Source organism: Dendrobates tinctorius, unplaced genomic scaffold (assembly GCF_039654945.1).
Source record: "Dendrobates tinctorius isolate UK_male_01 unplaced genomic scaffold, ASM3965494v1 ptg000037l, whole genome shotgun sequence".
NCBI lineage: Eukaryota > Metazoa > Chordata > Amphibia > Anura > Dendrobatidae > Dendrobates > Dendrobates tinctorius.
Window position 1 is genome coordinate 23034343 of NW_027361705.1, and position 144179 is coordinate 23178521.

The window sequence follows — 144179 nt, forward strand, 5'->3', positions numbered from 1 at the left end:
GGAGATGTTGAGTCTAGCAGCGGAGCGTAGGCTGAAGCCCAGAGCCGGGCCAAGGGAGAACCTTGGGACTAGACAGAGTACAGAGCGGAGCCTGCACGTGTAGGAGACACGCCAGAGACAGAGTCTAGCAGCGGAGTGTAGGCCGAAGCCCAGAGCCGGGCCAAGGGAGAACCTTGGGACAAGACAGGGTAAAGAGACAGAGGCCTGCACGTGTAGAGAGACGTCAGGGACAGGGTACAGAGATGGGGGCCTGCACGTGTAAGGAGACACGTCAGGGACAGGGTACAGAGACGAGGCCTGCACGTGTAGGGAGACACGTCAGGGACAGGGTACAGAGACTGAGGCCTGCACGTGTAGGGAGACACATCAGGGACAGGGTACAGAGAGGGATACCTGAAGCCACAAAGCAAAGCGAGACAGGAAACATGGACAGAAACACGGAACAGAATCAGAGCAAACAAGGACTACAAGACAAAGCAGAGCAGAGACGAAACATGGCACAAAGGACAAACACTAGACTAGACAAGACACGACACGACACGAGACGAGACGGAATACGAGCACGGAGCGTGTGCAGAGACGCACGACAGAGCAGAGTACAAGGGCACAGAATAGAGGGAGCACCCCACAGACCAAGCAGCCATGCAGGGACACAATACTCAGGCCCTGAGCATAGGAAGGGGAGGTCTGATATAGGGCACAGCACCTCCTCTTCCGGGTCAGGACCAGGGGAGAACTTCCTAGTTCAGCTGCTCCAGGATCGCAGAGCGCAGTCACATGATCAGGGTTTCAGACATGATGAGATGATCAACGAACCAGACAGTGCAGGATCCTAGGAAGGACACATGATCAGGGATTCTAGACATGACGAGATGATTGCAGAACCAGACAGTGCAGGATCCTAGGAAAGGTCACATGATCAGAGTTTCAGACATGACGAGATGATTGCAGAACCAGACAGTGCAGGATCCCAGGAAAGGTCATATGATCAGAGTTTCAGACACGACGAGATGATTGCAGAACCAGACAGTGCAGGATCTTAGGAAACGTCACATGATCAAGGTTTCAGACATGACGAGAAGATCACAGAAGGCAAAGCAGAAACGCAGGCATCTTGCAGCTCAGCAGACATGAGGTGAGTGTGCACACTGCTCTAGGGAACAAGCAGGATAGCAGACAAGATATGCGCATGCACATCGCTCCAGGAGTTCTTGAGACAAAACAGACATGACAGACATGGCGGACATGACAGTGTGTCTCATAGGAGGCCTAATAGGAGGCCGACAGTCTGTATGTCTCATAGGAGGCCTAATAGGAGGCCGATAGTCTGTATGTCTCATAGGAGGCCAAGTCTGTATGTCTTATAGGATGCCGACAGCCTGTATGTTATATACGAGGCCACTATGCAGTACATACCGCAATATTGGCATCCTATATACTGTACATACCACTCTCAGCCTTTTCTAGAAAGTATCTGCTATAGAAGACCAAGAGTGCGGTCTGTATGTGCTATAGGATGCCAAGATGCCAGTCTGTACGATATATAGGAGGCTGAGAGTGCGGTCTGTACGATATATAGGAGGCTGAGAGTGCGGTCTGCACGATATATAGGATGCTGAGTGCGGTCTGTATGATATATAGGATGCCATGAGTACAGTCTGTACGATATATAGGAGGCTGAGAGTGTGGTCTGTACAATATATATCTGTACGATATATAGGAGGCTGAGAGTGCGGTCTGTACGATATATAGGAGGCTGAGAGTGCGGTCTGTATGATATATAGGTGGCTGAGAGTGCGGTCTGTATGATATATAGGTGGCTGAGAGTGCGGTCTGTATGATATATAGGAGGCTGAGAGTGCGGTCTGTATGATATATAGGTGGCTGAGAGTGCGGTCTGTACGATATATGGGATGCTGAGAGTGCGGTCTGTACGATATATAGGAGGCTGAGAGTGCGGTCTGTACGATATATGGGATGCTGAGAGTGCGGTCTGTACGATATATAGGAGGCTGAGTGCGGTCTGTATGATATATAGGTGGCTGAGTGCGGTCTGTACGATATATAGGAGGCTGAGAGTGCGGTCTGTATGATATATAGGTGGCTGAGAGTGTGGACTGTATGATATATAGGAGACTGAGAGTGCGGTCTGTACGATATATAGGAGGCTGAGAGTGTGGTCTGTATGATATATAGGTGGCTGAGAGTGCGGTCTGTATGATATATAGGTGGCTGAGAGTGCGGTCTGTACGATATATAGGAGGCTGAGAGTGCGGTCTGTACGATATATGGGATGCTGAGAGTGCAGTCTGTACGATATATAGGAGGCTGAGTGAGGTCTGTATGATATATAGGTGGCTGAGAGTGCGGTCTGTACGATATATAGGAGGCTGAGAGTACGATCTGTACGATATATAGGAGGCTGAGAGTGCGGTCTGTATGATATATAGGTGGCTGAGAGTGCGGTCTGTACAATATATAGGAGGCTGAGAGTACGGTCTGTATGATACATAGGAGGCTGAGATTGCGGTCTGTATGATATATAGGAGGCTGAGTGTGGTCTGTACGATATATAGGAGGCTGAGTGTGGTCTGTACAATATATAGGAGGCTGAGAGTACGGTCTGTACGATATATAGGAGGCTGAGAGTGCGGTCTGTATGATATATAGGAGGCTGAGAGTGCGGCGGTCTGTACAATATATAGGAGGCTGAGAGTGCGGTCTGTGCGATATATAGGAGGCTGAGAGTACGGTCTGTATGATATATAGGAGGCTGAGCGTGCGGTCCGTATGATATATAGGTGGCTGAGAGTGTGGTCTGTATGATATACAGGAGGCTGAGAGTACGGTCTGTATGATATATAGGAGGCTGAGAGTGTGGTCTGTATGATAAATAGGAGGCTGAGAGTGCGGTCTGTATGATATATAGGAGGCTGAGAGTGTGGTTTGTAAGATATACAGGAGGCTGAGAGTACGGTCTGTATGATATATAGGAGGCTGAGAGTGTGGACTGTATGATATATAGGAGGCTGAGAGTGTGGTCTGTACGATATATAGGAGGCTGAGAGTGTGGTCTGTACAATATATAGGAGGCTGAGAGTACGGTCTGTATGATATATAGGAGGCTGAGAGTGCGGTCTGTATGATATATAGGAGGCTGAGAGTGTGGTCTGTACGATATATAGGAGGCTGAGAGTGCGGTCTGTACAAAATATAGGAGGCTGAGAGTGCGGTCTGTACAATATATAGGAGGCTGAGAGTGCGGTCTGTACGATATATAGGAGGCTGAGAGTGCGGTTTGTACGATATAAAGGAGGCTGTGAAGGAAGACTGGTTCCTCCCACGTCACCAATGTGACGTAACTACACAGGCACAGCTCTCCGGTGCCCCCTTTGTCTCTCAGGTCAGTAAGGGAACTGCACCTAGAGCAAATGGCCGCCGGGGAGAATGTCCTGGGTATTCTAAGATCCGTAATCAGAGTAAAAGCATCAGCCCAAGATTAATTTTATGGTTTAATTCCCTTAAGGGCGCACTAGATAATTACAGAAATATACAGTAAGCTATACAACGGAATTACAGTGGATTTGCAGTCAGAGTAAAAATATAACAATAATGATACAAGACTTAGAGATATTAAGCTGGAGGTCAATTTACCAGGTTGTAGGTTGCATGTGGATGCCGGGAGCTCTGCAGTCCACAGGTACAAGAATCTTAGTTGCCGGACAGACCCCCAAAGCGCATGCCACGGCTCCCCTTGGCAGATCTGTCCCCAGTTCCTTCTTAGATCATCATCATCTGGTTCTTCTGTGAGAGAGTCTCTGCCATGTGCTCCCAGTTCTTAAAGGGAAGGTGCCGTGGTTTTTCATAATTTAATGTAAAAAAGAAAATAGTATAAAAAATATTGTCCCCTAACTTGACTCAGTGGTGTGTATGTTTTTTGTTTTTTTACTGTATTAATGCAGCCACTGGGGGCTGCCATCTTACCTTTCTGGCTGCTGAACGACACTTTCCATGCTCATTTACGGCAGTCCCTGGGCATAAGAGACAATAGTCGGCTCCCGACCCTATCTGTATCATTGCAGCAGCATCAGCTGTGAACTGGGCACGCCTCTGTGGGCAGCTCAATTCACAGCTGTAGAATGTGGCCAGGCGCCATCTTATTAGAGCCCAGTGCTTTCCTTTTAGCTCCATTTACACTCTATTGAAAGCCCTGGATGCTGTACTGTTCCACCATAACAGGGCTTGGATGTTCACTCTGCACATACCAGCTGCAGGAGAGGATACAGGACGAGCTCCTGGAGACCGAGCTGCTCTTTCCAAAACACCCGACCATCTGCAGCCCCTGCACTTGCAAAACATAGGAGGAGCTGCTCCCTGCTCTTTCAAAACACTTGGCCATCTGCTGGACATCTAATCCTATCCTGTGTGATACTGACTGCTGAGCCGTGTATCTAATCCTTTCCTCTGTGATACTGTCTGCTGAGCCGTGTATCTAATCATCTCCTGTGTGATACTGACTGCTGAGCCGTGTATCTAATCCTCACCAGTGTGATACTGACTGCTGAGCCGTGTATCCAATCCTGTCCTGTGTGATACTGACTGCGGAGCCGTGTATCTAATCCTCTCCAGTGTGATACACAGCTCCGCAGTCAGTATCTAATCCTCTCAGTGTGATACTGACTGCTGAGCCGTGTATCTAATCCTCTCCAGTGTGATACTGACTGCTGAGCTGTGTATCTAATCCTATCCTGTGTGATACTGACTGCTGAGCCGTGTATCTAATCCTCTCCAGTGTGATACTGACTGCTGAGCCGTGTATCTAATCCTATCCTGTGTGATACTGACTGCTGAGCTGTGTATCTAATCCTATCCCGTGTGATACTGCTCTCCTGAAATACTCTGTGCTGCTGTCACCCTGCTCCTCCCCCATATATCTCCATCTGTGCCCCCCATACACCAGTACACTGCTCTCCTGAAATACTCTGTGCTGCTGTCTCCCTGCTCCTCCACCATATATCTCCCTCTGTGCCCCCCCCATAGATCAGTACACTGCTCTCCTGAAATACTCTGTGCTGCTGTCACCCTGCTCCTCCCCCATATATCTCCCTCTGTGCCGCCATAGAACAGCACACTGCTGTCCTGAAATACTCTGTGCTGCTGTCACCCTGCTCCCAGAATCCTTGCTGCCTGCCATCCTCGGTGACCGAAGACCCCATCCCTCTCCTCAGATCCTGTCCTGGCGATGTGTGAAAGCGAGGCGACAGGGGCCTGATATATGGTGGAAGGAGCAGGGTGACAGCAGCACAGAGTATTTCAGGAGAGCAGTGTGCTGGTCTATGGGGGGGCACCCTGTTCGGTGCCAGGGATTGTACATAGAGCGCTGTGTTTTATACACATGGATGGACCGTCTGTTTGTCTGCTCCACAGAAGTCCAGGAAACATTTCTGCTGATTGATGACCTGTTCTGATCCAGACTTTGCATGCAAAGACAGTCAGTAACTTTGCAGGCCCCAGCAAAATGACTGCTCACTGTGTCCCTAAATGTCATCCTCTCTTTTCCCTGAGCAAACACCCAGAAGGGGAGGAGAGGAGTGACATCACACCCATGTCAGCAGATTCCACCCATAATTACTGCAGCGCAGCAATGTGAGCTAGTTGTACACTAGGTTTTTGTGCCAAATTTCAGTAGCTGCTCCCCCTAGTGTTAACAAGTGGAAATGCCAAACTTTTTAAAATTATTTTTCATATTTTACAAAATTAAAAACAAATGATATTTTTTAAGAAAATGTAAACATTAATTCTTCACATTTTTTCAATTGATGAAAAAAAAATATTTGGATGGCACCTTCCCTTTAAGCATGCTGGGTTCCTCCCCCGTGTCAGAGGGTGGGCTAATAATCTCCACCCTTTAGCTCCCTGCAGAACTTATTCCCAATATCTAAGAAAGGGGGTAATTTCCTCCAGGATGATCGGATCAGGACACGAGAGGTACCAGTGAATGCAGTTTGTTTTGCCTGTCGTGTGGAGAGCAAACATGGCCCCATTGGGTCACTGTGGAGGGCCAATCTCTATATCTCAGGTCCCAGAGCCCTCACCGACTCAGGAGTCGCACTGTGCGATTTCCTCAGTGCCACGCAGATTTTTTTTATGAGTCTATAACTTGAAAGGTGTGCTCATAATCCATGATCCTAGGATGGAGTCGGAGTGGCTGGGAAAGACAATGGATGTGTATTTCTGTGTCCAGCTGGCAGGTGTATTCTAATTGAAGCCCCCAGGCACCTTCATGCCCCATGCTGGCGTGGCTCCTACTCAAGCTTTGAAGTTCTGTTTTGGCCTTATCTCATTATCATACTAAAAGGCCTTGCTATCCTGTTTTCTTCAATATGCTTACAGGCCCTGGGGGGGGTAGGAGCAGTTAGCTGCCTGCAATTCTTGTGAACTCAGACCAAAATGGCGTCACTGGGACAGGCCAAGCTCAGACATGAGGCAAGCATTAGGCCCCATATCCAAGATGGCGGCTGCTCCTTCATCACAGAGGCTGAGCGTGCGGTCTGTATGATCTAAAGGAGGCTGAGAGCGTTCTCTTTTGCACACTGTACAGCTTGCTAAAAGGCACACATTTTAGTGGGAGAGGCCAAAAAATGAACACGTAATAAAACCTTTTATGGTAGCCATAGGGTGGGCCCCTAGAGTCAATTCCCCTGGTGGGCCCTAGGCACCCCAGTCCGACCCTGCTGATACAGCTTACCCTGCGATCGATACAGCTTACCCTGCGATGACGGGCGGGGGTCCACTGCTGGCACCGGGCCCTCTCACCTGCTCAGGATCCCATAGCGGCCGGGCGTCAGTGCAGGGAGATGTATTCTCCCTTATCTGCCACACAACGTAACTGTATAGGGCACTGTGCACGCTGATACAGTTGCAGTAGCGTAGCTCCGAGTGGGACCCCTCAGACCGCCTCCTCTGCCCCCGGTAGCTACGCTACTGACAGCAGGCATTGGTACGGTACATGCTCAGCTCCTGAGCCTACTCCATATATTTGCTACACATGACAAACATTTCCATTATGTATTCGCTAAGGGGTTAATAGATCTCGTATCATCTCAGAAGATGGAATAGATAAGATGTCCCACGACACGAATTCTCTACACAGAGGACTGGTCCATACAGACCAACCCATGCACCTTTACAGTCTCGAGTTCTGGAAAGATCTTGGAAAAGGAGGCTATGGAAAAGTAAGTGTCAGTTTATATTTGTCCGTGTTCCTCAATGTATCCTGCACAGATAAACAGGAGGGATGGACGTATTCATTACAGGATGTTCATATGTAATGATACTTGGGATAAACTAGTGACATATTACAGAGTAATAGATGGGAGTTTGGTCTGATCTGATTTTTCTCCAGGTCAGCTTGGCATCAGATCCAGTCAATGAAGGACTGCTGGCCATTAAGATCATGGACAAGAGATCTTGTGAGCACATAATCTCTACAGAGGTAGAAGTCCTGAGAATGGCTGCCGGGTGCCCCTACCTAATGTCTATGAGGGTGTTTATGGAGAAACCTATGGAGTATGCAATAGCCATGGACTATATGGCCGGAGGAGACCTGTTTCACCACGTGAAAAATTCAATGAGGTTTAACACAAACACAACAAGGTAAATGTCTTATACTGAATCTTAATAATCCACTACCCGTACATTGTAGTCCTAGAGCAATGGAGAATGACAACAAGAGCAAATAATGAGGTGAAAAGGACACGTGTGTGATCTCCTCATGTTCTCCGTATAATTGTGCATGTAACCAATGATCCATCTTTTACTTTCTACTCCATAGACTCTTTGCGGCAGAGATGGTGTGCGGACTCCAAATCCTGCATGAACACGGCGTCATACATACAGTAGGTAATCATTTCACCTCCATAAATCTGTCACCTGTGACTCTCTGTTGTCTCCTTACATATCTATTGTAGAAAGTTCTTTTCATGAACAATCCTCACAATCAGTGTCTGCTCCTTCTCCCTGCAGTGACCTGAAGCCAGAGAACATCCTCCTCCAAGACACCGGACACATCAAAATCTCCGACTTTGGCTTATTAGTCGTGAATGTGTCTGAGGGTGACATAGTGAGGTACACTGTTGGCACTCAGAGTTACGTAGCACCTGAAGTAAGGAACATCTCTGTGTGATTGGTGCCGATAGCAGGATTGAGGGAGAATCTGATCCTAATGCATCCTGCTCACATCTAATCACAGACCGATCCTCATAGTCTCTGTGTGTAATTCTCCTTCCCGGTATATTCAGCTTCTCTCCAATCTCATGTTCCCACAGAAAATGAATGATGAAGGATACAACCATCTGGCAGACTCCTTCTCCTTCAGAGTTATCCTATATATGATGAGTATAGGTGACTGGCCATCCTACAGCGAAGGCTCACTGGACGAATACCACCAGTCTCCGTATGATGACATCCCTTATTTTCCACCAGGAATATGCATTAATACCATTGACATCATAAAACGGGTAAGATCAGATGGATAAGGATGATGGAGGATTACAGGAATAGATAGAAGATAAGATGTGGACAGTCCATAGACGTTGTGTAATAACTTATCAGTAATAATACATAATCTAATGACTAATGGTCTCTTTCATTTTCTAGCTTCTCTGCAAAACTCCATCTGCTAGATTGGCCATAACGTCATCCATCAGGTCACACCCGTTCTTCCACTCCATAGACTGGAGCGATGTGGAGTGCGGCTTATCCGACCCACCATTCCTATATTACTATGTAAGTACAACCCATACGGACATCCATAATGTTGTCACTACCCAGTAACACACTTACCCACTATACCGCTTATTGATATATCCCCCAGTACACTGTATATACTGAATTTGAGGAGCTGATTCTCAGACGTGTATATTTCTCTTCTTACAGCAGGAGTATTAGGCTGATAACAATCAGCCCCATTCCAGTAACATCCAGGAATGAAGATTTACATTAATCAGATGAGACAACGAAACTGGACTTTCTCATTTACCGGACTGTGACAAACCTACCGAGCTTTCACCACATACCATCCACGTAGAATTGAGCACCAAACATCCAGAGATTTATTCCAATCGCCATATTTGGGGTCAGGAAGGATTTTTTTTCCCTTGAAATGAGGACAATCCATCGAGTCCTCAGGGTTATTTTTCGCCTTCCTCTGGATCAACATAGCAAGTCATTAAAGGCTGAAATTGAAGGACGTTCAGCTATACTTGCTATGTCACCATCTGGATGACTCATCTACAGTGTGGTGGTAAGAAGAAGACTACCGAATATGGACAGACAGAAGGCAGTGGCTGCTCCTTCACCTACCGGATATTTACAGAAAGAAGGCAGGGGCTGCTCCTTCACCTACTAGATATGGACTGAAAGAAGGAAGCGGATGCTCCTTCTCCTACTTGGCCATGTACAGGCAGAAGGCAGCGGCTGCTCCTCCACCTAATGGATATTTACAGAAAGAAGGCAGCGGCTGCTCCTTCACCTACCGGACATGGACAGAACGAAGGCAGCGGCTACTCCTTCACCTACCGGATATTACAGAAAGAAGGAAGCGGCTGCTCCTTCTCCTACAGGATATTTAAAGAAAGAAGGCAGCACCTGCTCCTTCCAGATATTTGCAGAAAGAAGGCAGCGGCTGCTCCTTCACCTACTGGATATTTACAGAAAGAAGGAAGTGGCTGCTCTTTCACCTACTTGGCCATGTACATACAGAAGGAAGCGGCTGCTTCTTCACCTACTTGGCCATGGACAGACAGAAGGAATCGGCTCTCCTTCACCTTCCTGCCCATGGTCAGACAGAAGGCCATATGGTTGATCGTGATGCTGTAGGAATCCAGGAAAACTCCAACTATACAGATCACATGTCACACATTCCTGCAATTCTCCTCTCTGTTATGTGTGATCCAGACCTGGAAGTCCAAAATCAGCACAAGTGCAAACCAAAGCCCGAGAAGCGGAATCATCATTATCTGCTCCTTTCTACAGAAAGGGACAGTATTTATACACTTTCTTTTATCATCATTGCAAATTAACAATTTCATTGCACAAATAAATTTGTAAAACATCTATGCTGCTTTTGGTTAGATTCTTCTCATATACAGACCTGCTTTTTGGTATCTTTAGTAATATTATCAGGGTCAGGACAAGGTATTTTGATGCCTTAGGCAGATGAAGCCAATGGTGCCCCCCAAGCAAACGAATGGATTACAAACTACGGTAACAGGACCCCTAACGCAGCACCTCCCCCTCTAATTGGTCTGGTAACAACCTCTGATGACCACTTCTACTACAATTGTTACCTTTATTCACAAAAAATACCAACAAAAGTAAAAAAAAAAATATTGTGTATTTGGGGTGAGGCTCATTCATTGTTTGTGGATTATTTACACACTATAATTGAAAATGTCATCCCTGACATCATATATTTTAAATGTCAGACCAAGAATGGTCATGGAAACTAATATAGCTTAACTATAATGGGGGCTGGTTGGTTTCAATTAAGGTCATATGACAGATGCAACTTGCAACAAAACTGATAATGGGGAGTGAATTATAACACAGGTCAACGAAAAAAAATTTTTTTTCTGGTGTCCAAAATATTTTAATGAATTTGGGGTATTTTTGGGGTGCTGATTCTGAATATGTCATCAGTTTTGCCAGATTGGCTCAAGTTTTTGAGATTTTTGGTATCTTATTTATAGCACTTGTTGGTAAATGCGACGCATCATCTCATTAATTTCTTTGGATTAGTACTTGAACTGAGCAGTTCTCAATATAGTTTTGTGTTAATTAGTGTTCTAAAAGTTTGTTCATAGCTTGATTTTTGCACTAACTTTATGTTGTTGTCTGTTTTCCAGTGAAAAGCATGAACTCATCAAGAAGAAGTTGTCTTAACGATCCAGACTCATTCTGTTACATTTGTGGTGAATATACACTGCCAAAACATAGAAGAAACATAACACACTTCGTAAAAAAAGTGTATTTTGCCTATTTTGGGGTTATGCTTGGGGACCAAGACAAGTTTTGGGCACCACACATAGTGTGCAAAGCATGTATCGAATTATTACGAAAATGGAGCAAAGGACAAAGAAAAAGCTTCAAATTTGGTGTTCCAATGGTGTGGAGAGAGCCAAAAAATCATCATGATGACTGTTATTTCTGTGCAGTGCAAGTGCAAGGATTCAATAAGCATAAGAAACGAAAATGGGAGTAACATGGAATCTGCAAGAAGGCCTGTCCCTCATTGTGAAGATGTGCCTGTACCTGTGTTTACCATAAATAACAGTCATCATGATGATTTTTTGGCTCTCTCCACACCATTGGAACACCAAATTTGAAGCTTTTTCTTTGTCCTTTGCTCCATTTTCGTAATAATTCGATACATGCTTTGCACACTATGTGTGGTGCCCAAAACTTGTCTTGGTCCCCAAGCATAACCCCAAAATAGGCAAAATACACTTTTTTTACGAAGTCTGTTATGTTTCTTCTATGTTTTGGCAGTGTGTATTCACCACAAATGTAACAGAATGAGTCTGGATCGTTAAGACAACTTCTTCTTGATGAGTTCATGCTTTTCACTGGAAAACAGACAACAACATAAAGTTAGTGCAAAAATCAAGCTATGAAAAAACTTTTAGAACACTAATTAACACAAAACTATATTGAGAACTGCTCAGTTCAAGTACTAATCCAAAGAAATTAATGAGATGATGCGTCGCATTTACCAACAAGTGCTATAAATAAGATACCAAAAATCTCAAAAACTTGAGCCAATCTGGCAAAACTGATGACATATTCAGAATCAGCACCCCAAAAATACCCTAAATTCGATGAAATATCTTTGGCACCAAAAATGCTGTTGACCAGTGTAATTCGTCCTAACGCATAACTGTTTTACTTTTGATCATCAGGTGTACCTCCAATTGCAGGGCACGGCAATGGGGACAGCTTGTGCTCCCTCTTACGCGAAAATGTTTTTGGGCTTTGGGGAGAGGGAGATATTTCAGAGCTCCCCCATTGCCAGTATAGCAAATGTACACGATTGGATAAGGTACATCGATGATGTGATGTTTTTTGGGACGGTTCCATTCATGAGCTTCATGAGTTAATGTCGGCATTGAATAAAAATGATTCAAATATCCACTTGACGTATACGTACGGGTGAAAAGTCAGTTTCTTGGATATAGATGTTACAGTTTACGATGATGGATCAATCCTCACTGACATCTATCGAAAATCCTCAGCGACAAATTTGATCCTCCATGCCGAATCATCCCATTTAAGATCTACTATTCGGTCTATTCCCGTGAGTCAGTACCTAAGGGCGAAAAGAATTTGCTCCACGGAACAAGCCTTTCAAAATCAGGCCAAAGATCTATATTCTAGGTTCCGGGAAAGGGCATATGGCCATAGGCAAATTAGGTATGCATATAAAAGAGCACAGAGCGTCTCGTGTAATCACCTTTTGTATAAAAAGAAAGAAGTTAGAGATGCAGATCCCAAAACAGTAAGGTTGATTACCCCTTTCAATGAGCAGTGGAAAAAACTTTCAAGCGTTTTTCACAATCATTGGGGAGTTTTATTAACTGACCCAATTTTGAATAGGACCCTATCTAGCAGGCCGTGCATAACTGCCAAGAGATCAAGGAATTTATCAGACCTGTTGGTCCGTAGCCATTTTTCCCTCAAAAAAAGAACAGAAGGGCTTCTTAAGTGATATTCAAGGCTTTTTTCCTTGCAGAAAATGCAAGGCTTGTGCTAATACTATGAGAGGGAAGGATTTTCAAAATACTGATCAGACTCGAACATACTCCATTAGAAAATGCTTGACCTGCTCCTCCAAGGGGGTTGTCTCTTTGGCCAAATGTCCGTGTAATAAAATATATATTGGAATGACCACGAGAGAATTGCGGATAAGAATACGAGAACATATCTGGGACATTGAGAGGTCAAAAGAAGCTGAGGAGGGTGAGCAATTAAAGACCCTTCTTCGACACTTCAAAAAGTTTCATAATTCTGATACAAGTGGCCTCCGGATTATGGCCATTGACCAGGAATCGTTGGGGACGAGGGGAGGAAATTTACTTAAAAGGTTGTCGCAAATAGAAAGTAGGTGGATTTACAGACTTAATTCCATGATCCCTGGCGGTCTGAATGAAAGCCACGGGTTTGGGTCCTTCTTATAAATGTATGGGTATTTTTAGCCTAGGTGTTTTAATGTGTTACTAATATCAGTATTTTTATTACAGTATTATTCATTGCTGATACGTTTAAGGTGCACGAGATCCTGGTGATGAGTCCTCATGGTCCTGATATTGAGAAGAATGAGGATCCGTGTTGATATCATACAATGAAAAAATTTTGTCAAGAAAAATGGACTTATTACATGAATATTGCTTAGTAATATGTTTTCATATTGAACAAAATTTGTTCATATATATTCACTGTCATCATAATAATTGTAATATTGTTTAGATTAGTTTTTGTGGTATACTTTTTATTTGAATTTTTTTATTTTATTTTTGTGCATTCTTTCTATGAAAATTGCTCACTGCGCAATAATAATTGTCTCTCATGATACTGAAAAGTTGTATAATATAATATACTAGCTGAAGAGCCCGGAGCTGCCTGGGTATAGTAACCAACTGTGGTTAGTTATAACAAATTATAATGATTATATTGCACATAAAAACTGTGCATCTAATCCTATCCTGTATGATACTGACTGCTGAGCCGTGTAGCTAATCCTATTCTGTGTGATACTGTCTGCTGAGCCGTGTATCTAACACTATTCTGTGTGATACTGTGTGCTGAGCTGTGTATCTAATCCTATCCTGTGTGATACTCTGTGGTGTATGTGTGGTGAAATGTGTGCTGAGGGTGGTATATATGTTGAAGCACGTGGTAGTGTGTGGCGCATTTTGTGTGTGTTCTGTGGTGTAGTAACCACTGTGTCCGCTAGGGGGCGCTGTGTGGAGGTCCCAGGGGAAAGGATGAATGGCAGAGTATTGAGTGGCCGTTGTGTATTTCAAAGTGGGTGGTGTTGTGAACTCATTTTCTGGTCTACCAGTTGTGAGTTCTCCTTCCGGGCTCCCTCTGGTGGTAACAGGAGGTAGTGAGGTTGATTTAATTAGTAGAGATCTGCCACCTGATGATGAGGATAACGATTGGATCTCTGGAATCTCATCCTGGATTTAAGACAGCAGACGCCCTATTCTGGTGCTGGTGATTCCTTCTGGCTTTTCAGGTCTTGGTTTTCAGCTCTGTTCCAGTCATCTCAAGCTAAGTGTTTCTGCTAATGTTCACACTTGATTTTGTTGGTTTATTCAGTTTTTTGTGTGGTCAGCCAGCCCCGGCTGGGGCTGTGCTGAATTTCCACTCTTATTTATCTGTATTTGCCAATTTGCTTTTTGTCCCTTATTAGATTGGCCTCTTTTTTTGCTCTGTCTCAGAATATTTCAGAGTGCTGATATAGAGGGAGAAGTCTAGTGACTTCAGGGTTAATTTTGTTATCAGAAGTGTTGGACATTATTTTTGTAGGTTTTTTTGGGAAGATTGCAGACAGTATCTTTCCTTTCCTGTACTTTCTAGTTAGTTTGGGCCCCATCGTTTGCTCAGCCTATTTTCCTGCCTGTGTTTGTGTTTTCATCTTGTTTCACCGTCAATACATGTGTGGGGGCTGTCTATTCCTTTGGGGTCTGCTCTGGGGCAGTTAGTTTTCCCCTTTTCTTGCTTTAGGCTTATTTAGTCCTCCGGCTGTGACGAGGCGTCTAGATTCATCGTAGGAATGCTCCACGGCTGATGCTAGTTGTGTGGTTAGGATCAGGGGTCTGCAATTTGCATAGTTACCAACCTCTCTGGTTTTCTGTGACTTAGCTTGTTTTTGTTTTTCCTCCTCGGTGAACCATTCATAACAGAATCACCAGCCATACCGCAGATTCTAGGGTACTCAAAAGCAGGAAAAAATTGTTTAAAAAAAAAAAGTGACAGAATTTATTTTTATGTATTTTTTCCTCTTTTTCTCTGGGGTCGTAGGATTTTTTTTTTCCTAATGGAGATTAAGCAATTGTCTGATCGTGTGGAGCAACTTGCTGCTGAAGTGCAGGGAATTTCCACCTACCTCATGCAGTCACATGCTGCTGAACCTAAGATCCCTACTCCTGATGTGTTTTCCGGGGATCGGTCTAAATTTTTGAATTTTAGGAATAATTGTAAATTATTTCTTGCCTTGAAGCCTAACTCATTGGGGAGCTCTGCGCAGCAGGTTAAAATTGTCATCTCCTTGCTGCGCGGCGATCCCCAGGATTGGGCTTTTTCTCTGACACCTGAAAATCCTATTCTGACTAATGTGGATGCATTTTTTCAAGCCTTGCGGTTGTTGTATGATGAACCTAATGCTGTTGATCAAGCTGAGAGAACCCTGTTGGCATTAAACCAGGGTCAGGATTCTGCAGTTATACTGTCAAAAATTCCGAAAGTGGGCGGTCCTTACTACATGGAATGATGGCGCTTTGGCAGCTCTCTTTCGGAAGGGTTTATCAGAGACCGTAAAAGATGTTATGGTGGGATTTCCTGTTCCCCCTCGTCTGGATGATTCTATGTCATTAGCCATTCAAGTTGATAGGCGTTTACGTGAACGTAAAACTACACGGGAGGCGCTGCCACCTTTTGAACAAACGTCTGAACCTATGCAATGCGATGGGGTTTTGTCTAGAGCGCAACGTCAGTTTAGAAGGTGTAATAAGCTGTTTTTTCTGTGGAGACGCCTCTCATACTATTTCTGTCTGCCCTAAACGAGAGAAACGTTTTGCACACACATTTGCTGTTGGCAGTGTACAACCTAAGATCCTTTTGGCAATTTCTCTAATCTGCTCCTTATCCACGTTTTCTACTAAGGCTTTTGTGGATTCAGGAGCAGCTTTGAATCTGATGGATTTGGACTTTGCTAAACGTTGTGGTTTTTCCATGATGCCTCTGCGGACGCCTATTCCTTTGAGGGGTATTGATGCTACTCCTTTGGCAGAGAATAAACCTCAGTTTTGGACCCAGGCGATAATGCGAGTTGCCCCAGACCACCAAGAAAATTGTAAATTTTTGGTGCTGCATAATTTGCATGATACTATTGTTCTGGGTTTTCCCTGGTTGCAAACTCATAATCCAGTTTTGGATTGGAAATCTGGGTCTGTGGTGAGTTGAGGTTGTCAGTGTGTTCTTAGGGACGCTCCTGTTTTCTCCACCTCTCCTCAGTCTCATGATATTCCTGATTATCTGGCTGATTTTTCTGACGTATTTAGTGAGAGTAAGTCTGCATCTTTGCCTCCTCATAGGAGTTATGACTGTGCAATTGAGTTGATGCCTGGGTGTAAATTTCCCAAGGGTCGGCTTTTCAACTTATCAGTACCCGAACATGATGCTATGCGATCCTATATTAAGGAGTCGTTGGAGAAGGGTCATATTAGACCATCCTCGTCACCTTTAGAGGCTGGGTTTTGTGGCCAAGAAAGATGGTTCATTAAGACCATGTATTGATTATCGTTCCCTTAACAAGATGACGGTTAAATATCAGTACCGGTTACCTCTGATGTCTGATTTATTCTCCAGAGTTAAGAGTGCCTGCTGGTTTACTAAGCTTGACCTCAGGGGGGGGCATATAATCTTATTCGCATCAAGCACGGGGATGAATGGAAGACGGTGTTTAATACTCTGGAGAGACATTTTGAGTACCTGGTGATGCCTTTTGGGCTCACTAATGCCCCTTCTGTCTTCCAGTCCTTTATGAATGATATTTTCCAAGACTTTGTGGATAAGTTTTTAATCATCTATCTGGATGATATTTTGATCTTTTCTAGTGATTGGGATTCTCATGTGGAACATGTCCGGACTGTGTTCTGGATTTTGAGGGAGAATTCCTTGTTTGTTAAGGGATCGAAATGCCTCTTTGGTGTACAGAGGATTTCATTTTTGGGATTTATCTTGTCTCCGTCGACTATTGAAATGGACCCGGCCAAGGTACAGGCCATTTATGATTGGGTTCAGCCTACTTCTTTGAAGGCTCTCCAGAAGTTTTTGGATTTTGCTAATTTCTATCGTAAATTGATAGGTAATTTTTCTGGTATTGTCAAACCACTGACTGATCTGACCAAGAAGGGCGCTGATGTGCTGAATTGGTCTCCTGAGGCTGTCTCAGCATTTCAGGAGCTTAAGCGGAGATTTACTTCAGCTCCAGTTTTACGGCAACCTGATGTCTCACTTCCATTTCAAGTGGATATGGACTGTTTTGTCCCAAAAAGACCCTGTGACTTCTAAGATGAATCCCTGTGCCTTCTTTTCTCGAAAGTTCTCCCCATCTGAACGCAACTATGACGTGGGGAATCGGGAATTGTTGGCCATGAAATGGGCATTTGAGGAGTGGAGACATTGGTTGGAGGGAGCTAGACATCAAGTTGTGGTCCTTACCGATCACAAGAATTTGATTTATCTGGAGTCGGCCAAACGCTTGAATCCTAGACAGGCTAGATGGGCCTTGTTTTTCACGTGTTTTAATTTTGTGGTCTCTTTTCTTCCGGGCACTAAGAATATTAAGGCAGACGCCCTTTCTAGGAGTTTCTTTGCTGATTCTCTTAATGTGACTGAGCCTACTACCATCCTAGGTGAGGGGGTAGTTCTTTCTGCCATTTCGCCCGATTTGAGACGCGCCCTGGAGGAATTTCAGGAGGATAAACCTGAGCGTTGCCCTATGGGAAAATTGTATGTTCCTGACCAGTGGAGAAAGAGAGTGATGTCTGAAGTTCATTGCTCCGCATTGGCTGGTCATCCAGGTAGTTTTGGTACCAGAGATTTGGTGAGTCGGTCTTTTTGGTGGCCTGCCTTATCTCGTAATGTCAGGAATTTTGTACAGTCCTGTGGGACTTGTTCTCGGTCTAAACCCTGTTCTCGTTCTAGTGGGTTGCTGATGCCCCTGCCGATGCCCAAGAGGCCATGGACCCATATCTCAATGGATATTATTTCTGATCTTCCTGTCTCTCATAGAATGACTTATCTGGGTGATTTGTGATAGATTTTCGAAGATGGTCCATCTTGTACCACTCCCAAAGTTGCCATCTTCCGCTGAGTTGGTGCCCTTGTTTTTACAACAGGTGGTTCGGTTACATGGGATTCCTGAGAACATTGTGTCGGACAGAGGAGTCCAGTTTGTTTCCAAATTCTGGAAAGCCTTTTGTTCCAATCTGGGAATTCAGTTATCCTTCTCCTCCGCGTTTCATCCCCAGATCAATGGGCAGACTGAGAGAACAAACCAGACCTTGGAGTCTTATTTAAGATGTTTTATATCTGCTGATCAGGATGATTGGGTCTCATTTTTGCCCTTGGCCGAATTCGCACTGAACAATAGAGCTAGTTCTGCCACTTTGATGTCACCCTTTTTCTGTAATTTTGGGTTTCATCCTCGATTCTCTTCAGGGCAAGTGGAATCTTCATCCTGCCCAGGTGTGGACACTGGGGTTGAGAGAATGCAGCAGATATGGAACCAAGTGGTGGATATGTTGTCACTCTCTCAGGAAAAGGCCCAGCGATTTTCCAACCGGCAAAGGACCATTGGTCCCCGGTTTAAAGTGGGTGATATGGTTTGGTTGTCGTCTAAGAAAATTCCTATGAAGGTTGCATCTCCTAAATTTAAGCCAAGATTTATTGGACCTTATAAGATTTTGGAGATTCTTAATCCTGTTTCTTTTCGATTGGCTCTTCCAGTTACGTTCAAGATCCATAACGTATTTCACAAATCACTGTTGAAGAGGTTTGTTGAGTTAGTAGTTCCTATGGCAGCACCTCCTGACCCTGTATTGGTTAACCCCTTCATGACCCAGCCTATTTTGACCTTAATGACCTGGCCATTTTTTGCAATTCTGACCAGTGTCCCTTTATGAGGTAATAATTCAGGAACGCTTCAACGGATCCTAGCGATTCTGAGATTGTTTTTTCGTGACATATTGGGCTTCATGTTAGTGGTAAATTTAGATCGATAATTTTTGCGTTTATTTGTGAAAAAATCAGAAATTTGGTGAAAATTTTGCAATTTTCAAATTTTGAATTTTTATTCTGTTAAACTAGGGAGTTATGTGACACAAAATAGTTACTAAATAACATTTCCCACATGTCTACTTTACATCAGCACAATTTTGGAAGCAAAATATTTTTTTGTTAGGAAGTTATAAGGGTTAAAAGTTGACCAGTGATTTCTCATTTTTACAACAAAATTTACAAAACCATTTTTTTTAGGGACCACCTCACATTTGAAGTCACTTTGAGGGGTCTATATGGCAGAAAATACCCAAAAGTGACACCATTCTAAAAACTGCACCCCTCAAGCTACTCAAAACTACATTCAAGAAGATTATTAACCCTTTAGGTGTTTCACAGGAACTAAAGCAACATGGAAGGAAAAAAAGGACATTTTAATTTTTCCAACAAAAATTTTCTTTCAGCATCAATTTTTTCATTTTCACATGGGCAACAGGATAAAATGGATCCTAAAATTTGTTGGGCAATTTCCCCTGAGTACACCGATACCTCATATGTGGTCATAAACCACTGTTTGGGTGCACGGCAGGGCTCAGAAGGGAAGGAACGCCATTTGACTTTTTGAATGGAAAATATGCTGGAATATTTAGCGCTTGCCATGTCGCGTTTGGAGAGTCGCTGTGTGCCTAAACACTGGAGCTTCCCCACAAGTGACCCCATTTTGGAAACTAGACCCCCCAAGGAACTTATCTAGATGCATAGTGATCACTTTGAACCCCCAGGTGCTTCTCAAATTGATCCGTAAAAAAAAAAAAGGACTTTTTTTTCACAAAAATTATCTTTTAGCCTCAGTTTTTTCATTTTCACATGGGCAACAGGATAAAATGGATCCTAAAATTTGTTGGGCAATTTCTCCTGAGTACACCGATACCTCATATGTGGTCATAAACCACTGTTTGGGTGCACGGCAGGGCCCGGAAGGGAAGGAGCGCCATTTGACTTTTTGAATGGAAAATTAGCTCCAATCGTTATCGGACACCATGTCGCGTTTGGAGAGCCCGTGTGCCTAAACATTGGAGCTCCCCCACAAGTGAAACCATTTTGGAAACTAGACCCCTTAAGGAACTTATCTAGATGTGTAGTGAGCACTTTGAACCCCCAAGTGCTTCACAAAAGTTTATAACATAGAGCAGTGAAAATAAAAAATCATTTTTTTCCTCAAAAATGATTTTTTAGCACGCTATTTTTTATTTTCACAAGGGTATCAGGAGAAATTGGACCCCAAAAGTTGTTGTCCAGTTTGTCCTGAGTACGCTGATACCCCATATGTGGGGAGGGAGCATTGTTTGGGCACACATCGGGGCTCGGAAGGGAAGTAGTGACGTTTTGAAATACCGACTTGATCGAATGGTCTGCGGGCATCATGTTACGTTTGCAGAGCCTCTGATGTGCCTAAACAGTGGAAACCCCCCACAAGTGACCCCATTTTGGAAACTAGACCACCAAGGAACTTATCTAGATGTGTGGTGAGCAGCACTTTGAACCCCCAAGTGCTTCACAGAAGTTTATAACGCATAACCGTGAAAATAAAAAATCTTTTTTTTCCTCAAAAAATGATTTTTTAGCCCGCAATTTTTTATTTTCACAAGGGTAACAGGAGAAATTGGACCCCAAAAGTTGTTGTCCAGTTTGTCCTGAGTACGCTGGTACCCCATATGTGGGGGGGAACCATTGTTTGGGCACACGTCAAGGCTCGGAATGGAAGTAGTGACGTTTTGAAATGCAGACTTTGATGGAATAGTCTGCGGTCGTCATTACGTTTGCAGAGCCCCTGATGTGCCTAAACAGTGGAAACCCCCCACAAGTGACCCCATTTTGGAAACTAGACCTTCCAAGGAACGTATGTAAGATGTGTTGTGAGCACTTTGAACCCCCAAGTGCTTCACAGAAGTTTATAATGCAGAGACGTGAAAATGAAAAAATCATTTTTTTCCACAAAAATAATTTTTTAGCCCCCAATTTTTTATTTTCCCAAGGGTAACACGAGAAATTAGTCCCCAAAAGTTGTTGTGCAATTTTTCCTGAGTACGCCGATACCTCATATGTTGGGGTAAACCACTGTTGGGGCACACGTCAGGGCTTGGAAGGGAGGGAGCACCGTTTGACTTTTTGAACGCAAAATTGGCTGGAATCAATGGTTGCACCATGTCGCGTTTGGCGACCCCCTGATATGCCTAAACAGTGGAAACCCCTCAATTCTAACTCCAACCCTAACCCCAACACACCCCTAACCACAGCCCTAACCCTAACACATCCCTAACCACAAGCCTAACCCTAATTCCAACGCCAACCCTAATTCCAACCCTAACCCTAATTCTAACCCTAATTCCAACCCTAACCCTAATTCCAACCCTAACCCTCTTTCCAACCCTAACCCTTTCCAATCCTAACCCTAACCCTCTTTCCAACCCTAACCCTCTTTCCAACCCTAACCCTAACCCTCTTTCCAACCCTAACCCTCATTCCAACCCTAACCCTCTTTCCAACCCTAACCCTAACCCTCTTTTCAACCCTAACCCTAACCCTCTTTTCAACCCTAACCCTAACCCTCTTTTCAACCCTAACCCTCTTTTCAACCCTAACCCTAATGGAAAAATAAAAATAAAAATATTTTCTTTATTTTGTTAGTTGTGCCTACCTATGGGGGTGATAATCGGGGGGTTTATTTACTTTTTCTTTCATTTTGATCACTGTGAGAGTGATCAAAATGAAAGAATGGAATCTGCAGCCGGCAGATTCGGGCGGGCGCACTGCGCATGCGCCCGCCATTTTCTAAGATGGCGGCGCCCATGAACCGGACCCGCCAGACACCGGGAGCGACAGGGGGACTTAGAAGGTCCTGGGGGAGGTGAGAGGGGGTGAGGGGGTTATCGGAATCTGGCGGGGAGCAGAGGGAATGGGAGGGGGGCAGATGATGACAGCGGCGGCAGATCGCCGCTGTCATTCAGTTGCGGGGGGGCGATCGCCGGTGGGGGGGTGAATCGGTGTCTCCAGCCATGTCCGATGCTACAGCAGCATCGGCCATGGCTGGATTGTAATATTTCATCATTTTTCATTGATGAAATATTACTATCGCTCTGATTGGCTGTTTCACTTTTAACAGCCAATCAGAGCGATCGTAGCCACGTGGGGGCGAAGCCACGCCCCCTGTGGCGCAGAACAAAGCCCCCTGTATCTGCGGGTCGGGTGACCTTTCAGTGACCTAGGTCACCCGACCCGCAGGGGGGCTTTAAAGTCATGACGCCACATAGGCGTCATGGGTCGTTCTGGCACGACTTTTCATGACGCCTACGTGGCGTCAAAGGTCGTGAAGGGGTTAAAGGCAATGTGGAATATGAGGTAGAGAAAATATTGGACTCTCGTTTGGTTAGACGGAGACTCCAGTATTTGGTCAAATGGAAGGATTATGGCCAGGAGGATGATTCTTGGGTCTCTGCCTCTGATATTCATGCCAACAGATTGGTTCGTGCTTTTCACCGGGCCCATCCTGATCGGTCTGGTGGCATGGATGAGGGTTCGGTGACCCCTCCTCAAGAGGGGGGTACTGTTGTGAACTCATTTTCTGGTCTACCAGTTGTGAGTTCTCCTTCCGGGCTCCCTCTGGTGGTAACAGGAGGTAGTGAGGTTGATTTAATTAGTAGAGATCTGCCACCTGATGATGAGGATAACGATTGGATCTCTGGACTCTCAGACTGGATTTAAGACAGCAGACGCCCTATTCTGGTGCTGGTGATTCCTTCTGGCTTTTCAGGTCTTGGTTTTCAGCTCTGTTCCAGTCATCTCAAGCTAAGTGTTTCTGCTAATGTTCACACTTGATTTTGTTGGTCTATTCAGTTTTTTGTGTGGTCATCCAGCGCCGGCTGGGGCTGTGCTGAATTTCCACTCTTATTTATCTGTATTTGCCAATTTGCTTTTTGTCCCTTATTAGATTGGCCTCTTTTTTTGCTCTGTCTCAGAATATTTCAGAGTGCTGATATAGTGGGAGAAGTCTAGTGACTTCAGGGTTAATTTTGTTATCAGAAGTGTTGGACATTATTTTTGTAGGGTTTTTTGGGCAGATTGCAGACAGTGTCTTTCCTTTCCTGTTCTTTCTAGCTAGTTTGGGCCCCATCGTTTGCTCAGCCTATTTTCCTGCCTGTGTTTGTGTTTTCTTCTTGTTTCACCATCAATACATGTGTGGGGGCTGTCTATTCCTTTGGGGTCTGCTCTGGGGCAGTTAGTTTTCCCCTTTTCTTGCTTTAGGCTTATTTAGTCCTCCGGCTGTGACGAGGCATCTAGATTCATCATAGGAACGCTCCACGGCTGCTGCTAGTTGTGTGGCTAGGATCAGGGGTCTGCAATCTGCATAGTTACCAACCTCTCTGGTTTTCTGTGACTTAGCTTGTTTTTGTTTTTCCTCCTCGGTGACCCATTCATAACAGGGTGGCTTTGAGATGGAGACTTGCGTATGTGTGATCAGCAAGGACACTGCTGATTTGCTGCGTTAATATGTAAGGGAGAAGTCTCCAGGGAAACTAGAGAGATGGGCGGGTCTGGTTACCTATAAACCCACCCAGGGGTGGGTCTGAAAAACGCCTGTATTAAAAGGCTATGTGAGTGTGTGAAGGACCTGTGATGAGGTCATAGTCATGTGACCCGGTGGGCGTGGCTATAGACCATATAATGTGGCCAGGCTAGGTCACATGTGGTGAATGCTGGGACCCAGTTGGTCCAGTGTGAAAGGTCCCGCTAGGAGAAGGATCTCCTGGCTAACAGCCTGTGGCGTGGCTGTGTGTAATGGCTGCCAGCACCTGTTAGTTCCCTGGAGGGAATGAATGTCGGCTGCATGATAAAGGAACCGTGAGGTTACCCGGACATGGGTGAGATAACTTGGGGCTAGGAAGCCTGAACATTGAATACTGCATAGCCCATATGATTATAGGACACTGATAACAGAGGGAAACTCTGTAATGGACGCTATACTGATTACGCTGTTAAGTGAACTGTCTGTTGCTGTCATGGTTTATGATGGTGAATAAAACGCAAGGACTGTATTGATTTGATGGAAAATCCGGCCCGGATCTGGTTTTGTGGCTGAAAGCGAGTGATCCCCTACTTAGATGACAGCGCTACCACAGTTCGTATCCCAGTGTGTGGCGAGTATCGCATGTCAGGGCCCCACCTTAGCAACTGTACGGTATATACTCTTTGGCGCCATCACTCTCATTCTTTAAGTCCTCCTTGTTCACATCTGGCAGCTGTCAATTTGCCTCCAACACTTTTCCTTTCACTTTTTCCCCATTATGTAGAGAGGCAAAATTGTTTGGTGAATTGGAACGCACGGGGTTAAAATTTCGCCTCACAAACATAGCCTATGACACTCTCGGGGTCCAGAAGTGTGACTGTGCAAAATTTTGTGGCTGTAGCTACGACGGTGCAGATGCGAATACATACATACACTTTTGCCCCATTATGTAGATAGGGGCAAATTGTTTGCTGAATTGGAACGTGCGGGGTTAAAATTTCGCCTCACAACATATCCTATGATGCTCTGGGGGTCCAGACGTGTGACTGTGCAAAATTTTGTGGCTGTAGCTATGACGGTGCAGATGCGAATACATACATACACTTTCTCCCCATTATGTAGATAGGGGCAAAATTGTTTGGTGAATTGCAACGCGCGGGGTTAAAATTTCACCTCTCAACATAGCCTACGTCGCTCTAGGGGTCCAGACGTGTGACTGTGACGAATTTTGTGGCTGTAGCTGTGAATGTGCGGATGCCAATCCCGGACATACATACATGCATACATACATACACACACACATTGAGCTTTATATATTAGATTGTACTATGCACTAGATTGGTGTTAATTCACCACATTACACATTTATCTTACAGTAGTGCGCACTGAAGATTGGAATAGGATACACAACATATTTAATTTACACTGTTTAATTATAGTATTTATTCACAATCACATTCTTAATAGTCCGTTTTGCATGATCAAATGTACTTTTAGCGTTGTTTTTGAATTTTTTCTTTTTCGCTCCTTTATCTAATGGTCAGGTGCGCATGCCCGAAACTGGCCCTGTCAGGGATTTTTCCATGCGCTCTACGGGAATTGCGAGCGAGTTTGGTTGCTTAGCAGCACCAATCCGCTTGCGCTCCATGAGCGTAGGGGAAAAGGCCCAGATTGAGGACGGTCCTGAATCTGCGCATGCGCCGTTGTAAGACCTGGTCTTTGATTGCTTATCAGCGATCTGATGTCATTTCCTATAAATACTAACACTGGGGCTGCTGTAGGTCACGCCTCCTGAGGAAGAAGCGGTGAAATGCGCATTGAGGCGGCAAGCCAGGGAAATTTTTGTTTACACACGGCACAGTCTTATTTGCAGGCACTTGCCTGATTTGCACTAAAAGCACTTTGTACTTTGTTTTGACATGCAGTGAGCCTATTTAAGTGCAGTAACCAGTTTGTATGGCTTATATGCCAGCACTGGAATACATTAATGAGCCTGTAGGACGCACTTGTGTTAGGACACTTGCAGGCTGATAGCATTCGCTTTCAGAAATTTAAGCTCATACCTTGATCTGAGCCATTTTTTTATGATTTAACCCCGTGTTATATGCCTGCTTAGTGGGATACTCTGTTTATTGGTGTAATTTTAATATGTTTTAATAAAATTGTTTATATTTCATTTCGGAATACTCTCGGGCTTTTTCCACTACAATTAGCTAGGAGAAGTGTATGTGATTAGATTACAAGTTTTGTCCATCAAGACCTGAAGGCCAACGATTATGGAGGGAGCGTGGACAGCGAGCTGTGACCCAGGACACCCATTGGATCAGTCAGCACATTGATTAGAAGGGGAAATATGTGTTTTCGTGGATCTGCGATACAGCGGGGGTATCATACAAGGATTGCTGTTGTGATGTGTAAGGTTTAAAGAGAACCTTTCATCAGGATTTTATACCCCAAACAAATGGCATGTATATAAAAGGTCCCTCATGGCTGAATAAATCCTTATCTTTCCTGTAGAATTTCATTTTGCGGTTTTAGAGAAATCTATAGTGTAAATTATATGCAAATAAGCTGCACGTGCTGTGGGTGGTGGATATGATCAGACCATGTCCCTGCATGGTCAGACATGGCCATTACACAGTACACAGCAGGGGCAAATTTATAAGATTATCTCAGCACAGGAACATTATTTTTTGACATATCCAAGGAATTTTGTTTGTGGGAAGACCCCAATAACATAGCGTTCTTTATTACTAATGCCTTTGTCTGGCTTTATACGCTACCTTTATGCTTGTGAGCTATACAAAAATGAGGGATCTGGGAAGTGTTTTCTTTGCTGTAGCCTGTGGTGGGGGATAAGGGCAGCAACACCATGATCTCACTGATATCTCATTACAAGGTGTTCTTCAGAGCTTCAGGGATAATCTGTGATTTGCAGGAGAATTTGCAGCACAAGGAAGAAATGGCACATTACACATCCGAGGAAATGAACGGGCTGTGTGTAGTCTAGACAGGAAAATACTTTGTGGATTTCTTAACTAAAAAACCCTCTTAGTAATAATTCTGCAATACATACAATTGGTTTCCCAAGTTCAACACTTATTTTATTTCTAATAGTAATATACATTTTCACAGCAGAGTTTCCTTCAAAATCAATATTATATATTTTATACTGATGTCCTTTCTACGTCTGTAAAAGACCTCTTTGGTAGAGGCTTACCTCCCCCGTAAGAAGGGTAGGGCATAGTGAAATGCAATGTTCCTGATCACCCACCCCAGCCTCTGACGTATGGGGGGCAAATATCCGCTATTCATTTCATTACCACTGAATGGACAGACTCAGCTGCTGTCAGTCTGATGCACAAGGTGACCCTTACTGCGCCTCTGTGAATAAATATTCCAGGTCCGGCTGCCTCAGACGTTGCTCCATATCTCGATTTTTGGCAAACTCCTTAAGTAAATGCATAACTTCATTATTGAAGTCCTCAGGGGGATCCTGTGCCCCTGTAAAAATAAAGATCGGCAGATGAGTCCACTGTCCATACGATGCAACCCCCCGGCTCAGTACTGTAATATAGTGTTAATGGGGAATTCACATCTCCATAAAGTGATGGCTTATCACATCATGGGGGTCCGAGAGCAACAAGCCATCGCTTTGTAAGACTTAATGTTATGCACAAAACCCCTAGGGGAGGAGAGTCCTCACAGCCATATTTAAAGGGGTTGTCCAATGTTTGTTAGGCGCTGCTGAGAACTGCAGATTAGCATTCGCTTAAATGGAAGGCCGGGGTGACAGGTGATCTCATATGAGTGAACTATCCTTGGATACGTCATTAAAGAGGTGGTCCACTACTTTAAAGGGAACCTGTCACCTCGTTTTGCCACTATAAGCTGCGGCCACTGCCTTTTGGGGCTTATTTACAGCATTCTATAATGTTGTAGATAAGCCCCTGGTCTAACCTGGAAGATAAGAAAAACAAGTTTTATTATACTCACCCGGGGGCGGTCCGGTCCAATGGGTGTCGCAGGTCCGGCACCTCCCATCTTCATGCAATGTCGTCATTCTACTTGCTTCATGCCGTGCTCCTGCGCAGGCATACTGATCGGCCCTGTTGAGGGCTGAGCAAAGTACTGCAGTGAACAGGAGCTGGACCTCTCTGACCTTTCCCGACTCCTGCGCACTGCAGTACTCTGCTCAACAGGGCAGATCAGTACTCCTGCGCAGGAGGGCGGCATGAAGCAACCAGGATGACGACATCGCATAAAGATGGGAGGTTCCGGACCTGCGACACCCATCGGACCGGACCGCCCCCAGGTAAGTATAATAAAATTTGTCTTTCTTAAGTTTCAGGCTGGACCGGGGGCTTATCAACAACATTATAGAATGCTATGTATAAGCCCCGAAAGACAGTGGCCGCATCTTATAGCGGCAAAACGAGGTGACAGGTTACCTTTAACGTTTATTACCTAATTAATAGGGGGTCCGATGTGTAGCACCTGGCCGAAGAGACTACACCGTAGACTGCTGCCGACACTGAGAACAGCTCAACGTCAGGGGTGCTGGGTGTCGCAGCCCCATTGATCAGTTATTGATGACCTATCAAGGCCATCAATGTTAAAGTAATAGACAACCTCTTTAACCCCTTCACCCCCGAGCCCGTTTTCCACTTCATAATCAGAACAAATTTTACACTTCTGACCAGTGTCACTTTATGAAGTAATAAATCTGGAATGCTTCAACGGATCCCAGTGATTCTGAGAATATTCTTTTGTAAAAGAAACAAAACAGGGCGCATCCACTGTGTAAAACCTTTAAAACACAATTGTAATGGTGAGGCAAGGAGAGACTAACCTGAAAGGGTTGTGAAACTTCGGTCACAACACCTACAAACACATGAAACAGCTGCTGCAGTCTGCACAGGGTCCAAAGACATGTAAGTGAAGATGGCTTTAAGGTGCAATGATACACTGCACTGCTGTAGGTATAATTCAAGGAACTTTATTGGTGCCTACGCGTTTCCTGAGCTGTCCCAGCTCACTTCATCAGGGCATAATACAAGCATGCAATGCAGGAGTTTATATGCAATCCAAAGTGGAAAAAAAAAAGGGGCAGGACAAGTAACTGCCACATCAGCAAGGCAATGGTATAAAACACATTAAAATAATTGTATTTTAATAGAATATATTATAACCACATATAATAAGAATACATACTCAAGAACAATAAAAAAAATATATATATATATATATATATATATATTTCTTTTGAAATAGACACGGGGGATCATGGGGTCCAATAAAAAAGTAGTTAGAACCATCCTCAAGGAGTCAAGAACACAGTTCCAAAGTTAAGAGTGTATGGTGTTTTAATCCACATGACTATGGTGACTAGTGAGGAATGGGGTATGAGTTTTCGGATCAATGTTGAGATCAATCTATTCTCTTCCAGAATAAAGAGTAAATCCAAATAGATGTACCCTGAATAACGGATATGAAAAAAAACAAACAAAAAAAAAATTATGGAATACAGTGCAGTAGTGTTTTAATATTAAATATATTAAATCATAAAAACATGATAATGTAAAAAAGGGGGGGTTGTAGTATTTTAAAAAGACACTAAATGGCGCTAACACGAGCTTCAAGAAAGTGTCAGAGGCTTGAAGAGAAACTATAGTTAAAAGAGAAAGCTTTCTGTGTGAAACCAATGTGTGGAATGGAAGGATAAAACAAGATGGTCAGGCTAAACATCCCAATGGAGGGTTCAGTATGCATGGGAGGCAGGGACAAAAAACACCAAAAAACAAAATGGCCTTTTAATAAAAGACATCAGAAACAATATTTAGTCCAAAGGGTTCCAGAGATTTTAATTTGTAAGTGTCTGGATTCGGTTTGGTGTTTTGTTTGTCTGGTATCTGTTCAATGGGGTAAATAGTCAGTTTCTTGACGTCACGACCATGTATAAGGTCAAAGTGACGTGACAGACCATGCTTCTGAGAGCCAATTTTAATATTATGTTGGTGGGAATTTAACCGACAATGAAGTGCCTGGGTGGTACGTCCAACATAGATTTTGGGACAAGTGCATGTAATGATATAGATGACGTGTGAGGACAGACAAGTGAGGTGTATTTGATGGGGAATTTTTCTTGAGTGATGGGATGTGAGAAAATGATAGTCTGATGTGCAATATTGAGACAGCAACTACATTTAGAGTGATGACATTTATAGATGCCAGGAGATAAGGAATTGTTCTGCTTGTGAGATGGAATAGTGAGCCTGCTGGGTGCCAGTGTGTTTTTTAAGGATTTAGCCTTCCTGAAGGTTATAGCAGGTTTCTCTGGAATGATTTTATTTAAAATGGGGTCTCTTTTGACAATATGCCACAGACCCTCTATAATGTTCCTGATGGATTTGTGTTGTGAACTGTAGGTGGTGATAAAGTTGGTACAGAATTTATCACCTGGGGGTTTGGGAGTGGGCTTTCTGGACAGTAAAAGATCTTGATTAAAATTTTTAAAAACAATCTCACATGTCGAAGAAACTAATTTTCTAGGATATTTCTTACTTAAAAACCTCTCCTTTAAAATGTTAGCCTGGCTAGTAAAATCATCATCACTAGTACAGTTCTTGCGGATCCTTTGGAACTGGTTGTGAGGGATATTAAAAAGCCATTTCTGGTAGTGGCTACTACTAAAATGGACATAGCTATTTGTATCTACCCGTTTAAAATAAGTCTTGGTGCAAATCTTGCTATTCTTGACATAAAAAGTAATGTCTAGAAAGTTCATGGTTTGGTTACTGATGTGAGGGGTGAATTCCAGTTCCCAGTTGTTATTCTGTATGGTGGAAATGAACTGATCAACACTTATAAAACGTGTGTCCCATATTAAAAAGAGGTCATCTATATATCTTTTATAAAAGGATTATGGTTTTTGCAAATTCAACTGTAGTAATAAAAGCCTCCTCCAAAACACCCATAAAAAGATTTGCATAAGTAGTTGCGACCCATGATCTCATGGCTGTCCCACGTGTCTGATGATAAAAAAAACCCCAAAAAAGTTAAAAAAAAAATTGTTATGTACAATAAAATCCATACACACTGGCACCCAGCAGGCCCACTATTCCATCTCACAGGCAGAACAATTTCTTTTCTCCTGGCATCTATAAATGCCATTACTCTAAATGTAGTTGCTGTCTCAATATTGCACATCAGACTATTATTTTCTCACATCCCATCACGCAAGAAAAATTCTCTATCAAATACCACCTCACACGTCATTTATATCATTACATGCACTTGTCCCAAAATCTATGTTGGACGTACCACCCAGGCACTTCATTGTCGGTTAAATTCCCACCAACATAATATTAAAATTGGCTTTCAGAAGCATGGTCTGTCACGTCACTTTGACCTTATACATGGTCGTGACATCAAGAAACTGACTATTTACCCCATTGAACAGATACCGGACAATACACCAAACCGAATCCAGACACTTAATAGGAAAGAGGTGTACTGGATTTACAAATTAAAATCTCTGGAACCCTTTGGACTAAATATTGCTTCTGATGTCTTTTATTAAAAGGCCATTTTGTTTTTTGGTGTTTTTTGTCCCTGCCTCCCATGCATACTGAACCCTCCATTGGGATGTTTAGCCTGACCATCTGCAATGTGTGGGGGGATTTGGAGTGGGGATGGGGGTTAATGTGTGGGGGGATTTGGAGTAGGGGGTACATAATGTGTGGGGGGATTTGTAGTAGTGGGTACATAATGTGTGGGGGGATTTGGGAGTAGGGATGGGGGGTTATTTAATGTGTGGGGGGATTTGGAGTGGGGATGGGGGGTTATTTAATGTGTGTGAGGGATTTGGAGTGGGGATGGGGGGTTATTTAATGTGTGTGAGGAATTTGGAGTGGGGATGGGGGATTTAATGTGGGTGGGGGGATTTGGAGTGGGGATGGGGGGTTATTTAATGTGTGTGAGGGATTTGGAGTGTGGATGGGCGATTTAATGTATGTGGGGGATTTAATGTGTGTGGGGAGATTTGAGGACACAAAATGAAGAGTATGTATGAGGAAACAGTATGGAGGATGGGTGCAGACAGTATGGGGAGCGAATGGGTTAATGTATGTGGACACAGTATGGCGAGTGAGGGTGATGGGATGTGTGCAGACACGGTATGGGGAGTCGGGTAAGTGTGAGCAGACAGTATAGAGAGTGAGGGGGTAAATATATGAGGAGACAGTATGGTGAACAGGTAAGATGTGAGAGGAGACAGTATGAGGAGGGAGGGGAATAGTGTGTGGAGACAGTATATTGCAGATATTTTTATTCAGGAGCATTATAATGACACTTCTATCTTTAAGGGCGTCGTGTGGAGATTTGCTGCAGAAGACCGGAGAAGATGGAAGTCTGCAGAGACGAGATGTGGATGAGAAAACTCATCATGGGGTCTCAACAAGATGAAGAAAAGAAGCATAACGTCTGAAGAGACGACGTCATCTATAAGGTACCTGGATGTAAATGTTATTTGTGATACTGACTAATTCTCTTGTTTTTATTTATGTTAGGAACATTAAAGGGGTTCTCCATGTTTGTGCTGAGTCTGCAGCCATTCTATGTGACTGCAGACTTCTGAATTCTCACAGTGCTCACTGAACGCTGTCAGGATTCTCTCATGCCGGTAATTTACATACATGCGGTCACATGCTGACTAGACGTGTGTTGCCTCACTCAATGAAAATGAACAGAGCGAGGCCGGACACGTCTAGTCGGAATGTGGCCGGAAGTATACAAATCACATACTTGTGCTGACATGACTGTATATCGGCAAGGGAGAATCCTAAATGTGTGCAGTGCATTAGTTGTGAGAATTCAGAAGCTGCCATGTCAGGATTCAGCTCTGCAGGTTCCAGTAGTCATCACACGGACACTTCACTCATATGCGATTTTCATAGTTATGGTCTGTGGACAACGAGCTTCCCTTCCTGCTTTCATTTTTTTACAGAACATTGAGAGCATTAGGGAGAGCAGCTCGTCGGTACATGGCTAAGTGTGCAAGTCGCATATGTACTTGGGGGGGCGCCAAACCAAATTCTTGCCCCGGATGCCAGAAAGCCTAGACACGCCTCTGCCCACATGTCTACATTACATCATTATGCCATTTTTTTAACCCCTTAATCCCCGGAGGTATTTCCATTTTTTCCGGTTCTTTTCTTCCCAGAGCCATAACTTTTTTATTTTTCCGTCAATATGGCCATGTAGGGGCTTTTTTTTTTTTTTTTTGCGGGATGAGTTGTACTTTTGAGCAACACCAGTGGTTTTACCATGTTTTGTACTAGAAAACGGGAAAAAAAATTCCAAGTGCGATGAAATTGTAAAAAAAAAAGTGCAATATCACACTTGTTTTTTATTTTGCCTTTTTAGTAGGTTCACTAAATGCTAAAACTGACCTGCCATTATGATTCTCCAGGTCATTACGAGTTTATAGACACCAAACATGTCTAGGTTCTTTTATATCTAACTGCTGAAAAAAAATTCCAAAGTTTGCTAAAAAAAATTGCACAATTTTCTGAGACCGTAACGTCCCCATTTTTCATGATCTCGAGTTGATTGAGGGCTTATTTTTTGCGTGCTCGGCTGACGTTTTTAATGATACCATTTTGGTGCAGACACGATCTTTTGATTACCAGTTATTGCACTTTAATGTAATGTCGCGGTGACAAAAAAAAACGTAAGGCTAAGTGCACACGTACTTTTGTGCCCTGCGGATTTTTCTGCGCAGAATTAAAGAAATCCGCAGGTCAAATGACCTGCATTTTTCCTGCGGATTTCTTCCTTTTTTCTTGCGGTTTTTGTGCGGTTTTCCCCCTGCGGATTTGGAGAATGGAGCAGGTGGAAAACCGCACAAAAGAAGTGACATGCTGCATATTTTGAACCACAAGAAAACCGCGCGGAAAAATCCGCAGCATCTGCACAGCGTTTTTTTTTTTCTATTGATTAACATGCTACTGTAAATCACAATGCGGATATGCAGCGTTTCTGCGCGGTAGAATCCGCTGCGGATCCGCTGGAAATCTGCATCGTGTGCACATGGCCTCATTCTTGCATTTTGACTTTTTTCTCGCTACGCCGTTTAGCGATCAGTTTAATCCTTTTTTTATTGATAAATTGGGCGATTCTGAACGTGGTGATACTAAATATGTGTTTGTTTTTTTTATGATTTTATTTTGAATGGGGTGAAAGGGGGATGGATTTGAACTTTTATATTTTTTTTACATTTAAAAACATTTTTTTTTTCACTTTTGCAATGCTTCAATAGTTTCCATAGGAGACTAGAATCTGCCATAACCCGATCGGCTCTGTTAAATAGAGGCAACGATCAGATCGCTTCTATGTAGCTGAATTAGAAAACAGCAAAAGAGCAAAAAGGTTTACCCGTCCAGGCCTCCAGACAAATGCACTATCAGGATGCAGTGGACCCATATAATTAAGATGGCAACACAGGTGCAAGAATACCGATGAAACAACCGCTCACAGCCTACCAATACATGGAGGGGGCGGTTGCCTGGTATGTTAATCTAATATATAAAGCTCAAAGTGTGTATGTATGTGTGTATGTATGTATGTATGTGAGTGTGTGTGTCCGGGATTGGCATCCGCACCGTCGCAGCTACAGCCACAAAATTTGGCACAGTCACACGTCTGGACCCCAAGAGCGTCCTAAGCTATGTTGTGAGGCGAAATTTTAACCCCGCGCGTTCCAATTCACCAAACAAATTTGCCCCATCTACATACTGGGGAAAAAGTGTGTGCGTGTCAAGCCCCGCCTCTAATTATGATGTCATAATGGTTGCCATGGCGACACTGATGTCATCATAGGTTGCAAGCCCTGCCGCTCACTATGTCGTCATAATGGTTGACTATGGGATAGAGGATGTGTGATGGGTATATGGGCACTGGACTATGGGATGGAGGATATGTATGACGGGTATATGGGCACGGGACTATGGGATGGCGGATATGTATGATGGGTTTATGGGCTCGGGACTATGGGATGGAGGATATGTATGATGGGTATATGGGCATGGGACTATGAGATGAAGGATGTGTGATGGGTATATGGGCACTCGACTATGGGATGGCGAATATGTATTATTGGTATATGGGCATGGGACTATGGGATGGAGGATGTGTGATGGCTATATGGGCACTCGACTATGGGATGGAGGATATGTATGATGGGTATATGGGCTCGGGACTATGGAATCGTGGATATGTATGATGGGTATATGGGCACAGGACTATGGGATGGAGGATAATTATAATTTGCTATAACTAACCACAGTTAGTTACTATGCCCGGGCAGCGCCGGGCTCTTCTGCTAGTGCACAATAAAAAACTTGTATGCGGCGCTGTTCACACTATGGCCATGCACAGCATCCAGGCCAGCCTGGTGCGCTATTTCAGTGTTAGGATTTAGTGTTAGGTACCCGTAAAACGTGGAGACCTTTGGCGCAGGTTACGGGCTCACGTATTTTGGCCAAAATATCAGCTAATACTCCACATTTTTTGATGTGTTTTTTGCACTTTTTATTCAGGGTGCAGTTGGGCCCATTTGATCTTGTAAACTGCGGTGTCTGTTCACATGGCATGCATTTTGATGGCGCTGGGCAGCCCGCCTGAGCTAATAGAAGGGTGTCACTACTAGGCTGGCCTGGATGCTGTGCATGGCCATAGTGTGAACAGTGCCGCATACAAGATTTTTATTGTGCATTAACATTCCAGGCAACTGTCCCCTCCATGTATTGGTAGGCTGCGAGCGGTTGTTTCATCGGTATTCTTGCACCTGTGTTGCCATCTTAATTATATGGGTCCACTGCATCCTGATAGTGCATTTGTCTGGAGGCCTGGACGGGTGAACCTTTTTGCTCTTTTGCTGTTTTCTATTATTGGAGAATTTTTAAGTCCTCTATCTGTGCTATTTCTATGTAGCTGAATTACTCACTTGCTATATGAGCGCAGACCACTGGGTGGCGCGCATTGCAATCCAGCACTGACAACCACAGAGGTCTCCAGGAGATCTGCAGTTGTCATTCGAACCCACGGGTGACCCGTGATCTGGTGACGGAGGTCACCAGTGGGCGGATTTCCGGTGCGATTGCTGAAAGTGCATGTTAAATGTCACTGTCCACGATTGACAGCTGTATTTAACGGGTTAATAGCTGCGCGTGGATAGTGATTCCTCCCGCAGCTATTCTAGGCACATGTCAGCTGACATGTATACGTGTACGTAAGGTTGGTATACGCGAGTTGTGTAGTGTACGTCAGGTTGCCATATGTGCAAATGCCAAATGGGCCGGTCTAGCCGTAGGCTGCATTGTCTGCTATGCAATTAACAGTAATGGCATTCTCAGGACACAGATACTGTTATCAGTTGTAAAGGAGCACAGGGCCACTTCTTCCGTCACTCCAGCAGGCTGCTGGCAGCCTTTTTGCATTTCTACTATTTCATACTATATGGAGGCTGTTGGAGGGTCTATCATAATATATGGGAAACTTTGGGGGGACCATTATACTGTGTTGGGTGGCTGTGAGGTATCCATATTGCATGGGGTGGCTGTGGTGGACATTATACTGCGTGAAGTAACTGTGGGGGGAACATCATACTGTAAGGGGGCTGTGCAGGCTATCACACTACAGTTGTGGCCAAAAGTATTGACACCCCTGCAATTCTGTCAGATAATACTCAGTTTCTTCCTGAAAATGATTGCAAACACAAATTCTTTGTTATTATTATCTTCATTTAATTTGTCTTAAATGAAAAAACACAAAAAGAATTGTCCTAAAGCCAAATTGGATATAATTCCACACCAAACATAAAAAAGAGGGTGGACAAAAGTATTGGCACTGTTCGAAAAATCAAGTGATGCTTCTCTAATTTGTGTAATTAACAGCACCTGTAACTTACCTGTGGCACCTAACAGGTGTTGGCAATAACTAAATCACACTTGCAGCCAGTTGACATGGATTAAAGTGGACTCAACCTCTGTCCTGTGTCCTTGTGTGTACCACATTGAGCATGGAGAAAAGAAAGAAGACCAAAGAACTGTCTGAGGACTTGAGAAACCAAATTGTGAGGAAGCATGAGCAATCTCAAGGCTACAAGTCCATCTCCAAAGACCTGAATGTTCCTGTGTCTACCGTGCGCAGTGTCATCAAGAAGTTTAAAGCCCATGGCACTGTGGCTAACCTCCCTAGATGTGGACGGAAAAGAAAAATTGACAAGAGATTTCAACGCAAGATTGTGCGGATGTTGGATAAAGAACCTCGACTAACATCCAAACAAGTTCAAGCTTCCCTGCAGTCCGAGGGTACAACAGTGTCAACCCGTACTATCCGTCGGCGTCTGAATGAAAAGGGACTGTATGGTAGGAGACCCAGGAAGACCCCACTTCTTACCCCGAGACATAAAAAAGCCAGGCTGGAGTTTGCCAAAACTTACCTGAAAAAGCCTAAAACGTTTTGGAAGAATGTTCTCTGGTCAGATGAGACAAAAGTAGAGCTTTTTGGGCAAAGGCATCAACATAGAGTTTACAGGAGACAAAAAGAGGCATTCAAAGAAAAGAACACGGTCCCTACAGTCAAACATGGCGGAGGTTCCCTGATGTTTTGGGGTTGCTTTGCTGCCTCTGCCACTGGACTGTTGACCGTGTGCATGGCATTATGAAGTCTGAAGACTACCATCACATTTTGCAGCATAATGTAGGGCCCAGTGTGAGAAAGCTGGGTCTCCCAGCAGGACAATGACCCAAAACACACTTCAAAAAGCACTAGAAAATGGTTTGAGAGAAAGCACTGGAGACTTCTAAGGTGGCCAACAATGAGTCCAGACCTGAATCCCATAGAACACCTGTGGAGAGATCTAAAAATGGCAGTTTGGAGAAGGCACCCTTCAAATATCAGGAACCTGGAGCAGTTTGTCAAAGAAGAATGGTCTAAAATTCCAGCAGAGCATTGTAAGAAACTCATTGATGGTTACCGGAAGCTGTTGGTCGCAGTTATTTTGGCTAAAGGTTGTGCAACCAAGTATTAGGCTGAGGGTGCCAATACTTTTGTCTGGCCCATTTTTGGAGTTTAGTGTGAAATGATCAATGTTTTGCTTTTTGCTTCATTCTCTTTTGTGTTTTTTCATTTAAGACAAATTAAATGAAGATAATAATACCAAAGAATTTGTGTTTGCAATTTTCAGGGAGAAACTGAGTATTATCTGACAGAATAGCAGGGGTGTCAATACTTTTGGACACAACTATATATATATATTTTTTTTTTTACTCATTTATATAGCGTCATTAATTCCACAACGCTTTAGAAACATTATTATCACTGTCCCCAAAAGGGCTCACAATCTTAATTCCTTATCAGCATGTCTTTGAAGTGTGGGAGGAAACCGGAGAACACCCACGCAAACACAGGGAGAACATACAAACTCCTTGCAGATGTTGCCCTTGGTGGGATTTGTACCCAGGACCCCAGCGCTGAAAGTCTACAATGCTAACCACTGAGCCACCCCACTATATGTATTCTCATCTCATCCTTTAAAGTCTCTCACCCAACTCTTTTTAAGAATTATGCAGAACATGTGACTCAACTGAAAGACTTTTCAGTGTACAGTCTACGTACTCGTATTTTCATGGTAGTTTTCTATGTTTTAATTTTAGTCTTTGGACTCACAAGTATGAGCACCCTTGACGTGGGTTGCGAGCTTACCAATTTTGGCCAAAATATCGACCAATACATCATGTAGTGTATTTTATACATTATTTTCCATCTTTGCAGCCAGGCCCTTTCGTGTTGGTTGGTTGTACTGGGGCGTCTGTCATTGTGGGGTGCACTAATATAGTGCTGGGCAGCCGGTCTGATCTAATAATATGGGGGTCATCAATGGGATGTAAGCCACTGTGCATCACATGTACCTGGGTGTCAGGTATCCTATACAAGCCCCATCTGTGTGCATTTTTTACTAGGCAACCACCCCCTACATAAATTGGTAGGTTAGGGAGTGATTGTTTTCATCAGTATTTTGCATCTGTGCTGGCCCTGCCGTTATTATGAGGATCTCCTGCATCTTGCTAGTGCATTAATAATCTGATTTGGTGTTGGTAAGGCTGTAACTTTTTCTGTGATAGTTTTCTATGTTAAACAGATAAGAACTGAATGCTACTTTCTTGAGTTTTATGCTTTTATTCTGTAATTCTAGTTTTGAAAATTGAATAAAAATTCAGTTATAAAAAAGAGCCTTTGAGATAATTGTCCAAATACTTTTGGTCCTCTTAAAAAGTCACAGCTACATACTAAAGAGCTGTAATTCCTTATCCCTTAGGGCGGTTTCAGATGTCAGTGATAATCGCTCCGATGTTGGATCGCAGTGCACGGGCCGGCCGCCGCACTTCTCCTGACCCGAGGACGACAGCTTCGTAGAAATAAATCATGCTCGGGTCAGTAGATGTGCGGCCGGCCCGTGCACTGTGATCCCACATGGGAATAATTGTCACAGATACCTGAAACAGCCTTTACTCTAATTAGGATGTGAATACCCTGAGATTAAAGCTGGGAGTCTGCACTTTAAGCCCATATAGATTATATAACTGTACCTGGAATATGTTTTGATAAACAGCTAAAATGCCAAAACTTGTGTCAATGTCCAAATATGTCTGGACTTCCCTGTAGCTGTAAACACTAAGCTTCGCTTTCCATTCCATTTACAGTATGAAGGGCTTAATCTATTTATCACATCGTCTGTACCTGTGGCCCAGTAGTATATATCCCAGTCGTTGCTTGGCTCATTGATAAGGCGATCATAATGGGACATCTGTGCCTCTGTCATGGTGTTCAGGTATTTTTTGGCAAACAAACTACAAAGACAGAAAAATCAGCGTATGTTTCTCTGCTTTAGCAGAACAAATAGCATAAGACAAATACAGAAAACAGTCTATTAGGGCATCTACAGTTGTGTGAAAAGGTGATTGCCCCCCTTTCTGATTTCACATTCTTTTGCATGTTTGTCACACTTAATTTATTTGGTGATCTGAAACATTTATAAGACTAAGATAAACACAATTAAAGACAAAATGCAGTTTTTAAATTAAAGTTTTTATTATTAAGGGAAAAAGAAACCCAAACCTACAGGGCCCTGTATGAAAACGTGATTACCCCCCACCCTTAAAATATAAATTAACTGTGGTTTATCACATCTTAGGGAAGCGGAGTTCAAATTCCCTAGCCATACGCAGGCCTGATTACTGCCACACCTGTTTCCAATGAAGAAATCACTTAAAAAGTACCTGCCTGACAAAGTGAAGGAGACCAAAAGATCCTCAAAAGCTAGATATCATGCCGCGATCCAAAGAAATTCTGAAATGATAAACAAAGTAACTGAGATCTGTCAGTCTAGAAAAGGTTATAAAGCCATTTCTAATGCTTTGGGACTCCTGTGAACACAGTGAGAGTCATTATCCACAAATGGTGAAAACATGGAACAGTGATGAACCTTCCCAGGAGTGGCCGGCTGACCAAAATTACCCCAAGAGCACAGCAATGACTCATCCAAGAGGTCACAAAAGACCCTACAACAACATCCAAAGAACTGCAGGCCTCACTTGCCTCAGTTAAGATACTGGGCAAAAATGGCCTGTATGGCAGGGTTCCAAGATGAAAACCAGTGCATGGACAAAAAGAACATAAAGGCTCATCTCAGTTTTGCCAGAAAACATGTCAATGATCCTCAAGACATTTGGGTGAATACTCTGTGGACCGACGAGACAAAAGTTTAACTTTTTGGAAGGTGAATATCCTATTACATCTGGCGTAGAAGTACCACAGCATTTTAGAAAAGGAACATCATGGTGGTAGTGTGATGGTCTGGGGCTGTTTTGCTGATTCAGGATCTGGAATACTTGCTGTTGTAAATGTCACCATGAATTCTGCTGTCTACCGAAACATCCTGAAGGAGAATATCCGGCCATCTGTTCATGACCTCAAACTGAAGCACACTTGGGTTATGTAGCAGAACAATGATCCAAAACACACCAGCAAATCAACCTCTGAATGGTTTAAGAAAATGCTTAGCTACTTACCGGTAGCAGTGTTTTCGGATACCATGACAGCACCACGAGCGAGAGAGGGGATCCGCCCTTCAGGGACCGGAAACCAACAGACATAAAACGGCGGCACCTCTCTCCCACATCAGTTGGAATACAGAGCATGAGAGGTCCTCCCAGGTTAGTAGCAAAATATATACAACATTAACTAAATACAATCTACACACGTGTAAAAGCCTCAAGTCAAGTCTGGAAGAGTGTTCACCCACACATGAAGGGAGGGAATATAAGGGTGCTATCATCGTATCTGAAAACCACCGCTACCGGTAAGTAGCTAAGTATTTCTTCGGTGTCCCATGACAGCATCACGAGAGAATTACAGAGATGTAAAATGTCTAAGGAGGGACTAATGCTTCAAGCACCCTTCTCCCAAACGTGAGATCAGCAGAGCCACCAAATCCAGACTATAATGTTTAAAAAATGTGGATGAAGAAGACCACTTATCCGCCTTACATATGTACTCGACACGTCCGACCTCTCCGCCCAGGATGTCACCACGGCTCGGGTGGAGTGCGCCTTTAAGCCTTTCGGAACTGCCGTGCCACTTGCTGTGCATGCCAAGGAAATCGCCTCCCTAATCCACCTAGCTAAGGTACTTTTGGAGACTCTAAGCCCTTTCCTAAGCCCATGAAAGGAGACAAATAAGAGTTTTCCTTTTTCCACGTTCGGTCACTGAGATATAGGCAAGAAGACATCTCCTAACATCTAATGAGTGCAGTTTCTTTCTTTCTGATTGGCGGGGTTAGCACAAAAGGAAGGAAGGGCTATTTCCTGAAGCCTGTGAAACTTGGAAGTGACTTTTGGCAGATATAGGGGATCAGGTCTTAAAATGACCCTATCATCCCTAAACTGGGTATATGGAGGCTGCCTAGATAGGGCCTGCATATCACTAACCCTCCGAGCTGACGTTAGCGCGACTAAAAGGGCAGTTTTTAGAGACAGAATCTTTATCGGGGCTACCTCAGTAGGCTCAAATGGGGTCTCCGTCAATGCTGTCAACCGAGGCTCCACAATAACCATCGTATTGTTAACCGCTTTCACTAACCGATCCACCTGGTGAAGTGGCAAGCAGGAACTGCCTAACCTGGCCTCAGACGATGAGGAGGAAGAGGCTGATGAATCTGAGACAATTTCTCCAGAGTCACTCTCAGTCTTTGACACCGGAGAGATAGGTCTTCTTTAAGGGACACCTCTCTGGAAAGGGATCTGACTGAACCCCTGACCTCTGATCTAACCATCTCCCTTAATGTACTGTAGATGTAAAATCCGGGGTCTCCTCCGCCACCATCTGCTGAATGCAAGGTCGGCACAATTTTTTTTCATAGTGGTCTGGTAGCAGAATGCCGCAAACCACACAATCCTTATGTTTTGGCCTTAGAGGTACACTTCCCCTAATAGATTACAGAGAGACAAGGGTAGAGCTACATAACCAAGCGAACTTTTACGGAGATCACATACAAGTGACGTATAACTGCATGGTACCGTCCTTATGGGCTGGAGACTCATCCTAGAAGCACCTGGCGTCCATTCCAGCTTCTTTAAATAGCCCCGGCCCCTTTACGGTACGGCCCCTGGTCGGGGTCAGCAGGTTATCCTGATGGTCTGCCTGGTGCTCTTTTTGCATGTGCTGAGCGTCCCTCCCCCCTTCGGTGACCACGCCCCCAGGCCAAGTGCAGCTACTTCTCCCGTTGGCCACGGACCCATGCTGCAGTGTTCCGCCATCATACTTACCTCGCACCAGCGTGACGGCTCATCCAAGCCAGCTCCCCTCCTCGGGGCTGCTTCCTTTGCTGCCGCCTACACATGCAGTCCCGCTGCAGTGTGGCGCTTCCAGCACACCGGATAGACCAAGGCAGGGGACCCCCGCTACCTGAGTCGGCCTGCCGGGCCCGGATCCATCTTCAATCTTCTACCTTCTTCCATCAATAGGTATGTCTGAAGAGGTTCCCCTGTCAGGGACAAGAAACCAACTGATGCCGGAGATAGGTGCTGCCCTTTTATGTCTGTAGGTTTTCCTGTCCCTGAAGAGCGGATCCACTCTCTCGCTCGTGGTGCTGTCATGGGAGACCGAATAAAACAAAATTAAGACTTTGGAGTGGCCTAGTCAAAGTCCTGACCTTAATCCGACTGAGATGCTGTGACATGACGTTAATGTGGCTGAATCATAACAATTCTGCAAAGATGAGTGGGCTAAAATTACTTCAGAGCATTGTAAAGGACTCATTGCAAGTTATCGCAAACGCTTAATTGCTTAATTGTTGCTAAGGGTGGCCCAACCAGTTATCAGGTTTAGGGGGTGTGAGGCAGTGACCCATGTCACAGGTAGGGGTCACTGTGTGTTCTCCCCCGGATATGCACAGAGGCGTATTGAGACCATGATGGTGCATTGCAGTTGCAGGCGTAGCTGTGATTGCAATGATGAACCAGTGACCGATGTCACAGGTAGGAGTCACTGTGTGTTCTCCCTAGGATGTGCACGGAGGCGTATGAAGGCCATAGGAGTGCATGGCAGTCATGGGCGTAGCTGTGACTGCAATGCAGACTAAAAATAATAAAAATAAGTCTAGTCTTGGACATGCTAGTGTCCAAGGCAGATGTAGGGAAAACCTGCTCTGGGATGCTGTATTGTGAAACAGACTGCAGTCCGGTAGTCGTGCAGTCCATTTCATTCCAGGCCCGGGGTTTCCATGTGGCTGAAGGTCACAGTTCTCAGTTAAAATCCCTGCAGTAAAGGGTATGGGTGTGTGAGCTGTAACATCAGTGTCAGCCTGGTGTGTGCTATTGGGCAGAGCAGTCGGCTTTGCAGAGCTATACCTGTGTGAGGCAACACAGGCCAGCAGAGCCAGCAGCCAGGGCAGCTGAATAGACTGGCACCCGCAGCATACACAGCGGTGCTGCCGTCCAAGACAACTGGTCTCGGAGGTGGATGTCCTGTGCCCAATGGAGGACTAGCGTGTTTAACGGCTGCAAACAGGTGAATATGGTACCCGGCTGTAATCCGGAGGATATTAAGGACTGTGTACGGTTGTGAGTAAAGAGACATTGATACGGTGGTGTAGTCGCCCATGGTAACTGGTCAGAGGAAGAATAGCGTGTTTAGTGACTGCGATCTAAAGTATATGGTGTACTGTGAAAAGCTGTAAGAGACATTGACAAGGTGCTGCAGTTGCCCACAGTAACTGGACAAAGGGAGGTCCAGCATGTTTTGTGACTGTGCAAACAGAAAGATGCCATGTACTATGTATTGCTGTGTTATGTGAACTGGACATTAAGGCTATGCACTTGTGTGAACTAATAATAAATGCTATGCACCTGTGTGAAATGGACATTTAATGTTGTGAATCAAGACATTAAAGAGACTATGTGATGGAACTTTGTAGGTCATTGCCTTGTCATTGCATAAGTGTTGCTACCGCTGCACTACAGGGGCAATCACTTTTTCACACAGGACCCTGTAGGTTTGGATTTCTTTTCTCCTTAATAATAAAGACCTTCATTTATAAACTGCTTTGTGTGATTACTTGTGTTACATTTGTGTAATATTTAAATTTGTTTGGTGATCTGAAACATTTAATTGTAACAAACATGCAAAATAATAGAAAATCAGGAAGGGGCAAACACTTTTTCACACAAATGTAGGTGTGATAGTGGGGGGTAGCAAAGTGCTCACCTTCCCCTACAATCAGCCAAGAAGAAAATCTGAGCAAGCCCAAGCACAGACACACACACCGTACCTGAGCAGTATGCAGTTTTCCAGCATGCCTCTTTTGCGGCTCTCATATAATAATCTTGCTCTCTTAATTTCTGCACTTTCATTTTTCCGCTCCTTCCAAACAGGCAGATGGATCTCTTCGGCATTCCTTCCGGTATCACCAGATGTCATGTACCGTGGTGCTTGGCGTATTAACGCAGATGAGAGAAGTGCAAACTATAACAAAAGCAAGAAGAGCGGTAATACAACAGTTCGAAAAGACGAATCTGCTCAAGAGCATGAAAATCTGGCATTTCTTACAAAAGCTTAAAGGGAACCTGTCACCCCCCTGGGCGTTTTAAGTAAAAGAGCCACCTTCAGCAGCACTGAGGCTGCATTCTGTGAAGGCACACAAGCAGGTCACTGGCAGGTCAGCTCATCAGACACTGCATGCTGAGGGAGGAAAAAGAAATAGGAGGAGGGGGATGGGGGAAGCTGCAGCTAGAGTTGTCACAGCACAGGCATACTACACAGGAGGAGGCGGCGCCCAGACACAGGACAAAGGCATGATACAGGGGGACACACCATACCTATGGGACACATTACAGGTATGAGCACCTATTTATAAAAGTCGATATTTCAGTGTTCCTAGGGGTCAGAAACAGAAGAGCCACCTTCACAGAATGCAGCCTTAGTGCTGCTGAAGGTGGCTATTTTACTGAAAAACGCCCTAGGGGGTGACAGGTTCCCTTTAATTTTAAACGGAGACTGTCAACCCCAACTGAATTATAAATTGATTTTACGGCGTACATTATGTACTAAAAATTGCTTTGCAGTAGGATTCTGCTCATCGGTACGATAATAGTGATATCAAACGTCCAGTTTTTTATTATTTTAGTTATGAAAAAAATATCAGAAGTTTAAAAAGAAAAATGTTGGGGTAGTGAAGCTATTTTCTGAGAGCAGGAACGTGTTATTTTTCAGTGGATGGAGCTGTGTGATGGCTTATATTTTGCAGGACAAAACGACAATTGTATTGATACCATTGTGGGATATATGTGGTGTTTTGATCACTTGTTACAACATTATTTGTGGAATTGCAGCAACCAAAAAAACGTAATTTAGGAGCGCTTGATATTTTTTTGTTTACTGATTGGATTAATTATCTTGATAGATCAGACTTTTCTGAAGGCAGCGATACCACATATAAACTATGTATAAAATTAGGGATATTTGTATTTCAGGTGAAATTTATGGAAACCGTAAAAAGTTCATGCTACAGTGATATATTATCATGAACGAAGGACATTTAAGTAGAGGCACACAATGGTGACTTCCTCATCTCAAATTATTTATTGAAACAAAAGCCAATAACAGTGGTGGGTAGACCCTAACAAAACATGTCAATGTCTCAATAACTTGTCGTGTGGCCTTAAAGGGAAAGTGCCATTCAAAAAAAAATTTTTCAGCAATTGAAAAAATGTAAAGAATGTTTACATTTTCTTAAAAAAAATATTATCATTTGTTTTTAATTTTGTAAAATATGAAAAATAATTTTAAAAAGTTTGGCATTTCCACTTGTTAACACTAGGGGGAGCAGCTACTGAAATTTGGCACAAAAAGCGGAATCTGCTGACATGGGGGTGGTGTCACTCCTCTCCTCCCCTTCTGGGTGTTTGCTCAGGGAAAAGAGGGGATGACATTTAGGGACACAGTGAGCAGCCATTTTGATGGGGCCTGCAAAGTTACTGACTGTCTTTGCATGCAAAGTCTGGATCAGAACAGGTCATCAATCAGCAGAAATGTGTCCTGGATTTCTGTGGAGCAGACATGCAGACGGTCCATCCATGTGTATAAAACTCAGCGCTCTATGTACAATCCCTGGCACCGAACACAGTGCCCCCCCCCCATAGACCAGCACACTGCACTCCTGAAATACTCTGTGCTGCTGTCACCCTGCTCCTTCCACCATACATCAGGCCCCTGTCGCCTCGCTTTCACACATAGCCAGGACAGGATCTGAGGAGAGGAATGGGGTCTTCGGTCACCAAGGATGGCAGGCAGCAAGGATTCTGGGAGCAGGGTGACAGCAGCGCAGAGTATTTCAGGAGAGCAGTGTGCTGGTCTATGGGGGGCACAGAGGGAGATATATGGGGGAGGAGCAGGGTGACAGCACACAGAAATCCAGGAAACATTTCTGCTGATTGACGGCCTGTTCTGATCCAGACTTTGCATGCAAAGACCCCATTCCCCTCCTCAGATCCTGTCCTGGCGATGTGTGAAAGCGAGGCGACAGGCGCAGTCCGGGGTGACGCTGGGAAGCAGGATGGGGGGAAATGTAGCCATATAGTAACGATAAAAATGAGACCCCTCTCTTCAGCTGCCTCACTAGCCCTCCCCTGGCTGCACCTAACTATTACCCCTGACCCGTGTGCAGGTGCTCAGCCAGAACCACCCTAGAATGGGTCCCCTTTTAGCAGATAATACCGCCATAGAGTTCACACATAATACCGCCATATAGATCACACAATACCGCCATATACTTCACACATAATACCACCATATGGATCATACACAATGCCACCATGTAGATCACACATAAAACCAGCAGGGTGACAGCAGCACAGAGTATTTCAGGAGAGCAGTATCACACGGGATGCGATTAGATACACGGCTCAGAAGTCAGTATCACACGGGATAGGATTAGATACACGGCTCAGCAGTCAGTATCACACAGGAGAGGATTAGATACACAGCTCAGCAGTCAGTATCACACAGGAGAGGATTAGATACACGGCTCAGCAGACAGTATCACATAGGAGAGGATTAGATACACAGCTCAGCAGACAGTATCACACAGGAGAGGATTAGATATACGGCTGAGCAGTCAGTATCACATAGGATAGGATTAGATACACGGATCAGCAGTCAGTATCACACAGGTTAGGATTAGATACACAGCTCAGCAGTCAGTATCACACAGGATAGGATTAGATACACAGCTCCGCAGTCAGTATCACACAGGATAGGATTAGATACACGGCTCAGCAGTCAGTATCACATAGGATAGGATTACATACACAGCTCAGCAGTCAGTATCACACAGAATAGGATTAGATACACGGCTCAGCAGTCAGTATCATACAGGTTAGGATTAGATACACGGCTCAGCAGTCAGTATCACACAGGTTAGGATTAGATACACGGCTCAGCAGTCAGTATCACACAGGATAGGATTAGATACACAGCTCAGCAGTCAGTATCACACAGGAGAGGATTAAGGGGGTTTTACACTAAGCGATATCGCTAGCAATATCGCTAAAACGTCACTGGTTTTGTGACGTTATAGCGATATTGCTAGCGATATCGCTATGTGTGATACTTACCTCCGACCGGCTCCCCCGCTGTCCATCGCTGATCGCGCGAGAATGTCCGGCTCCATTTCTCGTCGGGCGCTTCCTCCTGAGACGACGAGCGACGCGTGGAGGCGGGCGGGAGGACGCCAGGATCGCTGTGTCTGAAAGGTGAGTATCATGCGCTGCGTCGCTGCTGCATCGCTGTGAGATCTTTCTGTATGAAAGCTCACTAGCGATCATTTAGCGATGCACCAGCGATCCTGACCGGGTGGGATCGCTGGTCGGATCACTGGTGCATCGCTAAATGTAAAAGGGCCTTTAGATACACGTTCCGCAGTCAGTATCACACAGGAGAGGATTAGATACACGTTCCGCAGTCAGTATCACAGGATAGGATTAGATACACAGCTCAGCAGTCAGCATCACACAGGAGAGGATTAGATACACGGATCAGTAGACTATCACACAGGAGAGGATTAGATACATGGCTCAGCAGTCAGTATCACACAGGAGAGGATTAGATACACAGCTCAGCAGTCAGTATCACACAGGAGAGGATTAGATACACGGATCAGTAGACTATCACACAGGATAGGATTAGATACATAGCTCAGCAGTCAGTATCACACAGGAGAGGATTAGATGTATGGCTCCGCAGTCAGTATCACACAGGATAGGAATAGATACATAGCTCAGCAGTCAGTATCACACAGGAGAGGATTAGATACACGACTCCGCAGTCAGTATCACACAGGATATGAATAGATACACGGCTCAGCAGACAGTATCACACAGGATAGGATTAGATACACGGCTCAGCAGACTGTATCACACAGGAGAGATTAGATACACGGCTCAGCAGTCAGTATCACATAGGATAGGATTAGATACACGTATGAGCAGACTGTATCAAACAAGATAGGATTAGATACACGGATCAGTAGACTATCACACAGGATAGGATTAGATACATAGCTCAGCAGTCAGTATCACACAGAAGAGGATTAGATACACGGCTCCGCAGTCAGTATCACACAGGATAGGAATAGATACATAGCTCAGCAGTCAGTATCACACAGGAGAGGATTAGATACACGACTCCGCAGTCAGTATCACACAGGATATGAATAGATACTCGGCTCAGCAGACTGTATCACAAAGGATAGGATTAGATACACGGCTCAGCAGACAGTATCACACAGGAGAGGATTAGATACAGGGCTCAGCAGACAGTATCACACAGGATAGGATTAGATGTCCAGCAGATGGCCAAGTGTTTTGAAAGAGCAGGGAGCAACTCTTCCTATGTTTTGCAAGTGCAGGAGCTGCAGATGGTCGGGTGTTTTGGAAAGAGCAGCTCGGTCTCCAGGAGCTTGTCCTGTATCCTCTCCTGCAGCTAGTATGTGCAGAGTGAACATCCAAGCCCTGTTATGCTGGAACAGTACAGCATCCAGGGCTTGCAATAGAGTGTAAATGGAGCTAAAAGGAAAGCACTGGGCTCTTATAAGATGGCGCCAGGCCACACCTACAGCTGTGAATTGAGCTGCCCACAGAGGCGTGGCCAGTTCACTCCTGATGCAGCTGCAGATACAGATAGGGTTGGGAGCCGACTCTTGTCTCTTATGCCCAGGGACTGCCGTAAATGAGCATGGAAAGTGTCGTTCAGCAGCCAGAAAGATAAGATGGCAGCCCCCAGTGGCTGCATTAATACAGTAAAAAAAAAAACCATACACACCACTGAGTCAAGCTTAGGAAACAATATTTTCTTTTTCACATTAAATTATGAACAAACATGGCACCTTCCCTTTAAGCATCAATTACAGCTGACAACGACGTCCCCTGCTGTTCACAAGTGGAGTTACTGTCTGCTGAGGCATGGCATCGCACTCTTCTTGAAGGGTGGCCCTCAGGTCATTGAGGTTCTGGGGTACAGAGTTACGAGCCTCTACACAGCGACTCAGCTGATCCAATAGGTTTCCTATGGGATTGAGGCCTGGAAGAAGTACAGGCCACACCATTTGAGGTACAACAATCACCAGCAGCTGCTCCCTAATTATGTAAACCTTGAAGAGCTGGAGCATGGTCAGCCATGAAGATGAAATTAGGCCTGTGGTGTTCATGCAGTGACACAATGACTGAATTATTTTCTTCAAGAAGTTGTGGCTTGTTACTGTGCCACTGACAAAGTGTAGGGCAGTTCTTATTGACTAGACACACCCGCCCACATTAAAACCACCAAAGGCTTGTCTGGTGACAACAGTGGCTGATGCATCGCGCGCTCCTTGATGTCTCCAACATAGTTGGCGGTCATAATTTCTGCTCCTCGTGAATCCACTTTCATCAGTGAACAGCACTGAGGCCCACTGGTCCCTCGTCCAGCGTAGATGTCGCCTGTGCATGGTGGTGAGGTCAGGTACCCTTGCAGGTCATCTAGTACGCAGACCTCGCTGATGTAAACGGTTTTGAATGGTCTGAGTGACACTTGGGTGCCTCTCACCTCCTCTAAATGTACCTGGAGATGTGGCAATCACCATCTGATTCCGAAGGGCATTGTTCCCAATGAAGCAAAGGACGTCCACTTCTGTCTTTCTGTGACTCTTCCAGTCTCTATGTTGTACCCTGCTGATGACTGACACTCTAAGCTCAGTGGTCACTTCCGTCTGAGAACGTCCTGCTTGAAGTCTCGCAGTGGCAACGCACTGGTGACCAGTTTGGTTTCATGATGTCGAAATGTGAACAGCGTGATGAGGAGGACTGTAATACCAATTCTAATTGAACCCTGAAATTTATTGGCCAATTCATGGAAAAAACACCTGTGAATTTTGCCATTAAGGCCTGTTTCACATTTCCGTCTTTTTTTGTCAGTCAAAATCCAACAAAGGTGACAAAAACCGATCCGTTTCCGTTATGGGCCAAACGGATGCTACAGGACCTGTTTTTAGGTCGGAGCCGCTGCAAACGGGAAGTGGAAGAAAGTTAAAGGAAGAGAGAGAGAGATTTCTTTCACAGGCTTTCCGAAACACTATTCAGAGTTAAAATCCCTGGCAGCGCAAATCTGGCAGGCACGCGCAATACAAAATAGCGGACCCTCGCTCAGAAAAAACGTTTCAGAGTCCGTCTCCTCCGCCTGGGAGCCGCTACAATTCTGACGGATCCGTCAAAAAACGGATGAGACGGACGACCATCAGTCAAAATCCGCCGCTAATGTAAGTGTATGGGGGTAAAAAAAACGGATCCGACAAAAAAGGGGCGGATCCGTTTTTTTCTAAAACTGACGGATTTTGACTGACGTCAAAAAATGGAAATGTGAAACAGGCCTAAGTCGCAAGAGAACAGCAAGTTGCGGAAAAAGTACTGAAACACTGAACAGTTGGACATGGGCATTCAGAAGCTTAAGTTCTCAAAAGGTTAGAGGGCATTTTAGAATAATCCTGAAATTTCACCCAAAAGGCAAATATCCCTAACTTTTTGTGAGTAGTGTATTTTTATTTCTAGTTTTTTTCAATAGCCTTTTTTTATTATTTTTAATGGGGGGGAAAAAGGCTTGTGGCCTTTTTTATAAATTTACACTACCGTTCAAAAATTTAGGGTCACTTAGAAATTTATTTTTTTTTTATTTTATTTTTTTTAAAGAAAAGCACTGTTTTTCCAATGAAGCTAACAATAAATGATTGAGAAATACACTCTATACATTGTTAATGTGGGAAATGACTATTCTAGCTGCAAACGTCTGGTTTGTAATGCAATATCTTCATAGGTGTATAGAAGTCCATTTCCAACAACCATCACTCCAGTGTTCTTATGGTACTTTGTGTTTGCTAACTGTGTAAGAAGGCTAATGGATGGTTACAATACCCTTGAAAACCCTTGTGCAAGTATGTTAGCACAGCTGAAAACAGTTTGGCTGATTAGAGAAGCTATAAACCTGACCTTCCATTGAGCTAGTTGAGAATCTGGAGCATTACATTTGTTGGTTCCATTAAACTCTCAAAATGTCCAGAAATAAAGAACTTTCATGTGAAACTCGACAGTCTATTCTTGCTCTTAGAAATGAAGGATATTCCATGCGAGAAATCGCCAAGAAACTGAAGATATCCTACAACACTGTGTACTACTCCCTTCAGAGGAGAGCACAAACAGGCTCTAACCAGAGTAGAAAGAGAAGTGGGAGGCCCCGCTGCACAACTGAGCAACAAGACAAGTATATTAGAGTCTGTCGTTTGAGAAATCGACGCCTCACAGGTCCTAAACTGGCAGCTTCATTAAATAGTACACGCAAAACGCCAATGTTAACTCCGGGATGCTGGCCTTCAGGGCAGTGTGGCATGGAAAAAGCCATATCTGAGACTGGCTAATAAAAGGAAAATATTAATATGGGCAAAAGAACACAGACATTGTACAGAGGAAGATTGGAAAAAAGTGTTATGGCCAGAGGAATCCAAGTTTGAGGTGTTTGGATCACACAGAAGAACATTTGTGAGAAGCAGAACAACTGAAAAGATGCTGGAAGAGTGCCTGACGCCATCTGTCAAGCATGGTGGAGGTAATGTGATGGTCTGGGGTTGCTTTTGTGCTGGTAAAGTGGGAGATTTGTACAAGGTAAAAGGGATTTTGAATATGGAAGGCTATCACTCCATTTTGCAACGCCATGCCATACCCTGTGGACAGCGCTTGATTGGAGCCAATTTCATCCTTCAACAGGACAATGACCCAAAGCACACCTCCAAACTATGCAAGAACTATTTAGGGAAGAAGCAGGCAGCTGGTATTCTATCTGTAATGGAGTGGCCAGCGCAGTCACCAGATCTCAGCCCCATTGAGCAGTTGTGGGAGCAGCTTGACCGTATGGTACGCAAAAAGTGCCCTTCAAGCCAAACCAACTTGTGGGAGGGGCTTCTGGAAGCATGGGGTGAAATTTTTCCAGATTACCGCAGCAAATTAACTGCTAGAATGCCAAAGGTCTGCAATGCTCTAATTGCTGCAAAGGAGCATTCTGTGCCAAAAGCAAAGTCTGAAGGAGAAAATTATTATTTCAAATAAAAATCTTTTTTTTGAACCTTGTCAATGTCTGGACTAGACTTGAAATTCATTTGGCAACTCATTTAATAAAAGTATGAGTTTTCATGGAAAACACTAAATTGTCTGGGTGACCCCAAACTTTTGAATGGTAGTGTATACTTTTTAAAACTTTTTTTTTTTTTTACTTTTCACTGTTTTGTTAGTCCCTTAGGGGACTTGAAGCTGCGATCGTCTGCTCGCATGTGCAATATGCAGTGACGCCACATCATGGCTGCATATAGTAAAACTCATGGTCCCCTTGAAGCCTGGCCACATGCAGAGTTTCAAAAGAACTTCATAATGACAAGCACGGGGGGGGGGGGTCTTAAACAGACCCCCAGCTGTCATAGAAACCCATTAGGGTCCTACAATCACATCACAGAACCGTCGGGCGCGTTGAACGATGTGCACCCAGGCCAGCATGTGTTAAATGAAGCTGTCCAGTGTCCTCCAGCCATGATTGTCAGAGACAGGTCCTGGGTGTAACACACAGCCGTCACCTCCTGTGTATAGGGGGGCTCACCCTGTGAGGCTGCTACATACACACACTCCCAGCTGGCCCTGTACTCCTCCCGCGGATGTCATGAAGGTGTTAAATAAATGGGGTAATTCTGCAGTTCCTGCACACGGTGAGCAAAGATCGTGTCTCAAATGCAACGGAAACTATTATTAGAAGACTGACTTGATTGTTGTGATCACGTACAGATTATTGAAGATGGCGTCTCCAGCCTTATCCACATTTTCCCCAAACTGGGATCGGCGCATGCACATTGGGAACTGCCCATTGTGGGAAAGGCTTCACTCCCTTGCGTGCTCCGCTCCTGTTATACAGAAGGCTGTGGATGAGCAGAGTATACATGCAGCTGCAGGCCTCATTGTCACATGGTGCAGAACAGTTAGAGTCTAAGTGGACGTTCCCCTTTTCACATGTAAAGCGCCATGGAATAAACGGCGCTATATAAATGCATAATAATAATAATTATGTGCGAGACCCCGCGGGCGGACCCCAATTGTCTTGAGTCCATTCACAGAACAAGCCCTTTAGAGCCCAAACCGCATGTCAATATCTCCACGTAAATCTGCAGTGTGAATGCTGCCACGCGACAACCTGCACTGACCCAAAGATCGGAAGCGCAGTGTGTTACCTCATACATGTAGGTAAACTACAACTTCCGGCATGCCCCAATATCTTTAGACAGCCAGTGCATGCTGGGAAGTGTAGTTTTCAGGGCATAGGTGTCCAGACTACACAACAGACTGCGCTCAGACACACACATTAGCTGCGCGCACACAGGTGTTCGAGCAGTAACATGTGACAGAAGAGGACGGAGGTCCCCGGGCGCCCCCTATCAGCGAGCTGGAGGTCCTCACCCGCGCTCTGCTCCCCGACAGCATCCTGCGCGCCTCTGTGACGTCACTAGCACAACCCGGCCCTCGGAACCGGAAGCTGCCGCGAGCAGGCACCTCGCAGGCCGGAAGTTCCGGTGAGCGCGGGATTGTGGGAACTGTGGAGTTCCATTCTCAGTGCGGAGAGACGTGCGCGGGACCGAGGAACGATTGCAGACCGGACTGACGACACACACGGGGACACAGCGCCGGACACGTACATCCGGGGTCCCGGGCCGGGTATGGCGGACGGGGCGGATCTTATAGATATTTACGCCGATGAAGAGTTCATGCAGGTGGGAGAGACCCGGGCCGCCACCGCCAAGAGAGATGTACAGCCTTTATTTACTTCTTGTATGTGGGGCGCATGATGGGTGCGGGCGCATGTGTCTACCGGCTGCATGCAACGTGCTGCTTGTGTCTGCTGTCCGCCACAAAGGCGGGGGGAGGGGCCGGGTATCAATGAGGCAGTGATGGGAAGACTAGGGGGATGGGGTCACGGTCACCCCTACCTCCACAGCGTGGGCTCCTATACACTACCGGCTACTCCCCCCACAGCGTGGGCTCCTATACACTACCGGCTACTCCCCCCCACAGCGTGGGCTCCTATACACTACCGGCTACTCCCCCCCACAGCGTGGGCTCCTATACACTACCGGCTACTCCCCCCCACAGCGTGGGCTCCTATACACTACCGGCTACTCCCCCCCACAGCGTGGGCTCCTATACACTACCGGCTACTCCCCCCCACAGCGTGGGCTCCTATACACTACCGGCTACTCCCCCCACAGCGTGGGCTCCTATACACTACCGGCTACTCCCCCCCACAGCGTGGGCTCCTATACACTACCGGCTACTCCCCCCCACAGCGTGGGCTCCTATACACTACCGGCTACTCCCCCCCACAGCGTGGGCTCCTATACACTACCGGCTACTCCCCCCCACAGCGTGGGCTCCTATACACTACCGGCTACTCCCCCCCACAGCGTGGGCTCCTATACACTACCGGCTACTCCCCCCCACAGCGTGGGCTCCTATACACTACCGGCTACTCCCCCCCACAGCGTGGGCTCCTATACACTACCGGCTACTCCCCCCCACAGCGTGGGCTCCTATACACTACCGGCTACTCCCCCCCCCCCCCCCCACAGCGTGGGCTCCTATACACTACCGGCTACTCCCCCCCCCCCCCCCCCCACAGCGTGGGCTCCTATACACTACCGGCTACTCCCCCCCCCCCCCCCACAGCGTGGGCTCCTATACACTACCGGCTACTCCCCCCCACAGCGTGGGCTCCTATACACTACCGGCTACTCCCCCCCCCACAGCGTGGGCTCCTATTCACACCTGACTGTCCTCCCTCTATAGTGCGGCCTTCTTCCTATACACACCTGACTGTCCTCCCTCCATAGTGTGGCCTTCTTCCTATACACACCTGACTGTCCTCCCTCCATAGTGCGGCCTTCTTCCTATACACACACCTGACTGTCCTCCCTCCATAGTGCGGCCTTCTTCCTATACACACACCTGACTGTCCTCCCTCCATAGTGCGGCCTTCTTCCTATACACACACCTGACTGTCCTCCCTCCATAGTGCGGCCTTCTTCCTATACACACATGACTGTCCTCCCTCCATAGTGCGGCCTTCTTCCTATACACACACATGACTGTCCTCCCTCCATAGTGCGGCCTTCTTCCTATACACACATGACTGTCCTCCCTCCATAGTGCGGCCTTCTTCCTATACACACACATGACTGTCCTCCCTCCATAGTGCGGCCTTCTTCCTATACACACATGACTGTCCTCCCTCCATAGTGCGGCCTTCTTCCTATAAACACCTGACTGTCCTCCCTCTATAGTGCGGCCTTCTTCCTATAAACACCTGACTGTCCTCCCTCTATAGTGCGGCATTCTTCCTATACACACATGACTGTCCTCCCTCCATAGTGCGGCCTTCTTCCTATACACACACATGACTGTCCTCCCTCCATAGTGCGGCCTTCTTCCTATACACACACCTGACTGTCCTCCCTCCATAGTGCGGCCTTCTTCCTATACACACACCTGACTGTCCTCCCTCCATAGTGCGGCCTTCTTCCTATACACACACCTGACTGTCCTCCCTCTATAGTGCGGCCTTCTTCCTATAAACACCTGACTGTCCTCCCTCTATAGTGCGGCCTTCTTCCTATAAACACCTGACTGTCCTCCCTCTATAGTGCGGCCTTCTTCCTATAAACACCTGACTGTCCTCCCTCTATAGTGCGGCATTCTTCCTATAAACACCTGACTGTCCTCCCTCCATAGTGCGGCCTTCTTCCTATACACACACCTGACTGTCCTCCCTCCATAGTGCGGCCTTCTTCCTATACACACACCTGACTGTCCTCCCTCCATAGTGCGGCCTTCTTCCTATACACACACCTGACTGTCCTCCCTCCATAGTGCGGCCTTCTTCCTATACACACACCTGACTGTCCTCCCTCCATAGTGCGGCCTTCTTCCTATACACACACCTGACTGTCCTCCCTCCATAGTGCGGCCTTCTTTCTATACACACCTGACTGTCCTCCCTCCATAGTGCGGCCTTCTTTCTATACACACCTGACTGTCCTCCCTCCATAGTGCGGCCTTTTTCCTATACACACCTGACTGTCCTCCCTCCATAGTGCGGCCTTCTTCCTATACACACCTGACTGTCCTCCCTCCATAGTGCGGCCTTCTTCCTATACACACACCTGACTGTCCTCCCTCCATAGTGCGGCCTTCTTCCTATACACACACCTCACTGTCCTCCCTCCATATTGCGGCCTTCTTCCTATACACACCTGACTGTCCTCTCCATAGTGTGGCCTTCTTTTCTATACACACCTGACTGTCCTCCCTCCATAGTGCGGCCTTCTTTCTATACACACCTGACTGTCCTCCCTCCATAGTGCGGCCTTCTTCCTATACACACACCTGACTGTCCTCCCTCCATAGTGCGGCCTTCTTTCTATACACACACCTGACTGTCCTCCCTCCATAGTGCGGCCTTCTTCCTATACACACATGACTGTCCTTCTTCCTATACACACACCTGACTGTCCTCCCTCCATAGTGCGGCCTTCTTCCTATACACACACTTGACTGTACGCCCTCCATAGTGCGGCCTTCTTCCTATACACACCTGACTGTCCTCCCTCCATAGTGCGGCTTTCTTCCTATACACACACTTGACTGTACGCCCTCTATAGTGCGGCCTTCTTCCTATACACACCTGACTGTCCTCCCTCCATAGTGCGGCCTTCTTCCTTTACACACACTTGACTGTACTCCCTCTATAGGGCAGCCTTCCTATACACACCTTACTGTCCTCCCTCCATAGTGCGGCTTTTTTCCTATACACACCTGACTGTACTCCCTCCATAGTACGGCTTTTTTCCTATACACACCTGACTGTAGGCTTTGTGCTTTTTCATATAGAGCCTTTGCCACCTAAATGGCATAGTATGCAAATCAGGACATATGATCTCCCCTGATTGGTTGAAGTGGATCACATGATACATGCTTTCTTAAAGGGATCCTGCTATGTTGAAAATGCTATGTGTTCAGGCAGGATGGTATGAAGCAGAAGAAGCCGATCAGATTCTACTTTATTTTGGAAAAGTTTCAGTAAAAGATGATTTTTTATTAATTGAGATCCCTGGTGTTTGTATGCATTAGTCCTGTGGTTGGTGCTATTCACTGGTTGACAGTCATCAATGTATCTCTGCCTGCAGACATGGCTGTCAGTCACTAGTAGGCTTGCCCACTGGACTTGTATACATGCAAACATGGATGTTAATGAATAAAGAATCTTTTCCAAAACTTTAATATATCATTCTAATCAACTTCTTCTGTGTCTTCTTTCCACAGATTGTACTGCATGTACATGATATGTTCCCTTTAATTTTTAAAGCAGCACTTATTTTCGAGCTGGAGCGGGCTACTATTCTTTGTTCCCTGCCCCTAATCTTAAACTTTACTAGCCGCCGTCTTCAGCTTTTCCCGCTCCCCCAGCACCATCTTGTGACCTTAACATCTGCCTGCCTGGAAGTCATTGGTATTGGTCTCATGCTCTCAGTGCAAGTCTATGAGAGCCTCTTTCTGCAGTTATCAGTCTGGATTGGGCAGTATAAATGGACTCTAAGTCAGTGTCTGTCCCTTTACAGCACACCGTAACATAACCAGGGTTTTTAGCCAAACCAGACACCCGCTGCATACAGAAAGGGCAGTCTAACTGCTCAATACATGTAGTCAGTGTGCATGCCTTTTACGTTGCCTTCTCTGCTGGGACTTTATTGGCTTTTCAATAAATTAATAATTAATTGTTTAAACTATCTGGCTGGACTATGGATGTTTCTTTGTTGTTCCTGTTGGAACGCTAAACAGGAGCATGATCCGTGCCTGGGATTAGTGGTGCATATCTACACTGGGGAGCTGGTTTAATTGATTTTGGATACAGAAAGTCCCCCATGTTACAGTTTTCTGTAGATGGGTGTGTAATCCGGCTAAGGGTGCTTTCACATTGCGTTCAGTGGTCCTGTCGGGGCATACGTTCGCTGTGCCTTCACCATTACAGTGTATGACCCTGCCTGCGCATGCGATCAGATACTGTTTCACTGGGGGTTCGGACGTATGCCCTGACAGGGAATGTGTCCCTAGACACAATGTGAAAGTAGCCTAATATTTCTAACAGGGTAAGCACTTGTAAGTAATCTAAGACTATGCCAATAGGTTGGGTTTCCCTTTTCTTTTAGTGGAGTACTAATTTGAATGTTCATACTTGGATAATCTTCTCAAAGGAGTTATCTCCTCTTGGTAAAATTATACATACCATCTGTAACGGGGTCTACCCAGGCTGGGGTACCTCTCAGTACCACCCCGTGTTTTCGGTGGTCCGCTCTGTGTTGGCTGGAGTCTGAATGAATGACGCTGTCTGGAATTCCTTGGTTACATGGGCGCATATAAAAGATCACTGCTTCTCCACGTATTTCCAGTCTGACAACATTTTACTCACAGGACACAATATATCACACAGATACAGAGGGCAGGCCAATAGAAAAACGGCAGGCCAGACATGCATTACAAAAGCCGCAGGTGGCCGGAGCCTGCCGATGTTTACTGTGGGAATTAAAAAGGTGGAGGGAGGGCGGACAAAAGGAGAATATCGTGTCCCCTCTGCCCGGGGGCGCAGCCTGTGGGCTGATGCATTAGGGACATGCATCTCACATAGAACCTATTATACATACATATAACTGCACAACATATTCTGGGTGCTAAGTGGTTCTGTAACACGGCTCCCCTTTTCAGCGACGCGATCGGCATACACAGTCTGATCCTCAACGGATCGGTTTGGGGATGACCGAAGTTTATGGGGTTGGTACAAGTTCCGTTTGTCGACTTAGTCCATCGGCGTTACCATTTTGTTTGCCGGGTCTGTGGTGGATGGTGAAAAAAGACTTGGGTATACTAATAGATCACAGACTGAATATGAGTCAACAGTGTGATGCAGCAGCAAAAAAGGCAAATGCAATTCTAGGATGTATTAACAGAAGCATACAGTCTAGATCACGTGAAGTCATTATTTCCCTCTACTCCTCTTTGGTCAGACCTCATCTGGAATATTGTGTCCAGTTTTGGGCACCACATTTTAAAAAAGACATCAACAAACTGGAGCAAGTTCAGAAAAGAGCGACCAGAATGGTGACCGGTCTGCAAACCCTGTCTTATGAGGAAAGGTTGCAGGATTTGGGAATGTTTAGTTTGCAAAAGAGAAGACTGAGAGGAGACTTAATAGCTGTCTACAAATATCTAAAGGGCTGTCACATTGTAGAAGGATCAACTTTATTCTCATTTGCACAAGGAAAGACTAGAAGCAATGGGATGAAACTGAATGGGAGGAGACACAGATTAGATATTAGAAAAAACTTTTTGACAGTTAGAGTGATCAATGAGTGGAACAGGCTGCCACGAGAAGTGGTGAGTTCTCCTTCAATGGAAGTCTTCAAACAGAGGCTGGACAGACATCTGACTGGGATGATTTAGCGAATCCTGCTTTGAGCAGGGGGTTGGACCAGATGGCCCAGGAGGTCCCTTCCAACTCTACGATTCTATGATTCTATGAAGTCCAGAGGTTGTAGGGCTAAACTCCACCGCAGCAATCTGGCGTTGTCTCCGGAGACCCGATTAAGCCAGACTAGGGGATTATGGTCCGTTAGGAGGGAAAACTGTCGTCCATACAAATATGGTTGCAACTTCTTGAGTGCCCATACTACCGCCAGGCACTCCTTCTCGATGGCCGCATAGCTTACTTCACGGTGCAGTAGTTTCCGACTCAGGTAAGCTACTGGGTGTTCTTGGCCGTCCGGCCCGACTTGGCTCTGTACTGCCCCCAATCCAAACATAGAAGCGTCTGTGTGAACAAGGAAACGTTTAGTTGGATCGGGTGCGGCCAATACAGGGGTATTGGTGAGGGCGTCCTTTAGTTGGCGGAATGCTTCCTCACACTCTGAGGTCCAGGTTACCTGGTGGGGTTGGTTCTTACGGGTCAAATCAGTGAGGGGCTTGGCTACGCTGCTGTAATTGGGAACGAATTTCCTGTAATACCCGCTGTCCCTAGAAACGCCATGACCTGGGTTTTAGTGCGTGGGATGGGCCATTTGGCTATGGCCTCAATCTTGCCTGGTTCTGGTCGCTGTTTCCCACTTCCCACCCAATGCCCTAAATACTGAACCTCTGCTTTGCCCACGTGACACTTGTTTGGGTTCAGGGTGATTCCGGCCTGGTGGATCCTGTCCAATACTGTCTCTAGGTGATTTAGATGCTCTTCCCATGTCGCACTGTAGATGGCGATGTCGTCCAGGTAGGCACAAGCATAGTCTTGGAGACCATCCAGAAGCCGGTCAGCCAGCCTTTGGAAGGTCGCCAGGGCATTCTTCATCCCGAATGGCATAACTCGAAACTGGAATAAGCCGAACGGGGTGACAAATGCTGACTTGGGAATAGCGTCAGGACTAAGGGGAATCTGCCAGTAGCCTTTGCATAGATCGATGGTGGTCAAATACTTTGCCCCCGCCAGCCGGTCTAACAACTCATCCACACGCAGCATGGGGTATGCATCTGTCACTGTTTTCTCATTGAGCTTACGATAGTCTACACAAAACCGTGTAGTCCCATCCTTCTTGGGCACTAACACTACGGGGAATGCCCAGGGACTATCTGACTCTTCAATGACCCCTAAACGCAACATCTCTTGTATCTCTTGTCGCATCCCCTCTCGTACAGACTCAGGGACGCGGAAGGGGTTTTGTCGCAGGGGGGTCTGATCCTGGGTCTCAACCTTGTGTTGTGCCAGGCGAGTGTACCCCGGTCTCTCTGAAAACATCCTCTGTCGCAGCCTCAACAACGCCTCCGCCTGCTGTCTCTCCCGGGGGCCTAGGTCTTCACCCAAGTGTACCTGGTCCCATGTTTTAGACTGAGTCCTTTCCCCTAAGACATCCGGCAAGGGAAGTCCGGCTAAATCCTCTGCTTCAGGTGCACAGATGGCCACTACCTCTTCAGGGCGCTCCCGGTAGGGCTTCAGCATATTCACATGGAACATGCGGATAACCCTGGGGTCGTCACAATCGGCGACATTATAGGTTGTGTCGGCTATTTTCCCCACTACCTGGTAGGGCCCCTGCCATGCAGTTTGAAACTTATTCTGCTTAGGCCTGTTTCACACTTCAGTTAAAATCCGCCAAAAAGGCGGAAAAGCGGATCTGTTCCTAACTGATGTGAACGGATGCCACCGGATCCGTTTTTTGACGGATCCGCCGAATTTTAAAGGAACCGCTGGCCGGGAAGGGGGGAGAGAGAGAATTTTTTTTCCACCGCCAGAAAGGATTTCAGGGTTAAATTACCGGCTGACTTCCTTTCTCCGGGCATGCGCACTGTAAAATGCGGATCCTACAGCAAAAAAACGTTGCAGGGTCCGTCCAGGCATGCCGGCGGACGCAAACATTTTGGCGGATCTGCAAAAACACGGATCCAACGGATGACCATCCGTCAAGATCCGCCGGTAATGCAACTCAATGGGGAAAAAAACGGATCCGCCAAAAAAATGGTGGATCCGTTTTTTTCAAAATCTGGCGGATTTTGACTGATGGTCAAAAACGGAAGTGTGAAAGAGGCCTTAGTGGGCTCTAAGGGTATGTGCACACACTGCAGATTCACCTGCGGGTTTTTTCCTGCGGAACCGCAGGTAAAACCGCAGGTAAAGTGACCTGTGGTTTTGCTGCGGTTTGGCCTGCGGTTTTGCCCTGCGGTTTCACACCTCTACTATGTTAAAGGTGTGAAACCGCAGCAGAATCCGCAGAAACAATTGACATGCTGCGGAAAAAAAACGCAGCTTTTCCGCAGGTAAAAAACCGCAGCGTGAGCACTGCGGTTTTGAAAACCCATAGGCTAACATGGTAAAGTACCATGTCTGCGGAAGTGCTGCAGTTCTGCAGGGCCAAAACCGCAGCAAAACCGCAGCGTGTGCACATGGCCTAACACCAGGACCTTCTGTCCTATTTCCAAAGTGCGCTCTCTGGCCCTCCGATCGTACCATACGCGTTGGCGCCGCTGTGTCGCCTGCAGGTTCTCACGTACAACCTGGGTCAGCTCCTGTAGGCAGTCCCGGAATTCCAGCACATAGGGTACAATAGGTACCCCTTCTATGAGGCCCTCCCCTTCCCAGTGTTCCAGCACTAAGTCTAGGGGTCCCCTTACCCGTCTCCCGTATACCAGCTCGAACGGGGAGAACCCCGTGGATTCTTGGGGCACCTCCCAATAGGCAAACAGGAGGTGTGGCAAGAATTTCTCCCAGTCCCTGTAGGTCCTGGTAAAAGTCCCAATGAGCTGTTTTAATGTCCTGTTAAAGCGTTCACACAGCCCATTGGTTTGCGGGTGGTACGGGGCGCTTCTAATGGACTTTACGCCGCACAGCTTCCACAGTTGGTTGGTCACCTCTGCTGTAAACTAGGTACCCTGGTCCGAGATAATCTCCCGGGGAAATTCAACCCGTGAAAAAACCTGGAGCAGGGCGGCCGCCACAGTCTCTGCCAGTATGTTAGGTAACGCAACCGCCTCTGGATACCGTGTGGCATAATCTACCACTGTCAATATATACTTTTTCCCTGACGGACTGGGTTTGGCTAACGGCCCTATCAGATCGACCGCTACTCGGCTAAATGGTTTCTCCACAATGGGGAGGGGGCGTAATTTGGCCTTGCATCGATCCGCCCCCTCTTGCCAATGCGCTGACAACTGTCACAGGTCTGGCAGTACTGACAAACATCATAGGTTACCCCCGGCCAAAAGAAGTTTTGTGTCAGACGATGCCTGGTGCGACTGACGCCGAAGTGCCCGGCCAAGGGTATATCATGAGAGATTTGCAGTAACTCCTGCCTATACTTCTTGGGAACTACCAGCTGTTGTTTTATAGTGGGGCTCGTCCCTGTGTGGTGCTGCTATGTGATCCGGTAGAGGAGTCCCTGCTTCCATACAAACTGTTCCCCTTCCAGTACTCCCATCCTGTGCCTTCCCACGATATCCCTCTAATGAAGGATCCTCAAGTAACTCCCTCTTAAATTCATCTGGGGTGGCCCAAGAAATGTGTCTGGCTATGGGAATACGTGCAGGGCTGGGATGTCTTACCTGGGCCTCCTCTGAGTGTGATTCCGCCTCCGCAGCTCGAGCTTGTCTCCGGGTGGTCACAGGATATGTCTCAGCCAGAGGGGCCACCGAGAATGCAGACAACATGGGCCCCAAGTCATTTCCCAGCAAGACGTCTGCAGGCAAATCCTCCATCAAGCCGACCTCAACAAGGCCATCCCCGACTCCTCAGTTCAGGTGAATCCTGGCAGTGGGTAGTCGATGTATAGCTCCCCCTGCTACACGGACTGCCACTGTCCGGTCCGTCTTCTCTTGGTCCCGGACAAGATGAGGTTTCACAAGGGTCAAATTTGCCCCGGAATCTCTTAGTCCCTGCATACGTTTCCCATTAACCCACACGACCTGTCGATGCTGTTGTCGATTATCTGCCCGGGCTGCCTGCACGGGGTGTACTTCATGCAGCACTTCCTCCATCTCTTCCACCCCTTGGTTAGTCGTAGCCCCCAATGCCGGGTCAGCTTCGCCTTGGTAGCAGTGTACAGCAGCCCGGCTGAAGGTAGCTGTTCCCGCCTTTGGCCACTGGGTATGCTGAGTCCGGTTGGGACATTGTCTTTGCAGGTGGCCCAGCTGACAGGTGTGGCATCGCGCCCCAGGGGGACTGGTAGGCCGGGTTTCTAGCTGACCACTTTTGATCCGGACAAATGCGGCCTCCTGGCATCATGATGTTCATCAGCCAGACGAGCGGCTTCCTCAAGAGTCGTTGGCCGCCTGTCCCAAAGCCATTCCTGTGTCTCGGGGTTTAGTCCATTAAAGAATCGTTCTAACAGGAAGAGCTGGAGGACGTCCTCCTTAGTGGTTGCTTGGCTCCCTTGTACCCACTGTAGCAGTGACCGCCGTAATTTACAGGCCCATTCAGCGTGGGTATCGGTTACGCGTTTTATAAGTCCGCGTAACTTTTGGCAGTAGGCCTCTGTTGTCAGCGTATACCGGGCCAAGATCACTTCTTTGATCCGCTCATAGTCCATACAGTCCTCATCAGGTACGTGCGATAGGCGTCTGCTGCCCGGCCTGTCAGCTTGCTGGCCAGAATCTGAACCCGTTCCTCCGGCTTCACTTGATGAAGGGCACACTGCCGCTCAAAGTCCTGCAGAAAGCCATCAATGTCTTCCTCTGCCTCCCCCAACTGTCGGGAGGCATTATACTGGATCTTTTTGTGGCTTACTGTTGAAGGTACCTGGTCGAAGGCCAGAGCTCCCCCTGCTCACTGACTCTCCTCTCTCCGCTCTGCCATCTCCATCTTGGCCAGCTCCACTTTGGTCCGCTCTGCCATCTCCATCTTGGCTAGCTCTATCCTGGTCCGCTCGACCATCTTTTCCTTCAGATCAGTATGCACATCAGCCATCACCTCTCGTATGATCTCTACTGCAGTGTTTAGGCCATAGAACGCCAGTCTGTTTTTTACCTCCCTCTGGAATTCGGTCTCCTCCACATTCACATTGGGGGGCGCTGCACTGTCGTGTTCCATGATGGCTGCTATCAAATCCGCTTTTGTTTTGTTGCTGGCGATCAACCCTCAGGCTTCCACCAGATCTTTTAATGTAGTCCTCTTTAACTTCTGGTAGTTATTTTCCATTCATTCCTTTCCTCCTGTAGAAGGGGTATCATATCCCGCTGTCTGCCACCAGTGTAACGGGGTCTCACAAGCTGGAGTACCTCTTTCAGTACCACCCCGTGTTTTCGGAGGTCCGCTCTGCGTTGGCTGGAGTCTGAATGAATGACGCTGTCTGGAATTCCTTGGCTACATGGGCGCATATAAAAGATCACTGCTTCTCCACGTATTTCCAGTCTGACGACACTTTACTCACAGGACACAGAATATATCACACAGATACACAGGGCAGGCCAATAGAAAAGCGGCAGGCCAGACATGCATTCCAAAAGCCGCAGGTGGCTGGAGCCTGCCGATGTTTACTGTGGGAATTACAAAGGTGGGGGGAGGGCGGACAAAAGGAGAATATCGTGTCCCCTCTGCCCAGGGGCGCAGCCTGTGGGCTGATGCATTAGGGACATGCATCTCACATAGAACCTATTATACATACGTATAACTGCACAACATATTCTGGGTGCTAAGTGGTTCTGTAAAACATAACACCATCAACTTAGCCAATTACACCTTATTAGAAATCCTCAAGAGTAAGGCCGGGAGCACACGATCCGGAAGTAGCAGCGCATTTGAACGCAGTACATGTTCACTGTGTCCAAAGCGCTACCGTATATTGAAAATAGGCGAATCCGCGTGTGTTCACTGAACCGTGTGAATTCACAGCATCCAATACATTCTATGGGTAGAATTTCTCTTGGGGAGACGCGTGTCTCCTCACGAGGGGTCGACATGCTGCAGTATGGAAAGATGCGCCATATATCAGTCTCTGCAGGTGTCTGTGGACGCATAGTGGGCATGAGATTTCTAGAAATCCCATCCACTATGCTGTAACAGCACAAGTACGCAGCGTCAAACCCGCAGCGTCCAGATGTTACAGGATATCGGATGGGATTTCAAGGAATCCCATGACCACTATGCGTCCAGAGACGCCCGCGGCTCACCAGCGGAGATGGACATGCGGCATGCCTTTCTAGATGCGAGCCTCCGCAAGATGAATTTCACCCGTACAATGTATTGGACGCGGTCAATCCGCAAGGTTCAATAGCCAGCAGCGCTTTGGACTCAGCGGACATGGGCTGCGTCCAAAGCGCTGCCAATTACTGACTGTGTGCTCCTACCCTCAGTGTTCAGCAGCACAGCGCCCCACCCCACAAGTAGAAAGCTAGGAGGCAGAGGATTGGGTCACTCCTGAAGAAAGATGATTAGACAAACCTATCGCAGGCGAATCCTTGCATAAAATATGTGCAACTTTTTTTTCTGTTAGATTTATTTTTTTTCTCACTAATTTTAATGGGTGAAAAACGGCAAAAGAATTCACATGCTGCAAATTTGAAAAAAAAAAAGCTTCTAATTTGCAAGCAAAAAATAAGCAGCACATGCATAACATAAGATTTCAGAAATGTCATTTGCTTTGCTGGCACTGTAAAACGTTTTTTGTTTTTTTTTTCCTCGGTAAAAAAGGGACAAGAATGTAGCATGTGCACAAACCTTAAAGTCAGAGACCCCCCCCCCTTCCTTCATTATCTACAGATTTGTAGCAAGACATTCAGTGATTTTTGTATATACAGCTCCTACGCAAATCTATTTGTCCCTGGTTACAGGCTACAAACTATGTGAAGTGTGATTCTACAGTACACTGTGTTCCAAATTATTATGCAAAAAGAGTTTCGGAGTGATAAGGTTAGAATTTTTTTTGTTTGTCATTTACACTCATTGATGGTGATGTGTGTCTGGGCTCTTTATATCACTGAAAGTAATTGCAGATACCTGTGCAAATTAGTTTGGCAGGTGTGTCCAAATAAAGGCAAGACTACTTAAGAAGGCTGTTCCACATTATTAAGCAGCCTACATTTTTTGCCAAAATGGGAAAGAAAAAGGATGTGTCGGCTGCTGAGAAGCAACAAATTGTGGCGTATTTAGGTCAAGGCATGACTACAATCAACATTGCCAAGACACTTCATCGTGATCATCGCACAATCAAGAAGTATGTAGCTGATTCCCAGCACACACGTGTGCGTGCTAAGGAAAAATTGAGGACTCTTTCCAACAGGCAATTGCGTCAGGTTAAAAGAGCAGCTGCAAAAATGCCTTGTCATAGCAGCAGACAAGTTTTTGAATCTGCTGGTGCCTCCAATGTCCCCCGAACAACAAGATGCAGAGTCCTTCAGAGGTTTGCAGCTGTGCGTAAGCCATCCTGTCGACCACCTCTATCCACTGCACACAAGCAGAAACGGCTCCATTGGGCCAAGCGATACATGAAAACTGACTTCCAAACTGTTTTGTTCACCAATGAGTGCCGTGCAACGCTCGATGGTCCAGATGGATGGAGTGGAGGATGGCTGGTTGATGGACACCCCATGAAAACACGGCTAAGGCGCCAACAAGGAGGAAGTGGAGTAATGTTTTGGGCTGGAATCATGGGGAGAGAGATTGTCGGCCCCTTTAGGATCCCTGAAGGGGTAAAGATGAACTCCATAATCTATGTGGAGTTTCTAAAACAGCACTTCCTGCCATGGTTCAAGAGGAAGAACCGTGCTTTCCGCAGCAAGATCATTTATTCGGTCGTCCATGACAGCACCACCTGAGAGAGGGGATCCGCCCTTTAGGAACAGGAAACCTACAGATACAAAAGGGTGGCACCTCTCCCACGCATCAGTTGGTTTCCTGTTCCTAGAGGACAGGACTCTCTACAGATACGTCCGTCATGGAGTCGTCGTTGAATACCCAGGCCGGCTGACCGACCCAGGTAGCGAGGGGGTCTCCTACCTCGGTCAATGCGGGGTCCCTGGAAGCGCCACGGTGGGGCCGGGTAGGTCACCACGGCAGTGGACGGAGCAGGTGGAGCAGGGGTCCGGTGGATGCCGTCTCCAAAACGCCAGCACCTGGTATGTATGCCCCGGTCCTGCTGCGCTTCCCCAGGCCCGGTCCTCCCGGTCAGTGCTGGCCCCTGGCGGCGCTCATGGCGGCGTGCGCGGGGGGGGGGGGGGGGGGGGCTGGGGCATTCCGAGCAGGGGCGCTGCGCGGCTTCTTCGCGCGCGCGCTCCCGCAGGGCTCTGGTGAGCGGCGGAAGTGACGCGGCGGAAGGGGAGGAGCGATAGCGCCGATACCGGAAGTCGGGTGCCGGCCGGCCTCCGGCACGCGCCGCGGATGCACGCCTGTCCGGGGGTCGCGCGGCGACCCGGGTAAGCCGAGGGGGGCCGGAGCATGGGGGAGGGAGCGCGAAAGACCGGGTGGGTGGTGCTATGGCAGGATACCTGCTGACCCGGACACCAGGAGGCCATATAAGGCAGATGGGGACGCCGCTGGGGTGCTTCTGAAGGCCCCAGCAATGGATACAACGGAAGCCCCCTTAGACCAGCAGGACGAGGCGCAGGAGCACCCGCAAAAACAGGCCACGGCAAAACCGCATGCGAGTGGCCAGCAGAAGAAACAGAGACGAACTAGCGACCAGAGCCGCGAAAGTTCCTCCAGAAAGGAACCCCCTGCCTCCCTCCGTGATCCGGTACCTGCTTCATCTGCATGGGTAAGAGATCTCCGTGAATGTACCCTGATGCAATGTTCCCTTATGTTTTTTTTTGCAGGGGAAGAAGGCTACGGGAAAACAGAAGCACAGGGAATGTGCCCTCTGTAGGGCCTCAAAGAGAACCTTCTAGGAGAAGAGAGGCTAGTGGTTCAGGCTCGGAGACCTCAGTCGCCCCTGGGAAAGGTGACAACTCCTCGGACTCCTCGTCGTCTTCCTCGGATGAAGACTGTAGCCGGTTCTGCTTCCCCTTAGACCAGATGGACAGATTAGTGAAAGCAATACGGTCCACCATGGGGGTAGCGGACAAAAAACGGGAACTCTCAGCACAGGACATAATGTTCGGGGGTCTAGACCCCAAAAAACGCAGAGCTTTCCCATTAAACGATAAGGTTCAGAGCCTAATTGACAGAGAATGGAAGAGACCGGAAAAAAGGGGCTCCATGCCACCAGCCTTTAAGCGGAGATACCCCTTTGATAACCCGGTAGTAAACAGATGGGATAAAGCCCCGAAACTAGACGCAGCAGTAGCCAAAGCATCTAAAAAATCCGCCATTCCATTTGACGATATGGCCTCCTTGAAAGATCCGCTAGATAAAAAAGCGGATTCCTTTCTTAAAGGGACATGGGAGATGTCAGCAGGCGCATTGAGACCAGCGGTAGCTGCCACCTGTACAGCCAGATCCATGATGGTCTGGCTAGATCAGCTAGATTCCGAGCTAAAAGACGGAGCTTCAAGAACATCTATTCGGAAAAGTTTGCCGATCATTCAGAATGCCGCGGCATTTTTAGCCGATGCTTCTGCAGACTCTGCAAAAATGGCGGCTAAAGCCGCGGGTCTATCTAATGCAGCGCGAAGAGCGCTCTGGTTAAAATGCTGGCCAGGAGATATTCAAGCCCGGTCCCGTCTCTGTTCCATTCCTTGCGAGGGGGAGTACCTATTCGGCCCCGTCTTGGACGAATTGTTAGAGAAAGCTGGAGATGACAAAAAGAAATTTCCCAGTCTCCCGAACCCCTCTTACAGACGTCCCTTTACCAGGAAAGGTTTTTTCCGGAGAAGGCCGTCCAGAGATCAGGGCAGATGGGATGAGAAAAAAAGGAAAGGTACAGGATTCATGTTTGGAGGGGGGTGCCAGGAAGGTCCAGCTCGGGATACGAAAAAGCCGCCCCAATGACTAGTTGCCCCGGTAGGAGGGAGACTAGCTGCCTTCTACCCATCCTGGTCTCTGATCTCTAATAGCAGCTGGATATTGGGGATAATAGCCGTGGGACTACTACTAGAGTTTTCTAGGGTTCCCCTTGATCAATTTAAAATCACCCCGCTCAGGTCGTCTGCTTCAGAACAAGCTGCCCTGGAGGCCGAGGTTCATGACCTGTGCGCCAAGAAAGTCCTGATAGAGGTTCCAGAGGGAGAATGGGGGAAGGGGTTCTACTCCCCTCTGTTCCTGGTCCGCAAACCAGACAGCTCCTTTAGGACAATAATAAACCTTAAGGCCCTCAACAAATTTTTGGTCATACGTCCTTTTAAAATGGAAACAATTAAATCTGCAATAAAATTGCTGTTCCAAAACTGCTTTATGGTGGTGTTAGATTTAAAAGACGCATACTACCATATACCCATCCATGCAGGCCATCAGCGGTTTCTCAGAGTGGCGGTTCAGTTGGATGGGTCAATTCGACATTTCCAATATGCGGCCCTCCCCTTTGGAGTAGCTGTCGCTCCCCGAGTATTTACTAAAGTAATAGCGGAGGTCATGGCCCATCTACGTGAATCGAACATTCTGGTGATCCCCTACCTGGACGATTTTCTTATTGTAGGTAAAACGGCGAATCATTGTTTACAACCGCTACAAAAGGCAATGTCTGCCCTAGAACGGTTAGGATGGTTGCTGAACGTCAAAAAGTCTCGGTTGCAACCAATGAAAGTCCAACAATTCTTGGGCCTAACCCTGGATTCTGAGAAACAGGAATGCCGTCTGCCTCTGGAGAAGCTTGTTCGCCTCCATTATCAGATCCTGAACGCCTCCAATAACCCCACCATGTCCCTCAGGAAAGCCATGTCCCTTCTAGGCTCTCTTTCGGCCTGTATCCCTGCAGTCCAGTGGGCCCAGTTTCATGCAAGGAAACTACAGAGCGAGGTCTTATTACATCAAAAAGTCCTTGGGGGTTACTTGGAGGGTCAGCTAACCTTGTCCCGTAACACAAGGGAGTCCCTAGAGTGGTGGTTAGACAAGGATAACTTGTCTAAAGGGGTTCCCTGGGAGTATAACGTAAGCCGCATAGTCACCACGGATGCTAGTCCTTACGGTTGGGGAGCTCATATGGGTGAAATATTAGTCCAGGACCTATGGCAACATGATCAGTTAGGAATGTCATCTAACCTAAAAGAATTGACAGCAGTAGAACAGGCGGCTAAAAAGCTCCTTGTGTATCTACAGGGCCATCACGTGCGAGTGTTCTCCGACAATCAGGTCACCATGGCATATATCAATCACCAAGGCGGGACCCGTTCCAGACCCCTGATGATTGTAGCAGAGCGGTTGTTCCATCTAGCAGAACAATACTTTCTATCTTTAACAGCGTTGCATATAAAAGGAAGAGACAACATCACGGCAGACTTTTTAAGCCGCAATCAGCTAAAGCAAGGGGAATGGTCCCTAAACACCTCCATATTCAATCTGATTGTTCAAAGGTGGGGATATCCAGAGGTAGACCTCTTCGCCACCAGAGACAACAGGCAATTGAAACAATTCTGCTCCCTAAATCCCAGAGAGAATCCTCTGGCGGTAGATGCCTTCCTGATAAAGTGGGACTTCAGACTAGCCTACGCCTTCCCTCCCCTATCTCTTCTACCCCTGGTGATGAGGAAAATCAGGAAAGACAGAGCGAGGGTTATAGTCATCGCTCCATTTTGGCCCAGGAGAGCATGGTTCTCATGCCTCAGGACCATGTCAGTGTCCGATCCTTGGGTTCTGCCGGACATCCGGATCTCCTGTCCCAGGGCCCAGTCTTCCATCCGCAGGTGGCTGGCCTACATCTGACGGCGTGGAGTTTGAACGGTCATTATTAGAAGAGAAGGGCTTCTCCGCAGACCTAATTAACACCCTACTTAAGAGTAGAAAAATCATTACCACAAAAATTTATGTCAGAATTTGGAAAAAATTCCTTCAAAACTCAGGAGTAGTCGCTGGGGATTCAGCGCCTATAATGCAGATATTAGAGTTCCTACAAAAAGGTCTGGACATGGGGCTCTCTACCAGTACCCTTAAAGTACAAGTGTCAGCCTTGGGGGCCCTGTTTAGCTGTAACATCGCTGGTAATTATTGGGTAAGCAGGTTCATTAAGGCGGCAGGTAGATCCAGGCCAATAATGGATAGATTCATGCCGTGGGACTTGAACCTAGTCCTCACTGCTATGACGGAGACCCCATTCGAACCTATCTCGTCGGCTTCCCTAAAAAATCTGTCCCTCAAGGTAGCCTTCCTGGTAGCTCTAACATCAGCCCGCAGAATAAGCGATATCCAGGCTTTATCTAGGTGTCCTCCTTATTTACAGTTCAAAGAGGATAGGGTAATACTTAGACCTGATCCAGCGTACTTGCCGAAGGTAGTTTCTAGTTTCCATAGGACACAGGAAATAGTTCTTACATCCTTCCTCCCTAATCCAACTAACGAGAAGGAAAAGAAACTACACACCCTGGATGTCAGGAGAGGCCTCATAGAATATCTGACAGTCACCGATCCCTGGAAGAAAGATAATGCCCTATTTATCTCATCAAGGCCCCAGAAAAGGTTGTAGGGCATCAAAAAATACACTAGCCAGATGGATTAGAGAGGCGATTTCAATAGCATACACCTCAAAGGGCAGGTCGCCACCCGGGAAGCTGAGGGCGCATTCCACCAGGGCCATGGCGACCTCATGGGCCGAAAGATCAGAAGTCTCCATTGACCAGATATGTAAGGCGGCTACTTGGTCCTCTCCGAGTACTTTTTATAGTCATTATAGGCTAGACCTGGGTGCTTCCACAGACCTCTCTTTTGGTATAAGGGTGCTGCAGGCTGTAGTCCATCCCTAAAGCTGATGTTACTCTCTGTAAATCTCTCAGGTGGTGCTCTCATGGACGACCGAATAAAGTCTTACTCACCGGTTAACGGTATTTTTCGGAGTCCATGACAGCACCCGTATATTCCCTCCCTTTAGTTTAATTGGGGTGTGCACGTCTATTTCTTGTATATGCTCACTGGTGATAAAAGTTTATAATTGTAAAGAATACTGTACATAAATCTTGCATTAACCTTGGAAGTCCTCTTGTGCTCTGTAATCCAACTGATGCGTGGGAGAGGTGCCACCCTTTTGTATCTGTAGGTTTCCTGTTCCTAAAGGGCGGATCCCCTCTCTCAGGTGGTGCTGTCATGGACTCCGAAAAATACCGTTAACCGGTGAGTAACTAAGACTTTTCATGCATGATAATGCACCGTCTCATGCTGCAAATAACACATCTGCATCTCTGGCTGCTATGGGCATAAAAGAGGACAAACTTATGGTGTGGCCACCATCTTCCCCTGACCTCAACCCCATTGAGAACCTCTGGAGCATCATCAAAAGGAGTGTCTATCATGGCGGGAGGCAGTTCACATGTAAGCAACAGCTCTGGGAGGGTATTCTGTCCACATGCAAAACAATTGAAGCACAAACCATCCAAAAACTGACAAATTCAATGGACGAGAGAGTTCAGAAGCTTCTTTCCAACAAGGGGTCCTATGTGCAAATGTAACATCACCTAGAATAAAGTTTTGACTTGAAAACTGTTTGATTTCATTTTGTAATAAGCTGATAATGCTTATAATTTCACAATTGACCATTTTTTTGTTCAAAATAAAAAGGTTGAAAACTCTGCTGTGCATAATAATTTGGAACATGCATTTTGAGTGTTTATTTTTAAAAATATACTGTTTTCATAGGCAGTTTGTTCAAAAACATTGCAATTATACTAGAATATTAGATGACTGGAAAATAACAATGACTGCAATTCATATAAGTAATTAGAGAAAATGAGGAAATATTTTTTGCATAATAATTTGAAACACAGTGTATGTAGACAATGATCAGCTAAGCTGCCTGGACTCCGCTGCCATATTAACCCCTTTCTGCCATCCGACGTACTATCCCGTCCACGGTACCCGGGCCCGTATGACCGGGGACGGGATAGTACGTCGGCGCGATCAGCGGCGCCCACGTGGTGAGCGCCGCTGATCGCGGCCGAGTGTCAGCTAATTATCATAGCTGACACCCGGCACAATGTGTCAGGGGCGGTCACGGACCGCCCCCGACACGTTAACCCCTTGCACACCGCGATCAAACACGATCGCGGTGTACCGGGGGTTAAAGGGAAGCATCGGCAGGGAGGGGGCTCCCTCCGTGCTTCCCTGAGCCCCCCACGGCAGCGCAATGTGCAGCGCTGCTGCGGGGGACTCCCTCCCTCCAGGCCCCCGAATCCAAGATGGCGACGGGGGCCTTCGGGGGCCTGCGGAAGCTGGCTTCCTCAGTGCCTGCAAAGCGCAGGCATGAGGAAGCCTTCTGCAGTGCCTGTGTCAGATCGCTGATCTGTCACAGTGATCTGTGATGTGACAGATCAGCGATCTGTCACAGGACAGTGATGTCCCACCTGGGACTAATTAATAAAGTAAAAAAAAAAAATAAAAAAAAGTGTAAAAATAATTAAAAAAAAAATCACCAAATAAATTAGAAAAAAAAAAATATTCCCCCAATAAATCCATTTTTTGGAAATAATAAAAAAAAACAATAAAAGTACACATATTAGGTATCGCCGCGTCCGTAACGACCCGCCCTATAAAACTGTCCCATTAGTTAACCCGTTTAGCAAACCCCTTAAAAAATAAAAATAAAAAACGAAGAAAAAAAATAATGATTTATTATCATACCGCCAAACAAAAAGTGTAATAACGCGCGATCAAAAAGACGCATATAAATATCCATGGTACCGCTGAAAACGTCATCTTGTCCCGCAAAAAACGAGCCGCCACACAGCATCATCAGCGAAAAAATAAAAAAGTTATAGCTCGCTGAATAAAGCGATGCAAAAATAATTATTTTTTTATATAAAATAGTTTTCATTGCATAAAACCGACAAAAACATAAAAAACTACCTAAATGAGGTATCGCTGTAACCGTACTGACCCGAAGAATAAAACCGCTTTATCAATTTTACCGCACGCGGAACGGTGTAAACGCACCCCCCCAAAAGAAATTCATGAAACGCTGGTTTTTGTTCATTCTGCGTCCCAAAAATCGGAATAAAAAGCGATCAAAAAATTTCACGTGCCCGAAAATGGTACCAATAAAAACGTCAACTCGTCCCGCAAAAAATAAGACCTCACATGACTCGGTGGGTCAAAATACAGAAAAAATTATAGCTCTCAATATGTGGTGATGCAAAAACTATTTTTACAATAAAAAGCGTCTTTTAGCGTGCGACAGCCGCCAAACATAAAAACCGCCATAAATAGTAAATCAAACCACCCGTTATCACCCCCTTAGTTAGGGAAAAATAATAAAATAAAAAAAATGTATTTATTTCCATTTTTCCATTAGGGTTAGGGCTAGGGGTGTGTTGGGGTAGGGTTAGGGTAGGGCTAGGGTTAGGGTTAGGGGCGTGTTGGGGTTCGGGTTGGAGTTAGAATTGGGGGTTTCCACTGTTTGGGCACATCAGGGGCTCTCCAAATGCAACATGGCGTCTGATCTCAATTCCAGCCAATTCTGAGTTGAAAAAGTCAAATGGTGCTCCTTTCCTTCCAAGCTCTGCTATGCGTCCAAACAGTGTTTTACCCCCACATGTAGGGTATCAGCCTACTCAGGACAAATTGCAAAACAATTTTTGGGGTCCAATTTCTCCTGTTACCCTTAGGAAAATAAAAAATTGGGGGCAAAAATATCATTTTTGTGGAAAAAAATGATTTTTTTATTTTCACGTCCGAGTGTTATAAACTTCTGTGAAGCACTTGGGGGTTCAAAGTGCTCACCACACATCTAGATAAGTTCCGTGGGGGGTCTAGTGTCCAAAATGGGGTCACTTGTGGGGAGTTTCAATAGTTTAGGTACATCAGGGGCTCTCCAAACGCACATGACACCCGCAGACCATTCCATCAAAGTCTGCATTCCAAAACGTCACTGCTTCCCTTCCGTGCCCCGACGTGTGTCCATACAGTAGTTTTCTCCCACATATGGGGTGTCAGCGTACTCAGGACAAATTGGACAACAACTTTTGGGGTTCAATTTCTCCTGTTACCCTTGGGAAAATAAAAAAATTGGGGACTAATTGATCATGTTTGTGGAAAAAATACGATTTTTTTATTTTCATGCCCTGGCATTATAAACTTCTGTGAAGCCCTTGGGGGTTCAAAGTGCTCACCTCACATCTAGATACGTTCCTTAGTGGGTCTAGTTTTCAAAATGGGGTCATTTGTGGGGGGTTTCCACTGTTTAGGTACATTAGGGGCTCTCCAAAGGCAACATGACACCCGCAGACCATTCCATCAAAGTCTGCATTCCAAAACGTCACTACTTCCCTTCCGAGCCCCGACGTGTGCCCATACAGTAGTTTTCTCCCACATATGGGGTATCAGCATACTCAGGACAAATTGGACAACAACTTTTGTGGTCCAATTTCTCCTGGTACCCTTGGGAAAATAAAAAAATGGTGACTAAAAGATCATGTTTGTGGAAAAAATACGAATTTTTTATTTTCACGCCCGGGTGTTATAAACTTATGTGAAGCACTGGGGGGGGTCAAAGTGCTCACCACACATCTAGATAAGTTCCTTAGGGGGTCTAGTTTCCAAAATGGAGTCATTTGTGGGGGGTTTCCACTGTTTTGGTACATCAGGGGTTTTCCAAACGCGACATCGTGTCCGATCTCAATTTCAGCCAAAAACGTCAAATGGCGCTGCTTCCCTTCCGAGCTCTGCCATGCGCCCAAATAGTGGTTTACCCCCACATGTGGGGTATCAACGTACTCAGGACAAATTGCACAATAACTTTTAGGGTCCTGTTACCCTTGGAAAAATAAGAATTGAGGGTGAAAAGATCATTTTTGTGGAAAAAATATAATTTTTTAATTGTATGGCTTTATGTTATAAACTTCTGTGAAGCCCATGGGGGTTCAAAGTTCTCACCACACATCTAGATAAGTTCCTTAGGGGGTCTAGTTTCCAAAATGGTGTCATTTGTGGGGGGGTTCCACTGTTTTGGTACATCAGGAGTTTTCCAAACGCGACATGGTGTCCGATCTCAATTCCAGCCAAAAACGTCAAATGGCGCTGCTTCCCTTCCGAGCTCTGCCATGCGCCCAAATAGTGGTTTACCCCCACATGTGGGGTATCAGCGTACTCAGGACAAATTGCACAATAACTTTTAGGGTCCTGTTACCCTTGGGAAAATAAAAATTGGGGTGAAAAGATCATTTTTGTGGGAAAAATATGATTTTTTTAATTGTACCGCTGTACGTTATAAACTTCTGTAAAGCCCTTGTGGGTTCAAAGTTCTCACCACATATCTAGATAAGTTCCTTGGGGGGTCTAGTTTCCAAAATGGGGTCACTTGTAGGGGGTTTCCACTGTTTAGGTACATCAGGGACTCTCCAAACGTGACATGGCGTCCAATCTGAATTCCAGCCAATTTTGCATTGAAAAAGTCAAACGGCGCTCCTTCCATTCTGAGCTCTGCCATGCGCCGAAACAGTCGTTCCCCCCCACATATCTGGTATCTGCGTACTCAGGACAAATTGCACAATAACTTTTGCAGTTCAATTTCTCCTGTTACCCTTGGTAAAATAAAAAAAATTGAACCTGAAGTATTTTTTTTATGAAAAAAAGTTAGATGTTCATTTTTTTTTAAATATTCAAAAAAATTCCTGTGACGCACCTAAAGGGTTAATAAGCTTCTTGAATGTGGTTTTGAGCACCTTAAGGGGTGCAGTTTTTAGAATGGTGTCACTTTTGGGTATTTTCTATCATATAGACCCCTCAAAGTGGCTTCAAATGTGATGTGGTCCGTAAAAATAAAATGGTGTTGTAAAAATGAGAAATCGCTGGTCAACTTTTAACCCTTATAACTTCCTAACAAAAAAAAATTTTGGTTCCAAAATTGTGCTGATGTAAAGTAAACATGTGGGAAATGTTAGTTATCAAGTTTTTTGTGTGCCGTATCTCTGTGATTTAAGGGCATAAAAATTCAAAGTTGGAAAATTGCGAAATTTTCAAAATTTTTGCCAAATTTCCGTTTTTCTCACAAATAAACGCAAGTTATTTGAATGAAATTTTACCACTAACATGAAGTACAATATGTCACGAGAAAACAATGTCAGAGTCACCGGGATCCATGGAAGCGTTCCAGAGTTATGACCTCATAAAGGTACAGTGGTCAGAATTGTAAAAATTGGCCCGGTCATGAACGTGCAAACCACCCTTGGGGGTGAAGGGGTTAATCTGCTGTGTTACACTGGAGCAAACGGTCAGGACAGGTGAGAGATTTGTACTGGTAGGTTGTGCACACGTTACAGATTTGCTGCGCTTTTTCACCATTGATCTCACTCAAATCAGTCAAAAATGCATTGATAAAACGCAGGCAAAAACGCTCATTTTTTCAGCTACATTTTTCTTGCAAGAGCTGCAGAAGTTTTGCTCAGTGTCTGCACATAGCTTTAGGCTGGAGTCACGCTAGAATATATAAAATCGGTCCAATGTTGAGCCAGAAAAGTATGATTTGAGTACAATGCAAGTCTTAACAATTAGCATCCATATGACATGTGTTATGCAATCCTTATGCAATGCAGTTTTTATATCGGCTCTGTTATAACCCCTTACTGCCATTGGACAGAATAGTACGTCCAATGGCAGTACCCCCGCTTTAATGAGGGCTACGGCTGTGACATGTGCCCGCAGGTGGAGTTGCAATCCACCCGCGCCTATTAACTAGTTAAATCCCGCTGTCAAATGCTGAAAACAGGATTCAACGAGGGCTTCCGGCCGCTAGGCCGGAAATACGCGCATCGCCGACCCCCGTCATGTGATCGGGGGTCAGTGATGCGTTGCCATCATAACCAGAGGTCTCCTCGAAACCTCTATGTTTGTTAATGAGGCAGTGCTATGAGTGCCACCTGGTGGTCGGCGCTCATAGCAATGCTGTAATTCTGCTACATATAGGCAATCTTTTCTTCAAGTAGTGGATGCTTCTAGCTTCCCATGGAAAACGCAGCGGTTTATTTTCCGCAGCATGTCAATTCTTTGTGCAGATTCTGCAGCGTTTTTACACCCATTCCATTATAGGAATCCATAGGTGTAAAAACACAGGCCAAATACGCAATAAATCTGCAGGAAAAAGGCACGGATTTTGACCTGCTGATTCTGCCAAAAATAGCAGATTCCGCACAGCAATCCGCAGCATGTGCATATACCCTTAATTTCCCTGACTCCACTGCCTTACTACTGAGCATGTACATTCAGTGCAGCACAGATTCATGTCAACTAAAAGCCGACATCCTTAGATCAGGAACAGAACAGACATTTATAGGTCATTTCATAACTTTCCTTAATTAGTATGAAAACATTTAGGCCAGGTTCACATTGCATTTAACCAGCCCATACAACACTTAACGTTGACGGGCTGGTTAAACGGTATAGCATAACGCAATCGCATTATTCTATACCCGCTAGCGCTGATGATTCCTCAGCGCTAGCGTTGACGGAGCCTCAGACGCTGCAGCCCGCGTCCGAGGCTCCGTCACTGAATGACGGCACATCATGAACGCGTGCCGCTTTACGGCATGCGTCGTGATGCGCCGACAATGGAGGGCAATGGCAGTGTTAACGGACTGCGTTATGCCGCGGTGTGACGCAGTCCGTCTAACGGACTGCCTAAACGTAATGTGAACCCAGCCTTACAGCACATCCTGCGTTGTACTACTGAACCCAACAAGTGCATTATACTGCTGTACCCAATTTATTATGTATTTTAGGAATTGGAGTGGGTCCATTTTATGCCAACTCCCAAAATGGACTCTCCACAGCCCTGGGAGGGGCCATGGATATTGGTCCCTTCCTAGATTAATAGCCTCAGCCGCCCCAGAAATGGTGCATTCACTAGATGCGCCATTTCAGGTGCTTAGTCTTGGCTGTTTCTGCGTGTCCTGCTGTGTTGTTAGGACTGCTGGAGATCGCACGCTGTACTCCACTCTCTCCAGCAGTCCAGCAGACAATGGGTTGAGTGAAAATTTAATTCACTCTGTTCTTGGGACAGTTTTAATCAAGTTATCCACTATCCTTTTTGAGAAAAGTCCTTAAGTATTTTGCCATTCTGTTTTCGAGTGCTGACTTTTTTTTTTATCACGTCTTGCTTAAGCTAAAAATGTGCAAAAAACTGCTGTGGGAATCCATTTTCTGCAGGGTGAGCAGACCTGGAAGTAGTCAACAAGTTGCTGTTAACCGATCTGATATTGTTAGGAAACCTTAATGGGGGTTTGCAATAGGTATCAATGGCCTGATGATCTTTTAACAGTTGTAGGCGGTTTCCATGTGCTGGTGCAGTGGTTCGCATAGTTTTCCATACAACTACATGAATTTCTGTCACATTGTGTCAAACAAGATTTTACTGACTTTGAGCTATGCTGCATTTTCTTCACTTTCCACCCCTACGGGTGTGTGCACACGTCATCCTTTAGGTGCAGGCACACCTGCTGCGTTTTCTCTGCACAAGAAAGGTCAGGAAAATGCAGGCAGTGGATTTCATGAAGCATCTTTATTCTCTTTTCTTGGGAGGCCTGCAGCAGTTTAAAAATAAAAGCTGAAGGATGTATGCATGGCAAGTCTTTATTTTATTTATTTTTTTAGGGTATATTCACATGCTGTGTTTTTGCAGAATGTTTTTGGGGTTTTTTTAAGGGTTTTTCTGCATTAACTAAAGCAATCTCTGAAGTCTCATGCCCATGATGCTTTTTTTCCTTGCATTTTTAAATCATTAGTGTGTTATTGTTTTTCTTCAAATCTGCAGTATGTCAATTCTATATCAGCTTTTTTGCAGTAGTTTTCAGCCATTCACATGAATGCATAAAAAACGTAAGTACAAAAGTATAAATAAAACTCGCTTGGGCTATGCACTCACGATCCAGAAGTTTTCCCTGTGTTCACTGGACCATGCGGATTTACCGCATTCAATACATTTCTGTTGATTAAATTTCTGTTGCAGAGACTCGCATCTCCGCAAGATAAATTGACATGCTGCGGTCCTGAAAGACGCGCCGCATGTCAGTGTCCACGATTGATCCACAGGCGACTATGCACGCATAGCGGACGTGGGATTCTCAGAAATCCCATCCACTATGCCATATCATCTGGACGCCCCAGGTTCGATGCTGCTTAAATACGCAGTGACAAACCCGCTGCAGTTCCCGATGATCGTGGGCATGTACCCACATAGTATGCCTCATTTTTCCTGCCAAAAGATGAATTTTTAGTGTAGAAAAATTCACTGCGCATACGCAGCGTGTGAACATACCCTTGCGTTGCCATGCATGTGTTTTATTCTTTAAACAGTACAGATTCATCTCCTCTACGGCTCAACAGCACTGGTCACTACTGAGCATGTACATAAAGTGCAGCACAGATTCATCTCATCTACGACTCCACAACACTGGTCACTACTGAGCATTTACATAAAGTGCAGCACAGATTTATCTCATCTATGACTCCACAGCACTGGTCACTACTGAGCATGTACATAAAGTGCAGCACAGATTCATCTCATCTACGACTCCACAACACTGGTCACTACTGAGCATGTACATAAAGTGCAGCACAGATTCATTTCGTCTATGACTCCACAGCACTGGTCACTACTGAGCATGTACATAAAGTGCAGCACAGATTCATCTCCTCTACGGCTCAACAGCACTGGTCACTACTGAGCATGTACATAAAGTGCAGCACAGATCCATCTCATCTATGACTCCACAGCACTGGTCACTACTGAGCAAGTACATAAAGTGTAGCACAGATTCATCTCATCTATGACTCCACAACACTGGTCACTACTGAGCATGTACATAAAGTGCAGCACAGATTCATCTCATCTACGACTCCACAACACTGGTCACTACTGAGCATGTACATAAAGTGCAGCACAGATTCATCTCATCTATGACTCCACAGCACTGGTCACTACTGAGCATGTACATAAAGTGCAGCACAGATTCATCTCATCTACGACTCCACAACACTGGTCACTACTGAGCATGTACATAAAGTGCAGCACAGATTCATCTCATCTATGACTCCACAGCACTGGTCACTACTGAGCATGTACATAAAGTGCAGCACAGATCCATCTCATCTATGACTCCACAGCACTGGTCACTACTGAGCAAGTACATAAAGTGTAGCACAGATTCATCTCATCTATGACTCCACAACACTGGTCACTACTGAGCATGTACATAAAGTGCAGCACAGATTCATCTCATCTACGACTCCACAACACTGGTCACTACTGAGCATGTACATAAAGTGCAGCACAGATTCATCTCATCTATGACCCCACAGCACTGGTCACTACTGAGCATGTACATAAAGTGCAGCACAGATTCATCTCATCTATGACCCCACAGCACTGGTCACTACTGAGCATGTACATAAAGTGCAGCACAGATTCATCTCATCTATGACTCCACAACACTGGTCACTACTGAGCATGTGCATAAAGTGCAGCACAGATTCATCTCATCTATGACTCCACAACACTGGTCACTACTGAGCATGTACATAAAGTGCAGCACAGATTCATCTCATCTATGACCCCACAGCACTGGTCACTACTGAGCATGTACATAAAGTGCAGCACAGATTCATCTCATCTATGACTCCACAACACTGGTCACTACTGAGCATGTGCATAAAGTGCAGCACAGATTCATCTCATCTATGACCCCACAGCACTGGTCACTACTGAGCATGTACATAAAGTGCAGCACAGATTCATCTCATCTATGACCCCACAGCACTGGTCACTACTGAGCATGTACATAAAGTGCAGCACAGATTCATCTCATCTATGACTCCACAACACTGGTCACTACTGAGCATGTGCATAAAGTGCAGCACAGATTCATCTCATCTATGACCCCACAGCACTGGTCACTACTGAGCATGTACATAAAGTGCAGCACAGATTCATCTCATCTATGACCCCACAGCACTGGTCACTACTGAGCATGTACATAAAGTGCAGCACACATTCATCTCATCTATGACCCCACAGCACTGGTCACTACTGAGCATTTACATAAAGTGCAGCACAGATTCATCTCATCTATGACTCCACAACACTGGTCACTACTGAGCATGTACATAACGTGCAGAAGATCCATCGCCACTAAAAGGAGAGATCCTTAATTTATAGAACGTCTTATAAGTTTCACAAATTATTATGAAAACATTCACAGCACATCCTGCATTGTACTATGGTACCCAATTTATTATATAATTTAGGAGTTGGAGTCAGTCCATTTTATACCGACTCAGACTTGACCAAAATGGACACCCGACTCCACAGCCCTGGTGGGAACGCTCTTTTGCATTGTGTTTGCTTTTTGTTTTTTCCTTCTTCATACTAAGGCTATGATCACACATCTGTGAAATATCCATGTGTTGTCCGATTTTTTTGTTTTTCTCAGCTAGCACACGAACCTATAACATTTCATGGATCTGTTCAGCTATCCTTGATAATAATAATAATAATTTTTAGTTATATAGCGCCAACATATTCCGCAGCACTTTACAATTAAGCGGGGACATGTACAGACAATAAATTCAGTACAAGTTAAGACAATTCAAACAATGACATTAGGAGTGAGGTCCCTGCTCGCAAGCTTACAATCTACAAGGAAATGGGGATAAATTGATAACCATGGATCCAAGAGGGAGACTCTGGGATGTTCTTAATCTGATCCATGCTTGCGTTCTGTTGCTTAGTGCTTGATTTTGAATACATTTTTAATAAAAAAAAGAAAAAAATTCATGAGTCTTATTTTTAATGTGGGAAGGAAAACTTCTTTGCAAATGAAAAAAAAACAAACCAGGATGTCACCTGTGAAAAAACTAGTCCATTTCTCATGGATGGTAAAATTCACACAGATGTGTGATTGTAGCCTTTACACCGAATGTCTTGCCTTCTGTGGCACGATCATCGGCCCTCTGCATGTCACACTGTTGGTTTTTTTTTGTTTGCTTATTTTTCAGAATTAATATTGATTTTCTCTTTTCCTAGGAAGCTGAATTTGCTGCTGAGCAGGTAGATTTGTATGACGATGTCTTGGCGGTTGCATCTCTTGGCTCATCTCAACACGATGGGAAACCTAATGAGCCGACCTCCCCTGTACAGGCCATTGCTGAATCAAAGAAGCCGCCGGCTGTACTGTACACATACAATAATGTCAGAAAGAAGGCATCCGTGTACATCGGAAACTTTACATGGGTGAGATGATTTTATTTTTTTATACTAGTTTTCCATTGCATCCCTTCATTCAAATGTGAATTTATTTCTGCAGGATTGCTACAGCCACAGCTAATGCTGCACAGGAGAGAAATATCAATCTTAATGCTTTTACACAAAGTAATTAACATTAGTAATTTAATTAAGTGATCAAATAATTAACGGGAATTTGTCAGCAGGTTTTTACTATTTCCAACAGCAGCATGGAGTAGGGAGGGAAAAACCCAGATTCCAGGAAATTTTCTCTGCTGCAGATTTTGCAGAGCTCAGTTGTTAACCCCATCCCCACCACTGCTTTCTGTGTACTTTGTGTAGTGGGAGAAAGCTATTAATCAGTGGTGTTGGACTAGCATGCATTTGGCCAGTTAACTCATGTTACTTTTGGGAACAAGGCCAGTTTCTGCTTTTTCTGCTCACTGGGTTATCTCCTTAGAATGCGCACTGACTGTACTCTCTTGCTGGTTCATCCCTTCTCAAAAGAGCCGGTGAGCAAGTGCACTGTCACTGCATTATAATGAATATTGCATAGTGACAAGATCCTACTGCGCATATGTCAGAATTGACAGCTGACACATGCTCAGTAAAGTATATTAGAAAAGCTAGTATATTACATTAAATACACATTCATGTTAAATCAGTGTAGTTTTGGACCACCCTATCTGTTAGTGAACAGTATGTTATGGTCTGATCACACTGCATTTGACCCCTATGGATCTGAAGGATGTCAAAGGTGTCATTTTGGAAACCATATAACTACCATGTAGCAGCCATGGGGTCGGTTCAGCCAGTGGACAATGGATTGGTGGTTTTAGGACCTAGGACTGAAAACTGGTAAGAGTTTGTTTGGATGGACTCATTTTTTTTTTTCTGGCAAAAAAATGTTAGCAAGAAGCCGACTGTTACTGGGTTCACATTCTGGGTGCTTCTGATATCCAGTGATTGAATTTGAACTTTATGTAATTCACCCTTTCATTTACCAGTGGACGACAGATCAGCAGCTCCTCTCCGCCATTCGTTCTGTTGGCGTCCATGATCCTGTGGAGCTGAAGTTTGCAGAAAATCGAGCAAATGGCAAATCAAAAGGGTGAGCATGAGGATGCCTTACATGTTTTAAACTCCCGGTGCAATTAAAGTACATTTTGTAACATTCACAAATAAGTTTCTATACCTTAATGTGTAGGTCCTCATAGACCTGTCAATGAAAAGAAATCATCTTTATATCAGGGAATTGCTTTAACAGTAGTTCTCTAATATGGCATTGTTATCCTCCATCATAGCTGCACATACACTGCAAGGAAACAGGCTGTGTCCAGGACTACAAGGCATTCTTGACATTCAGGGTCGGCCTGGTGAGAATGATGCGATTTTTATGTCCTTGGCAAAATACTAATAGTACAGTTCTTGTGCATGGTTAGCAAAAGTCTGCTTTGAAACAAAATTAAGGTGGTGAGTGTACAGAAATCCCCCCACAGACGTTAATAGAAATAAGCTCTCAGTTGCTTAATTACGTTATAGTGTTTAAACAGGTTGTCCACTACTTTTACATTGATGGTCTATCCTTAAGAAAGGTCATCATCTGACCGGCCAGGGTCCGACACCCGGCACCCTCGCCGATCAACTGCTATCTGTTGGCAGCAGCCGGCCAGAAGTACTCACTTGCCAAGCTGTTCTGTCTACTTGTAGTAGCTGCCGCAAGGTACTGCTCATCCACCGCATATTAATTTAAATAGGTGGCGCAAGTGCAGTCCCTGTGGCAGCCACTACAAGTAGACAGAACAGCTCGGCAAGTGAGTACTTCTGGCCGGCGGCTGCCAACAGATAACCGCTGATCAGTGGGGTGTCGGATCCCAGCCGATCAGACTTTGATAACCTTTCCTAAGGATATTTCATCAATGAAAAAGTAGTGGACAACCTCTTTAAGCCTGCTTATAAAGTTTGCAAAATGGAAGTCTTTGGGTCAAAATGTATTAAATAAAATGAGATGATTGTGTACATTGCCTAAAAATAATCGGCATGCTCTCTAAGAAAAACTCAGCCCTAAATTCATCAGCTGCTGTTTCCACTGCGGTGTAAAAGTACGACTGGTTTAGAAATTGTGGGCCTAATGTTTTCTTGAAAGAATAATTGTTCAATTACCGCCCCATCGGCCAGGGCAGGATGTTTCAATAATGGGGCCGATTAAAACTAGCATTGTACACACCAGTCATGGAGGGCCGTAGTAGAGTAACGTGTCCTAATTCATTGAGAGGCACACACCACCTAAGGCTAAGTGCAGACGTACTTTTTTTGCCCTGCGGATTTTTCTGCGCAGAATTGAAGAAATCCGCAGGTCAAATGACCTGCATTTTTCCTGCGGATTTCTTCCTTTTTTCTTGCGATTTTCTTGCGGATTTCCCCCTTCGGATTTGGAGAATGGAGCAGGTGGAAAACCGCACAAAAGTGACATGCTGCATATATTGAACCACAAGAAAACCGCTCAGAAAAATCCGCAGCGTCTGCACAGCGGTTTTTTTTTCCTATTGACTTACATGCTACTGTACATCACAATGCGAATATGCAACATTTCTGCACGGTAAAATCCGCTGCGGATCCTCTGGATATCTGCATCGTGTGCACATGGCCTAATGATTTTGTTGCATCTTACAAGTGCCGTGCATCTCCTCCAGTGGAGGGGGATTAGAGTACATTTCTGACTTAAAATTTATACCACTAAAGTGGTATAACTTTTCAGTAATTAGATGTATAATTTTTCAGCAATTAGATGGGCACTAGTAGCTACACTCCATCCTACCCATGTACCAACAATTTTCGCAATTCTGACCCCAACTGGCGTAACTAATAACGCCGAAAGTTGCAGAATTTTTAAGGTGTTTTACGCCTGTTCCAGTGTAAACTTAATGAATGAGGACACTTATCCTAGACAAAATGAGGTCAAGTAGACAGAAACACGCCTCATTGGCCATCATTTCCTAAACGACTATGAGAAAATGAAAGCTGCAGTGTGGTAGAGACCAATCACAACAACACTTTAATTTTCGCGCAGAAGGGTAAAGCATACCTGTCATTATAATTTTTATTTAATGATTCAATAGTGCAGGTGAAAATAAGCAACTGTGTCTACAGCAACCAGACTTGCCTCTACCACAAGTGCAGCTGACATTTTCTCATAGTAGTTTAGGAAATAAAGGCCAAACAGAAATTGGCTTTTATTCCTTAAAGTGTAACCAGTGTTTTAATTTTTAGTTCATAAATCAATAGTACATATGAAAATAAGCAACTGTGTGATATGTCTTATCAAAGACGTTTGCTTCTTTCTCTGTCAGTTGTTCAGTCATTATCTAAAATCTCATTTCTGAAGTAAAATCTGTGTTTAGTGAAGACAGACATTCCCATTACTGAGAGAGGAGAAGATGGCTGCTACTGATTCTGTGTATATACAAAGGAGAGGAGCTCCAACTCAAGATTATATGTAGACTGGAGGAGCTAGACTCAGAGCTCCTCTCCTTTGTATATACACAGAATCTTATCTTGCAGCCATCCTTGCCTATCTCAGTAAAGGGAGAGTGTTCAATGAATACAGATTTTACCTCAGAATTGCACTGTGCTGGCTATAAAGATTAGTGGAGGAGCATAATAACTGGTTGTCAGAGGTTGGCCTCTTAGTTCCAGTGAAGGGAAAATGTAGTGCTTCAGCACACACAATATTTTGGATAATTGTTTTTGATTTTGGGGGGTACCGTTTTCACAAGGCCCTTTTTGGTTCCACATGACTGTGCCCAATGTACAAGGTCTATAAGGAGATGGTTGGGGGGGGGTTTGGTGCAGAAAAACATGACCAACCACCCAGAGCTCTGACCTCAAACCCATCCAACACCTTTGGGATGAACTAGACTGGATTGTGAATTTGACCTCTCCTCCAACCTCCGGGTCTGACCTCACAAATGTTCTTCTGGGTGAAGAGGCAAAAATTCTGACAGTCTCCTCCAAAATCTTGTAGAAAACCTTCCCAGTAGAGTGGAAGCTGTTATATCTGCAAAGGTGGGACCCAGAGCTGTGGAGTCAGTAAGCCGAACCTGCCACTCCTCAGCACTGGTCACTACTGAGCATGTACACTACCGTTCAAAAGTTTAGGGTCACTTAGAAATTTACTTATTTTTGAAAGAAAAGCACAGTTTTTTTTCCAATAAAGCTAAAATTAAGATTCAGAAATACACTCTATACATTGTTAATGTGGTAAATGACTATTCTAGCTGTAAACGTCTGGTTTACTTACGAAAAATATTCAGGATTGAGAGTCCTCAGTAGTTGATACCTTTTAATGGCTAACTGAAAAGATGGTAATACATTGCAAGCTTTCGAGACTACTCAGGTCTCTTCATCAGGCTAGACTAATACAAAATCTGAAGTCACATATTTATGCACAATACAGCCTAGAAAAAATGCAATAGATAAGACAAGTGACGTGAAGCAGAACTATCAATATGGGAGAGGGAGAAACATAAATATAAACATTGGACCAGTTCATAGATAAGGAGTCTGGATGTTTTATGGTCCTCTGATTGGGGTCTAGTTCTGTGTTGCCCTGCAAGGTTTTAAAAGGAAATTCCTTAATTGATGTAAAAAGACATAAATCCATGCGACACATTCATTCCAGCACTGAGAGTGTCAAAGTTCGTCATAAATTTGTACTCCCAAACTCGTCTCTCTATCTGAGATGTGAAGTTACCTTTCAATACCAGTAATTTCATATCCATGCTGCTGTGATCAGGGATACAGAAATGTTTTGCCACAGGTAGATCCATTCTTTTTTTACTTGGTTTACTTACGGTACTTTGTGTTTGCTAACTGTGTAAAAAGGCTAATGGATGGTTAGAATACCCTTAAAAACGCTTGTGCAAGTATGTTAGCACAGCTGAAAACAGTTTGGCTGATTAGAGAAGCTATAAACCTGACCTTCCTTTGAGCTAGTTGAGAATCTGGAGCATTACATTTGTTGGTTCCATTAAACCCTCAAAATGGTCAGAAAAAAAACTTTCATGTGACAATCGACAGTCTATTGTTCTTAGGAATGAAAGCTATTCCATGCGTGAACTTGCCAAGAAACTGAAGATTTCCTACAACAGTGTGTACTACTCCCTTCAGAGGAGAGCACAAACAGGCTCTAACTAGAGTAGAAAGAGAAGTGAGAGGCCCCGCTGCACAACTGAGCAACAAGACAAGTACATTAGAGTCTGTAGTTTGAGAAATCGACGCCTCACAGGTCCTCAACTGGCAGCTTCATTAAATAGTACACGCACAACGCCAGTGTCAATGTCTACAGTGAAGAGGCGACTCCGGGATGCTGGCCTTTAGGGCAGAGTTGCAAAGAAAAAGACATATCTGAGACTGGCTAATAAAAGGAAAAGATTAGTATGGACAAAAGAACACAGACATTGGACAGAGGAAGGTTGGTAAAAAGTGTTATGGACTGACGAATCCAAGTTTGAGGTGTTTGGATCACACAGAAGAACATTTGTGAGAAGCAGAACAACAGAAAAGATGATGAAAAAGTGCCTGACGCCATCTGTCAAGCATGGTTGAGGTAATGTGATGGTCTAGGGTTGCTTTTGAATTTTGAATAAGGATGGCTATCACTCCATTTTGCAACGCCGTGCCATACCCTGTGGACAGCGCTTGTTTGAAGCCAATTTCATCCTACAACAGGACAATAACTAAAAGCACACCTCCAAATTATGCCTGAACTATTTAGGGAAGAAGCAGGCAGCTGGTATTCTATCTGTAATGGAGTGGCCAGTGCAGTCGCCAGATCGCAACCCCATTGAGCTGTTGTGGAAGCAGCTTGACCGTATGGTACGCAAAAAGTGCCCATGAAGCCAACCCAACTTGTGGGAGGGGCATCTGGAAGCATGGAGTGAAATTTCTCCAGATTACCGCAGCAAATTAACTGCTAGAATGCCAAAGGTCTGCAATGGTGTAATTGCTGCAAATGGAGCATTGTTTGACAAAAACAAAGTTTGAAGGAGAAAATTTATTATTTCAAATAAAAAATCTTTTTTTCGAACCTTGTAAATGTCTGGACTAGATTTTAAATTCATTTGATTAATAAAAGTATGAGTTTTCATGGAAAACACAAAATTGTGTTGGTGACCCCAAACTTTTGAACGGTAGTGTACATAAAGTGCAGCACATCTCCTCCAGTCCCTTTCCCCTGCTGTCAACACTCACCTAACAAAAATATTCAACCTCTCACTCTCTTCTGGTATCTTTCCTTCCTCATTTAAGCATGCCATCATACAGCCATTACTTTAAAAAAACCATCCCTTGACCAAAACTGTGCCGCGAACTATAGACCTGTCTCTAATATTCCCTTCATCTCTAAACTCCTGGAACGCCTCGTCCACACCTGTCTTATCCGCGATCTGTCAGATAACTCTCTCCTCGACCCTCTCCAATCTGGTGTCCGCTCTCTACACTCTACTGAAACTGCCCTCACTAAAGTCTCTAATGATCTTCTAACAGCTAAAGCTAATGGTCATTACTCCATGCTAATTCTCTTGGATCTCTCTGCAGCATTCAAGACTGTGGATCATCAGCTCCTCCTCACTATGCTCCGTTCCATTGGTCTCAAGGACACCGTTCTCTGTTGGTTCTCCTCCTATCTCTCTGACCGCTCCTTTACTGTATCTTTTGCTGGCTCCTCCTCCTCTCATCTTCCCCTTACTGTTGGGGTTCCTCAAGGATCGGTTCTAGGCCCCCTCCTCTTCTCTTTGTATACTGCCCTATTGGTCAAGTAATCAGTAGATTTGGGTTCCAGTACCATCTCTATGCTGATGACACTCAATTATATACTACTTCTCATATCACGGCTGCCTTTTTGGAAAACACCAGTGATTGTCTTACTGCTGTCTCTAACATCATGTCCTCCCTCTATCTGAAACTGAACCTGTCAAAAACTCAACTCCTTGTGTTTCCTCCCTCTATTAACCTACCTATGCCCGACATTGTCATTTCCGTGTGTGGTTCCACCATTACTCCCCAGCAACATGCCCGCTGTCTTGGGGTCATATTTGATTCAGAGCTTTCATTCACCCCCCACATCCGATCATTGGCTCGCTCTTGTTATCTGCACCTCAAAAACATTTCTAGAATTCGACCCTTTCTTACTTTTGACTCTGCAAAAACTCTTACTGTTTCTCTTATTCATTCTCGTCTGGACTATTGTAACTCTCTACTAATCGGTCTCCCTCTTAACAAACTCTCCCCCCCTATGTCTTGAATGCAGCAGCTAGGATCATATTCCTCACCAATCGTTATACCGATGCCTCTACCTTGTGCCAGTCCTTACACTGGACACGCATCCACTCCAGAATTCAGTATAAACTTATTACCCTCACCCACAAAGCACTCCATGGCTCAGCACCACCCTACATCTCCTCCCTAGTCTCAGCCTACCACCCTACCCGTGCCCTCCATTCTGCTAATGACCTGAGGTTAACATCCTCAATAATCAGAACCTCCCACTCCCGTCTCCAAGACTTTTCACTAGCCGCGCCAATTCTTTGGAATGCACTACCTAGGCTAGTACGATTAATCCCCAAACCCCACAGTTTTAAGCGTGCCTTAAAAACTCATTTGTTCAGACTGGGCTATCGCCTCAACGCATTAACTTAAATATCCCTGTGTGGCTCACTTCTAAATTTTTTATCCTAACCAGGTTCCTCGCATTATATTCTCACATGCTTTTTGCATTTAATAGCCCTCTGTGTCTGTACTGTTACAATATTTAGACTGTTAACTGGTTCATACAGCAACTGGAACACCCGATTCTTACACTAGGGAAGTCCAAACCATAAAAACAATAAAAGCGGTTGTTACCATCCACCTTTCGTGTCTCCCCTTTTTCCTTAAAGATTGTAAGCTTGCGAGCAGGGCCCTCATTCCTCTTGGTATCTGTTTTGATCTATGTGTTTATTGCTATGCTATGCTGTAATGTCTTTTGTCTGTACAAGTCCCCTCTATAATGTAAAGTGCTGCGGAATATGTTGGCACTATAGAAATAAAATTATTAGCACAGATTCATCTATGACTCCACATCACTGGTCACTACTGAGCATGTACATAAAGTGCAGCACAGATTCATCTCATCTATGACTCCACAGCACTGGTCACTACTGAGCATGTACATAAAGTTCAGCACATATTCATCTCCATTACGACCCCACAGCATCGGTTACTACTGAGGATGTACATAAAGTGCAGCACTGATTCATCTCATCTACGACCCCACAGCACTGGTCACTACTGAGCATGTACATAAAGTGCAGCACATATTCATCTCATCTACGACTCCACAGCACTGGTCACTACTGAGCATGTGCATAAAGTGCAGTACAGATTCATCTCATCCACGACCCCACAGCACTGCCTCACTACTGAGCATGTGCATAAAGTGCAGTACAGATTCATCTCCTCTACGGCTCCACAGCACTGGTCACTACTGAGCATGTACATAAAGTGTAGCACAGATTCATCTCTATGACTCCACAGCACTGGTCACTACTGAGCATGTACATAAAGTGCAGTACAGATTCATCTCATCTATGACTCCACAGCACTGGTCACTACTGAGCATGTACATAAAGTGCAGCACAGATTCATCTCATTTACGGCTCCACAGCACTGGTCACTACTGAGCATGTACATAAAGTGCAGCACAGATTCATCTCAACTACGGCTCCACAGCACTGGTCACTACTGAGCATGTGCATAAAGTGCAGTACAGATTCATCTCATCCACGACCCCACAGCACTGCCTCACTACTGAGCATGTGCATAAAGTGCAGTACAGATTCATCTCAACTACGGCTCCACAGCACTGGTCACTACTGAGCATGTACATAAAGTGCAGCACAGATTCATCTCATCTATGACTCCACAGCACTGGTCACTACTGAGCATGTACATAAAGTGCAGCACAGATTCATCTCATCTATGACCCCACAGCACTGGTCACTACTGAGCATGTACATGAGATGAATCTGTGCTGCACTTTATGTACATGCTCAGTAGTGACCAGTGCTGTGGAGCCGTAGTTGAGATGAATCTGTGCTGCACTTTATGTACATGCTCAGTAGTGACCAGTGCTGTGAAGTCATAGAAACTCAACCTCTCCAAAACTGAACTTCTTCTGCTCCCACCATCTACTAACCTCCCTAAATCTGACATTTCCCTCTCTGTGGGTGGCACCATAATAACACCCCGACAGCAGGTGCGCTGTCTGGGTGTTATGTTCGACTCCGATCTCTCCTTCACCTCCCATATACAATCTCTTGCCCGCTCATGCCGCTTACACCTAAAGAACATCTCTAGAATCCGCCCTTTTCTCACCATGGAAACAACAAAAACTCTCACTGTCGCCCTGATCCACTCCCGCCTAGACTACTGTAATGCTCTATTAATTGGCCTCCCTCTCACTCGACTCTCCCCTCTCCAGTCTATCCTTAATGCAGCAGCCAGGGTTGTCCATCTGGCTAATCGTTTCTCAGACGCGTCCGCTCTTCGCCAGTCGTTACACTGGCTGCCAATTCATTACAGGGTACAATTCAAAGTACTTGTTCTCACCCACAAAGCTCTCCACAGTGCGGCACCCCCTTACATCTCCTCCCTCATTTCTGTCTATCGGCCTAACCGACCGCTGCGCTCTGCAAATGACTTTCGACTAACCTCTGCCCTAATCCGTACCTCCCACTCCCGACTCCAAGACTTCTCCCGTGCTGCGCCAATCCTCTGGAATGCTCTACCCCAAAATATTAGGACCATCCACAATTTGCATAGTTTTAGGCGCTCGCTCAAAACACATTTGTTCAGAGCGGCCTATCACATTCAGTAATCAAAGTCATGTTTGTGTGTGTGTAGCCCATTCACTATCTCCATCTAACCCCCACCCCCTGAAGATGGCTGGACCGTCATTGTAAATACATCATTGTAAATACAAACCTGTGCTTTGTATCCCCCCCACCTCATTGTAGATTGTAAGCTCCACGAGCAGGGTCGTCTTATTTCGCTTTAATTATTGTATTGTTAACGTTGTTACTTATGACTGTTGTGTTTGAAACTGTTCAACTGTAAAGCGCTGCGGAATATGTTGGCGCTATATAAATAAAGATTATTATTATTATTAGATGAGATGAATCTGTACTGCACTTTATCTATGACCCCACAGCACTGGTCACTACTGAGCATGTAGGTAAAGTGCAGCACAGAAACATCTCCACTAAAAGCCCAGATCCTTAGATCAGGAACAGACATACATAGGACGTTGCATAACTTTCCCAAATTATCATGAAAACAGCACATCCTGCATTATACTACTGTACCCAATTTATATTTTAGGAGTTGATCCATTTTATACCTACTTCGACTCCACCAAAATGGGCTCCGACTCTAATTCCACAGCCCTGGTGACAGCAACTCCTATTAATAGTTATGGATGTAGAATGGAAAGTCAGAAAAGCTCCTGTAGGCATTCCAATAATTTTGTCTATATACTATACTAGCTGAAGAGTCCTGCGCTGCCCAGGCATAGTAACCAACTACGGTTAGTTATAACAAGTTATGATTATATGAGGGAGTGTGTGTGTGTGTGTGTGTGTATGTATATCTTTGAACCGTGTTAGCCAGTAGATAGAAGAATATTTAGAATTGAGTCCTCAGTGGTTGATATCTTTTAATGGCTAACTGAAAAGATCGTAACAAATTGCAAGCTTGCAATTTACCATCTTTTCAGTTAGCCATTAAAAGGTATCAACCACTGAGGACTCTCAATTCTAAATATTCTTATATATAATATATATTTTTAGTGTAGAGCCCCGCCCACTCCGCATAGCCACACACTAATATCCCACATCATCTCGTCAGCCAGAGCCACCGGACTACTACCCCTAATATCTCACATCATCCCATCAGCCTGGGGTCAGAACCAGAGCACTGAGTGAAATGGCCCTAACTTGCATACCAATGATCCCTTTAATAGAACCCTGGGGTCACAATCAGCGCTGAGGGATTTGCCCTAAATTTCATACAGGAGATCCCTTTAAGAGAGCCTGGGGTCAGTGCCAGATCATTTGAAGGCATTTGCCCTGACTTCCACACGGGGGATCCCTTTAAGAGAGGCCTGGGGTTGGAACCAAAGCACTGGATGGAGTTGCCCTGACTTCCAGGAGATCCCTGTAAAAATGGCCTGGGGTCAGTACCAAAGCACAGAGTGGATTTGCTCTAACTTCCATACCAATGATCCCTTTAAGAGACCCTGGGGTCAGAACCACAGAGCTGAGTGGAACGGTCCTAACTTCCATACCGGGAATCCCTTTAAGAGAGGCCTGGGGTCAAAACCAAAGCGTTGGATGGATTTGCTCTGACTTCCATATCATTGATCCTTTTAAGAGGGAAGATGGGCCTATGGGATGGAGGATGTGTGATGGGGATATGGGCACGGGAGGGGGGGATTCATTTGTCATGTACTCACTGCTCCTTTCTGGGGGCAGACAATGGCTGGGAGCTTATGTGCCTGGGGATGATAGATTTCTCCCACCATGTCAGTGTCTGCTGAGGTGTTGTCAAGTGGGAAAACTTGCTCATAGTAGCCAATCACAGCACAGCTTCTTTTGAACAGCTTTGGTGAAATGAAAGATACTTTGTGATTGGTTGGTGATACACACACATACATACATACATACATTCACTTTTATATCTAGAGATATCCTATTAATGGACCTTATCTATGAGCCAGAGGTGTTTCTATGGCCCTGTCAGTGGTGGGCCGTTCACTGTTATGGCTGGCATTTATTACTCTTTTTCCATGCTGTATTAAGTATCTTAAGAGCTTGTGATCACAACCCCTTTATGGCATTTGCACAGCTCTTTCTCTGTACATTAAACACATTTGGGCAATATGGCTGTGTTAATAAGCTCTAACTTTGTATTTGAGTGTCATTAAACACTTGAGGCAGGAAATATGTATAGATAGATTATATATATTTTTAGTCTTCCACAATCAGTCTGTAGATTCAGCTAAAGTGTTTTCATTTTTGTGTTTAATTGTGCTTTAAGGCAATTGAACACAGAGGAAGCAATGTTCCTTTATCCTTCTCAAGCAAGAGCCTATGAATAAAGTGCTCAGTGAGACGTGCAAAGGAAACCCCTTCCCCTTGCCTGACTTCAGTCTGGAAGCCACACAGTTTCCTATTTCTGAAGTCTTTTTGAGGTATGGAAACAAGAAAACATACGTTTGTGAATGTTACCAAATGCTTCCTCACATAAGAGCATAGTGCACAGTCTTGTCCTACACTTCACCTTGTGTGCACTATTGGTAATGGTCTCTCTAATGTAGGTATGCTGAGGTGATCGTTTCTTCCGAAGCTTCTTTGAGTCACGTTTTGGAGGAGTTGTCTACAAAGAAAGTAAATGGGAAGAAGCTTGATGTTCGACCAGCTAATAGGCAGAACTTATCATTCTTTGAGGCAATTGCACGAAAAAGTAAGAACAATGGTTGTCTTGGATTAAGTTTGTCGTCGTATTTCCACATAATGGTTCAAAGGGGTTCTCTTGTATTAGATGGACATTCTCCAGCTCCACGATGTTGTGAAAAACAGACTTCTTTATTCACATCAAACAATAACAAAGTGGGAGTAAAATGCCAGCATAGGAAATGCAGATGCTTGCGTTCTCAACGCGTTTCTGGTGTCTAGGCACCCCAAGTCCAGCATGCACACTGCCAGCCCTTTCTAAGGCTAGTTTCACACTTGCGTATGGCAGAGCTGCGGAGGGATGCGGACTTCTTCCATGAAGCTCCACCCACTGCCACACCTCCTCCATGAAGCTCCGCCTACATCGGCATGCGACATGGGTACCCTATCTTTAGCATTGGGTACGCTGGCCATGCCAATGTATGCAGATGCCTCCGCATGCGTCGTTTCGACGGTGCGGCGACCTGCTCCCAATGCAACGTGTTGCATTTTGTTGGGGTCGCCGCACCGTCAAAATGACGCATGCGGAGGCATCCACATACATCGGCATGGCCTGCGTACCCAATGCTAAAGATAGGGTAACGGAGGGAGTCTGCTTACCTCTGCAGCTCTGCTATATGCTAGTATGAAACCAGCCTGACTGGGATAAAAGTTTATTGTTCTGCCGATCGGTGCAGATCCCACCTGGACTATGCCTTTAAGGTGGTATTAACAAAAGATCAATCCCCCACCCCCCTAAAAATAAAAAAATAAAAATTTGGATTTTCATGTTTCAAGGACAACTAGTCAGAATAAGGGTTTTAACATAAATTAATTTAAGTGATCTACTATCTTTTTATTTTTTTTTACAGCGGAGGGTGTCTCTAACTCAAAGGACTCTGTGGATCCTGCAGATGGCTTCTTTAGCCCGACTGAGCCTATTGCGTCATCACCACGGATAGAGACTCCCAAAAATGTTCTCCCATACTTTGCACGGCCACCATTCATTGAGAACAATTCCCGCATTCCTCTTATGAGCATCCCTCATCCCCCAATGTCAGTTCCTCCACCTCTTTCATCTGCCTTGCCAGCTGTATACCGTGCCCCTCCTATTCCTCCTCTGCACTACTCACACCTTATGCCCCCACCCCCAAGGCTGCCACCTCCACTAGGCATGCCTCCTCCTGGCGGTGTGCCTCCAGCTCTTCACTTAAACCCTGCGTTTTTCCCTCCACCAAATTCCATGGTTGGTCCCCCACCTGATCCATACAAGATGATTTCTAATCCATATCTACAAGGACGGTAAGTGTTAAATACACTGAAAATACTGAATATAAGATGTTACGCAAAGTTGTATGTGCATTTTGTTATAGAATCAACCTGTCCCTCCTTTCTTGCACTCTAATCTTCCAATCTTCTATATATTAAAAACAAACTGGGCTTTACTCACACTTCAAAGGTCCTGCACTGAATCTGTTCTGCTGCTCCTGGTGTGTGGTAAATGTGCTTGTGCCACCTACACGGACAGAGCCACTGAGCTTAGTGTTTGGCTAGAGAGCTGTCAACATGATATCAGCCTTGCAGACAACAACTAACATCGGGACAGCGTCGGAGTCTCAGCGCCGGACCCTGGGTGTGCGAGTTGAGCACAACTTAATTTTTTTTTTTATACAACAAGCTGGCTGGAAACACAACGTTCCTTAAAATTGAGAAACTCCTTTAACCTATTACAGAAGATTTAGCTGCTTGTAAATGTTTAATCTAAGATTCTCACAACGTAAACTGCTCAAAGCAGACCTCAGCCTGCATCTCCATAATGCACAGAAATCCTTTTTTATGCACCATTATGTTAAGTATTAAGCCCACACAAAATCTCCCCCCACACAGTGATATCTCTGAGCTCAAAGGCAGGAAATCTCACAACTGTCAAGATAGTGAGACAGTGGAGAGCCCAACTTTAGGGCCCCGTCACACACAGCGAGATTGCTGATTTTGTGACACATCAGCGATCTCTCCAGCGACCTCGCTGTGTGTGACATCCATCAGCGACCGCCCCCCCCGCCGGGTATTGCTGATTGTGCGTGATCGTCCTGGGCCCTTTTTGATCGTTGGTCTCCCGCTGGCCAGCGCGCATCGCTGCATGTGGCAGCGGGAGACCAACGATCAGCGACGCTGCACGCTGGTATGTAGGGTAAACAGCGGGTAACTAAGAGCCGCGCGGCTGTTGGATACCCGCTGTTTACCCTAGATACCAGCGTGCATGCAGGTCCTGATCACTGGTGTGTCCCAGCGATCCCATCCATGTCGGATTGTTGGTGGGATCGCTGGGACATCGTTATGTGTAATGAGGCCTTTAGTCTCCCTCTATCAAAGAGCCATCTGTGGCGGAGCCAGACTTGTCTCGTCACTGGTTATGGTCTCAAACTGGATCTTTTAAAGTATGCATGTGTTCCCTGAAACGCCAGAGAATTTCACAGAGAAATATCTGTGTGCAGCCAGGTTCCGATTCATGCAGCCCATGGTTTGGGCAGCAGTAATCAGATGACGCCTTCTTTTTATATAATATGATTGACATGAATGTTGCACAATCTATCTAGGTTATACTTTATACTTCTTATCCTTTATAGAGATAAAAATAAGCTATTTGCATTTGTTATCCTCTGGGATTTCGTAAAAATAGTGAAACTAATTTTTTTAAAAATTTTTTTTGCTTTTTAATGATTTTAGTGACCTGAAACTCCACCAACCCCCTGTCAGTGAAGCTGAATTTGAAGAGTTAATGAACAGAAACCGAGCGATATCAAGGAGTGCTCTTTCCAATGCAGTTTGTGGAGCAACGTCAGGTATGGATTAATTTTCTCCCTTTTTGTTTCTGATCTTTTTGATTTGTTTGTGTTTTGCCATAGTTTTGCTTCCCCCTATAGTAGTTGACATTTTATATTTTTTCCCTTTCAGGAGATTATGCAAATGCAATGAAAACCCTAGAGACAGCTATTGCAGTTATCAAGGAGTCTCGTGTAGCCAACGATGATCGATGTCGTGTCCTCCTGACCTCCCTCAGAGATTGCCTACATGGAATACAGGACAAGGCCAACTCTTCCAGGCAAGCAATGTAAGCTAATTCTATCATCCACCGGGCTACAACAGACCACATTTTATGGATGCTTGAGTATCTGGGGATCCAGAGCTCTAGCTATCTAGCAATTCTACTGGTTTAGTTACTGTATTTGAGCATTTTCATAAAATTATTGATTGGGACTCTATGGCAAACGAGGGACCGAATAAATCCGTAAATCAGCAGCTTTGCTATGTGGATTGCATGTGAAAATACAAGACGTTATCAGCCATCCCATTTCACACAACTGACATATTACTCCAACAGGAAGCGACACCGCTCCAGAGAGAGATCACCTAGCCGGTCACGGGAAGGCAGCAGTCGACGTCACAGAGACCCACATGAAGATCGATCAGATGATTATTATCATGACCGGCATCGCGACAAAGATCGTCATCGTTAGTACAGGTAATAGTGGAGAGAGTTATTGCTGAAAGATTTCCTAGTAAAAACCGTTTCAATCAATGATGCACAGTGATTTAACCCCTTGACCAAGATATTTTTTGTAGCCTGGTGAAAGGGTTGAATCATTTTGCATCATTGAAAAAAAAAAAAACTTTTTGCCCTTAATACACCCTTTGGGGGGGGTCGCTGTTTGGTGTAAAATTTTCACATGGATTATAGAGGATATGTTGTTTTGCCATTGCTGTGTTTTTGATATTTTTTTTTCCCCTGATTTTTGTTCATTTGATTTCATGTAAATGTGTGTGTGTATACGTGTGTTATATAATCATAATCTGATATTATACACCATATTTTTCTGACTTTAAGAAGCATTTTTTAACAAGAAAATCTTATTGCATCTTATAGTCCGGAGGCAACTTCCTGTGATGGAGGACCACGCGGACACCGCGTCCTTCCCAATCACAGTGGGAGAATGCCCTCTCTCCTCTTGCTTTGCATTGATCTGTGTGATTGGTGCAGAGCTGGAGAGTAAGCTGCCGGGACTGAAAAGAGGCTGCAGGATCTTCTGCACGAGTAATTCCAGGACCTTTCAGGTCATGTGACTGATCATATGACTTGAAAGGTGCTTCAGTTGATCAGTTGGAAGGTCCTGCAAATGCTCAGCTGCTGCATCCTTTATTCAGGTCCCGATCAGGAACTACAGGATGTGTTATAGTATCCAGGACCTTTCAGGTCATGTGACTGATCATATGACTTGAAAGGTGCTTCAGTTGATCAGTTGGAAGGTCCTGCAAATGCTCAGCTGCTGCATCCTTTATTCAGGTCCCGATCAGGAACTACAGGATGTGTTATAGTATAGTTTGTGTGTAGTGTGCATGTAGCAGAGCTGTGTATGTCTTAATGTGCATGTAGCAGAGCTGTGTTTTTCTCTCTGTGCATGTAGTAGAGCTGTGTATGTGTATAATACACACTGCAGAGAAACACTAAGGGTATGTGCACACATAGTTTTTTTGTCTCTGCGGATTTTGTAGAGAAAACCGCAGGAAATCCGCAGGACAAAGTGCTGCGGTTTTTCTGCGCTTTATCTGCGTTTTTTCTGCGGATTTGCCCTGCGTTTTTACACCTCATAATGGATGAGGTGTAAAACTGCAGCGTTTCTGCACCAAACAATTGACATGCTGCGTTTTGAAAACCGCAGCAAAACCACGTGGAAAAAACGCAGCATGTGCACAGCTTTTTTTTTTTATTTCCATAGGAAATAAAGGTACTGTACAACGCAGCAGAATCTGCTGTGTTTCTGCAGAGCCAAAAACGCTGCGGAAACGCAGCAGAAACCGCAAAGTGTGCACATACCCTAACAATAGATCTATTACCTCCTTATTCTACCCTAGTACATTAAAATTAGTGATAATGATTTTTCCACTTTAACCACCAGGGAGGTTTTAATTAATAAGAAAAATGTTTTTTCCTATTTTCTGCTGTGTCTAAACCTAGGGTGCGTCTTGTAGTCCGAAAAATACGGTAAATAAATTGGACATTATATTATATCCAATTTATTTTTTTAAATTAAATTTAAGGTTGAACAGATGAAGGTAAAACAGAAACATAATGCAGTATAACAGGTCATACAAGACCAACATCCAGAATTGAGATTTATTTAGTCTGTAGTAAAGAACAATGTAACAGCAATGATCTCTTCTTTCAGGTCTCCAGGATGATGCACAGATTTTTTTTTTTTTCTTTTTAATAGAGGGACAATTTTGTTGCTGTGACCTACAGCTGATACTTGACCCTCCAGCTTCAAATTGTGGCACCCCTCCCCTGGGATTTATTCCATTTCATGCAGGGACCATAATGTCTCCATTACAAAGCACAGCTCTCTCCATCCGTTCCCAAATCAACACATCTGCCCTGGAAACTCAGAAGATGCAGCCTCTCGTCTGTGCAGGCCATCCTGTCTGTTTCCCAAGATGAATCTTTTTTGCTTTGGAAGTTTTGCCATGGTTTCACCAGACAATAATGAATTTCTTTCTACTCCTCCATGTGTTCTCTTGTTGTTCTTGTTGCAGTTCTGTTCATCTAGAGATTATTTATCTAAAATGGATCTAGCTTCTATACAGTGACACGTGTAACTTCCATCTCTGTTCTGTGCACTGACATAACACCGCCTGTTTGGATCCCCTTCTCCCTTTTGTCTCATGGTTGCCAGAATGGGTAAGGTGTGCTGGAAAATGCTGCAGAATGTGTTGTATAAGGCGACCATTCAGTGATGAGGGGAACTAGAGAACTGAACTAACTCCCTGTCCCATGATCTTAATACCATAGTATTTTAGGCTGTATGGAGGGAGTGCATTAACCTGGTTGGGTGTAGGTGAGTTCCGTGCTTGGTCTAAAAATTTATAATTTTTTTTTTTTTAATTAAAAATTGAAAACTGTATCAAGACTTTTAGTTGCGCATCTACAGTGGGATATTGTAGCTTACAAGGCACGATTTAAAACCCTTGCCTTACAGCAGTGGGGAATTCACCCCTTCCACCAAACATTCATTATCTCTATCTGGGAATTGTGAATAAACTTGATAACGTTGTCAATATTTTACATGAGTCGTCTCCTTTTTCATTATACCAAGATAATACAATGTGCTGAATGTAGAAAGGAAAGCACCGCACAAATCAAGGTTACATACAACTCATTAACGTTTGTAGATCGAGCTCACAAGGGGTGTCCAAAGAGTGAATCAAAACGCTCAATCTTGACTACTATGTCTTAAACTTTATTTCAGTTGCACACTTGCTCTTTAAATCCACAGATCAAATTAGAACTATCTTCTAGTTACCAGACCATTACTTGACCACCCGTAGGGTGCTGTCACGTTACATTTAGTACACGCTCAGTGACCGCATCTGGGCAAATCTCCCTTCCCCCCACAAAATGCAATTCGGAACCCCCACAAAATTTGATTCGGACTTGGCTGCATTTTCTGGCGTGTTCGACCACTGGAGGCGGACACTCAGAAGTAGTAGGCAGTACTTTTGGTCAACTTGATCTCAGTTGATTTAACAATGTAAAGAAAATACTTAACTATGCCATGGTTAGGAGAAGAAAACCGTTTATTTTAGATTTTTTCAAAAATCACCAATGTAAAAAAGTCATAAAATGCAGGACAGAAATAGTCACAGAAAAATCAGTGAAAGCCTGTGAAATCTTAATACATTTCAATAATGGCCACAGGAGAGTATATACAGTGGGGAAAATAACGATTTGATACATTGCTGATTTCTCCTACGCCTCATTGGGGGACAAAGGACCATGGACCATAGGTGTTATGCTGCTTGCCACTAGGAGGACACTAAGTGAACACAGAAAAATTAACTCCTCTGCAGTATACACCCTCCGCTGGCTGAGATTTCCACAGTTCTTGCTTAGTGTCTGTAGGAGGCACTTGGGTCTTGCTTCAGACCCCACCGTTTTTATTAAAAAGTTTTTGAATTTTTCTGTAAATTTTTAGTTAACGGAGTGAAGGGAGCGACGGGCCTTTTTTTATGGGGTCCGATCTCCCCCGAATCATCAACAGGCGAGAACGCGGAGTATACCTCCCCGTACCCTCTCCTGCGACGAAGGGGTCATGCCAAGACTTATTGTGGGCAACGGTTCCTGCCGGCCCCGGTCTCCCAACGGCAGCAGAGGCAAATGGAAGTTTTCCTTCATGTTTCCTCCCCCCGAATCCATCCTGCAGTCCACAGATGCAAGCGGCAGCCTCTCCATCCCCCTCTGTAAAGCGGGATCGATTGAACAGTATACCTTGAAAAACAGCGCAGCTCTGCTATGCCGCCTCCGTGAGTATGACTGGGGACGGCCTGTCACTGCACAGCCGTCATGTCCGATGCACTGGCAGGGGGTCCTGGTCCCTGAGGAGCAGGGGAGCGCTAATCCGCCTTCCAGCGGCATTTGCACTGTGTCCGGCCGCGCCTCTATTCAGCCGGAGCGCGTCGCCGGCGGCTGTCATAAATTGAGCCCCCGACTTCTGGCCGTGCTAGGCCGCAGTCCCACAGATCTGCCCACCGCGAGTGGGTACGGCCCACGTTACTGGTGCTTCTCGTTCTGAACGAGAAGCGCTTTTACTCATCTCTGGGGCCATACCTTCTCTCTCCCAGCCTGCTTCCTGACGGTTGACACTTATGGCTGTGTGAATAACGCTTAAAGGAGCCTCCAAAATGACTGCTGACACCCTCGATCTCCCCTGTGAATATCGGGACCAGGACCCGGGTAAGCTGCACTGTGCCACAGCAGTGACATTAACCCCTTCTCTGCACGCTCACACTATCTGCAGCCCAAGCTCTGCCTGTAACCCTTTAGGGGCACTATGTCTCAACTAAGGAAGCTAAAAAAGCTACCAAGAAACACACTGCGTTCATTACCTCTTGTGCCACTTGCAAGGCTGCGTTGTCCAGTGCCCAAACTAATCCACTGTCCATGGCTTGTGCTCAAACGCCATCCGCCGCCGCTGCTACTGTGCTCCCTGAGTTTAGTCCTCCTGAGTGGGCTGCGTCCCTGTCACGGTCTGTGGAGTCACTGACCAAGACTATAGACTCCCTTCAGGACCCCTCTTTGAGTCAGAACGCGTCTTTACCGCCCGAGGAGGGCTCTGGCGACGGCCGGGAACTGTCCACCAGCAGGGGCCGTACTCGTTCAAGGGATCCTCAGGACCCGTGAAGCATCCCCTAGTCACGCCCGTCGCGCTTTAGCATCTGCGAGCTCTGTCTCTCGCTCTCCCTCTCCTAATGTTCACAGCGAACATGACTCTGAATACGAGTCAGAATCCCCCAAATGACCAAGAATCGCCTCATTCTCTTATAGAATCAGTCAACAAGATTCTGACGTTGGACGAGGAAAATATTCCCGCTCCGGAACACGTTATTTCCTTTAAGAAGACTAAACGTGTACGCAGGGTATTTGCCAGCCATCCGGAGTTTAATGACATTGTCCAGAAACATAGGGACCGACCACATAAACGGTTCGCAGGTCAAAAGCCTATCAAGGCTAAATACCATTTTGCTCCAGAACTAATGAAGGATTGGTTACAGTCCCCTTCTTTGGATCCTCCTATATTGCGTCTTGCTTCCAAAACTCTTCTATCCATTTCTGAGGGTTCTTCAGTCAGAAACCCCTCTGATCGTCAAATTGACTACCTTGCTCGCTCAGTTTTTGAAGCTTCAGGAGCGACACTCTATCTTTCGCGGCAACTTGGGTGGCTAAGGCAATGGCCGCTTGGGCAGCCGTATTAGTTACCGCCATCCAGAATAGCAACCTTCCGGAGGCAGCCAGTGTTGCCAGGCAGACAATTCACGCAGGGGACTTTGTAGTGGACGCTTCTTTAGATGCCGCCAATTGCGCTGCACAGGCAGCTGCAAATGCAGTCTCCATTAGAAGGGCCATATGGCTCCGCGACTGGCGTGCGGATTCCACTTCCAAAGATCATTGACTTCTCTGCCTTATCAAACGGAAACGGGTCGCTTATTTAGAGAGAAACTGGATCAGCTCATTTCTGACACTACCGAGGGGGGAAGAGTAATTTCCTTCCCCAACAAAGGCCCGTCCGGTCGTTTCGGAATCAGCAGCCGACTCGTTTTCAACCTTTTCGCAACAATTCCAGTTGGTGCTCCACGATCTTCTCTTCTGGATCAGGCCTTTCCCCGCCTGGAGACAGGGGTTCCCAGGTCTCATACAGACCTAACCGCTCCTGGAAACCCAGACCGAGGGCATCTGGAACTAGGGGAGCCAGATCCCATAGATCATCTGCACAATGACTTGTTGCGGTATCCTGCGGACACCGACAAAGTAGGCTGTCTAGTATCGTTCAGTCAGGCCTGGCTCACGGTTGTCCACGACGAGTGGGTCAGAGAGCCGGTGTCCTCCGGATACAAAATAGAATTTTCTCCCCCCCGACGCTTTTTTTCCAGTCATTATTCCGGTCCCTCAACACGAAGGGTTCAAGGGTTTTTATTCAAACCTTTTTGTGGTTCCAAAGAAGGACGGAACAATGCGGCCCATACTGGACCTCAGGTTGCTAAATCAGTTTGTGAAGGTACGGCGATTCAGAATGGAATCTCTCCATTTGGTCACCTCCATGGAAAGAAGAGAGTTTCTAGCATCCATCGATATCAAGGATGCTTACCTTCAAATCCCAATTTGTCCATCAAACCAAGAGTTCCTGTGCTTCGCTATTCGCGTGGAACACTTCCAGTTCGTTGTCCTGCTTTTCGGACTCGCCACTGCCGCCAGAGTCTTTACCAAAGTCCGGGCGGCTGTCATGGCCATTCTTCACGCTCGGGGAGTGTTGGTACTTCCATACCTGGCCAACCTGCTGTTCAAAGGTCCGTCCTTTCTAGCCTGCGAGGAATCCGTAGGTATCGCAGTCAATACAATTTCTCGCCTGGGCTGGAAGATAAACTTTGAAAAGTCCTCTCCAGCAGCGGCTCAGCAGATCTCGTTTTTGGGAATGACCTTGGACACTTCCCGCGAGTTGGTCATTCTCCCTCCAGAAAAGGCCCGAGCCTTACAACAAGGTGCACGGAGTCTTTCCCGACCAGTTCCTCACTCCATACGTTTGAGCATGGGGATTCTCGGAAAGATGGTAGCAGCAATAGAAGCTGTCCCATTCGCACAGTTTCATCTCCGCCCTTTGCATCATACACTGCTGTTGGCGTGAGACAAGAACCCATTCTCCCTAGACCGTCTGTTCCTTCTGTCCTGGCTGGTCAGACAAACCCTCAGGTGGTCGACTCTGAAAAACTTCCTGAATCAAGGAAAGTCCTTTCTCCCAGTACGTTGGTTGGTGCTGACCAACGACGCCAGTCTTCTTGGCTGAGGTGCGGTTTTCCGCCACCACACGGCACAGTGTCGTTGGTCCATTCGAGAGTTGCGTCTCCCCATCAACATCTTGGAAATACGAGCGATCAGTCTAGCCCTACTGTGTTTCCACCATCTCTTCGCAGGTCACCCCCTCAGGGTCCAATCCGACAACTCCACGGCTGTGGCGTATGTCAACCGTCAGGGGGGTACCCGCAGCAGGATGCCCATGCATGAAGTGAGACATCCTCCGTTGGGCCGAGACCAACGATTCGCCCATCTCGGCGATCCACATCCCGGGGGTAGAGAATTGGGCGGCGGATTTTCTCAGTCGCCAGGGCCTCGCCTCAGGAGAGTGGTCTCTTCATCCGGACGTCTTTCAGCAGATTTGCCGTCGCTGGGGGACTTCGGATGTGGATCTCAAGACTAAACAACAAGGTTCCCCGGTTCATTGCCCGATCGCGCGATCCATGCGCCATCGGAGCAGACGCCCTAGTTCTGCCGGGGCACCAGTTTCGACTTCCGTACATTTTTTCCTCCCTCTTCCCTTGCTTCCAAGGGTCATCAAGAAAATCAGAGCAGAGGGGGTACCAGTGATCCTAGTCACGCCGGATTGGCCGCATCGGGCATGGTACGCAGAACTAGTCCAACTTGTCACTGACACTCCCTGGCGGCTTCCAGATCGCATGGATCTACTCTCACAGGGTCCGATTTACCACCAGAACGCCGGGGCCCTGTGATGGCATTGCCGTTGAATCCTGGATTTTAGCACAAGCTGGTTTATCTCAGAAGGTGATCTCCACCATGATTAGTGCTAGGAAGCCCGTGTCCATGCGCATTTATCACTGCACCTGGAAAACCTTTTCAAGGTGCAAGGACCGTGGATGATCCCCTCTGGTGTTCTCCATCCCTTCCATATTGGAGTTCCTACAATCCGGATTAGAGTCAGGTCTCACGCTTAGTTCGCTCAAGGGTCAAATTTCGGCTTTGTCAGTTCTATTCCAACGAAAAATTGCCACCAAATTGCAGGTGAAGACGTTCATTCAGGGAGTCTCCCATGTGGCGCCTCCCTATAAACGGCCGTTGGACTCATGGGATCTTAACTTGGTCCTCGGAGCATTACAGGAAGCCCCTTTCGACCCACTGCAGGACGTATCACTAACTTTTCCTTCTTGGAAGGTGGTTTTCCTAGTGGCGGTTACATCAATCAGACGAGTTTCGTAGTTGGCCCTGTCATGCCGTCCTCCGTTCCTGAACTTTCATCAGGACAAGGCAGCTTTGAGGACATCTCCGTCTTTTCTGCCCAAAGTCATGTCTTCCTTTCATCTCAACAAGGAAATTGTTTTGCCTTCATTCTGTCCGGCACCAGTCCATTGTATTGAGAAGGCCCTCCACACCCTGGATGTGGTTAGGGCTCTTAGACGGTACATCTCGCGGATGGTTCCCTTCCGCAAGTCAGATGCCCTGTTCGTGCTTCCATAGGGGCATAGGAAGGGTCTAGCTGCCTCAAAAGCAACGTTAGCCAAGTGGATTCGCTTGGCTATTCAGGAATCCTACCCTCTTAGGGGCACACCTATCCCAGCAGGGATTAAGGCACATTGTACCCGATCAGTGGGCGCCTCTTGGGCCATTTGGCACCAGGTGGCGGCAGAACAGGTCTGTAAGGCTGCGACTTGGTCTAGTGTGCATACATTTACACAATATTACCAAATTCACTCTCAGGCCTCTGCTGATGCAGCTCTTGGCAGGTGCGTTCTGCAGTTGGCAGTACCACAGCGTTAAGCCAAGTGGTACATGGGGTATTAGCAGTTGTATGCTCCCCACCCAGGGACTGCTTTAGGATGTCCCATGGTCCTGTGTCCCCCAATGAGGCATAGGAGAAACAGGAATTTTTGTGTGTAGTCTAAAATCCTTTTTTCCGAGCCAAATATTGGGGGACACAGCACCCATCCTGTTGTCTAGTTCTTAGTTATTGTTCCTTGTTTAATACTCCTGCTTTTTCAACGAACTGGGGAAATCTCAGCCAGCGGAGGGTGTATACTGCAGAGGAGGAGTTTATTTTTTTTTGTGTTCACTTAGTGTCCTCCTAGTGGCAAGCAGCATAACACCCATGGTCCTGTGTCCCCTAATGATTGGCTTGGAGAAAAGGTTTTTATGGTGAGTACACACAAAAATCCCTGTTTTGCAAGTTTTCACACCTGCAAAGAATGGAGAGGTCTGTAATTTCTATCATAGGTACACTTCATCTGTGAGACAAAATCTAAAAATAAAAATCAGAAAATCATTGTATGATTTTTAAATAAATAAATTGAATTTTAGTGCATGAAATAAGTATTTGATCACCTACCAACCAGCAAGAATCCTGCTTCTTACAGACCTTAGTTTTCTATTAGAAGCACTCATACTCTGTACTCGTTACCTGTATTATTTGCACCTGTTTGAACTCATTAACAGTATAAAAGACCCCTGTCCACACACTCAATCATACTCCAACCTCTCCACCATGGCCAAGACCAAAGAACTATCTAAGGACACCAGGGACAAAAATGAAGACCTGCACAAGGCTGGGATGGGCTACAGGCCAATAGGCAAGCAGCTTAGTGAAAAAGTAACAATTGGAAAATGAAAGAAACACAAGATGACTGTCTGTCTTCCTCAGTCTTGGGCTCCGTGCAACATCTCGCCTCGTCGGGTAAGGATGATTCCGAGAAAGGTCAGGAATCAGTCCAGAACTACACGGGAGGACCTGGTCACTGACCTGAAGAGAGCTGAGACCAGTCTCAAACATTACTGTTAGTAACACACTACACTGTTATGGATGAAAGTCCTGGAGGACACACAAGGTCCTCCTGCTCACGCAAGCACATGTTGGGGCCTGTTTGAAGTTTGCCATTGACCATCTGGATGATCCAAAGGAGGCATGGGAGAAGGTCCTGTGCTCAGATGATACCAAAAATTTGTATTTTCCTATCGCCATGACAGCACCCACTGAGAGAGGGGATCCGCCCACCATCAGGACAGGAACCTACAGATTAAAAGGGGGGCGGTCCCCTCATCGCCTCCTCAGTTGGGTTCCTGTCCTGATGGGAACCTGCACAAGTTTACCCGGGTCCTGCAGCCTCTGTACAGTGTCTGTAGAGAATGGCAGAGCCTGGGGAATCGGAAGCAGTGTTGCGGGTGTTCTCCACGCAGACCCCTCGTCTGGGCTGGATGTCACGAAGCCAGAGTGAGTTGCTGCGAAGATGTCTTCTGTGGACATAGAGGAGCACTTACCATCAGTGGTGGTATCTTCGGAGCAGTGCAAAAAGGGCAAAAGCAGCGGTCGCTCCAGAAGGAGCAAAACCACTGAGAGCTAAAGTGGACAGGGGCGTCAGTCATCTAGGGCCCCTACGTTGCACGTTGGATCTCCGCCTCCAGACCTGGTACCCTGCTGAGACAGCTTCAATGGTGAGTGTATGTATGGTCACCTGATAGCTGAATCACCCCCCTTCTGTGTTGTGTGTTCCTAGGTTAAAAAATTGGCAAAAACTAAGAACAGGCAGTGTGCCTTGTGCACAGTACCCCTGCCCGACAGTTATGTTGAGAGGCTATGTCAGTTGTGCGTATGCCAGACCCTGGAGGAAGATGCCCCCGTAAGTGCATTGGATCTAAGGTCATTGATCAGGGAGGAGATTAAGAGCTCCTTTAGGGGGAAGACCTGTAAAAGGAAGGCTAACCTTGTTGAATCTAGCTCAGAATCTAGACTGTCAATAGGGGAACAGTTTGAATCCTCAGAATCCCCCTTGGACGAGGACGGAAGGCCTTGGTTCCCAGTTGAAAATATGGACACTTTGATGAGGTCGGTACGAGTCACCATGGGAGTCACGGACAGTAGAGAGCCTAGGTCCACTCAGGACCTGATGTTTGCAGGCTTGGATCAGAGGAGTCGTAAGTCCTTCCCAGTGAATGACTTGGTGAAAAACCTTGTAAAAAGGGAATGGGATAGGCAGGATAACCAGGGATTCCTGCCATCTGCTTCAAAATGGAGATACCCGTTTGAAGACGATGTACTTGCGGAGTGGGTTAAAATCCCCAAAGTTGATGTGGCCGTGGCTTCCTCATCTAAGATGTCAGTGCTAACCCTAGAGTATGGAGGTCATCTGAAGGATCTGTCTGATAGAAAAGCAGATATGCTCCTAAAGAGAGTATGGGAGTCGTCGGCTGGGGCATTTAAACCAGCGATCGCAAGCACTTGTACTGCCAGATCCATGTTGGTCTGGCTGGACCAGCTGGAGGATCAGATACAGGCTGGGGTGCCTAGAGACAGGTTGCCGGACTCCTCACAAATCCGCGGAGGGGCAGCCTAGCTGGCAGATGCATCAGTTGATTCTTTATGGTTAGCCGCCAGATCTGCTGGCCTGTCGAATGCTGCCTGCCAGGCACTCTGGCTAAAAGGGTGGAAGGGGGATGCCCATGCTAAAACAAAATTATGTGCCATACCATGCCGAGTTGAGTACCTGTTTGGCCCCGTGCTTGATGAAATCCTCATGAAGGCATGTGACAGGAAGGTGTTCCCTAAACTGTTTACCCCTACTTTTAGGAACACCTTTAGGAAGCGTTTGTCGTTCCAGAGGAGGTATAGAGACCGAGACTGGGAGCCGGAGGAACCAAATCTGACGAATGCCTACTTCAGCGTGGCCTCGTCTTCTAAGCGTAGGCGCAACTATCGCTAGCCCTGATCTTCCGGTGGGCGGTAGATTGGCATATTTTTATATTCAACTAGCTGAAGAGCCCGGCGCTGCCCGGGCATAGTAACTAACTGTGGTTAGTTATAGCAAATTATAATTATCCTCCATCCCATAGTCCCGTGCCCATATACCCATCATACATATCCACGATCCCATAGGCCCGTGCCCATATGCCCATCATACATATCCTCCATCCCATAGTCAAGTGCCCATATACCCATCACACATCCTCCATCCCATAGTCGAGTGCCCATATACCCATCACACATCCTCCATCCCATAGTCCCATGCCCATATACCCATCATACATATTCGCCATCCCATAGTCGAGTGCCCATATACCCATCACACAGCCTTCATCTCATAGTCCCATGCCCATATACCCATCATACATATCCTCCATCCCATAGTCCCGTGCCCATATACCCATCATACATATCCGCCATCTCATAGTCCCGTGCCCATATACCCGTCATACATATCCTCCATCCCATAGTCCAGTGCCCATATACCCATCACACATCCTCCATCCCATAGTCCCGTGCCCATCTACCCGTCATACATATCCTCCATCCCATAGTCCAGTGCCCATATACCCATCACACATCCTCCATCCCATAGTCAACCATTATAACATCATAATGAGCGACAGGGCTTGCAACCTATGATGACATCAGCGCTGCCATGGCAGCCATTATGACATTATAATGAGGGGCGGGGCTTGATACACACTTTTTCCCCATTATGTAGATAGGGGCAAAATTGTTTGGTGAATTGGAACGTGCAGGGTTAAAATTTCACCTCACAACATAGCCTAGGACACTCTCGGTGTCCAGACGTGTGACTGTGCCAAATTTTGTGGCTGTAGCTGTGACGGTGCGGATCCCAATCCGGGACATACACACATACATACACACACTTGAGCTTTATATATTAGATGGGTCCATATAACATCCAGCTCCTGGATCCTCGGTATAATATCATGCGGGCTTAGACTGGAGTTTCGGAGTATCCCTCCAGATTCCTTTTAACAACTTTGAGGAACTCAACGGGTCCTGGTTGAGGTCCCTAGACATCAGGAGGAGAGGGTTTTATTCCCCTCTATTACTGATTTCCAAACCGGATGGTTCTTTCAGAACCATTATTAATTTACGGAAGCTAAATACGTTCCTGCAGAGTCATACCTTTAAAATGGAATCCATCAAGTCTGCAACCAAATTTCCTGTTCCCAGGTGTTTCATGACGGTCCTGGATCTAAAGGATGCCTATTACCATCTGCCAATAGACCGAGACCACCAGCAATACCTCAGAGTGGCAGTACGACTGGGCGATCAGGTTAGACATTTTCAGTTTACCGCCATGCCATTTGGTCTCTCCATGGCACCACGGCTGTTTACCAAAGTGATCGCAGAAGTGATGGCCCATCTGATAGAACAAGATACCTTGGTCATACCATACCTAGATGATTTCCTGATAGCGGGGGGTCAGCCGTGCAGTATAGTACTCGGCTGAACCATATAATATCATCCCTGCAGGATCTGGTTTGGCTAGTCAATCTGAAGAAATCAAGGCTAGTTCCCTCAACTTGTCAAAAATTCCTCGCCATCCTCCTAATCTCAGTAGCTCAGCACTCTTTTCTCCCGGAGGACAAGAAATTAGGCATCATCTGCAAAGTCGGAAGAGTAATGGACAATCCGGATCTGTCCTTGAGAGACGCAATGTCCCTGCTGGGTTCTCTGACATCTTGCATGCCAGCTGTGCAGTGGGCTCAGTTTCACATGAGAACGCTGCAGAGTGAAGTACTTGAGGCAGAAAGAAGACTGCAGGGGCTCCTTGGAGGGATGTTGCGGTTGTTGGTCGACACTGTCAGCAGGCTATCCTGGTGGCTAGATCCGATATATCTGTCCAAAGGGGTACCGTGGGGGATAGTACCCGACAGTATAATCACGACCGACGCCAGCCCCTTGGTGTGGGGAGCTCACATGGGAGACAGACTAGCCCAAGGGAGGTGGACAACCAGGGAGGAAGCGTAGTCCTCAAACCTGAAGGAATTCAGGATGGTGATGTATGCGCTTCTAGAATTTCTACCGACTCTGCAGAATTCACATGTACGGATACATACCGAAAACACTATGGTGGTAGGCTATTTAAACCATCAAGGGGGGACAAGATCACAATCACTGATGTTCACCGCAGGCGCCATACTCATGTTAGCAGAAAGTCACCTCCTCTCCCTGTTGGCACTTCACATGAGAGGGAAGCACAATGTTCAGGCAGACTATCTCAGTTGACATTCCTTTAACCAAGGGGAATGGTCCCTAAACCAGCAAGTTTTCAGGCGGATCGTACACTTATGGGGCCTCCCGGTCATAGACCTTTTTGCCACAAGAAGCAACAGACAGGTCAGGAGGTTTGCATCGCTGTGGACATCACACCAACCAGAGATGGTGGACTCCCTTCAGGTCCGGTGGGATTATATTCTGGGCTGCGCGTTTCCCCCGATGTGTCTGATTCCACTGGTCCTCAGAAAGATCAGAGAGGGGAGAGCGAGAGTGATACTGATTGCCCCCTTTGGCCCAGGAGACCTTGGTTTTCCTGGCTGAAGGCGATGTCCGTGACCAACCCTTAGGTACTACCAACGAGCCAGGGATTCTCTCTCAGAGCCCATTCAGTCATCCGTGCAGGTGGAGGGTCTCCACTTGAAGGTGTAGAATTTGAGAGGGAGCTACTGAGGTGCAGGGGGTTTTCAGAAGGCCTAGTCACCACCTTGCTAGGGAGTAGAAAGGAGGTTACCACAAAAATTTATTGTAAGACCTGGAAAAAGTTTTTGTTGTTTCACTCAGCAACCCTGTCGCACCAAGTTCCAATATTGGCGATTCTAGAATTCCTGCAGAGGGGCAGAAAATTGGGGTTATCTGTCAATTCCCATAGAGTACAGGTGGCGTTGGGGGCACTGTATAACTATAATGTGGCAGGGGACGGGAGGTGGGTCACTAGATTCATAAAGGCTTGTGAGCGCAGTAACCCGGTGTGTGTTGCTAGATTACCTCCATGAGAAATAAACCTTGTGCTAGACACATTGACGGGCCCCCCTTCAAACCCTTACACAAGTCCTCGGTTAAAACAGCCTTGTTAGTAGCCTTAATTTCCGCAAGATGGGTCAGTGGCATTCAGGCATTGTCAGTGGATGCTCCTTGATGGTCTATCTGGATAAGATAGTGCTAAAACCACACCCGGCCTATTTACCAAAAGTCGCTTCTAGCTTTCATAGAAGCCAAGAGCTCTATTTGCCTTCCTTCTATGATGACCCTGCTACAGCAGAGGAGCGAAGGTTCCATAATCTAGATATTAAAACATCAGTATTAGAGTACTTAGGAGGTACTCAGGCTTGTTGGCAGAGTAGGTCGCTGTTTGTCTTCTTTCAGGGTCAAGAAGGGGGTTAAGTGTCGCAAAGAACACCATCACCCGGTGGATAAGAGATGCGATTTGCCTAGCATATTCGGCCAAAGGGGAATCTCCACCAGAGGAAGTAAGAGCTCATTCAGTGCGGGTCATGGCATCTTTGTGGGCTGAAAAGGAGGATGTTTCCATTGACTTGATTTGTAAGGCGGCAATGTGGTTGTCACCTTCCGCCTTTTATAGACACCACCGTCCTGATCTTTCATCCAGCTCCAGTTTGGTTTTCGGGCGATCATTACTTAGTGCTGTGGTCCCTCCCAGGTGATAGTCTCTATCGTGGCGATAGGAAAACCGGTTATTACGTACCGGTAATAGGATTTTACGGCGTCCACGACAGCACCCGCACATTCCAACCCCCCCCCCCCCCCCCCCCCGTAATTATTCACTGGATTTCCTGCACTCTGAGGGAAAGTGTGTTATTAAAGTTTTCACTCCATAGAGGTGATGATATTTTATAGCATAAGCGAGATAATTATTATGTACTAATCCGATGGGCGGTTCCTCTCATACTCTGAAACTGAGGAAGCGAGGGGACCGCCCCCTGTAGGTTCCTGTCCTGATGGTGAGCGGATCCCCTCTCGGTGGGTGCTGTCCGTAAAATTCTTTTACTGGTATGTAATAACTGGTTTTGGTCTCAACTTCACTTGCCATATTTGGAGGAAGAATGATGAGTACAACACCAAGAACATCGTCCCAAACGTGGAGCATGGTGGAGAAGCATCATACTTTGGAGCACTGTATTGAGGGGAGGATGCATGGGGTCGTGTATTGTGAGATTTTGGCTAACCTCCTTCCCTCTGTAAGAGCATTGAAGATAGGTCATGGCTGGGTCTTCCAGCCATGACATTGACTTGAAACACAGAGCCAGGGCAACTAAGGAGTCCCTCTGTAAGAAGCATTTCAAGGTCCTGGAGTGGAGCCAGGCTCCAGACCTGAACCCAATAGGAAATCTTTGGAGGGAGCTGAAACTCAGTGTTACGCAGTGACAGCCCCGAAACCTGAAAGATCTGTTTGGAGGAGTGGGCAAAAATCCTTGTTGCAGCGTGTGCAAACTTGGTCAAGAACTGCTGGAAACATCTGCCCTCTGTAATTGGAAACAAAGGTTTCTGTACCAAATATTAAAGGGAACTTGTCAGCTGGCTTATGCACAGTAACTTACAGACACTGTCAGGATGGCGCTGGGGCAGGACTTTATGTGGTGCTCTGCTTACATATTCATCGGTATGGCGCTGTAGCATGATACGGTGGATAATAAGCCTATTTTCATTTTATTTAGACATAGTTTTGTTTGAAAAAATATATATATATCGCAATCAAAATTGCAGCTGTGCCTGCGCATTGGCATCTATCGCGTTGAAGATGGCGGTGGCGTAGTAGCATCGTTCCGATAAATGCTACTGCGCAGGCGTCATCTTATTTTTTTGCGACCCCTGCGCAGTAGCATCCATCAGAACGTGGTAGATGCTACTGTGCTGCCGCCGGCACATTTTTATTGAAAAAAATATCTTAAAACTATATGTCTAAGGCTAGTTTCACACTTGCTTTTTTTTGCAGCGCGTTTTTCCCGCAAAAAAACGCATTGAAAAAACGCATACAAAAGCATACAACTGCTGTGTTTTTTTCAAGCATTTTTATGAGCATGCATGAAAAAAACGCAGCGTTTTTATGCGTTTGTATGCGTTTTTAGTGCGTTTTTACCGCGTTTGCGGTTTTTTCCAACATTAGGTGGCCCCTCACACTAACCCAAACCATGACTTTACTAACCCTAACCCTGACCCTAACCCTAACCCTGACCCTAACCCTTAACCAAATCATACTTAACCCTAACCCAAACCCTAAACCCTAACTAACCCTAACCCTGACCCTAACCCTATCCCTGACCCTAACCCTTAACAAAACCATACTTAACCCTAACCCTGACCCTAACCCTTAACAAAACCATACTTAACCCTAACCCTGACCCTAACCCTAACCCTGACCCTAACCCTAACCCTGACCCTAACCCTTAACCAAACCATACTTAACCCTAACCCTGACCCTAACCCTGACCCTAACCCTTAACCAAACCATACTTAACCCTAACCCTGACCCTAACCCTAACCCTGACCCTAACCCTTAACAAAACCATACTTAACCCTAACCCTGACCCTAACCCTGACCCTAACCCTAACCCTGACCCTAACCCTTAACCAAACCATACTTAACCCTAACCCTGACCCTAACCCTGACCCTAACCCTTAACCAAACCATACTTAACCCTAACCCTGACCCTAACCCTTAACAAAACCATACTTAACCCTAACCCTGACCCTAACCCTAACCCTGACCCTAACCCTTAACCAAACCATACTTAACCCTAACCCTGACCCAAACCCCAACCCTAACCCTGACCCTGACCCTAACCCTAACCCTAAACCCCCTTAACTAACCCTAACTCTAACCCAAACCCCTAAATTCCATGGTTAACAAAAAAAAACGCATATGCAAAAAAACGCATACATGAGCATGCCAGTGCGCACATATGCGCATCCATAGGCTATAATGGCCATTTTTAGCGCAAAATGTGCGCATATGTGCGCATGCGCTTTTTTGCAGGGCCAAAAAATGCAACATGCTGCGTCTGGAAAATACAAACGCACACCCCAAAAAAACGCAGCGCATGAAAATCGCATACATGCGCTTACAAGCGCGCAGGTATGCGCACCCATGTTAAATATAGGGGAAAAAACGCATGCGCACATATGCGTTTTTTTCCAGCGCTAAAAAACGCAAATGTGAAACCAGCCTAAATAAAACAAAATCAGGCTTATTATCTTCCGTATCATGCTGCAGCTCAGGTGTCGACAACTGATGAATGTGATTTTTTTTTTACAAAGCATATTCTATGTAGTATATAAAATAGGGGGCAGGAGAGTGAGGGATCATTAACCTGTCTTAAGCCATCAGTAGAAATATGTTAGCAGAGCACCATATAAAGACACGCCTCTACAGGCCGCCCCAGAGCACGAGAATCTCATTAATAGTGATGAGCGAACGTGCTCGCCACTACTTGTTACTTGCCCGAGTATCACTGTACTCGGTGAGCAACGAGCATTTCCGGGATTACTTGGCGGGAACTCGGGTCTCCACCCAGCAATTTTGGCAGACTTTAGACACCCAATCATGCTGCAGGGATCGTCTGCCAGGCTATGAAATGCCGCAGCTATCTTTGTTGTTGTCGAGCAGTAATTGGCTGGCCGCACAGCATCATCAGGGGTATAAGAGACCGGACGCCGCCCTGCTCGGCGCATTCAGCTCCGGATTGAGAGAGTGTAGGGAGAGCGGCTGCCTTGATAGGGTCAGAATTGGGGATTTATTAGTCAGTGTGGGGTCTACCATCCTAAATACTCACATCCAGCTAAACCAACAGTCCTTCTAAGGACTAATTCCGGAGTATATAGGTTCCAGTGTTAGGCAGGCAGGGTAGTGTATGTCGCTGTATACAGATCACTGCAAGGCCTGCAGGCACTGTATGTGTGTATATAGATCAATGCATACATCAAGAGGGGTCCATTCCCTTCCTGTATTCTGGTGCGGCTGCTGCTACCTGTGGGATATAGCCGTATATAGCTAACCCCAGGTGTAATTGGAATACACGCCACACATTTTTTGGTGTGGTATCTCCGTGTCAGCCCATATCTGTGTGTGCTCAAAGTTTGGCCAGTTTACGGCTGTTTTCTTTTTTTTGCCTGGCTGTCACTTTTGGTTAAATACAGCACTAGTTAGCCCAAAAATAAAAAAAAAACAGGGCACACATTTGTCGTAGTGGTATCTCCATGGCAGCTCATATCTGTGTGTGCTCAAAGTTTTGCCAGTTTAGGGCGGTTTTATTTTTTTTGTCCTGGGTGTATTTATATATAGCACTATGTTGCATTTTTTTAAAAAACAGGCCACATTTTAGAGTGGGGTCTATCTCAGACACGCCTCATACATCCGTGTGCCAAAAATTGAGGCATTTTAGGCCTAAATTTCCTTTTTTGGGCAGTCTGTCACTCTCGGTATATCCAGCAGTCTTTTGCATCCACCAAAAAGCAAAGAAACATATTTTACAGTGTGGTATATCTGTGACGTGCCTCATATGCCCGTGTGATAAAAAAATTGTGGATTTTAAGCCGGTACTCCATTGTTTGCCTGTCTGGTACTCAAGTTATATACAGCACTATGTTGCATTATTTTTTTTAAAAAAAGGCCACATTTTACAGTGGGGTCTATCTCTGACACGCCTCATATATCCATGTGCCAAAAATTGAGGCATTTTAGGCCTAAATTTCCTTTTTTGGGCAGTCTGTCACTCGTTATTTACACGTAGTGCCTGGGCTGACAAACATTTCCCATGGGGGGTACATTTTTTAAAAAATATACTATGGGCATCATAGACACCCTTGCCATAAATTGGATTGACTGTAGCAGCACAGAACACGTTAACCCTGGTGATTTAGTGGCGGAGAATGATGAGACATAATGATAAATCATAGTGAAATCAAACAAATAAAAAATGTGAATCCACTGTGGTGTGACTGGTGGTCAAGTGGTAAATGGAAGGTATGTGTCACAGGGATGGTAGCTCCCTGTGATGTTGCCCGGAGTGTTTTTCTTAAGTGAAAATAGATTTTTAAGTAGCTGCTGTTCACATTTGGGTCAGGGCTATGGGTAGCTATGAGAGTTGGGAGGGTCTGGCTACCCATGAACCACGCACAGTGGTGAGGGGGTTCACTGTACCCCGTTTTGTCTGAAGATATCTGTATGATTGTGAATCTGCAGGACCTGTAATGAGGTCATGAGGCTATGTTTGTCCCTAGCAACGGCTCAGAGACAGGGATATAAATTAAAATATAATATAATAGTATTTCAATATTTTTTCTATTCTAGAGGTATACACTAGGTCCTAAGAGGATGGTCCAGAGATAGTAAAACTGGAAAATATAACAATAAATGGGAAGTATATACGTACATCTCATTTTTATGACAGTTCCCCATGGGTGAGTAACATTTGTTTTGGTTTCAAATTAGTAACACGGGCATCATAAAAGCACCCTTGCGCAAAAATTGAGTGACTTTTGCATCACGAAATACGCTTACCCTGTGTGGTTGTGAAGAGGTGCATGAGAATACACCTCCACAAAAAGCCAATGTATTTGAGGTTATGTCTCGCTGTTTTCATTCGGTGTTGTACAGAAGTCTTGCCCAATCCAGCCCTTGTTCATCTTTATAAGGGTCAGCCTGTCAGCATTGTCAGTTGACAGGTGGATGCGCTTATCTGTTATAATTCCACCAATGGCACTAAAAACCCGCTCTGACAGAACGCTAGCAGCAGGGCAGGTCAGGACTTCCAAGGCGTAGAGAGCCAGTTCATGCCACATGTCCAGCTTGGATACCCAATAATTAAAAGGCACAGAGGAATCTCAGAGGACGTTTGTACGATCTGCAAGGTACTCCCTCAGCATCTTCCCAAACATTGCACTTCTTGTACCAGCACCCCTTGCCTCTGTGCTGACACGATGGGAGGGTCTGAGAAAACTGTCCCAGAACTTTGCCATTGTTCCCCTGCCTGAGCTGGATTGTACTTCTGTCTCTCACTTGGACTTCTTGGTTGTACAACAAACTCTGATGTCTGCTGTCAGCATTCTCACATGGGAATTTTTTCAGTAATTCCGCTACAAGGGCCCTCTGGTACAGCAAAATTTTTGTACACCTCTCTGCCTCTGGAAGAAGAGATTGAAAGTTCTCCTTGTAGCGTGAGTCTAGAAGTGTCACCAACCAGTAATGAGTGTCACTGAAAATTGTGATAATGCGAGGGTCACGGGAAATGCGGCACAACATAAAGTCAGCCCAGTGAGTCCCAGACTGCCAACAGGCCACACTTCCGTGTCGTCACCAAGGGGACAACTGACCTTGCTGTCCTTCTCCTCCTTGTCCTCAGGCCTACAACACTTATAGCGAACCTCAGTAAGATCATAGTACAAACATCATTGTAAATACCTTCTTGCAATACTCCCCTGTATTTTTAAGCTTCCCCACCTCATTTTAGATTGTAAGTTGTCACGAACAGGAGTGTTTTGTTTGGGTTAAATTATTGTTGTCACTAAGTGTAGATTGTAAGCTGTCACGAGCAAGGTAGTTTTATTTGGGTTTAATTATTGGATTATTGTTATCGTTATTTAGGACTGTTGTGTTTGAAACTGTGAAACTGTAAATTTGTTTACAGGACGCTAAACCTATATAAGGAAAAGCCTAAATGCCACTAAGATGTTTTTAAAATAAATGCAGCAATCGCAGTATATTACCAGCAAAGAAAGTGAGCTGGGAGCCAGATCGATCAAAGCTCCTGGGAGCATGAAGGTGCATGAAGAGAAATAAAGTGCCTGGTGCAGGTGTGGGATGGAATGGTGGGGGGGAGCAGGCCCCATGCGTATCGCCACTACCCAAGTGGCTTTCTCAAAGGAGGATGACGCGCATTTTTGCTTGTTTTTAATTGGTTTTATGGGTCTAGTGTTGTTTCATGTTTGTGCCTTTTTTGATAAATAAAATTACTTTTTGTCTACTATACAATTTACAATTGTGGTGTTCCCTTTTCATGGGCAAGTCACTTTTTTTGCTCCTTACACTGTATATGAAACCACATTACAGTTTTGCAAGGTGTTTATGATGCCCCCCCCCCAAAAAAAGGCCACACTATGTTGATATCTACCCCTAGGGGGAAATGTTTGCCAGCCCATACACTTAGTGTATGGGCATTCCAAGTCTAGGAGACCGGCTCCTTTAAATTGGGCTTAGTTTTAAATCAGGCCTTCCTCCACCTCTCATCATCCAGCCCCACTAGATCAACAGAGGTAACGTGTTCTGTGTTGCTACAGTCAGTGTTGAATTCCGAACTGTTACGCCGCTCTCACCGCGTACCTCCGCAGCTGGTGCACACTGCCCGACTTCTTCACTTCCGGTCTCGTGTCCGGCGCTGAGGTCCCGTAGGGTGCGCGTGCGTACCGCGCGCTATTGACTCTGTGGCTGCTCGCCCAGTACCAGGTCCCATCCAGCACACTTTCGCACATCCCGCAGCTCTGACTGTGCCCGCACTGACTCTGCCGTCTCTATGGTCCTGGACAACCTGACCCAGAAGTCGCAGCACGCATTCCCTATATCAGGACACCTCTTCCTGTAGGCGGCGCCTGATTATCGCTTTTGCTTCCTTGCTAGGCCTTCTTGGTGCCTGCCTCTCTGTACTCAGGTCCACTATCTTTACTCTGGCGTGCTTCCCAGCACGCGCTCTGCTCTCTCTTGTACTCAGGCGTGCTTCCCAGCACGCGCTCTGCTCTGTCTTGTACCCAGGCATGCTTCCCAGTACACGTTCTGCACCATCCTGTACCCTGCGTGCCCCCATGTACATGCTGTACGCACTTCCGTACCCAGTGTGCCCTGAGTACACGCTTTACATATTCCTGTACCCTGCGTGCCCCCGTATTCACCCTGCTAAACACGGTCTCTCATGCCTCCTTCGAGCCGCCTACCTGGTTCCAGCAGTCGTGGTACTTTATTTCCCTGGGCCTGCCCCTGACGATCCCTGTATAGGGGGTGGTCCTCACTAGGTCAGCTCGCCTGGGGTGGGTTGCTATCATGCCCCAGAGGGTCCACTCCAGGAGTCATCACACGAACAAGGGTAAGTGGTTTTGCTGGGCGTAAAATACTTGTTATAGAAAAGGTTGAGGTGTACCCCACAGGGAAACATGTTTGCCAGCCAACACACTTAGTGTATGGGCATTACAAGTCTAGGAGACCCGCTCCTTTTTAAAGGGATATTTTTTGTTAAGAGGCCCACCTCCATGTTTCTTCCAAGGGGGATTGGGGTTATTGGGGTGCATATGACTTGGTAGCAGGGCAGGCCTTGCAGCCAATGCATAAGAAAACAGAATGGGAATACAAAATGAATAATGTGAAGTGGATTTTCCTGTGCCCATCCACTACCTGGGTTCAAAGGCATATTGGGGTGCAGATGACTTGGTAGCAGGGCAGGCCTTGCATTCAATGCCACATTTTTTATGGAAGCCATCCTGGACATCTCGTGAAAGGGGTATTAGGGTGCGTCGTAATTCATGCCATCACATCCACTCACTGCATAGGCTATAACAGTTTAGGAGACCCACTGTTTAATAATGGCCCTTTAAGCAGATTAATGCTGCCTGATGCCCCTGTAAAAATAGGCTCTGTGACTTTAAGAGTCCCTCCTTCATAAATGAAACAAGATGTGTCTGCTTATGCGTCACACACCACATGGCCAGCTAGGCTTAGTAAATGTTACAATGACATTTCCCAGTGAATGCATTTGTTTTGGTTGAAAGCAATGTAAAAGTTGAAAAACGCTTCAAAAACGCTGTGTCTGAACATAGCCCAAGTGGTGGAGGAACATTTTGGTCTGGGGTTTATTATTTTGACTTATATACAAGTCATTAACCTTTAAAGGATGTACCTTAACATATTTCCCAGCAAAATCTGTTATGGTTTCGTTTTGGTATGTTTTTTGGAGCATCGGTAAAAATGGCATGAAACTCTAACAACATTGTTTAAAGCTGTAAACTAGGAGTCAGGAATGCTTCCAGGGGCGATCCCCAAGATGTCCCCGTGTCATTTGAGCATTGTTTCCATCATTTTCAGATGTTTTTAGACCTTAAAAGGCCCCCGGGGGGGATCATGGCAAAAATACTCGGGTCTTCCATAGACTTATATTGGGCTCGTTGTTCTGTCCGAGTACCCGAGTATTCCAATTTGCTCGACCCGAGCAATGAGCACCCGAGCATTTTAGTGCTTGCTCATCACTATTTAGGATCTTTAATAAGGATCTTTATTTTCCTATGGCAATTTGTGTGTTGCAGCCAATGGCACAGGGAACATTTCATGTGTAGTGGGAAGAGTGGATTCAATGAAATTTCAACAAATTCTTGATGCAAACCTAACACCACCTGTAAAAAAGTTAAAGTTGAAAAGATGATTGCTTCTACAAAGGGATGATGATCCCAAACACATGTCAAAATCCACAATAGACAACCTCAAACGTCACAATCTGAAGCTCTTACAATGGCCCTCACAGTCCCCTGATCTGAATATCATTGAAAATCTGGGGCCAGACCTCAAAATCGCAGAGGATGCAAGACGAGCCAGGAATCTCACAGAACTGGAAGAATTTTCCAAGGAAGAATGGATGAAAATCCCTCAAACAAAATTGAAAGACTCTTGGCCGGCTGCAAAAAGCTTTTACAAGCTGTTATCCTCTCAAAGGGGTGCTACTAGCAGGGCCGCACCTATAATTGGGCCATTTGAGCCTGTGGCTCAGGTGGCAGACAGCTGTTGTGCACAGGGGGCGGCATTATGCGCTCTGCTACTCGCAGCACCTACAATTTAGCCTGTACGCTGGTGCTGTGGTAGCGTGCAAAGGCTTGTAATTGATGAGGTCACAGGAGGAAAGGAGTCGGGGCCCCCGATCATGTGACCCCTGACTCCTCCCCTCCTGTGACCTCATCAGAGGTCCTGTGATGAGGTCACATGATCAGGGGCCTCAGTGTATGCAAGACTCTTCTGTGCTGGTTGTCATCGTGCTGAATGAGGGAACAGTTTATGTGTGCGGTCAGGAGGTGGATGTTTACAGGGTGGATGTAGCAGAGCCGCACGTGTGCGAGGTGTACATAGCGGAGCTGCACGTGTGCGAGGTGTATGGAGTGGAGCCGCACATGTGCGAGGTGTAAGGAGCAGAGCCATGTGTGTGTGAGGTGTACGGAGCAGAGCCATGTGTACAAGTTGTTCGGAGCGGAGCAGAGCCATGTGTACAAGTTGTTCTGAGCGGAGCCGCGCGTGTGCGAGGTGTGCGGAGCGAGCCGCACATGTACGAGGTGTATGGAGTGGAGCCGAGCATGTGCGAGGTGTACGGAGTGAAGCTGTGCGTGTGCAAGGTGTACGGAGCAGACCCATGTGTACAAGTTGTTCGTAACGGAGCCGCACGCATGCGAGGTGTACGGAGCAGACACATGTGTACAAGTTATTCGTAGCGGAGCCACGCATGTGCGAGGTGTACGGAGCGGAGCCACGTGTGTGCGGGGTGTACGGAGCGGAGCCGTGTGTGTAAGGGTTGTATGGAGTGGAGCTGTGTGTGTATGGGGCATACAAAACGGAGCCCTGTGTGTTCGAAGTGTATGGAGCGGAGCAGAGCCATGTGTGTATAGAGTGGAACCGCGTGTGTATGAGGTGTATGGAGCAAAGCTGCATGTGTACAAGGTTTATGGAGTGGAGCCATGTGTGTACAAGGTGTACAGAGCGTGGCCACGTGTGTAAAAGGTGTACGGAGCAGAGCCGCATGTGTACGAGGTTTACGGAGTGGAGCAATGTGTGTACTGAGTGGAGCCGTGTGTGTGCGTGGCATAAAAAGCGGAACTGTGTGTGTATGAGGTGTGCAGAGCCATATGTGTACAAGGTGTATGGTACGGAGCATCCATACCTCCCAGCGGGACAGTCCCGATTTTGAGAGTCTGTCCCTATGCCCAGGCCGGGAGCTTACATTTTTCGCAGACACAGGAGTACACGACGGAGCCCCGAGGAGCACTTCAAAATTCGCACATGACATTCTACCGAAAGTGACGTGCTAGAAGCTGACCGGAAATGAGGGAATTTTGGGAGGAGATTGTGACGGAACCATGGAGGCACTTCAGGGAATGCTTCAGATCCATCACGATGTTCTCTGACAACGCGGACAGTGGGATCGCCTTGGACTCGGGGATGCCGGTCATCTGAGCGGATTATGATATGTCCTGCATCGGGAGGCTCAGGTGGGCACTACAATGGGAGCCAGGCTGCTATAGTATCTTTATAGAATCTTTCTTTCTCTCTCTGTTCTTTCTTTCTTTCTCTAATCTTTCTTTTTTTCTTTCTCTCTCTGTTCTTTCTTTCCTCTCTTTCTCTCTCTTCTTTCTTTCTTTCCCCTCTTTCTTTCTCTAATCTTTCTTTCTTTTTCTCTCTGCTTTTTCTTTCTCTCTCTGTTCTCTTTCTTTCTCTCTGTTCTTTCTTTCTGTCTCTGTTCTCTTTCTTTCCCCTCATTCTTTCTTTCTCTCTGTTCTTTCTTTCTCTCCCTCTCTCTGTTCTTTTTCTCTCTCTGTTCTCTTTCTTTCCCATGTTTATTTCTCTGTTCTTTCTCTTTCCCCTATTTCTTTCTCTCTCTCTCTGTTCTTTCTTTCCCCTCTTTTTTGTTTCTCTCTCTGTTTTTTTATTTATTTCCCCTCTCTTTCTCTCTCCTTCTCTGTTCTTTCTTTCTCCTCTTTCTTTTTTTCTCTCTCTGTTCTTTTTTTCTGTCCACTCTTTCTTTCTCTGTTCTTTTTCTTTCTTTTTTCTTTCTGTCTGTTCTTTCTTTTCTCTCTCTCTGTTCTTTCTTTCTCTCTCTGTTCTTTCTTTCTCCTCTCTCTGTTCTTTCTTTCTCCTTTCTCTGTTCTTTCTTTCTCTTTCTTTCCCCTTTCTTTCTCTCTCTAATCTTTCTCTCCCTGCTCTTTATCTCTGCTCTTCCTTTCTTTCTCTGTTCTTTCTTTCTCTGTTCTCTTTCTTTCCCCTCTTTCTTTCTTTCTTTCGGTTCTTTCTCTCTCTGTGTTCTTTCTTTATTTCTCTTTCTTTCCCTCTGTTATTTCTTTCCCCTCTTTCTTTTTTTCTCTCTCTCGCTGTTCTTTTTTTCTGTCCCCTCTTTCTCTCTGTGTTCTTTCTTTCCCCTTTCTTTCTCTCTCTGTTGTTTCTTTCTTTCCCCTCTTTCTTTCTTTCTCTCTGTTCTTTCTTTCCCCTTTCTTTCTCTCTCTGCTCTTTATTTCCCCTCTTTCTTTCTCTCTCCCTCTCTGTTCTTTCTTTCTTTCCCCTTTCTTTTTTTCTCTCTCTCTGTTCTTTTTTTCTGTCCCCTCTTTCTTTCTCTCTCTCTGTTCTTTCTTTCTCTCTCTCTGTTTCTTTCTCTCTGTTTCTTTCTTTCTTTTTCTTTCTTTCTCTCTCTGTTTTTTCTTTCCCCTCTTTATTTCACTCTCTTGCTCTCTTTCTTTCTCTTTGTTTTCTTTTTTCTCTCTCTCTGTTCTTTCTTTCTTTTCCTCAGTACCAGTCAGTGTGCCCACAGTACCGGTAGAATAAGAGGCGTAGGAAACTAGGAGGCACTGGTCACATTGAGCCTTTCATACTTTTTACTGGTGTATAATCATATGCCCTGAGAACCCCCATAAAGTGGGCCGGCCCCAGACAACAGGGTACAAACAAATCACTATTATTATCAGTCAAAGTGGACAATTATATATGTAAAGTTAATGATGTCCCTGTGCCAAGCAGTGCAGAGGATCAGAATACACTGAGGAGACCAGAGCAGCGGGGTATGGTGAGACGAATTTTATGGGGCCCATAATACTGTATGCAGTAATATATGGGGCCCATTACACTGTATGAAGTAATACATGGTGCCCATTATACTGTATGCAGTAATATATGGGGCCCATACTACTGTATGGAGCATTATGTGGGGATAGGGGATGACTTTCTGTTTGTTGTGGATCTGACCGCTGGGACCCCCATGATCCTAGGAAACGTAGCTTTGAAGAGCACCATGTAAATGGAGCTGTGGTCAGTTATACGCACTGTGGTGCCATTCACATGTGGCTCTTCAAATAACTCCTTTAAGAGAGTGATGAGGGGACGACAAAGTATAGCAAAAATTCACTGATTGGGGCTGATGAGTGCTATAGTTTGTGGGCTGGTGGGATTTGTGTGGCAGGGCTGCATTTTTGTCCCAGTCCGGCCCTGTACCAGGCCTATTATTGCCATTATTGACCCTTGTTCTGGATACTTCTGTGTTGTTCTTGTATGTGCGTGTGATGGCGCTGACATCCTTGTGTTTGGACACCTTTTTTTTCTATTTATCTAAATCAAAATGTCCACTATTGTACTCAGTTTTACAATATAGATATAAAAATTTACTTTGTGTGGGGGGTCGTCATTTTGCTGTTCACCTCAGGCAGCAGAGAGGCTAGGTTCACCTCTGGCTACTAGGTACTAACCATGCAGGGTGCCTATACTTTTGCATTGGACCATTTGGCTTTTTGTCTTTTTTTAAAATGTAAAAAATAACAATTTTTTTTGCTTAAAATACAAAGGAAATGTGTCATCTTTAACTTTAGGCCTTTTAGACATCCAGTTATTGCTTAACTGTTCACAATAACAGTCACTTTGACCAGGGGTGCCTAGACTTTTATATGCCACTTTATGTACATACACTTTATATTCTAATTGGTTGGTATCATGACTCGTCCAGACAGACAGAGCCAGACAGACAGGTTCTTAATATCTGAGCTCCTAATGTTTAGAAACCTAGGTTGTAAGAAATGACATTGTTTTTCCTGCATTGTGGCTGAGCTTTGTTAAAAATGTGGTCAGATAAGTTTATTCTCCCGCACCATGGCACTTACTAATGTAGATTAATTTTCAGTCTTTCAATCCCTCCATGCCATTGACATGAGGCTGCAGCGCTGGCAATAGTCTCGGCGTGCATCATTTTATGGCCAAAGATGGGACGACCTGCGAGATCTGATCACATGCCATGTGACTAACATGTATGTGGCTTATTGCATGCTCTCGTCACTATACAGGACACATGCACTGAATTCACTGTACAGCCCATTACATATTGCTTCATGCTGTGTCCCATCCAGACAGGGCCGGCCCGAGAGATTACGGCGCCCTAGACGAAACTATTTTGTTGCGCCCCTACTATTCTTGGCAGTAGATGAAAACTTGGGATATAAATTTAGGAGCAAAATAAACCACAACAACAATGATTAATTAACTCTCTCCTAACTCTTTAATCTTCTGAGAAGTTGTATAGGACAAATATATACAAAGTAATCAATAACACAAAACAAAAACGACCATAGGTAATTAAAATTTTTGTTTCCTTGACTTTTTTTTTTAAAAGGATGACACTAAGTCACCGTGATTAATTTGTTTAGCAACTTCAGATTCTATCGAAATTGTTGCCAACCCAACCCGACTCTCTTGCGTCATATTTGCCCTTAAATATGTACACTTTTCTTTCCATCCCTAAAACTTTTTGCCTTTTGAAAAGATTTTTTATAATTTTTTCTATTTATTCTCTGGTGCCCCCTTTGGGTCGGCGCCCTAGGCGGCCGCCTAGTTCGCCTATACGTTCGGGCCGGCCCTGCATCCAGGCCTTTACACACTGGCGGGAATATGTCTGGAAGGGCAGAGCAAGGTGAAATGATTGGATTTACAGCGACATGGCATGACATTATTGCTGAGGCGTGATGCCCATGTGACATCCTGACATGGCCGCTAATCACAGGAAGATCAGCAGATGCCGTCAGTTAGTGGGCACCACACAGGACTCCCATAAAGGGCCACACATCATTAATGTGGACACTGGACCGGTTCTACCAATCAATTTCCATTTATTTTTATTGGGAGCTCTATTATTCCTGATGGATTAGGCTCCATTAGTGGTGGCCACTAGGAAACAACATGCTATCATGTAGCTGTATACAGCAGATATGTGAGGAAAGGAAAGAGGATTTGGTGATCGGTATTAGAAATGTGTCTACGTAAATGCAATGCAAACCTTAGGTAACATCCTTCTCCTAAAAATCACAAACAATGGAGGCATCGCTCCCAGGATTATAACCAAAAGGAGTAAAATTACTGTCTCATCCGGAGTAAACAAAGGAAGAAAAACCAACTAAAAACATCTCACAATCTAAACAATAGTATATTCTTTATTGTTGGTAATTGGTAACATCCATGAAAAAATCGAATTCCTTAACAATTAAAAACATAGACAAGGACGCACACACGGACTGCAAAAATTAGTAAGAAAGCCTCATAGGCAGATTACAGTTGTATATAAATAAAGTATTGCCATATAAACCCGGACGGTACAATCAGGGCTGTGGAGTCGGTAAGCCAAACCTGCGACTCCGACTCCTCAATTTCCCTTACACCGACTCCGACTCCAACTCCGACTCCACGACTCCGACTCCGACTCCCACATATATTGCTTATATTTAAGTGAAAAATGTATTGTAGTACAATGTGAACATCAGACATTTAATCATTTCTATGATCCAATAATCAAGATATTTAGATAGAACATAATATCTATTTATTGGAATACAACTTTAGAACACAAAAAACTGTAATAAATTGTAAATATGTAATACACTGTATACATGTACATGTATACGGTACAAACCAAAGTTTGGACACACCTTCTCATTCAAAGAGTTTTCTTTATTTTCATGACTATGAAAATTGTAGATTCACTCTGAAGGCATCAAAACAATGAATTAACACATGTGGAATTATATAATTAAAGTGTGAAACAACTGAAAATATGTCTTATATTCTAGGTTCTTCAAAGTAGCCACCTTTTGCTTTGTTTACTGCTTTGCACACTCTTGGCACTCTCTTGATGAGCTTCAAGTGGTAGTCACCAGAAATGGTCTTCCAACAGTCTTGAAGGAGTTCCCAGAGATGCTTAGCACTTGTTGGCCCTTTTGCCTTCACTCTGCGGTCCAGCTCACCCCAAACCATCTCAATTGGGTTCAGGTCTGGTGTCTGTGGAGGCCAGGTCATCTGGCGTAGCACCCCATCACTCTCCTTCTTGGTCAAATAGCCCTTACACAGCCTGGAGGTGTGTTTGAGATCATTGTCCTGTTGAAAAATAAATGATGGTCCAATTAAACACAAACCGGATGGAATAGCATGCCGCTGCAAGATGCTGTGGTAGCCATGCTGGTTCAGTATGCCTTCAATTTTGAATAAATCCCCAACAGTGTCACCAGCAAAGCACCCCCACACCATCACACCTCCTCCATGCTTCACGGTGGGAACCAGGCATGTAGAGTCCATCCGTTCACCTTTTCTGCGTCGCACAAAGACATGGTGGTTGGAACCAAAGATCTCAAATTTGGACTCATCAGACCAAAGCACAGATTTCCACTGGTCTAATGTCCTTGTGTTCTTTAGCCCAAACAAGTCTCTTCTGCTTGTTGCCTGTCCTTAGCAGTGGTTTCCTAGCAGCTATTTTACCATGAAGGCCTGCTGCACAAAGTCTCCGCTTAACAGTTGTTGTAGAGATGTGTCTGCTGCTAGAACTCTGTGTGGCCTTGACCTGGTCTCTAATCTGAGCTGCTTCTAACCTGCGATTTCTGTTGCTGGAGACTCGGATGAACTTATCCTCCGCAGTAGAGGTGACTCTTGGTCTTCCTTTCCTGGGGCGGTCCTCATGTGAGCCAGTTTTTTGTAGCGCTTGATGGTTTTTGCCACTGCACTTGGGGACACTTTCAAAGTTTTCCCAATTTTTCGGACTGACTGACCTTCATTTCTTAAAGTAATGATGGCCACTCGTTTTTCTTTGCTCAGCTGCTTTTTTCTTGCCATAATACAAATTCTAACAGTCTATTCAGTAGGACTATCACCTGTGTATCCACCATACTTCTGCACAACACAACTGATGGTCCCAACCCCATTTATAAGGCAAGAAGTCCCACTTATTAAACCTGACAGGGCACACCCGTGAAGTGAAAACCATTTCCGGTGACTACCTCTTGAAGCTCATCAAGAGAATGCCAAGAGTGTGCAAAGCAGTAATCAACGCAAAAGGTGGCTACTTTGAAGAACCTAGAATATAAGACATATTTTCAGTTGTTTCACACTTTTTTGTTAATTATATAATTCCACATGTGTTAATTCATAGTTTTGATGCCTTCAGAGTGAATCTACAATTTTCATAGTCATGAAAATAAAGAAAACGCTTTGATTGAGGTGTGTCCAAACTTTTGGTCTGTACTGTGTATATATATATATATATATATGTATACAGTATATATACTGTATGTGTGTATATATATATATATATATATATATACTCACACACACATACACACACACTATGACTTATCTCAGCTAAGATAAAGCCTAGATCCTCAGGCTACATTCACACTATGGGCGTAGCCAGGATCAAACCTGGGGGGGCAGAACCTCATACTGCACACCTCAGCTGCTGCAGAACCTCATACTGCACACCCCTACACTTGAAAATAAAGCCTGCACCTTAAGAAGATGTGGTGATGAATGCAGTCTATTTATTCCAACTATCAATTGATGTTGATGTGTTACTGAAGACGAGCAATGCCTGTCCTGGGCGTCCTTTTGGGCAGCTATGAGGTGTACCTGACTGGTGCTAAAAAAAAGGAGTGTTAGTCTGTGTGCTACCCAGCTTTCATTCTTTTTGGTACAGATAAGATATGGATAGACAGATATGGTTAAATGGATAGATAGAGCAGATTTCTAATCTGCTTTTGCTATTGAAAACATTATGAGCTCAAAAACCTTTCAGGTGATGCGGTTTTTTTAGAAAGCTGATCTGCTTTTGCAGCTGAAAAACGTATCCTCAAAAAACGCAGGAAAAACGCTGTGTGAATGTAGCCTTACATCAGGAATAGAACAGACATTTATAGGACATTTTATAACTTTCCCAAATTCCTATGAAAAAATATTCAGCACATTCTGCATTGAACTACTGTACCCAATTTATTATATATTTTAGGAGTCGGAGTCGGTCCATTTTATACCGACTCCGACTCCACCAAAATGAGCACCGACTCCACAGCCCTGGGTACAATGCATTTCACTGAAAACAATTGCATAAATAATTACTGCCCATATATATATACAGTCTTATGTAAAAGTTTGGGCACCCCTATTAATGTTAACCTTTTTTCTTAATAACAATTTAGTTTTTTGCAACAGCTATTTCAGTTTCATATATCTAATAACTGATGGACTCAGTTATATTTCTGGATTCAAATGAGGTTTATTGTACTAACAGAAAATGTGCAATCTGCATTTTAACAAAATTTGACCAGTGCAAAAGTATGGGGACCTCAACATAAAAATGACATTAATATTTCGTAGATCCTCCTTTTGCAAAAATAACAGCCTCTAGTCGCTTCCTGTAGCTATTAATGAGTTCCTGGATCCTGGATGAAGGTATTTGTGACCATTCCTGTTTACAAAACAATTCCAGTTCAGTTAAGTTTGATGGTCGCCGAGCATGGCCACCCGCTTCAAATCATCCCACAGATGTTCAATGATATTCAGGTTTGGGGACTGGGATGGCCATTCCAGAACATTGTAATTGTTCCTCTGCATGAATGCCTGAGTAGATTTGGAGCGGTGTTTTGGATCATTGTCTTGCTGAAATATCCATCCCCTGTGTAACTTCAACTTCGTCACTGATTCTTGCACATTATTGTCAAGAATCTGCTGATACTGAGTTGAATCCATGCGACCCTCAACTTTAACAAGATTCCCGGTGCCAGCATTGGCCACACAGCCCCAAAGCATGATGGAACCTCCACCAAATCTTACTGTGGGTAGCAAGTGTTTTTCTTGGAATGCTGTGTTTTTTAGCCTCCATGCATAACGCCTTTTTGTATGACCAAATAACTCAATCTTTGTTTCATCAGTCCACAGGACCTTCTTCCAAAATGTAACTGGCTTGTCCAAATGTGCTTTTGCATACCTCAGGCGACTCTGTTTGTGGCGTGCTTGCAGAAACGGCTTCTTTCGCATCACTCTCCCATACAGCTTCTCCTTGTGCAAAGTGCGCTGTATTGTTGACCGATGCACAGTGACACCATCTGCAGCAAGATGATGCTGCAGGTCTTTGGAGGTGGTCTGTGGATTGTCCTTGACTGTTCTCACCATTCTTCTTCTCTGCCTTTCTGATATTTTTCTTGGCCTGCCACTTCTGGGCTTAACAAGAACTGTACCTGTGTTCTTCCATTTCCTTACTATGTTCCTCACAGTGGAAACTGACAGGTTAAATCTCTACAACTTTTTGTATCTTTCCCCTGAAAAGCTATGTTGTATAATCTTTGTTTTCAGATCATTTGAGAGTTGTGTTTGAGGAGCCCATGATGCCACTCTTCATAGGAGAATCAAATAGGAGAACTACTTGCAAGTGGCCACCTTAAATACCTTTTCTCATGATTTAATACACCTGGCTATGAAGTTCAAAGCTCAATGAGGTTACAAAACCAATTTAGTGCTTCAGGAAGTCAGTAAAAAGTAGTTAGGAGTGTTCAAATCAAGAAAATGATAAGGGTGCCCATACTTTTGCACCGGTCAAATTTTGTTTAAATGCAGATTGCACATTTTCTGTTAGTACAATAAACCTCATTTGAATCCAGAAATATAACTGAGTCCATCAGTTATTAGATATATGAAACTGAAATAGCTGTTGCAAAAACCAAAATTGCTATAAAGAAAAAAGGTTAACATTAATAGGGGTGCCCAAACTTTTACATATGACTGTGTACATATATATATATATATATATATATATATAAATAATGCAAAAATAAAAAACAAATGAACTAATATTGAAAAGAAAAAAATCACTAATATACAAAGATATTATCAAATATAAAGTGCACAGTGCTTTTTATTTTCGATAATATCTTTGCATACTAGTGATTTTTTTTCTTATTTTTTTCTTTTCAATATTAGTTTATTATTTATTTATTTTGTATTTTTTGCATTATCTGTACAGCTCTTTTGTCACTTTTCCATAAAGGACAGTAGGATAAGGTGCACACAACTGATATGTAACCTAAATAGACCATCCAGAGAAATAAAGTAAGCATCATGCCGTTGGTGCAATGCCTTCATCTTAATTAGGATAATTAGTCCTCTGGTGTCTTTCTCCTAAATATCTTGGCCCACTTGCCAAACTAACAACTTAAAATGAGTGTTTTAGTGTGTTGTGGCAAACGTCTATCCACCTGCTGCCCGTACCCCACTAGTGAAGACATTTGCATGTCTTTTTATTCTAGCATACTCAAGAGTTGTGCTCAACATTCATGGAGTAAATCAGAATTCTCCTTCATTACTTTTTATCAATGCAAATCATTCCGGAATATAATCCCGAAAAGAATTGAAACTTAAACTTCGACCATTCGCATTTAGAGCAGAATTGGCATAAATTTTGGGAATCTTTTCCATCAATTTGGATACGTTTCTTTTTTTGAAAGTCCCAGGAGAAAGGCTTCCTTGTCTAAGAAGTTCATAGTAAAGTGTGTTGAAGACCAGAGCTGTTTCTTCATAACTGTCCCTGGTGGAAATTTCATAGCATGGATGCTTCAAGGCCTTGGAGAGTATTTCCCCATCTTCAGTGGACACCATGCCATCATATTGGAGATCTTTCTTGTTCCCGACAATAACTCTAGGACAGTGATGGCGAACCTTTCTGAGACCGAGTGCCCAAACTGCAACCTAAAAACCCAATTATTTATGACGAAGTGCAAACACGTTCCAAATGACCCATCATGATCCCCGTCATGCTGAAATATGCCCCATAATGATCCCCTTCATGGAGAAATATGCCCCATCGTGATCCCCTTGATGTAGAAATATGCCCCATCGTGATCCCCTTGATGTAGAAATATGCCCCATCATGATCCCTTTCTTATAGTAATATGCCCCATCATGATCCCTTTCTTATAGTAATATGCCCCATCATGATCCCCTTCATGTAGAAATATGCCCAATCATTGTTCCCTTCATGTAGAAATATGCCCCATCATGATCCCCTTCATGTAGAAATATGTCCCATCATTGTCCCCTTCATGCAGAAATATGCCCCATCATGATCCCTTTCTTATAGCAACATGCCCCATCATGATCCCCTTCATGCAGAAATATGTCCCATCATTGTTCCCTTCATGTAGAAATATGCCCCATCATGATCCCCTTCATGTAGAAATATGTCCCATCATTGTCCCCTTCATGCAGAAATATGCCTCATCATGATCCCTTTCTTATAGTAACATGCCCCTTCATGCAGAAATATGCCCCATCATTGTCCCCTTCATGCAGAAATATGTCCCATCATTGTCCCCTTCATGTAGAAATATGCCTCATCATGATCCCCTTCATGTAGAAATATGCCCCATCATGATCCCCTTCATGCAGAAATATGCCCCATCATGATCCCCTTCATGCAGAAATGTGTCCCATCATTGTCCCCTTCATGTAGAAATATGCCCCATCATGATCCCCTTCATGTAGAAATATGCCCCATCATGATCCCCTTCATGTAGAAATATGTCCCATCATTGTCCCCTTCATGCAGAAATATGTCCCATCATTGTCCCCTTCATGCAGAAATATGTCCCATCATTGTCCCCTTCATGCAGAAATGTGTCCCATCATGATCCCCTTCATGCAGAAATATGCCCCATCATGATCCCTTCATGCAGAAATATGCCCCATCATGATCCCCTTTATGCAGAAATATGCCCCATCATGATCCCCTTCATGCAGAAATATGCCCCATCATGATCCCCTTCATGCAGAAATATGCCCCATCATGATCCCCTTCATGCAGAAATATGCCCCATCATGATCCCCTTCATGTAGAAATATGCCCCATCATGATCCCCTTCATGTAGAAATATGTCCCATCATTGTCCCCTTCATGCAGAAATATGCCCCATCATGATCCCCTTCATGTAGAAATATGCCCCATCATGATCCCCTTCATGCAGAAATATGCCCCATCATGATCCCCTTCATGCAGAAATATGCCCCATCGTGATCCCCTTCATGCAGAAATATGCCCCATCGTGATCCCCTTCATGCAGAAATATGCCCCATCATGATCACCTTAATGTAGAAATATGCCCCATCGTGATCCCCTTCATGTAGAAATATGTCCCATCATTGTTCCCTTCATGTAGAAATATGCCCCATCATGATCCCCTTCATGTAGAAATATGTCCCATCATTGTCCCCTTCATGCAGAAATATGCCTCATCATGATCTCTTTCTTATAGTAACATGCCCCATCATGATCCCCTTCATGCAGAAATATGCCCCATCATGATCCCCTTCATGCAGAAATATGCCCCATCATGATCCCCTTCATGCAGAAATATGCCCCATCATTGTCCCCTTCATGCAGAAATATGTCCCATCATTGTCCCCTTCATGTAGAAATATGCCTCATCATGATCCCCTTCATGTAGAAATATGCCCCATCATGATCCCCTTCATGCAGAAATATGTCCCATCATTGTTCCCTTCATGTAGAAATATGCCCCATCATGATCCCCTTCATGTAGAAATATGTCCCATCATTGTCCCCTTCATGCAGAAATATGCCCCATCATGATCCCTTTCTTATAGTAACATGCATCATCATGATCCCCTTCATGCAGAAATATGTCCCATCATTGTTCCCTTCATGTAGAAATATGCCCCATCATGATCCCCTTCATGTAGAAATATGTCCCATCATTGTCCGCTTCATGCAGAAATATGTCCCATCATTGTCCCCTTCATGTAGAAATATGCCTCATCATGATCCCTTTCTTATAGTAACATGCCCCATCATGATTCCCTTCATGCAGAAATATGCCCCATCATTGTCCCCTTCATGCAGAAATATGTCCCATCATTGTCCCCTTCATGTAGAAATATGCCTCATCATGATCCCCTTCATGTAGAAATATGCCCCATCATGATCCCCTTCATGCAGAAATATGCCCCATCATGATTCCCTTCATGCAGAAATATGCCCCATCATGATCCCCTTCATGCAGAAATATGCCCCATCATGATCCCATTCATGCAGAAATATGCCCCATCATGTTCCCCTTCATGCAGAAATATGTCCCATCATGATCCCCTTCATGCAGAAATATGCCCCATCATGATCCCTTCATGCAGAAATGCCCATCATGATCCCCTTCATGCAGAAATATGCCCCATCATGATCCCCTTCATGTAGAAATATGCCCCATCATGATCCCCTTCATGCAGAAATATGCCCCATCATGATCCCCTTCATGTAGAAATATAGCCATCATGATCCCCTTCATGCAGAAATATGCCCCATCATGATCCCCTTCATGCAGAAATATGCCCCATCATGATCCCCTTCATGCAGAAATATGCCCCATCATGATCCCCTTCATGCAGAAATATGTCCCATCATTGTCCCCTTCATGCAGAAATATGTCCCATCATTGTCCCCTTCATGTAGAAATGTGTCCCATCATTGTCCCCTTCATGCAGAAATATGCCCCATCATGATCCCCTTCATGCAGAAATATGCCCCATCATGATCCCCTTCATGTAGAAATATGTCCCATCATTGTCCCCTTCATGCAGAAATATGCCCCATCATGATCCCCTTCATGTAGAAATATGCCCCATCATGATCCCCTTCATGCAGAAATATGCCCCATCATGATCCCCTTCATGCAGAAATATGCCCCATCGTGATCCCCTTCATGCAGAAATATGCCCCATCGTGATCCCCTTCATGCAGAAATATGCCCCATCATGATCACCTTCATGTAGAAATATGCCCCATCGTGATCCCCTTCATGTAGAAATATGTCCCATCATTGTTCCCTTCATGTAGAAATATGCCCCATCATGATCCCCTTCATGTAGAAATATGTCCCATCATTGTCCCCTTCATGCAGAAATATGCCTCATCATGATCTCTTTCTTATAGTAACATGCCCCATCATGATCCCCTTCATGCAGAAATATGCCCCATCATGATCCCCTTCATGCAGAAATATGCCCCATCATGATCCCCTTCATGCAGAAATATGCCCCATCATTGTCCCCTTCATGCAGAAATATGTCCCATCATTGTCCCCTTCATGTAGAAATATGCCTCATCATGATCCCCTTCATGTAGAAATATGCCCCATCATGATCCCCTTCATGTAGAAATATGTCCCATCATTGTCCCCTTCATGCAGAAATATGCCCCATCATGATCCCTTTCTTATAGTAACATGCATCATCATGATCCCCTTCATGCAGAAATATGTCCCATCATTGTTCCCTTCATGTAGAAATATGCCCCATCATGATCCCCTTCATGTAGAAATATGTCCCATCATTGTCCGCTTCATGCAGAAATATGTCCCATCATTGTCCCCTTCATGTAGAAATATGCCTCATCATGATCCCTTTCTTATAGTAACATGCCCCATCATGATCCCCTTCATGCAGAAATATGCCCCATCATTGTCCCCTTCATGCAGAAATATGTCCCATCATTGTCCCCTTCATGTAGAAATATGCCTCATCATGATCCCCTTCATGTAGAAATATGCCCCATCATGATCCCCTTCATGCAGAAATATGCCCCATCATGATTCCCTTCATGCAGAAATATGCCCCATCATGATCCCCTTCATGCAGAAATATGCCCCATCATGATCCCATTCATGCAGAAATATGCCCCATCATGTTCCTCTTCATGCAGAAATATGTCCCATCATGATCCCCTTCATGCAGAAATATGCCCCATCATGATCCCTTCATGCAGAAATGCCCATCATGATCCCCTTCATGCAGAAATATGCCCCATCATGATCCCCTTCATGTAGAAATATGCCCCATCATGATCCCCTTCATGCAGAAATATGCCCCATCATGATCCCCTTCATGTAGAAATATAGCCATCATGATCCCCTTCATGCAGAAATATGCCCCATCATGATCCCCTTCATGCAGAAATATGCCCCATCATGATCCCCTTCATGCAGAAATATGCCCCATCATGATCCCCTTCATGCAGAAATATGCCCCATCATGATCCCCTTCATGCAGATATATGTCCCATCATTGTCCCCTTCATGCAGAAATATGTCCCATCATTGTCCCCTTCATGCAGAAATATGCCCCATCATGATCCCCTTCATGCAGAAATATTCCCCATCATGATCCCCTTCATGTAGAAATATGCCCCATCATGATCCCCTTCATGTAGAAATAGGTCCCATCATTGTCCCCTTCATGCAGAAATATGCCCCATCATTGTCCCCTTCATGCAGAAATATGTCCCATCATTGTCCCCTTCATGCAGAAATATGTCCCATCATGATCCCCTTCATGCAGAAATATGTCCCATCATTGTCCCCTTCATGTAGAAATATGCCCCATCATGATCCCCTTCATGTAGAAATATGCCCCATCATGATCCCCTTCATGCAGAAATATGTCCCATCATTGTCCCCTTCATGTAGAAATATGCCCCATCATGACCCCCTTCATGTAGAAATAGGTCCCATCATTGTCCCCTTCATGCAGAAATATGCCCCATCATGATCCCCTTCATGTAGAAATATGTCCCATCATTGTCCCCTTCATGCAGAAATATGTCCCATCATTGTCCCCTTCATGCAGAAATATGTCCCATCATGATCCCCTTCATGCAGAAATATGCCCCATCATGATCCCTTCATGCAGAAATATGCCCCATCATGATCCCCTTTATGCAGAAATATGCCCCATCATGATCCCCTTCATGCAGAAATATGCCCCATCATGATCCCCTTCATGCAGAAATATGCCCCATCATGATCCCCTTCATGCAGAAACATGCCCCATCATGATCCCCTTCATGCAGAAATATGCCCCATCGTGATCCCCTTCATGTAGAAATATGCCCCATCGTGATCCCCTTCATGTAGAAATATGCCCCATCATGATCCCCTTCATGTAGAAATATGTCCCATCATTGTCCCCTTCATGCAGAAATATGCCCCATCATGATCCCCTTCATGTAGAAATATGCCCCATCATGATCCCCTTCATGCAGAAATATGCCCCATCATGATCCCCTTCATGCAGAAATATGCCCCATCATGATCCCCTTCATGCAGAAATATGCCCCATCGTGATCCCCTTCATGCAGAAATATGCCCCATCGTGATCCCCTTCATGCAGATATATGCCCCATCGTGATCCCCTTCATGTAGAAATATGCCCCATCGTGATCCCCTTCATGTAGAAATATGTCCCATCATTGTCCCCTTCATGCAGAAATATGCCCCATCATGATCCCCTTCATGCAGAAATATGTCCCTTCATGATCCCCTTCATGCAGAAATATGCCCCATCATGATCCCCTTCATGTAGAAATATGCCCCATCATTGTCCCCTTCATGTAAAAATATGCCCCATCATTGTCCCCTTCATGCAGAAATATGCCCCATCATGATCCCTTTCTTATAGTAACATGCCCCATCATGATCCCCTTCATGCAGAAATATGTCCCATCATTGTCCCCTTCATGCAGAAATATGTCCCATCATTGTCCCCTTCATGCAGAAATATGTCCCATCATGATCCCCTTCATGCAGACATATGTCCCATCATTGTCCCCTTCATGTAGAAATATGCCCCATCATGATCCCCTTCATGTAGAAATATGCCCCATCATGATCCCCTTCATGCAGAAATATGTCCCATCATTGTCCCCTTCATGTAGAAATATGCCCCATCATGATCCCCTTCATGTAGAAATATGTCCCATCATTGTCCCCTTCATGCAGAAATATGTCCCATCATTGTCCCCTTCATGCAGAAATATGTCCCATCATGATCCCCTTCATGCAGAAATATGCCCCATCATGATCCCTTCATGCAGAAATATGCCCCATCATGATCCCCTTTATGCAGAAATATGCCCCATCATGATCCCCTTCATGCAGAAATATGCCCCATCATGATCCCCTTCATGCAGAAATATGCCCCATCATGATCCCCTTCATGTAGAAATATGCCCCATCATTGTCCCCTTCATGCAGAAATATGCCCCATCATGATCCCCTTCATGTAGAAATATGCCCCATCATGATCCCCTTCATGCAGAAATATGCCCCATCATGATCCCCTTCATGCAGAAATATGCCCCATCATGATCCCCTTCATGCAGAAATATGCACCATCATGATCCCCTTCATGCAGAAATATGCCCCATCGTGATCCTCTTCATGTAGAAATATGCCCCATCGTGATCCCCTTCATGTAGATATATCCCCCATCGTGATCCCCTTCATGTAGAAATATGTCCCATCATTGTCCCCTTCATGCAGAAATATGTCCCATCATTGTCCCCTTCATGCAGAAATATGCCCCATCATGATCCCCTTCATGCAGAAATATGTCCCTTCATGATCCCCTTCATGCAGAAATATGCCCCATCATGATCCCCGGACCCCTTCATGTAGAAATATGCCCCATCATTGTCCCCTTCATGTAAAAATATGCCCCATCATTGTCCCCTTTATGCAGAAATATGCCCCATCATGGTCCCTTTCTTATAGTAACATGCCCCATCATGATCCCCTTCATGCAGAAATATGTCCCATCATTGTCCCCTTCATGCAGAAATATGTCCCATCATTGTCCCCTTCATGCAGAAATATGTCCCATCATGATCCCCTTCATGCAGAAATATGTCCCATCATTGTCCCCTTCATGTAGAAATATGCCCCATCATGATCCCCTTCATGTAGAAATATGTCCCATCATTGTCCCCTTCATGCAGAAATATGTCCCATCATTGTCCCCTTCATGCAGAAATATGTCCCATCATGATCCCCTTCATGCAGAAATATGCCCCATCATGATCCCTTCATGCAGAAATATGCCCCATCATGATCCCCTTTATGCAGAAATATGCCCCATCATGATCCCCTTCATGCAGAAATATGCCCCATCATGATCCCCTTCATGCAGAAATATGCCCCATCATGATCCCCTTCATGTAGAAATATGCCCCATCATGATCCCCTTCATGTAGAAATATGTCCCATCATTGTCCCCTTCATGCAGAAATATGCCCCATCATGATCCCCTTCATGTAGAAATATGCCCCATCATGATCCCCTTCATGCAGAAATATGCCCCATCATGATCCCCTTCATGCAGAAATATGCCCCATCATGATCCCCTTCATGCAGAAATATTCCCCATCGTGATCCCCTTCATGTAGAAATATGCCCCATCGTGATCCCCTTCATGTAGATATATCCCCCATCGTGATCCCCTTCATGTAGAAATATGTCCCATCATTGTCCCCTTCATGCAGAAATATGTCCCATCATTGTTCCCTTCATGCAGAAATATGCCCCATCATGATCCCCTTCATGCAGAAATATGCCCCATCATGATCCCCTTAATGCAGAAATATGTCCCTTCATGATCCCCTTCATGCAGAAATATGCCCCATCATGATCCCCTTTATGTAGAAATATGCCCCATCATTGTCCCCTTCATGTAAAAATATGCCCCATCATGATCCCCTTCATGCAGAAATATGCCCCATCATGATCCCCTTCATGTAGAAATATGTCCCATCATGATCTCCTTCATGCAGAAATATGTCCCATCATGATCCCCTTCATGCAGAAATATGCCCCATCATGATCCCCTTCATGCAGAAATATGCCCCATCTTGATCCCCTTCATGTAGAAATATGCCCCATCATGATCCCCTTCAAGCAGAAATATGCCC

The 144179-nt window shown here is 45.2% G+C and overlaps 2 protein-coding genes across 5 annotated transcripts; one reads left to right on the forward strand and one right to left on the reverse strand.

The window, feature by feature from the left end:
• Positions 1-26711: 26711 nt before the first annotated feature.
• On the reverse strand, positions 26712-54415 carry SDHAF2 (succinate dehydrogenase complex assembly factor 2). Of its 2 annotated transcripts, none has more exons than XM_073573907.1 (4): positions 54265-54415; positions 44523-44716; positions 39434-39543; positions 26712-27133 (listed from the first exon to the last, which is right to left on the reverse strand). In XM_073573907.1, exons 1-4 carry the CDS (start codon positions 54286-54288, stop codon positions 27003-27005), a joined length of 459 nt encoding a protein of 152 aa, XP_073430008.1. In that variant the 5' UTR covers positions 54289-54415; the 3' UTR covers positions 26712-27002. The 2 variants fall into 2 exon arrangements, with proteins under 2 accessions (XP_073430008.1, XP_073430009.1); XM_073573908.1 differs by lacking the exon at positions 54265-54415 and adding an exon at positions 54039-54139.
• A 28-nt stretch (positions 54416-54443) lies between these two features.
• On the forward strand, positions 54444-103302 carry CPSF7 (cleavage and polyadenylation specific factor 7). Of its 3 annotated transcripts, none has more exons than XM_073573906.1 (9): positions 54444-54575; positions 84462-84668; positions 85667-85770; positions 97075-97220; positions 98062-98491; positions 99917-100032; positions 100145-100301; positions 100572-100712; positions 102415-103302. In XM_073573906.1, exons 1-8 carry the CDS (start codon positions 54522-54524, stop codon positions 100705-100707), a joined length of 1350 nt encoding a protein of 449 aa, XP_073430007.1. In that variant the 5' UTR covers positions 54444-54521; the 3' UTR covers positions 100708-100712; positions 102415-103302. The 3 variants fall into 3 exon arrangements, with proteins under 3 accessions (XP_073430007.1, XP_073430005.1, XP_073430006.1); XM_073573904.1 differs by having other exon boundaries at positions 54480-54611; XM_073573905.1 differs by having other exon boundaries at positions 54480-54611; positions 100145-100292.
• The last annotated feature ends 40877 nt before the right edge of the window (positions 103303-144179 follow it).

Excerpts from the sequence above, each read along its gene's own strand:
- SDHAF2 (XM_073573907.1), bottom strand. The coding sequence starts at position 54,288 with ATGCTGTCGGGGAGCAGAGCGCGG. Across the intron at positions 39,544-44,522 it reads GAAAACTGCATACTGCTCAG|TTTGTTTGCCAAAAAATACC; the intron begins GTACGGTGTGTG and ends CTGTCTTTGTAG. Across the intron at positions 27,134-39,433 it reads TATATACTACTGGGCCACAG|GGGCACAGGATCCCCCTGAG; the intron begins GTACAGACGATG and ends TTATTTTTACAG.
- CPSF7 (XM_073573904.1), top strand. The coding sequence starts at position 54,522 with ATGGCGGACGGGGCGGATCTTATAGATATTTACGCCGATGAAGAGTTC. Across the intron at positions 97,221-98,061 it reads TGAGGCAATTGCACGAAAAA|CGGAGGGTGTCTCTAACTCA; the intron begins GTAAGAACAATG and ends TTTTTTTTACAG. Across the intron at positions 100,033-100,144 it reads AGTTTGTGGAGCAACGTCAG|GAGATTATGCAAATGCAATG; the intron begins GTATGGATTAAT and ends TTTCCCTTTCAG.